The following is a 144,179-nucleotide window of genomic DNA, read 5'->3' on the forward strand; positions in this document are numbered from 1 at the left end:
CAGAACTTTAGTACAGATTATTTCAGGGCAGTCAGGGTCTAAAGCCGTGTGCAGTAAATGATCAATCTCTGCCCTATTGCCACCTCTAACAGGGTTGACTTTGCCAGGGCTTCAATTCCATTACCGTGGGTGATGGATCCTGCAGCAGCTACGGTCACTTTAATTTCAAGGACAAGTTTAAAGATGGAGGAGTGGTGTGTGTGGTATGTGTGTATGTGTGTGGTGTGTATGTATGTGGTTGTATAGTATGGTATGTGTGTGGTGTGTGTGTATGTGTGTCTGTGGTGTGTGTGTGGTGTGAATGTGTGGTATGTGTGTGTGTATGGTGTGTGTGGTGTATGTGTGCGTGGTGTGTGTGTGTGTGCATGTAATGTGTGTGTATGTGGTGTGTGTGTGTGTACGAACGTGTGTGTGTATGTGGTATGTGTAGTGTGTGCGTGTGTGTATGGTGTGTGTGTATGTGTGTGCTGTGGTGTGTGTGCACGTGTATGTGGTGTGTATGTGTGTGTGTGTGTGCATATTACAAGGAATCCGTCTACTTCACCTTTAGTGTTGAGGAAGATGAGTAAAACAACACATGCAATCAGTGCCCGCCCCTGCCTTTGCCTCCTAGATTTTTCTATCTTATTATCATTTTCAAAACATACAAAGGTAAAGAAACAAAATGAAGCCGACCAACAAGTCCTTCCTTCTGCTCTGGAAACGCACCGAGAGAGTCAAATAGACTCAGTTTCCCTGTTTGCCTATCATTTCAGAGGTGAGCACACCTTCCCAAACCTGGCTGACGGCTCTGACTGTCTTTGTTGATGTCTTGTCTGTGGTACCTTGAGCAGCCTTCCCCCTAAATCTGTCTTTAGCCCCAGATGGACATGAATCAGCCGTCAGCTGACCACTCTGACAGGACTGACTGATCGTCCACTGCCCTCCTTCTCTCCTCAGTTACCACAAGGAGATTTCCCACCCTGCAATAACCCAACCACAGCTCATCCTAGGGAGAAAACTGCAAGCTGGGGACCAGGGCAGGAGCAGGCTGATTCTCTCCTGGGGCCAGTGGAAAAACAGGGATTCCCGTCCAGATGTCTTCAGCTCCCTCGGACCCCTTTTTCTCCACAGGAGGCACTGGTTTTCTTCCAACACCTGAGAGATCCCAAACCTCCCTCAACCCCAAATTCCTTCCTTACTTCTCCAGCCTGAAGGGTTTCCCCAAGCTAATGGAGGCCTCCGAGGTTGCAAGGCCCCAGGATTCTTTTTGTCTATTTATTGTTTACATTTTTTTTTAGAAGCAAAAGAGACAAAACCCCAGGAGAGCTGGTTTTTCAGGGCCCTACAGGGTGGTCTATTTATTTCTGTTCGCAAATTGAGTGACATAGGCCTCTCCTACTCCCCCCACAGTGAGGACACGGCTAATAACATCCACCCGCCCATCACTCTGTGTCGACTGCTCATGTCTGTGGCCCTTGTTCCAGTATCCAGGTGGCATCATATGACATTCAGAAATTCTTGGCCCTCTTCCTTGTGCTACAAATGTTTCAAATATCACAGAAGGAAGGAAGCAGGAGAGAGGTTTGATTCGAAAGTCAAGTTGCTCTCCTACGATTGCCTGTGCTGCGCACAGTTTGGCATCTTCAGCCGTAAAAACTGCATCCTTAAGCCTCTCTTTCTCTCCTCAATCTTCCGTTCAGTGTTGCGGTTTTCATGTGAACTGTCCTCCACCAGCTGATGGGTTTAAACACTTGGTCTCTAGCACGTGATGACAGATAGGGAGGCTGTAGAATTCAGGAAGTAGGGGCCTACGTCAGACTAAGTGGCTCCCTATAGGGGTGAGCCTTGAGGGGTGTAGCCCAGCCAATTCTGCCCTCGCTCTCTTTGCTCCCTTGTCCGTTGAGAACTGGCAAAGTATACCACAAACTCCCCATACGCCTTGCCTTCCCCACTGTGATAGACTACAGCCCCCTCAAATCTTAACTCAAGGTTCGGCTCTCCTCTGTTAAACCCTCTCTCTCACGTATTCTGTCATACCACGAGTAAAGTAGCTATAGGCCTTCCGTCCCGCTCTCGCCAGCCTTGCGTGGATCCTCAGAATGACCAGGTGAGCCTGCCCTGTAGAACTTCATTTGGGTGACATGGGTAGGAACTCGAGAATCTGAATTTGTAACTGCAGATCAGTTGATTCTAAATAAAGAATTAAGTATCAGACCACAAGAGCTCACTGCCTAGGTCAACCTGGCATTTTCTAAATCCTGAAGAGTGCTCCATCTTTTTTAAAGCTCTACCAGATGAATCCTTTTGTTTTTTTTTCAGATTAACTACTCAAGGTTAGATGCTGTCTCCAGTCTTTAATGGGTATGTTAATACCTGTTAAAGCAAACAATGTATTTTGGGCTTGTATAATTGCTTTTTTTTTCAATTCAGTAACAATTTTATTATCCATGTTATGTACCTAAGGGTATAAGATGAGAGAAGCTCTGGCCCCCAGGAGCTCACAAGCACATTAAGTCAATAATTGTGGGCTGCAGAAAAGTCCCAATTACAAAGATAGACGCGGGGTGCTATGCAAGAACTTAACAGGGCGTTTACTTGAGACAACAGTACAAAGTCTCTTCAAGAAGATGGAATCACAGAAAGACTCTTGATAAAGAAAGAGATCAACCAATCCAACAGATGAAAGAGGCAACAGCTAGTGCTCAAGGTGGAGTAGGCTCGAAGCCTCGTCAGCTTCTGTGAGAGGATAGGATGTTAAAGTGGGGGCTCATGAGGCAGGACAACCTGTTAGCTTGTTCCAGCTCTCATAGTAACATTCGGTATAACCAACTGACAGAAGCAACAGAAATGTATACCCTAGATCAAAGAGCCAGAGAAATATTGTATCTGCCTTGGACCAATTCCTCATTCACTCCCAGCGAGCTTGTTACTGTGTCCTCCTGAGGTGGAAGGAACGAGAAAGAACTCTGAGGTCTCATTTATAAGGATCTTGGCCCAACTCATGAAAAATCAGACCTCATGACTTAGTCACTTCCCCACTTCCCAAAGGGGATCTTGGCTTTGGAGGTGAAGATTTTAGCATAGACATTTGAGGAGAGGGACCCAAACATGTAGTCCAGTCTGTCTCTGGCCCAAGGGAGATGAAGAGGATGTCAATCATGGGAAGAAGTCTGTAAGTCACTCAGTAATTACGAGGCACTATTGGAAGGGTCTGGTGTATCCAGAGATGGATTGGATCAGGGAAAGTCCATTCACCATTGATTGCCATATGTCACCCCAAACATCAAACTTAGCCACCAAAGGTTGGAGACTGGGCAACTCTGTGTACCTTTAACTTGTTAAGGAAAAACCTCAGCGTCTCTATTGCACGTGGAGATTGCTGGCGACTTGAATGGGGCACCACAGCTGTGGGGGACTATCCGCGGACAGCCTTTGGCCAACCGAAGCAAAGACGAGGTTAGGGCTGCCATGGTTCCATTTGGTTTACGTCCTTGTTTTAGAAGACTTCTTCCTTTTGTGAAATCTGTCCCCTCTTCAAAAGCTGCAAGCCTCCTGCTGGATTCTGTAAGTCATTCTAGGACAAGGCATATCTGGCATCAAGTGCAGTTAGCTGTGAACTTTGACGGCCTATGGACCAAGCACCTCGGACTCCAGCTGCCGGGAGCACCAGCCTCCACACCCTGTTTTCTGATCCTGGGAATTAGAGCCCAGACCTGCTTGGCAGTTGCCTTAATCTACACATTGACTCAACACTCCTTTTTTCTGCTAAGCATTCTGTTCATTTAAATCAAAGTGGATGACAAGCCCCCCCCCACTTCCCTGATGGCCTGAAAATTATGCCACTTAGGCTTCCAGACATTATCTCTGTTTAATCTGTTTAATAGGTGAGAAACTCTGCCCCTGAGAGGCTATCTGACTGACCCGGGTCACAAAATAATGACGAATCAGAGCAGAATGCGAATTGATGCTGGGATGAAAGAATTGATTCTAACTGTGGCCTGGTGTCACCTCCCCCACGACCTGGTTCACTTCCCCATTCCTGATGTCACTTCCCCATGACCTGGTGTCACTTCCCCATGGCCTGGTGTCACTTCCCCATGGCCTGGTGTCACTTCCCCATGGCCTGGTGTCACTTCCCCCATGGCCTGGTGTCACTTCCCTATGGCCTGGTATCACTTTCCCCTTCCTGGTGTCACTTCCCCATGGCCTGGTGTCACTTCCCCCATTCCTGGTATCACTTCCCTATGGCCTAGTGTCACCTCCCCATTCCTGGTATCACTTCCCTATGGCCTGGTGTCACTTCCCCATGGCCTGATTTCACTTCCCCACAGCATTCAGTTAACCGGTTCACAGGCCTCTGCTAACCAGAATGAGGACTTAAAGGTGTGATGGTTAATAGGACCCAGAACTGAAGGGAAGTGAAAATCTTGAGTACTGTTTAGGATCTTCCGATTTGCACCTTAGAGGGTGTAGGTGACCTTCAAGAGAGGCTACTGGGGTGCCAAAGAGGTAGGTCGGTGGGTGAAGTACTTGCCTTCATTGTGTGAGGGCCTGAGTTCAGCGCCCCAGAACCCATGTGAAAAGCCAGATGCATGCATCTGCATTCTTATCGGCAGCAGAAGAGGAGGCAGAGACAAAAGAATCCCCCATGCTAACTAGGCCAGCTAGCCTAGCCTACCTGGAGGTAGGCCGATGAGAGCCCCTGTCCCAAACAAAAGGCATGTGTATACATATGTCCACAAATGTGCACACACAGGTACATGTATGGATGCACCCATGCACATGCTCACACACACAATTTTACAAAGAGAATGATGGAATCATTTGTCCTTGAGTAGGTTGGAAGTCCTCAGGTGGAGTGTGGGCTGGCTTCCTGTGTGTATGGGTATTGTGCATAGCATATCTCTGACACTGAGCGTACACGCAGGAATACTTCAGAGAAGGCGAGCACCTGGTCCCCCCTCCCAGGTTCTCATATCAGGTTTCCTCTTGCTACCAGGTCCCCCGCCCCCACTGAGCGAGCATCGTCCCTCCTTGGAATGACTGAAGAAGTGTGTTCTCAGCCCTAAAGAGATTTCCCAGAGAGGAAATGTCAAAGACAGAAACCAAAAACTCTCATTTGAAAACTTGGCGCGGGGAGGGGGGGGCAGAGCGAGGAGCGGGAGGGGCAGGGCTTTCGTTGACTACAGATACCACATCAGAAACCAGCAAAGCTTGAGAACTTGGAACCACATGAAGAGACAACACATCAACCTCAGGCAGGCCCCTAGCACTTGACAAGCGCCCTGGTAGAACTGAAGTCTCCCAGGTGAAGACAGGCAGTGTTCCTTGTAGTCAAAATCACCTTAAAAGAAACTCATAAACCCAAGAAGACAAAACCCATTTACGTGACTACGCTGCCATACTGCCTTCTTCCCACACCAGGACAGGTCCAGAAAAGAAGGAGCTGGCCTCGATGCCATCTGTAGATTGGACGACCCAGGCCCAGGTGAGCAGAGAGGTAGCATGGGATTTAATGTCTGCGTTTGGCCAGGGGAGACCTTAAGCCCGATCGCGCTCTAATCTCCTAAAGCCTATGGGTCAGATAATGACTCAGATTCCAGCAAGAGGCACTGGCATCTCTTACCAGAGCAAGATTTAATACTAGGCCTAATAGATTCTCTGTGTCTTTCTTTCTGACAGCAAAGAGACCTCCCGTGGAAAAGCGTCCCTGCCCTTATAGGGAGAGGGTGACACCAGCACAGCCCTAGCTGCTGGCAGCAGAAAGTTAAAGAAAGGCATCAGAAATGAGGCAACCTGGTGCCCAACAAATACCAGGAGCTCCGGCTCACTGGCCCTAGTGGAAGCCGGCCTCATAGAGCCAGCACAAGCAGAGACAGCATTTCAGAGTTGCGGACACTTGGCTCCCAAAGGATTTTTGGGGCTTGCATTTCTCCGTGGGTGTGGCTGGCATTTCGATAATTCACAACACATGGGGCCTCCATGTAAGAACCCAAATCAGTAGGAGCTGGGGATCTGTCCAGCTTCTCATATCTAGCCTACCCAATTAGCCCTCCACTCCACAAGGGCAGGGATGCAGGCGGGAGTATGGCCGGATTCCCAGCTGATGGGAGCAGCCCAGGCGCCTGCTCAAAAGAAATAGTCCTCTCTAGGCTGGGGGCCGTGCTAATCCTGCCAGGGGAAAGCAGGAGCGAAGGGACGGTTGAACTCCGATGCTCTTCTCTTCCAGGATTGGGCCAAGATAGAAGTGTGGCTGGAGGACCAGGAGAATCTAATCTGATGAGCCCCAAAGGTGCCCATGCCGTGTGAGTTCACAGGAGTTCTTCTGTGTGGGTAGTGCCCACAGGGGCCAATATAGCCAGGTACCCCAAAATGCCATGAAGGCCAATGAAAGGGGGATCCCACCTTTCAGACATGAGCTCGGCTTGCTCTTCCAGGATCTGAGGAGAGCTCTTTCCACATGGATCCAAGGATGGAGGCAGTTGGGGTGCAGAATGGAATGACCGGTTCCTACAAGATCTTCTGCTCCCTTCTGGGAAGTTCTGGGGGCACAGAGTTGACCACGTCACAAAGATGGCGTACATGTAGGTGCTGTGCTAAAGAGGGAAAAGAATCAAAATATGGCAGGCTACTAACACAGTCGCCCAGGGATAGGCTAACTAGCTAACTGCTCCTCAGAAAAGGCTTCTCAGGACTAGTCACGTACAGGTGGCAGAGTAGAGAAACCAGCCCAGGCCCACAGTAGGCTAAACATGGAGGGAAAATACACTGTATGTTTCCGCATATGAATAACGAGGTGGCTCAGAGGTCGAGGTACTTAAGCTTGACAACTTGAATTAGATCCTTGGAACCCATGTAAAGGTCAGATGAGAGAACCAACTCCACAAAGCTGTCTTCGGACCTCCACAGGCTCACCGTTGCTTGTGCATCCCCTCATGAACACACATTATGCATGCAGATAAAAAAATTTTTTTAAAGGAACCTGTGTATTCCTAAAGAACCTGTGTCCTTTACATATGTCAGCTTAAAACGGGTCCTTTCCCGGTCAAGAATGATGACTATCATGACCTTTGTCCTTTTAAGAGATGAGCTAAGGGCTGGAGAGATGGTTCAGTGGTTAAGAGCACCACCTGCTCATCTAAAGGTCCTGAGTTCAATTCCCAGCAACCACATGGTGGCTTACAACCATCTGTAATGAGGTCTGGTGCCCTCTTCTGGCCTGCAGGCATGCGTGTAGGCAAAATACTGTGTACACAATAAATAAATAAACAAATAAATAAATAAGTAAGCGAGCTAAGGCCAGCAGGATGTCCCACTGTGTGAAAGTGATTGCCACATAAGTCTGATAACTTGATACATGGTAGAAAGAGAAAAGCAATTCCTGCAAGCTGTGCTCTGATCTCCACACATGCTCCATGGCACACAAGGACCTGAACTCAAACACATGTGCATGTACACACACACACACACACACACACACACAAATGCACAGATATGAAAACATACACATGAATGCACACACACCAATTTTAATAGAGAGATAATGAGATCAGTGGGCATTGCGTATTAACAAACTTACTTGGCAAGATCAACTACTCTATAATCCAGTCTTTCAATAAATGCCTATTTTTCAGTTTTGTCTCTGAAATTGATGTTTAGAACCTTTGACATGAATTGGAAACACGACTTCTTTCAGATTTTGAGGCTTTTAGATGAGTGGGGATTTTTATTACGTCAACACTGACAGGTTACAAAGAGGGCTGATGTTTTAGACGGAGTGTGTGCTGGTATCCATCCACACTCTTTCTCCTGAGTCCAGGCATTAAACTCATAGCGTGCTGGTGTGGTACATAGAAACTAACCTGGTACTTTCTCAGAAGAGAAGCAGAAGCTTTACAGTTTGAACAAAACCATATGGCAGTGTGGTCAGGAGCCAACCAGAGGCCGTCTGATGTCAGCGCCTGTGTCTCTTGTACCACATCCTCAGCTGTCACTGGCAGTACCCCGTTCATATCACCAGACATAAAGACACCGGGTCATTCTTACCCAGCCTCCAAGGCTGCCGGGAAGCCACAAGGAGGCAAGGGAACTTGTCTAAGGTTTCCTGCGTAAATTTGGTGATAGAATCGGGGACGCTGATGAAATCGGTCACTCTGCTCTCAGCCCTGTGGGTCCTCCACTCCTCTCACAGCCACAGACTGGGAGAGAAAGCCACCTAAGCGCCACCCACACCCTGCAAGAGAACAACAGACACCTCTTTGGAGCCCGCCAGCTCTGGGTGTGACTCCCAGGCTGCGAACGAGGCTCACCCTCTTGGGGCTGCTGAAGAACAGGGCTGAGAGCTGAACTGTTCCTTTGGCCTTTGCCACCCTGCCTGTTCAGGCCATGCCCAGAGGGAAGAGTGCCCTGAGGACAAAGGGGCATTGATTGTGCCTGCGAGGGGGAGGGAGGGAAAGCAGAAAAGACCACAGACGCTGGCAAATCTCTTCCCCATCCAGCTGTCTCAGGACCAATCATAGGACCTGCTGGAGCAGGCTGGAGGCCTAGCGTAGATGACAGGAGGCCCGAGCTGATTGATGGAGTTATTAGATTCCCCCAAAGGACGAGAGCTTCATTTCTCCCGCATTGTGTCACTTGATACAATGCCCCTGAGTGTATAGATGCTGTCTTTTGACATTTCCTTTTAATTCCCCTCAAATGAGGACATTTAAAGAGAGCCCAATAACATTTTTTTTTCTGAAAGGAACCTCTCCACCCTTCTTTCTCAGAGGAGGAACAGATTCATTTGTTTCTAAGGAGGGTCTCCAAGGAAGCGGCTGGGGAAGCAGGGCCTGGTTTAATAGCATCTTCTCTGGGGTGAATCGGGTCTTCATTTTACACCGTGCCTTTATTCCCTGACCCTTTGACACAGCCAGCTGCCTTCACATTCCAACTCAGAGATGGGCTGGCTTCAGGCGGTAACAGGCACGGGCTTCCAAAGCCTTTTCCCTGAACGAAGTCTGTGAGGCCAGAGCTGCAGGCCGTAGGCCTCGGCTCCCTTTGAGACCTTGCACTCGGGTGTTAGAGGCACTGAGGAGGTCTATTGAAGTCGCCTGCCTGCTGTGCCGTGCTGTGGGCCCACATAAGTGGCTTCACAGTAGAGCGCTCGGCTCCTATCTTACTAAGGTTCATCCTGTTATCAACACAGCAGATTTGAGGAAGTGACATCACACACAGCTCCGAAGTCGAAGGTGCACACCGAGACTGCACAGGCCCTGCTCACTTTGGGCAGGAAGCCTCTCTTGGGCCATCTGTTAAGCTATTTAAAAAGTAAAGAGCTTGGACCAGGTTTCTGCAGTGGGATTTTAAACTCAGTGCTCATAAGGTTAAAGGGGGTCTTTTGTGGCTTCTGCCCTTAGCCCAAAAGGTTACAAAAGGAGTAGAGATGAGTTGCCCCCCCACCCGAGGGTCTTGAGATCTAATTCTTGCACAAAGCACAAATATCAAGGGAAACGTTCTACTGAGCAGGTTTCCACGTGGCCAATGGAGCAAAGCTTCCTAACACTGGTCACCAGGGTTCCTTGCTGAGTGTTCTGGGCCCCGAGTCTGTTCCTGGGCTACTTTTCTGCTCCTGACAGCTCTGGGAACCCTCCATGTGGAGGAACAGCGTGCGAAATCACTTTAGGTGAGGACAAAGGACGCGGTTTCCCGTCGTTTTCTTCACCATCCCCGTCCCTCTTCCCTTTCCAGCTGACTTTCCCTCCCCTCCCCTTCCTCTTTCCCCCCATGGCACGAAATGAAAGGCACAGCTGCCCCTTCTTCCCATTAAAACAATCAAGAATGATGGCGGATTTAATATATTTGATTAGAGAAACTCCAATTTGGTGCACTTGAATCAGCTGCCTTTGTCTTCGGCCCCCGATGGCCCAGTTTCAGTGGAATGTCCTCCCTGGCCACTGCCAGCTCCCTCAGGCTGGGAGAACGATCAGCATTTGCTTGGCATGCTCAGAAAACAGGGTAGCTGGGCTGTGGAAGACGCCAGGCCGGCTTTGTGCTAATCAGAGGGAGTGCCACTTGATTAAATCATGGTCACTTGCTGGTGACCCTCGGAGCTGTAGCCTGAGGAGAAGGGGATGCTCTAATCCTCTTTAGCTATGTTAATTTTTCATAGATTTTATTACTTTCTTCGGTTTGTATTCGCCACGGTTCTTCAGGCCCGAATCCTGTACGAATGATTCCCCCACCCCCAACCCTGACAGACTCTAGGGTTCAAGTTGCACAGATGGAAACCTGGGAAAAGGGAATTGCATTTGCATGTGGAATCTCATTCACTAGAAACAAATAGAAACTCAAGGGAAATGGGAAAGCATCCGCATTCCCCTGTCGCAGTAAGCGAGACGGTGGTGATGTCTAGGAAGCACCTACTTGCAGAACACTTGAAAGGTGCTTCTGGAGAGCTGGGGAGTCCAGGCTTGGAGAACATTCCTCATTCACCCATAAAATATATGGCAATTCCGAGCTGTCACTATAACGTCTAGATAAATGTCTGCTCTGATAAGTAACAGATGAATTAAAGTAAATAAATAAATAAAGTAAAGTAATATATGAATTAAAGATGACAGTGTAAATTGCTATGGTAGACATATTAGAGCTCTCTTAATTCAGAGAGATTTCCTTGGATATACTTCTACTCAGGCCACTGAGAATATCATATTGAACGGAGATGGACTGGCTACAAAGACTGCTAAACTCATTGCCTGCATTCCATGTTGCCACCTTGCTTAGTCCCCACCCACCAGCTTCTCCACCCAGACTCTGGGGTAGGAAACCAAACCCAGGGGATGATAACCAAGTTTGAAAGAGCATTCGGGTGTCTGGGTTGAAGCAACTATGTCCAGTCTATGATGTCGCCTGTCAGTCAGCAAGGGATGCAGAAGGATCTACCAGTTTTTGGAAAAGTTACCTAGGTAGGAGGGTACCCTGCCTTCCCTTAGATCTGTCAGAGAGCCTCTAACCCACACCCTGGCAGTAACTGGTTGGGGGCTTCAGGGGACACTTCACTTGGAGACCAACTGGCAGCCCGTCCGCTTGACCTGCTGCTCAAATCGGAGGCCTCCGAGGAGTCCTTGTGATATTTTGGCTCCACACCCAAAAGCACTCTGGTCATGGGGCGAGAAGAACAAGCCAGTCTTCCAGAAGGACCGGTTTCCCAAGAGCAGCATGGGCTGCCAGGTTCAGAGTCGCACAGCCAAGGCCACCAGGAGATGTTCTGAGCTGGGTGGCGAGAGAGAGGGCTTCACGTCACTCAGCTGGATGAATCTGGTAACTCTGGTTTCAAAAACACAACAAAGAGCTGGCTGCCTCCGACCTCCCTTTTCAGTGTGAAAGTTGAGCTTGAAGACTCCTCTCGTATAAGAATTAATATGAAAGGAATTCTGTACCCTAGTATGGCATTGTGTTATAATAATGGAATGCTCTCCCCGCCCAATCTGGCTTGTCGTCCTCAGGACCGTGCCAACAACTATCCAGTTCCAGTTTCCACAGTGTGTAAGGGTGGCTGTGGGGACAGCCTCCAGAGCCAAGAGAGGTCATGAATGCTTGAGGATGCTCGGACAGACAGAGTGGGTCCTAGGTCCCCACAGTCACGTGCATACAGTGGATGTGTGAGCACACACTTGGTGGCCCTTCCTTCTGAGAGTTTGCGTGGACCAGGGTGGAGAGTTTCATACCCGACGGCTGCAGTTGAATGAGCAGCTCATTGTCTCTGGTGCAATACACAATGGGTTCCAGAAACAGAAAACAAAATGCTCTTTAAGCAGTGAGCTGTGTTCTGGGTGGAAATTAAGAGTCCAGAGCCAAAGATTTGCCTGAACAAACCAGAAGGGGAGGGCAGTACTGTGGCTGAACTTTTAATCTGTTGGATAATTACAACTTGCGTTTTTTAAGTGTAGAGATCGGACAAAGTTTCCCTTGAACTTACCAGTTCGGAGCAATGCTCTACTGACCAAAGTGGGAAAATATTTACTTTTGAAGCCAGCAAATGCCTGGATGGTTCAGAAAAAGGAAAAGGCGACAGTTTCCTTTCCACTTCCGTTTCAACTATGCAGGCAGGACTGGACTTCAGCTGTAGCAAGAGGGATTCGGGTAAGGCATAAGAAAGGTCTTCCGGCGGGAGGAAGGTTCAGCCCCGCAGTATGTCACTGGAAAAAGATGCCTTACCACAGCCTGTGCTAGAGTGTGTTGGCTATTGGCTGGGAGGGGCGGAGCCCTGAAGAAGGCCCTGGCTGTCCCAAGCACTGCCTGAGCTGGAGTGTGCTGGTTGTTGGCTGGGAGGGGCGGAGCCCTGAAGAAGGCCCTGGCTGTTTATGCTGAGATGCTGAGTGGCTGGGTTCCCATCATTCTGTCCTTTCCCGGAATCATGCTGTTGGAGGCAGCGCACTTCTCTCCGTTTCCTTTTGACCAAGTCCAGTCTCCCCCGGCTCTGCTTAATCTTGCCTTAGGAAATGCCTCTCTGGGTGACTTCTTCCTTTCCTGCCCACGGCATCGGTCACTCTGAGGGTTGAACAATTGCTGTGGAAGGTAGATCTGGTTGAGTTAGCTGCTGTGTGCCTGCATTTCTTTTCCTTTTCTCAAGAGAATCCATTCAACTAGTATGTTTTTACAGCCAGGCCAATCCCCTTCCACACAGAGCGATGTCAGAAAGCCCAGGAAACTCTCAGAGCCAAGAAGGAAATCATTACTAGTCTCCATGGGTGTATTTGACACCCCAGATGTGAAAAAAGGAGGGCCCCCACCCATGTGTGCACAGAGAGCTGGACACTAGGTAAAGCTGCCCCGAAGCCCAGAGGTTACCCAGATGCAGTCAGATGGACAGGGCATCCTCTTCAGATTAAAAGGAATAAAAATGACTTCCCCTTCTACATTTCTAAGCAGCTCTTGGGGCACAAAGCAAATGCTTTGTTCAACGAAGTATCTTTCCTGCATGGTAAAATGCTCAGTTTTGTAGTGGTTAATAAATGCTAGCTGCTGAATTGACATATGAATAAATTTTCTCCAGACTCACCATCAGAAAGCCATCAATAAGTTCTAAGACAGGATTAAAAGAAATAAGGGGTAGTAGGCTAGTGTCACTAATAAGAGAACGATTTGGAGAGGAGGAGTCCATGAGGTCACAAAGATTCAGAGCAAATTCAGAGAAGGAATTACTCATGAGTTTACATATATTAACCAGGACCAACATTGCCGCATATGCTTGAAAAAACAGCAACCCAGCTACTGCCTAGCCATCCCTGTCATCTACAACAGGAAGGACACACAACATAAGGGACCACTAGATGGGAAATCAACTCACAGAACGTGACCTCCAGCATGCTTTTCCTCATAGCTGTACCTTTTGGAACAAATGAAACTCTCCTGGAGCTGAAGTTAGAGGTGGAGCCCTGGTCTTTTCTGTTGGGGAGGAGAGCATGTCTGAGCCCTGTGAAGCCTATGTCCATGGATGCCTGCTGAGTCTCATAGACCACATGAGGCAAGCAGCCACTCCCGTCGGAAGACCAGTAACAATTGGATGTGTTTCAATGAGCGCTATATTCTGCACTCTGTAAATAAATTAGATTGAATAGGAACCATAAAAAAGGCTTAGAAATAATCATTCCATGTCTCTGGTGGCAGAGAAAACTATAGCTACACAGAGAAAGTAAAGGAAGGACATGTTTGTACTTCTAGTCTTTACTGGTGGTAAGAAACTGGTGGTATGGCATTGGAATCACACTTAATTTATAGGAAATATGTATGTATCTTGGAGTTTTCTTGGACCAACCATTTCTTCTTCCCAGCATTCCTCTCTCTATCCAGAAATCCTGCCTATTCTCTGTCTCCCACCTAGCTATTGGCCACTTAGCTTTTTATTAAACCAATCACAATGACACCTCTTTACACAGTGTAAACAAACATCCCACAACAATATCTTGCTTCTTGCAGCTTATTTTTCATAATTTATCTTTATGTCATGCGCAATAATGTTCTGTCTACATGTATGTATGTGTGGAGCTTCAAGATTCCCTGAAACTGAAGTTACAGGCAGTTATGAGCTGCCATGTGGGTGCTGGGAATTGAACTCGGGTCCTCTGGAACAGTTCTTAATTGCTGAGCCATCTCTCCAGCCCCTCTTGCAGTTTTCTTTGAAAACAATGGAGAAAATATCCACAATAACCATGGAAAGTTTAAGATTGCACTGAAATGTATGCAATTCTTTTTAAAAAGGATTAAATCATTCTTGACCAATTACCACAGTGCCCTGAACCATCTTTGATTTGAAAGCCAACAGCAATGCCACCAGCGATTGCTATTTCTATGCTTCTTATCAACCTAGGGAGTTGGCAAGACTATAAAAGCATCCAGGCCCCACATTTGCATCAAACCACAGAGAAAAGCATTTAGGACGGACAGACCATGAGACAAAGAGACAAGCTGAGGAAAGAGACGAAACAAAATGGTGTCTCAAGGGACCGTCTGAGGTTTACCGCCTGTGCCTCAGCCGAACCTTCCGCTGGCTCATAACAATGAGCCGGTAGGCACCTGCTGCCTCTACCTTGGGTCAGCCTAGTATATAATCATCCAAACGATACCACAGTGATAGAGCACGCATTAAGAACTTGCTGTAATGGGCAGGCTACTGAGTGAGAGCCACCGAAGGAGGCTGAGCGGCAAGCATTATCAGAGCTGTGCACTGCACAACACTTGGCGTCCAGCCATGGCGTGAGCGGCGATGGGCAACGGAGTGATCACAGAAAGGAAACAGAAGTCGGAGAAGACCAAACTCTGAAGGGTTGGTAGTGCCTCCCCTCTATTTTTAGATTTAAAAATAAGTTATGCCAAAAAAGAGAACCCTAATGTAAACAGTCATTGGTGTGCTGGCTTAGGTTGTAACATCATGCATCAGTCTGGTGCAAGACCTTGACGTGAGCGACGGTTGTGCAAGGGCACACTTGGGATATCTTTGTACGATTTGATTTGACTGTAAACATCATGTTATTTTGACAGATAAGTTTCAGAAGAAAAAAAGAGACATATAATAGTCCCCAAAATAAACTTGGTGATGTTAGATAATCGTGGATTTCACCTTGGTCAAGAAGGGAAAACGCCAAACATAGAAATTAAACTTGGAGTTGACCTATCCCAACTTCTACTCCAAAGAAAGTGACTACCAAATGTTTGCTGCCAACCTGTCTCTGAGTTTCTAGTAAATACTTTAATGATCAGGAATCATGAAAGGGTAATTGGCTTGGCCCTGCATCTGCAGTGTTTCTGAAATTATTTCTCTAACAGCATCTTGAACGTTCAGTGCTAAGTCTAAGTCCGTCCCATTGCTGCGTAAGCTTTCTGCAGGATCTGTTGTGCTTCTAAATGCTGTATCTGAGTGCTGGGACCCGACTGCTGGTGGCTTCCTACGTGTCAGCCCATCTAAAAATGAATCTCACCCTCCTCTCCATTTCTGTGACTCTTCCTGTACATCTCAGTCTGGGTCCAGCTTTCCTGGACCTTAGGTCTAGATCATAACTAAGGATTCTTTCGGCTTCAGGCTTGGCCAGTTCCTCTGTCCGCATTATAGACATCACCATGGCAGTGCCAAAGCTTGTTCTGCCACAGCTGCTCCTAAAGCATCATCATCTTCATCTCCCACCTCTGCCTCAAATCCCTCACACCTTGCCTGTTTACCTCCTGAACACTCCTGTAATCCACTCTCTGTCTTATACCCACTGCTACCACTAGCGATGGTCAGGCCTTTTAGCACAGTGCCTGGATAAAGGCAACAGGCTCTCACCCCATGGCCTAGCCCCACACTTCCAGCCCTTCTTCACATTGTCATCAGACACAGATGTAATCTTGCCATCGCTCCGTTTAAGAACATTGCTGCCTATTGCCCATCAGCGTCCCTTCAAGCCCATGGGACAGAAGCTCCCCCTACTAGCATCTGCCTGCCTACATGGCGAAGACCAGCCCCTGCACTCCGCCCACTCGATATCCACGCCTATAAAGTGGCCTGCAGACTGGCAGCCCCAGGATCGCCTGGAACCGTGGTAACAGTGCAGAATCTCAGCTCCCGCCTCAATAGCAGACTTGATCACACTCTCCATTTTGATAAGACTCCTGTTCAAGTCCTGTGTGTGTGAAATCCCAAGACTCACTGCCCTGGAGCTGAGCTACATGCAGGAAGACACACAGGCAGACTTGCATGAACAGAAGTTTCAGATTAGAAATCATTTTTTTATGGACTTTTTTATTTTAATTTGGAATTTTTTGCACATATTTTATGAGTTGCCCATTTCAACAGATTATCCTGCAGCTTTGGCTGTTTTCTTTCTTTTGAGTGGAATATTTGTCTCTTTGTTGGCCAAAGCTATTTATGTATCGTCCAGCATTCCTCCCTCCAAGAAGTTCTCCCCATCTCTTCCAGCAGATTTTACTACCACCTTGCATTCTCACAGACATTGTGATTGCTCTGTTTGGACGGTTTTAGCTGTTGCTTTGGTTCGGAGCCTGTCCGTTTGCCCCCTTGACTGTGGTATCTTCAGGGATGAAAACTGTGTCATCTCTGGCCCCCAGGACAGTGAGAGAACACTGGCAGTTTCTTAGTGAACAAAATAAACTCTGCGTATGGAAAATACCTTCCACACAATCACATGGCTTAAACTTCCAGCTGATTTCTATTTGGTGACCCCACAGCTGAACAGGTAGACTGGAAAGAGACAAGACTGGTCCTCAGTCACCGTAAGCAAACCAGAACACTCCAGATAGTGTCTTCTATTTTTACAGTTCTGCGTCTCCTTGGGATGGCTGTAATCTATTTACATTTTTAATTTATTATTGTATTATTATTATGATGATCATCATCAGTGTGTGTATAACATATGTGGCATGTGTGTATGTGTTTGTGCCATGTGAGATGTGTGGTAGGTGTGTGTGACATGTATGATGTGTGTGACATGTGATGTGTGACGTATGTTTGTGTTTGTGTGTGTGTGTATGCCATAGTACAAGTGTGGAGATCAGAGGTCAGCTCTACGAAGTTGGTTTTAACCCTCCATCTCTATGTAGGTTCTAGAGATTGGATTCATGTCCTCAGGTCTTTGGGGCAATCAGTTCTGCCAGCTGAACCAGCCCCCAAGCTTTCTTTCTTGTTTTATATTTACTGACCTTTGGAAGGGGGTGCATATGTGTGCATGCATGTAAGCACAGAGATCAAAGGACCACCTATGAGATTTGGTTTTCTCCTCCCGCCATGTGGGTTCCGGGAACCAAAGTCAAGGCATAGGCTTGGAGACAAATTCTTTTGCCCACTGAGCCATATCATCAGCTAGGGTAGATAGACTGTATAAAGCAGAGGGAGAAAAACATCTACAAGGGTCTGGCTTGTTTAGCTTGGTGCACACTTTGCATTAGCAAATACACAGCCAGGCCAATATGATTGCTCATAGAAGCAAAATCCTCATTTCAGACACAGTCATTTCATGTTTCTGCCTGCTCCAGGGTACTACTGACCGATTCCAATCTTAATGTGACATTAAATTAATTAGGGGTAGAGTCTGATATCTTGAAACAAAATAGTAGCTAATAAAATATTCAGATAAGCACACTTCTCCAAATCATTTATAATGAAATCTGCTGTGTTCATAGGTCAAAGAGACATTATTGAACCAAATCTTTTTGTTTCCTTTTTTTGGAGCTGGGTGAAGAATGTTGCAGGGGGTTTGCACTGCTATGTGCTCAACCCCAAATTCCTTTCTTTATACACAAACTCAAAATTAGAGTAATATTGTACCTACTATATGGGCTTTCCATGAAGTTCTAAAAAGACTGCACCTATAAAAATTACGTGCTTGGGGCTAGTAAGACAGTTCATTAGGTAAAGATGCTTGCTACCAAGCTGATGACCTGAATATAATTCCAGGACCCATGGGGTGGAAGGAGAGAACGATTTCCTCAATTGTCCTGCATCCCCCACATGGACGTGGGACATGTGTATGCCCGCACTTACACAACTGCACACAAAATCAATAAAATAAAATCTGATACATTCTAAAAATAGAATAGAATTTAAAACTCAGAAAATAAAATTACATCCTTTAAAACTCTTTAAATATGTAGCATTATTTATTGGTATCCTTTTTTTTTCTTTTAATAACTCTGGAAATCACCTCTGGCAAACAGCTGTAGCTCTTTTTAAATGTTTCTTCCTGCTGAGTGCTGGTGGCGCACACCTTTAACACCAGCACTTGGGAGGCAGAGGCAGGCAGGTCTCAGTGAGCTCGAGGCCAGCCTGGTTTACAAAGTGAGTTCCAAGACAGCTAGGACTGTTACACAGAGAAATCCTGTCTCAAAAAAAGCAAAAAAAAAAAAAAAAAAAGAAAGAAAGAAAGAAAGAAAAGAAAGAAAGGAATAAAAAACAAAAAGAAAAAAGTTTCTTTCTGGCCCAGGGAAAGATGGCTTAATATTTCTTAAATATTCACGTGTTCTTGTAGAGGACCAGGGTTCAGTTTCTGGCATCCATTTGGGAATTCATGACTGTGCGGAACTCCAATTCCAGACTGCACATGATACTCAGATATCGTGCTCATACACATGAGATAAAATAAAAATGTAAATCTTTCTTCTTCCTGTTTTACTGTCCTAACGGCAGTAAAAATTCATTAATTCCAAGGCTATAAACAGCATGCCTAGCTGATGGTAATTTAGAAACATGCAAAGGGTAAACCCTTTGGGATTTACCAAGGCACTCCATTACTCATTGAAGTCAGGGCTAGAACAAATTAGGCACTCCACACACACCTGCCCCAATATATCATGCGCTTGACACCATACAGAATGGCTTATGGCCTGAGCGGTGACATCATTTCCTGTTGTTTTAGCTCCCCTTGCCTACCATGCCGTGCATTTCACGCTAGGTGAACATGTGTTTGCTCATGGGGAAAGCGACACAGACACAGGGCAGACAGGAAGCAGCAGAGAAGGCAAAGTGCCACACTGTGGTTTTCACTTGGGCCTCGGCAGCATCTGTCCTTGGCTTCCTTTAACAGTAACATAGATGCTGGGTCCATTCAAACTAACTTCATCAAACTTTATGAATTTCTTATTGCTTTCTATTTCTGTTTTCGTGAACTAAAAATGCCAATTAAAATAATTAAAGGTGAGTGTTGTAGAATATTATTTTAAGAGGTGTTACATTTGTTCATGCTGTGGGACATTTATTTAATGATGCAAAGGTGTGTTGCCTTCTTTTATGCTGCACTTGTTTAATTCTGTGACGCTGTGTGACTGTGCCTGTCTAAAACACCTGATTGGTCTGATAAAGAGCTGAACAGCCAATAGCAAGGCAGGAGAAAGGATTGATGGGGCTGGTAGGCAGAGAGAATAAATAGGAGAAATCTGGGAAAAGGAGAGAGGAGTAAGAAAAGAAGGGGCCAGCCACCCAGCCATGCAGCCAGACATGGAACAAGAAGGCAAGAAAAGATTTACAGAAATAGAGAAAGGTAAAAGCCCAGAGGCCAAAGATACATGGAATAATTTAAGTTAAGAAAAACTGGCTAGAAATAAGCCAAGCTAAGCCTGGTCATTTATAAGTAATAAGTCTTCCTGCATGTGCTTAATTTGGGAGCTGGGTGGTAGGCCCCCAAAAGGGCAAAGAGTAAAAAGAAACAACCAACAACAGTTAAAGGTGAAGTTCAGGATTAAGTTAACCTTAGTATTCTCAAGGCCCGGGCTTACTTCCCCAGAATCAAATAAATAAACAAAATGAATATACCTGAGTGACATTAGCTCCCAAGGTTGTTTTCCTAATGTAGCAAATTAAGCAAACAAGACCAGCTTTGCAAGGGTGAGCAGACCTGCAGAGAATGCAAGGGGGAGCTGCCTCTGAGTAATAAAAATCTAAAAGTACTAAAATAGTTCATTCCTATGAGACAGAAAACACGGTCATGCTTAGATTCGACGCCAGCAGAGAGGGCTCAGGGCCTTTGAGCACAGACCTGAAGATGAACACAACAGAGGCAAAGAATGAACCCCCAGACAGAAGAGCAGGGGTTGGGAGGGGTGGGGTGAGCACGGTCCTGGATGTGGCAGAGAGCAAGGGTCTGCGTCGAGGCTTGAACATGCCAGGCTGAGTCCGTCCCAACCAACAAACAGGCTTTGTTAGGAATAAAAAAAAATAATCACTGTCACGTGGCTCATTTCTTAACGATTCACATTAAAGGTTGTGTGATTTACTTATGACAACATTTTCCCCAATACACTTACTTTTATCCACCTGTCTGAGCCAGCTCAAGTTGAACAGAAAGTCTTTTGCATGACAAACATCCAGCGGTGTCATAGAGCTTGATGCCCCCAACACACGGTTATTTACTGCACGGGGGATTTTGTCGGCCGTGGGATTGACGTGGGAGAAAATACTAATGCCTGTCTCGAGAGGCACGAGACTTTGCAAGCTTTCCTGACCTCACTTTTCCATTTCTTCATTAGTCTGTGTATGTATATGTGTATATATATGTATGTATGTATTACATATGTGTGTAAATACATATATGTGCAGACTAATGCACATATATATATATACCAACTCTTACTCTAGTTTCAGAACATTTGCTTTGAAAATTTCCCTAGGGAATCCTGAATAAACCGTGAGACAGAACATTTGATTTGATTTCACTTTCCACTTTGTGTTGACTCCCCACGTTCTGAGAGGAAGAAGCTGGGTTTTATGGGGTAAGGGTGAATTGTGCCAAGGAGAAAAGAGAACAGTCACGTTGCATTGTTCTCTGCATTTGAGGGCATGTGGGCAGAGCAAGCAGGGTGTGCCTTGTTTGACAGCTCGGCAGCAGAACTTGGAAAGCTGAGCGGTTGTTCAGGATCTTATGCCCCCAGAGAGGAAGGTGTGAGGATAAAACAGTCAAAAGACATTGTATGAAATTCTCAAATAATTAAATATCTTATAGTCACATGCACAGGTACCCATCAGGTACACAGTTGGAATTGAATTCTCATGCAGTGTCCTCCAGACTGTATGTCATTGCAGCAATCCCAGGACATTTTTTTTAAGTAATCTAAAAGATAAAATCAACATTCATATATCAGAGTTTGGTGGCAGGAAATAGAAACCATTATAGCTATTTCAAACAGGAAAACCAGTATTCATAAAACAGGAAAGTAGACTGTGGGCTGGTTCTACAGACATGGCTTCAGCATACCCTGCTGGGCTGTCCTTTAAGTAGGCTGCTCCTTCTTCTCCAGTCAGAAGGTGGAGGTGGCACAGGACTTCAGAGTTCTAGAACACTAACCCAGAGTTGGGGGTCTGGGGAATGCCACTGTTAGAATTGTTTCTCCAGAAATGTGAAGCCAGTGGCTGTACATACCTAGGACTCGGCTACACCAAAGCACCTTGCTTTCTGACAACCTGACAACCGTACCAAACCTAAGGAAGGCTGGTCCTTGTCATAGCCCTGTCTTCAAATATTGAGTGGATGCAGCCAGTGGAAGAACCTGCTTTGAATACTTACAGACTTAACCTTATCTGTAAAAGATTCTGAGTAATTTGTGGTTGGAATAAGTACTTGAAACTTATAGGCAAATTCTAAATCATTGAAATTCTTTCTAAATGGACACACACACACACCCTGACAGGCTTCTTTTTTAAATATTCATTTTACTTATTATTCCCCATTTATTTGTCTTTATAATTTTCTCTCCAGTTAAGCACAGAATATTATTCTCTGGGATTCTGGCCTTCTCACTGAAAGGGAACAGTATAGACTCAGGATACCCAAACACCAAAATCTAAGTATAGAGATTTATTTGCCCCAGAGGGACAAAGGGCAGGGAATAAGAGACAAAGGCAGGAGATAGAAGTGAGAGGATGGGGAAGGGAACGGAGTAAGTGGACAAGAGTATCTGCCCTGGAGTGACAAAGAACTGACTGCCTCTGGAGAGAGAGAAGACAGACACAGCCCATAGAGAAACAGAGGGAAATAAAGGGAAAATCCTGCGTTAGGATGAGGTGTTTCATTTTAATTGGGCATGTTAAGTAGGTGAGCCAAAGGGGGCTTTGAATTGCTGCACCTCAATACTCTGATAGCTGGACACTGGTAGTCAACCTGGGGGGTGGGGGGGGGGGGGAGTGGCCATTCCCCTCCCCTGGTGGCTAGCCTTAGAAATGTAATCTGTTTGTAGCAAGGCAGAGGAAATGGGGGAAGGGCAAGGCCTGACAGAGCCATGTTTGCCATGTCTGCCATGCCGGCTAGAGTCCCTTCATTAACCCCAATAAGAACATTGAGAAAGTGGAATAATCCAGAAGCTCGGAGTGATTGGCACAAAGTCAGGTCTGATCTTAATGGGAATAATGGCACATGACAGCCACTCCCAGCCTCTGAAGAGCAAGGGGAAGAGAAGGCCATCATGACCACAAAGGCAAGGGGGAACAGAGACTTAGAGGAAGGGAGAGCCGGGTTCAGCATAAGTAGCAGATCTGGTGGGAAACAAAGCAAGCTGTTAAGGCAGGTGGAATTCCCTGCAGCGGGAGATAATTACTTTGACTCATACTTGCCATTTGGTCATATGCCTTGGTGGCGTAGATTGATTTAAGGCCTCACATCCTGGGCTTAAAGCTGCAGAAGGATGCGAAGTATAGATTTTCTTCCTGTGTCTCCGACTCAGTTCACCGGGAGTGGCATACAGGAGGCCCTCAAATACGATCCAGATGAATACATGAAGAGATAAACAGAGCCAGGGACAACCAGGGCAACAGGGAAACAATGCTGGTCTTTGCGAGTCACTCACGGGAGCTGACTCGGAGCATCAGAGTGGGGAACGCTGAGGAGAGCTGGTGCGCAAGCTAGAGAGCTGCAGAGAGGAAGTCTAACATGTACACAAGAAAAAGAACTATGTCCATGAAGGAACCACTCAGCCTGAAGTGAGCCCAGCCTCCAGGTAGACAATGGTACCCTAAGAGGGACCGGGCTGCTAGGCAGGTTTGGGTACAGCTGCCAGGGCAGGGAATTCTCAGTGTCCACGAGCTATGTTGGGAGATAGGATCGTGATAGAATACCTTCTCCGTCTGGAGGGGATTCCTCCCCAGACTGTCAAACTTTTTTGCACACAGTCTCGCTCATCCTTGCTCTTCCCTGTGGAGAACCAGGCATACGCGGGCTCTGGAAGTCACACTAGGGATGTCTTACCAAGTGGGTGCAGAGTGATTCTTGGTTGGCAAGCGACTGTCCCCTGAACGCTCAGAGAAGTATCTCTCCCTATACCCCAGCGACATCATGAAACCATTTGGAACCCCATTTTCCTCCATACTCGTGACTCACTGGTGAAAACTGAAGTGTACATCACCAACTGAAAGTTCGTAACCTGTGAGTCAGGTGAACTAGAGAGGCCGAGTGACCTGATTGAGCACAAGGTGTCAAAATGGGCCCACCCTCAATCCCACCCATATAAGAACACCTTTCCCACTTGCTCTTCAGAAGGCGTAGGGCTGCTATTCCGCTCAGCTACTGCTAAAGGGTGCAAAGCATCAGCTGTTCGTCAGCATCTCTTGCCATCTGCTTTAGGGTGCCCTAGAGTGAGGTTCTCTCTTTGACACTGCGGTTCGCTGCGGGGGGAGGGGGGCCTCCGAGGCTTAGCTCTCTAGGGCAGTTAGGAGCAGGCCCACCTCCCAGTTCCACATCCCAGGGTCCAGGACGCAGCACTCCATTCTCATGGGAGCTTGGAACACACAGCCCTGGAGAGCAAATTGGGATCAGAAGAGAGTGGCTTTTATCTTGATTCACAGGAAGAACATTTATACATTTGACTTCCTGTTTTTGGTAGACCTAGTAAAAGGGACAGAATGGAAAAAAAAAAAGAAGAAGAAAGGAAGGAATAAGAAATCTGCCATTGACACCAAAAAGTGATTGGTAGCACGCAAACTCTGTTCTGATTAAGGCTCCGTCGTAGTCAATCTTGTTTCGTGACAAGGCGTCCAGGACTGCCCGTGAAATGTGGCCAATGCTGGAGTACCCATGCTTCTTGTGGCACAAACTACCCCTGTTTTTAGGAAAGGAAGTGAAGAAGGGCGTGTGCTGGGTGACTCAGAGGGCTGGTAAATGGAGTGTGAAGTGCTGAGAAGCCCCAGTTACTGCTCAAACAGCCAGCTGCTTTCCCCCAAGCCCCTACCTTGCCTCCCCGGAGTCTGCAACAGGACCCTTTCTGAAGTTGATTGACAATGTACATGGCCACCGTCCGTCATAGCGCTGAACTGATACAACGGCCACCTCTACAACATCGGCTATCAACGGAGGCAGATAACAATGCTCACGACCAAGTGGTCTCTGCACAGGGAACACTCTGGTAAACCGACTAGGCCTGCGGAGACAAGCCCTGGCGAGCAGCAAGAAAGCTGCCTGAGCCAATCCCCCCCTATACCTGCTCACCGTGCAGGTTCCGGCTAATTGATGGAGCGGCGGGATCCAGACTGTGTGTGTGGGACCACCGAGCGCTCATAGGTCCTCCTGCCTGTGTTCTGGCTGTCTTGGAAATGTTAAGAGCATTCAATTACGTGAGATCCACAGGTAGTTGTTCCGTGTGTGACAGAATTCCTTGCCAGGCCAGAGAGACCGTGTGCTATCAGGAAGGCACAGGCATGACATTTCAGTTCTTCTGGTTATAAACTGGCCAGTGTTACACAGAGTCTCTCAACAACCAAAATTCCCACTCTTACCTCAGAGGACAGCTGTGATAAGTTTTTATGAGAAGTGTCAGACAAAAACCAGGGCGTGGGAAGTACTCAATCAAAGGTGGGTGGTGCACATCCCTCTAGGTACGCCATGACTCGTCTGGTTTATTGCACAGTGGGTACAGAACACATTATCCCACCATTTAGTTCCATACCTCATAGCTAATCTTTACTTGTCTGTTTGCTTTCACCCGTTTCTTGGGTCAAGAGCTCTTTCTTGCATCTTTCCTAATTCCCAAAACACAGGATAGGGAGCATTGTCTGGCATGCGTGGAAGAAACGAACATCACTGAGCATTTGGCACCTGGGCCATTGAATGCATAGCCACACGTGTTGTGACAAGAGGACATGACAGTCCATTTTAGTCCCCATCTCCGGCCTCTCTTTTCTCTGCCAGCATGCACGGTCATCAGCTACTTGACCTACATATGACATTTCTTGACATAGGGGACTCTGTTCCCAATATTTCAGATCAGAGTCAAGCTACCCACATGGAGCAGTTTGTCATAGGCCCCAGGAGACTCCAGGGCCACTGCAGACTGGGCGGCACCTGGTTTAAAGAACACACCATCACTTGACTTAGGTATACCTAAAGTCAGAAACAGAGTCTGCCTCTGACACACCGAAGCTGAGTTCATCCTCCAATTTCTACAAGAAGATGAGCATGCCACAAACAGGTCTCCACAGACGCGACAGATATGGAGAGACAGTCATGCAGGGGGCCATGTCTTCCAGTACCAGACCACTCCACCGCAGATTCCTCAGACTCTGTGGCCCAGTCCTGAGGTGAGGCCCAGACTCTTTATCAGTAACTCAGACGGGGGAAATGTCAGGAGGGAACCAACACAAACTGTGTCTCTACCGGGTGAGAAGCTTTGAACCAGACCCTGGACAAGCAATGAAGCACATCCACGTTGGATGCTTTAACATCTCTTGAATTTAGTCATAATAAACTGTCCATTCCCTCGGGGAGAAAGTTCTTTTATTTTTTCAAGAGAGTACAGGTGGTTAAAGTAAAAAAAACTACTAGTTAATAGCTTTGCTTCCATTAAAGTGAGGGGTAGTCTATTTGTCCGCCAGGGGCACCTTTATATAAAATGTTTCCTCAAAGCAACCAAGGACTTGGTTCTTGTGCTCCGTCCAGAAGAATCACCACCGCAAAAGTAGAGATGTTCAGAGAACATACCACGTGGGTTTGCCAAGCTTTCACCGAATCCTTCGCAAATTGTTCTCTCTCTCTCCCTTTTTTCCTCTCCCCCCCCCCCATCCCCACCTCTTTATTTCCTAAAAATGTCCTGGCTCACAGACCTGCACTAGAAAGAGCCACCAGTTCTGTTCAACAGGTGACTGGAAAATGTTTCTGTGTGGGGCCTTCTCTAGGCCCACCCAGTTCTGAGGGTTGTCCAGAGAAACATCTGGACAACAGGTCCCTCACATCTGGGAGTGTGCCCAGGTTGCCACGAGGATTCAGAGACAAAAAGCCCATACAAAAGCTTTCAACTGAACTCATACTCTGGATACAAATAGCTCATTGTTCTGTGTTCTCACAATCTAGCCAAAGGCCGAGGAGCCAGGCTTCAAGGCAGCTCAGTACCGACAGTGTGAGCCAGGGCCTTGCTCTCAGATGTTGGTCTTAAGGGGGCCCATGGTCACAAGCCCCTTTGACGGACACATTAGCCTCACTGGGACTAGATGCTCAAGGACGGCCTCTTCTTCTGGTGCAGGAGATTGTGAGAGATCTTCAGGTGCTGGGTTGGGTCAGGATGAGAGGTGGCTCTTGTTCTCGTAGGTATTTGGGTCAATGAGTTGGTCCTCCAGGGTTAATGACTACATTAGCAGATACCCAGCTTCTCTTCTACCGCTGACCAGAACTTTTTCCAGTCTACCATTGTCATTTTCGGCAAAGGGGGCAGTGGGAGAACGTGAGTCTTCATGGTCCCCCCCCCCAAACAATAGCAAACCTTTAAAGAAGGTTAAAATGGTGGATCTCTATTTCCTTTGGTGGGCGCATGTACAAGGAAGGAACGCTCTCTGTGGAAGAGGGATCCTTCTGTTTCTTCTCTCAGGAAGCTTCCAAGATGTCACAAATTTGGCTTTAGATGTCACTCTTCCATGTTTCTATAATCCTCCTGTGGCCTCTTCTACAATATCATCTAATTATTTGATTCCTATTAGAAACTTTAGGTCATGAGGGGAAAAGACTAGGCATGTTTTTTTCATAAGTGAAGTCTCTGGAACAGAATTACAAATCAATAATGATTTGTTGGCTGAGAGAATGAATGAAAATACGACCAACACACAAGCAAATATGGGAGAGAAGACTTGTACATTACATGCTGTCAGGTCTTCATTGTAAATGCAGTCGTAACGTTGGCAGGCGGTAAATGGGAGACAGTAGGCTTGTAACTCAGAGGGGCATAAGGCAGGTCAGGCAGATGTAAGAAGAGACCAGACAGGTGGGAAGCCGGAAGGTATGTCTTCTGGGAGCGGTCAGAGACCTGAAGTCTCCGCGTAGCGCATACAATTATATGTGAGAGCCTCTAGTGTTTTCCTATATTTGTTCTAGCCTCATCTTCACCATGCATCTTTGAAGGAGAACAAGGAGATAATGGGTTTGAAGGCAGAGGGAGTAACTCAGTAACGTCAATGAGAAGCCCAGGCTGAAGAGGATTCTGCAGCCTTCACCATGAGGCCTCCAAAGTCTCTTTCAAGGCCACCTCCCCTACCTTCCCGAGTATAAAAGTCTGGTAGAATGGGCATGGGGATTTTTATAAAGGACACACACCGTCTTTACTCATGTTTCTATGGCTGGTACACAACTACATGACTGTGTGCTATAGCAAAGTTCTAACACACACACACACACACACACACACACACACATCTATCTAAGCAGATATATCATCTAGCTATACCTAAAGGAGATAGGAAAACGGTGTTGGAGCCACAGCCCAGCCTCTGCCATGCTGTGCAATTCCTTCTGTCCGCACAGTAAGTACAATAGGGTGTCGGGTGCCTCTTCTGATTCAAAGCTAAACCTTTCCCTTCCATGGTGCATCTCCTTTTTTCCACCTCTTTGAGGTTAATTCTTTACTAATTCCCCCTTCTCATTTCTGTATTTTAAGTTGCTTCCTCATAGTGTGGACTCTGTTCTCAAGCAACATCTTTCGCTTCCGAAAGCTGCCAGCAAAGCCCACATTCCCACCGGCATCTTCTTTCTTTAATTCCAGAGGAGCTGAGCCTCCCCCTCTGCCTCCCATTACCCCGTCTTTAGTGATAAGACTGTCACACAGCCTTCCTTCCCCTCAGCTATTTTCTCGGTCTTCTTTGCTTGGCCTCTGCTTTCTTCTGCTGTGCATGCCTGGGTTCTGTCTCTGGCTCTTGCCACCATCTTGTACGGACTTTGTCTGCCACTAAAGCGGCATTTGTCACTTACAGTAATATAACTTGCAAATCTGTCTTTCCAGATAGAAAATCTTTGTGACACCCCAGCTATTGTATCACACTGCCCAGGACAATTTCGCTGATCTTTCTTTAAGTAGTTATGCCTTACTTTGTTTCATAGAACTGAAAGGTTGACCATAATGTGTTTATTTATGATGTATTTAAACATCAGTGAAAAAGTCTCGGCAGGAAAATCATTAAATCAGAGGAAGTCCACATAATCCTGTATTTCCAAGACATATAAGACATATAAGAGGAGACCTAAGACATATAAGAGGAGAATATGTTCATTGCCACATTCAACAAATCCACCGGATATAAGCAAGCCAGGTCTCTAGAGAAGTACCTCTTTTCATTCCTTCAGGTTCCCAGCGTGATTTCTCACGTCGGAACTCACCTGTGTGATAGTTTGGAGGAAGTCCTTGATGCCTTCTCTACCTTAGACTCAACAACAGTATCCACATGTCTGGGATTCACAGTTGTCTATAAAGTTGAGACATTACCCCAAAGCATAACACAATAAAATGTAAGTATCAAAGTCCAAAACACCACAGTCAGGTCTGATTCAAGGCAAGTGAAAACCCGAATGGCTAAAGAAATATACCTGCTGAAAATTATTCCAATAAAGAACTTTATGATAGATTCTGTCACATTCTTAACAGGATGGCATAGAATATTTACAAATTTCGGTATCTGGCCACACCCTAAAACGTGGGCAGTAGGGTGCAATTATGGCCCACGTGCTTAAGTCTTGATTACAGTCAGGGTATTGTCCTCTTAAATGTAGAAACCTGGGCCGGCGAGAGGGCTCCGTGGGTAAAACACTTGCTGCAAAGGCAAAGGGTCCTCAATTCAGATTTCCAGCATTCAAGTAAAATCTGAGTATGATGGCATAAGCCTGTAACCCCAGGGCTGAGGAGTGGAAACAGGTACATCCTGTGGCTTGATGCCAGTCAGACTAGCCAAAATAGCAAGCTTCAAGTTCAGTGAGAGACTTCATCTCAAAACATAAGAGAAACAATTGAAGAAGACACCTGACATCAACCTCTGGCCTCCACATGTGTTTGCACAGGAGAGTACACCCCATACACATGTGTATACATGCACATATACATGTGTATACACACACATACACCAGACATGGAAGTGAGAGAAAGATAAAACAGAGAGAGACCAGAGACACCGAGACAGAGCGACAGGGTGGGCATTAAACAAAACAGTCTCAAAGAGGTGCATTCTGGCCTTTCAAATACAACCCCCTTGAAACTTCACCATCTTTCTCCTGTACCCTCACAGGTTCTTGGGGTCTAAGATGCAAACTGAAAGAGAGTATTCTTAATAAATATCTGACAAGTAATTTAAGTCTGGAATATGTAAGCAACTCCTCCACCTCCTCGCCATAAAAAAACAAAAAAGGCAACCAAATAAAACAGGCAAAAGACTTGAAAAGGCATTTCCATAGAAACAAATCACACACAGTCAGAGTGGGCTCTCCCCAGCTCTATGTCAAGAAGGGACTTGAGGAGAGGGGACAAGAGATCCCAACTTCACCTAAATGTCATTCACTGTTTAATTTGGGGATGATCACTCTGAAAGTTTATAAATGTTACAGAACACAAGAAACGGGCCATAACCGAATATCTGAAAACTCAAAACCAATCCACTAGAACCTTCGGATGCTTGGGGCTTCACAGGACACTACGGGTGTGGGGTGCGAAGCCCTGAAGTTGGGGCAGTTGGCCAAGTAACTCATTATTGGAAGAAAATTGCCGTCACTGTTTCATGAGCAAAGTAATTTTTTTCTGACCATTGTCTGTGACCTCCCACTCAGGTCTCCAACCACCCGTCTTTAAGGCTGTTCTCGTTTGCCTGTCTCTCTGACCCGGGTCCCCGGTGCTTCTATGTTAGTTCCTGATGTGGCTCTTGGCCTCCCATCCAGCCCACATTCAGCCTTCTCCTGCTGTATGGAGTCTCTCTAGTGTAAACCTCACCACGCAAGGCCCTTTCTACCAGACTCCCACCGACCTGCAGATTTGAAATACTACTTCTGCTTTGTCAATCGGACTCTTCTTCCGCAATCTTGGCCTTTGCAGAAGATATCCTTCACCTTGCGCTCCGTATGGCTGCTTTCTGTGTATTATCCTGCTCTCAAGGTGGTTCACCTTCCCCAGGACCTGTCCAGAATGAGTTCTACCACCTCACTGTCTGCAGCACCTGGAGCTCTTTCCTGAAACTCTATGGTGTGTTTCTCCAAGGCCTTGGCCAGAGTGGGAGCCCCTGGGATCAGGCTTTGCTCTTCACCCCACTCGGTGTCCCACAGAGCACAGATCTCAGCCACAAAAAGCCTCATTCACTCCTGCTTGGTGCTCAGGTTTCACCTTAAATCCACTTCCGAGGCAAATTTCTTGTTCTCAACCTACTTAGACAGGTTCCTGGCTTGTCTCCATGTCCTGATGCTTTTCCTCATTTCTTTTACCTTTGTTTTTTTTATTTCATAATTGAGTCACTGAGCAGCATGGCTTCTTCCCTGAGTCTCTCTAGGAGGTAGGGTTGTATTCAGTATGTCTCATTACTGGGACAGTACCCTGTACCCAGCTAATGCCCCATAAGTAGTTGACAAACAAAAGAATGGATGAAGAGCACATACGAGTACATGGAAGCACTTACCTGAGATAGATAAGGTATGGGGACATAAATACGCACTGCTTCTATGCATCAGTTAAAATTGAGTGTTTAAAAAAGTCACGCCAAGATACCCCACCTGGGAAGAAAAGACCCGTGAGTTCAGAGAGTTGCTCTTTTCCCACATCTTGTCCATGGTGATGACGTGCTTTCTTTTCTGACATCCCAGCAGTATTTAAATGCCACCATTATCAATTCATAGCAGCAGTTTTCCTTTAGAATAATATAGTGCTAAAAACACTGTTTAATAAGCAAGTAAAAATTAAATCTGGAAATTATTTACTGAGTTCCACTTCCTCTCCAGAATTCATTAGTGGATGCTGGTTTGGTTTTTAAAATACATTTATTCTTTGATAATTTCATGCATGCACATAATATATTTTGGTCATATTCACCACCATCTTATCACTCTTTCTTAGACCCTTCTACTCCTGTTAAAATCCTTCCTCCCAATAATTTTCCTTCCTATTTTCATGTCTTTAAAGATTCATCTCTTAAAATTTTTAAGTGTGTGTGTGTGTGTGTGTGTGTGTGTGTGTGTGTGTGTGTGTATTTTCATGTGACTAAAGATGCCCTCAGGGATCAACAATGTCAAACCCTGGAGTTAGAATGTCAGGTAGTTTTGAACCACCCAACACAGGTCCTTAGAGCTGATCTTGGGTCCTCTGCAAAAGCAGTATGTGCTCCTAACCACTGAGTCATCCTTTCAGGCCTTCATGGCTTTTCTGTGTGTAAGAGAGAGACCCACTGAGTTTAATCGAGTTTACTGCATGACTTCGGGTGGCAGAGGACTATTTAATGGAATATGGGCAACTTAACTGTGGCTACAACACTGAAGGAAACTACTCCTCCTTTCCCAGAAAACAATACCTTCCAATAGCACCATGGGACAGGGTGAGGCCACATGAACCACACCCACATTTAGGATGGAATGCTGATTGGCCCAATCATGTGCAAGTCTTATGCACATAACCACAGGTACTACAGTTCATGAGCGCAACAGGTAAGCCATGTCCAGGAAAGCCTCTCACGGCATTCATTGTGTCTTTTAGCTCCTTCTTACTGCCCCCTCTGCTGTGATATTCCCCGCACCTAAGAAGGCATAGTATAAACGTCCTGTACTACTGAGCACTCAAGGTCGCTTATACTCAGGACCTTGACCAGTTAGGAGTCTCTGGTGATAAAGATGAAATATTCTACAAAAACTCAGAACATTACAAGCCAGCTCATTGAGACAGAACAAGATGGCGCTCTTCATTCCTCTCGGAAGCACTCTACAGTTCTCCCTCCAGATTTTTATCTCAAAGCTTCCTCTACATAGCCACGATTTTTCACTGGAGTCCTGCTATGAAGATCTGATTACCTCCATTAAAATAAAGAGTAAACTGAGAAGGCAAATTAAGCGATTTGCCAGCGCAAGAGATTAGTGGCCTCACTGGGTTCAAACACAGCCGCTCCCATTTCTGAGGCCTCCTGGTCAACTATACGCTCATATCTCTCGGCTCTGTGTATCAGGCAAGGGCCCGGGCTTCTAAACTAGTACAATCTTGGTTCAAGTCCTCACTCTGCAATTTCCCAAGCAAGTGATTCCACTTCATTAAGTGCTTGCAATTTGGTGGTAATAAGAACACTTGTTTCGTCAAATTGCTGTGAGGATTAAACATGATCGTGTACCCGGGGTAGTTTCAAGGAATCTCATTACACACCTGGAAGGATATAGTCCTCACCGAGCCCCTCTCTCCTCACAAGCGTCTTCCTCATTGCATTAGAAAATAAGAAAGACACACCTGCAGCTGCGTGTTTAGCTTTACTGTGAGATGCACACTTCACAGATAAAGTCAGCTGTGGGAATATTATGACAGCTGAAAACATCCTTGGAAAATTATCCAATCGGTAATTATCCAATGCATTAATACAAACATATGTACATTCACTCATTCCGCCATCATTCATTCACAGACCCATCTGCCCATTCATCTACCCACCCATCCATCCAACTACCCATCTGTCAACCCACCTACCCATCCACCTGCTCATTTACTCATCCGGTAATGTGTCTATCCAAGCGCTAATCTACCCATCCACTCACTCACCACGTCCATTTGTGTTTCGTATACAGAGTAAGCACAACCGTGTTCACCTCCCACTAGTTACTCATTAGAAATAGGAGAAAGAAGATACCAAAGCTGGCGTATAAGTGATTTAAAGACATTTAGTACGTCCTGATCACTTCCTAGCTCCAAGAATATCCTAATAGCAGATCCAGCCTGGGCTCTACCTTCGTATAACTCACAATCCAAATAAATCCCAAGCAGAGCCTCTATTCAGGTCAGACAACACTTCTTAGTTCAACTAGTATTTATTGAGTACCTACTAAGTGCAAAACAGACTTAGGTGCCCCCCCCATCAAGAAGACACTATAGAGACATAGAGGTCCACCCTAATTGATGTTCCACGTGCTGCCTACAGCCAACAAAAATCAATAGTTTCCACCAAAGGAAGGAAAAGGAAAGTCAGAGGCATGGAGGTACCATAACAGGGCAAGTGTTGGGCCTTATTCCTTTCACATCTGCAGTAGAACCCTTTGTCTTGGGACTCCCTTCTTGTCCTGCCTCTGACACTGCTGCAGGTAAAGACAGGGACTGGCAGAGATGAACAGAGACCACTAGAAGAGCCGGGGCTGAGATGCTGGGTCTCCCTGTGTTCCTGGCAAACCCTGTGATTGCAGACATTGAATGATTTTTGTAAATGCTCTCCTCTCTGTTAAGCATGCCCAGATCTCTATTTGTCCACTTTCAGTGAACCAAAGCGAGGTCACAGCTACGGTGTGCAAACAGTTGACTTAGGTCTACAGATACCCCACGTCTGTATGAACCAAAGCGAGGTCACAGCTACGGTGTGCAAACAGTTGACTTAGCTCTACAGATACCCCACGTCCGTGTGTCAGGCTTTGTAGTCAGCCTCCTCTGTGAGAGTGTGCAACAGAGCAGGAAGGAAATAGATAGAATTCTCTCTCAAATACCCTTTCCACCGTCAGTCTCCTGAACACCTACTTACCCTCCATTTCTCCACTCTGAACTCAGAGGATAGAGAACCACTTCCTTATGAACCGAACCTTCCCGAGTCCAGTGGACAACCTGCTCTACCCTGTTAATAGTCTTAGCCGCATTCAGTTTTGGTTTTGGTTTCCTTCGTGGCAGTCGAATTAAATACTGAGCCTTGTTCACGCTAGACAACTGCTCCATCATGGATCCACAGCCTCAGAGATTCCTAACTTTATTCTTGCTTGTTTCTGTGTCTTTCCCTGTGAGAAGCTGCAGCAGTGCACCGGGCAGGATTCTGTGTAGTCATCTTTGTCCCAGAGTATTTAGCCATATTTCCAACATATAATCTTACTTCATGAGTATTGCCAGTAACGAGAGTTGCTTTTTATAGAACATGTACTCTGGGGTTAGCAATGCCCTGTGCGATTCGCGCGTACAATTTGCTAAGCCCTCACAAAACGTTTTGTGCATTGCATTATTATCCCCACGATACCGATGAAAATCTGAATTACAGACAAACTGAACAACTTGTCCCAAATGAAAACATCATTCTCTTTTAGGGAACTCTGTCACCTTAGGCAAGCTATAGGCTAAACAATCTAAGATGAGAAGCGTTGCAATGTCATTCTAAAGCCAGGAGGTCATGAAAATCTTAGTCCCAGCCAATGCTGAAACAGTGGAGGATTCTTGTTTCTCCTGCCCTGCGAAGGATCTCGGTCGAGCTGGGCAGGCTCATGATTAGGCCCAGTTCATGACTAAGGAGCATCTAATAAATGGCATACAGTATAGTCAGCTTCTCCCCTTCTCACACTAGCTCTGGGGATAAAACTCCTCTGTCAGTATTTCTCCTGTGACCTTCCCACTGTCCCTTTTCTGTTTCAGCTCCTTACGGCTCCTGTCCCCAGCTCACTGGACAGCAGAAATAGGAAAGCAGCCCCAGAAAGAGAAGAAAGAACTTCTGTTTTTCTGAGGGGTAACACCAGCTGTTTCCACCCATTGCCTGCCCCCAAAATTCACCCCTTCGATGGTCACAAATCCGGAAATTTCACGACAAAACTGAGCTCGTGATACTCTTGTTCACTTAAGGCTGCACAGCTACCCTGCTGCATGCTTCACAGAGAAACAGCAGGACGGAGGGTGTTGCGCTAGTTCCCCTGGAGCAAAGGTGTACGGTTTAAACAGTTACACAACCACTGCTGCAGACCAGAACATTCCGTCCAGGCAGAAGAGGCTTAATTAGCCTGAACCAGGAGTCTAAGGTCACCTGCTTTAGAACACTTCCCAGTCTGGGCTGTAACATCAGCTCCCACCAGACCGTCCCACCCGGACCACGACGGCCCCCAAAGGCAAAAAGCATTTTGTTTCCTCAACCCAGACTGAATTTAAGAAGGCAGAGGAGCAGGGAGAACTCGTCTGTTCTTTAGAAATTAGGAGATCTTTTATGTACCTGTATATACATGTGTGTTTAGGGAGACCAGGAGTGTTTGTGTGTTCTGTGGGTATCTGTTCCTTAATCAAAAGAAGCTCATGCAGGAGGGAAATGCTTTAGGACAGCAAAGAACTGTCACCATCTTAAATGTTCTAGGATGAGACAATTGTCCCCCCATTTATATATTCATCTATTCTTTCATTCTTTAAGTTGTAATATAAGGGGTCAGTCATGCAGCATGAGGTTCCATCACAATACACAAACTCTCAAAGCCACATTTGCCCTGCATTTGGACCTGCTAATCCCACAACACATTACCACAAACCTGTTATCTTAGAACAGCACAAATGTTCTGGATATGACGGTGCATACCTTTAATCCAAGCCCCTGGGAGACAGAAGCAAGCCAATCTCTACGGCTTTGAGGCTAGCCTGATCTACACAGCAAGTTCCAGGAAAGCCAGGGTTACATAGTCAGAATCTGTCTAGGTCAGGCAGTGGCACACACCTTTAATCTCAGTACTTGGAAGGTAGAGGCAGGGGGATCTCTGTGACTTTAAGGCCAGCCTGGTCTATAGAGCAAGTTCCAAGACAACCAGAGCTACTCATAAATTCTTTGTCTCATAAAACAAACAAACAAAAAACCAAACAGACAAAAAAAGAATCTGTCTGAAAAAGTGTTTTATTATGTTGCATTGAAGGATTTGGAAGTCCATGACTGGGTCACTCTGAGTGAAAATCTAAATGGGACATTGGTAAGGCTCCATTTTTGGAGGCTTCTCGGCACTCTACACTTTTTGGCCTTTCCAGTTCTTAGAGGCTGCCCACATTCCTGTTCCTAGCTCCGCCTCTGTGTCGAAGGCCAGCACCACTGGCCCTGTGTGTCTGGTGCTATCTCCTAGACTCTGCACGCTTCTGCCCCCCTCTTTCAACTCACACAGGTGTTTGGGGGACATTTCCCCAACCACTCCTCAAAATCCTTCATTGCATCTTCCAAGTCTCTCTCATGACATAGAAGTTGTAATATTTTCTGCCACATTCCCCCAAAGTCGGAGGTGATACGGTGACAGGTTCTGGAGCTTAGAACCAGTGTATCTTTAAGGGAATATTGTTCTACTTCCCATAGTCCCAGTCTTAATGGTTTTCACTTTTGCATCTGATCAGAATGAAGAAATACTTATCTTATTCCATGGTTCCTCTTGTATACAATTGTTCCATTGTAGACCCCTTGAGTATGTTTTAAGATGCTTTCACAAACATGACTTGTCAATTATTCTTTGGGATCTCCTGGTTCCCTCTAAGCATGAAGCTATGTACTTACCTCTTTTAATATCTCCTCCCTGGACACATCATCACCCAAAGAAATAATTTATCTGACTTTTGATTTTGAACTAAAAACAATGAATATTAATTCATAGGCTCATAGGCAAGTACTCTGGCACCTGTTCTCCAAAATGGGTTCTCTGGACCAAGTCCAGAAGGGCACTTATACCATGAGCTTCTAATGAACAGTTGGGGGTATTCTCTGCTTCTCTGCTTGAGAATCACTGTTCTAATCTCTTAATCTTATAAACATGTCTTTCACCTTACTTGGTAGACGAGAGCTATAGATGTGGCTGAGGCTGAAGACCTTGAGGTGGGAGCCATGCCTTGACTTGTGCCTCCTGGGGAATCATAAGTGTCTTTCAACTGAGAGAAGTTTTCCCAGCTATAGATAGTCAAGAGAGGGAACAGAACTGGGTGGAGGGGGGGCGAGTTTGACACTTCCCTGTTAATTTCTCTCCAGCTCTCTGGAAACAGCCAACTTTAGGCACCATCCAGCCGAGTTCTGTGGCTGCTGGAAGGGACAAGGCAAAGAGCTGAAGTCTGCCCTGTCCCCTGTCATTAGCCTAACAAACTCCTGTCAGGCTGTGTTAAGCCTTACATGGCGGCAACGTGTCACAGCTGCCATAGAAATTTCACACAATGTACATCCTTTTTTTTTTCTTTTCATGTTGATGATCTAAGCCCTCAAAGTTAATGTAACTCCAAGTCATTAGTGGATTAGACACGCCCTCCTCCAGATCATTAGCCCACACATAATGGAGACCCCCACAGGAACACAAGGAAGCAGATGTGAGATTAGTTATCAATCCCTGCCTGTTCTGCAAGAGATGACCCTGGGCAAGCTTTATCTCTCCAAGGCGGTGGGTGTTCCCTGTCTCCCCTCCACTGGGGCAGCCATCCGTGTCCCACATCCCACTCTGCCCACAGATCTCCCTCCTCTCTGGTTCATGTGCACACAGAGACACACAAATACAGGCGGAGACATACGCGCAGGCTCTAGTTTTCTGCTGATAGCCTCAGGGTTGGTGAGCTTGTTGCCCATATTGAGGGCTTTATTCTATTGTAAAATGGCAGATTTAAGAAGCAAAGGTTAAGTCAGCGTCTTCAAGCTTGAAGAGAAGACTTACATTAGGTATTTTCTTCTACAGAATTCCAAAACCTTGGTGGGCTTTTTGCTGGGAAGTCTGTGAAGATGTCAGCACATTCCAGGCAAAGGGAGTAATTTCAAAATAGACAGTTCTTTTGCCCCGTTGAAAGCATTTCATCTTTCATCCTGTATATAAAACCCTAGTTGTGGGCTGTGGGGACAGGGGCGGAAAATACCCCTTAACACTTAGACCTAAAAAACAAACAAAAACATAAAATAAAGTATACCTGAGAAAGAGACTGGAGTAAGTTACTTTGTCCTTAGCTCTGGGTGTGTGTGTGTGCGCGTGTGTTGTGAAATAGCTATATTTATTATATTTATATATTATTATATTAAAAGGATTGTGGCTGAACTTCACTCTAACATGCAAAATATAAACAAAAAGGTATAGACTTCAGTGGAAATCTCAGAGAAATCTGATCATAAAATTCCAAGTGGCAGATGTAGGTAGGTAAAACAAAAGGAAACTATTCAGACAAGGTATGAAACTTGCCTGGAGTTGATGTGTGACAGTTATATCGTGACTCAAGAAGTCCATGAAGGTCCCATTCGCAGGGACACTTCACAGTGAGTCTCCAGAATAACCAAAGTCAAAGAAGAGGCGCAACAGAGAGCAGGACAAATATCAACAGAATGGCGTCCGACCACGGGCTCAGCAGAATGGCGGCCTACCATGGGCTCAGCAGCAACAAGGGAGACAAAACCATTCTAAGCCCAGCAGAGCTCTCTTTGAAGTGCCAGTGAGATTCACACTTTTAAACAGGAAGAGCCCAAGAGCCATTGTTACAGTTCCAACAGACATTCAGAGAAGGACCTTACAAAGAGGGGCTGCAGAGAAAATAATTCCCAAGAATAAAGAGGAGCAAAGACCAGAACAAGCTTGGGTGCAAATGCCTTCAGGTAAAGGTAACCCTGGCGTTCAGTTCGTGAAGTTTAAAGAAAAGTCACAGAAGTAAAACGCTAAAGGAAGGCAGCAATGCATCAGAAATGGGCAACACCGCAAGTCGTGTCAAATTAGGCTCAGTGGTCTCCCTTGTAAAAATGACAATTACTACCTGTTTTCAAAACCGTTTCTGGAACCTAGTTGCTTTTAGCTCCACCCAATTTCTTTCTGTAGTTCACTCAAAGCTTCGGGGCTTGTGTTTTCTATGAACCCAGTTCTCTAACCATGGCATCTCGCTGCAAACCAAGGCATGTAAGAACCTAAGCCAAGCGGGACACACCCAAACACTCCCGGACTTTTGCTCTTTCCCTTCCCATCTCCATTTAATTCCCACGAGGGCCGAGATGGCTGGCCTGGCATCCGTCTAAGTGGCTGTATATTTTGTCTAAAATGCTCTGAAATCATCCTAAGTTATTATGTAAATACCCAAATCTGCTCATTATGTTGTTACGGGGAGGGGAGGCTCAACAGTCCCCCTGCTGATGCTATTTCTTAGGATGAGATCATTAGAAAAGGATTAGTGGTGTAATGTCTGAGGGGCTTAAACGATAATTTGACTTTTTTCAGATGGGCACGAGGTAATTTAAAATAAGTTCCGGGCTTTTTCTGATGATAGGCCTTGATTCGCTCATGGTTGCCTTTAATGAAATGTTAATTTGGGGCTAGAGAAATGGCTCAGTACTAAAGAACATTTGCCCCTCATTCGGGGTACCTGAGTTTCGTTCCCAGCACCCATCTGAGGCAGTTCACAGCTCCCTATAACTCCAGCTCTAGGGCATCCAAGGCTGCCTTCCGTCCTCCTTGAAGACCAATAGGTATGTAGTAGATACTCACATAGATATGCACACATATACAAAAACAAAAGCGCATCTTTTTTAAAAAGATGTGGCAAATTTTAATGTTGTTTGACAGAGTATATCCTTCGTAAATGATAGCTTGTTGTAAAAAGCCACTTGTCTGCTTCTCGGCCGCCTGGCAGCTCAGAGCCAAAATAACCACACAGAAACTGTATTAATAAAATCACTGCTTGGCCCATTAGCTCTAGCTTCTTATTGGCTAACTCTTACATATTAATTTAACCCATTTCCATTAATACGTGTATCGTCACGAGGCTGTGGCTTACCAGGTAAAGTTCTGGGATCTGTCTCTGATGGGGCTACATAACTTCTCTCTGACTCTCTCTCCTTCCTTCCAGCATTCAGTTTAGTTTTTCCCGCCTAACTAAGTTCTGCCTTGCTATAGGCCAAGCCAGGTTCTTTATTCATTAACTAATAAAAGCAACACATAGAAGGATCTCCCATACCATTTTTCCTTTTCTGTTTAAACATAAAGAAAGGCTTTAACTTTAACATAGTAAAATTACATACAACAAAACAGGTATCAAGTAAGAATTATAGTTACAGTATTTATATCTACCTTATCTTTTATCATAACTAAGGAAAACTATAATTATAACTATATACTCTTCAACTCCATCAAAGACTCCAGAAGGATATATTACCTATGTAAACAGGAAATATATTGTAAACAACTTCCAAAATTCTAGAATTGACAGAGACATCTTGCTACCTGAACAGTCACCCAATGTTCTTCTGTATCGTTGGGGCATCCATCTTCAGTCTACAGGCCCATAACATCAAGAAGACTTTTCCATAAAGCAGGAAATTTCAAAGACAATTTCACCTATATTGACAGTTTTTCAGACACTTTCTTCAGTATCCTGCAGAATGTCTGTCAGACTCTTTCATGAAGCAGAAACCCCAAAGGATGTCTCACCTTTAGGCAAGTACAGCAGTCATTTCTCTGTGGGTCCTGCATGTCCAGATTTTACAGCATACCATGAAGCAGTCCAGGCAAGAGCAGTTTCTTGCCCAAATGGCTAACAAATTCCATAAGGAGCTTCTTCGATGCCCATCTTCTTCTTGAAGTAGATTGGTGCTGCCAGGAACAGATGTGTCTAATTGTCATGAAAAGTTCTAAATTATTAACATTTTAAATGCCATATTCTGAAGTTCTTTGAAAGATTTGAAGATTATCTATCTAACTAAAATATATCTTTATATATCTAGAAAACCTAATATGACTATGAGCTTCACTATTATAGATGACTCACTATTAACCTATATTTTTAATTATACGTTACATTTTTAAATGAGCTGCACACACAATACTTTAATCAAGATCAGAAATACATATACACAGTATAACAAAATTGACCTTAATTTTGTATCAATAAAACAAGATCCATATCAAAGCAAAGTATCCATCTCTATAGCATATCCCCCTTTAAATGTAAAGAAATGTTTATGAACAATCATTTAGGGAATTTGTGCATAGTTCTTTCCAAATTTCTTCCTGCTTTTTACTGGGCAAAGTAATTTTTGAGTGGTATTCATGGGGATCTTCCAGGGGGTCTTGGTTCATCAAACCACATTAGTATGGAAGAATTCCACAGGTTCTCATCCTCTGTGGAAACAAAAGAACATCTTTTTCAAAGTAACATATCCTTAGACCCAAATTCTGAAATCAAAATACCTTTAAAATGTGTGTGTGTGTGTGTGTGTGTGTGTGTGTGTGTGTGTGTGTGTGTGTAGGTCTAGCATAGCAGCCCATACAATGAAATGTCTCTCTATAATTAGCTTCTTCACAGTCAAAAAATTCAAAGAAAACACAATAATATACATAATCCAGACTCTCTGTGTATATTCCATCTTTACATGACTTATTAGTTTTTACTCCATTACTTCTTAATATTTATTATCTTTACTCCTTTTAATCTATGACTGTCTGACTCTGTCTCTTTAAAGACTTTGTTTTATTTTCTTTTTAAAAATGATTTACTTCTTTTCCAACTCTCTATACTCTTTTTCTTCTCTCTCCCAAGCCTACATACATTCATCCAACACTGTGACCCACTTAGAGGTCTGTATCTGTCTGAATCTGTCTTTATTGTGTATCTGTAGTTCTTTTCTGTCCGGCTTCTTAAAATACTAAGCATTTCTTAAGAACCTCAGTTGCAGCGTTGCTAGAAGAAACATAGCACTGCCTGCTTGCCTCACCCAGTCCAACATGGCAGGGCAGAGGTCTGTTTAGCACAAGCCACACTCACAGCCCCATTTTCAGGCACAAAGAGGGTCTATGTTGCCATTAAGCAAGTTGTAGTAGTCTGCTCACAGAACCCATTTAAATGCTCGGCATCCAGAAAGAATCAAAGTTTGTACTGGCTACACAGCTCAGGAAGCCACCATTGCAAAATGGCATGGCTTTTTTTCTGCTATTGCTGTATCAGCAAGACCTTTCTTAAAGGAGCTGCAGCATGCTGCCAGCAAGCAAAGCCCATTCAGAAAAGGAAATGTGGCTAAACTTTGTTTTTTAGTGTCTAGAATTCATTTCCAAGCCCTCTCAGGTTTTACATGGATATAGTCAACCATGTTGGAATGACAATTTTTTTTTCAGAAGCGACTTGTTTGTTTCCTGACTGCCTGGTAGCTCAGACCTGAAATAACCACACAGAAACTGTATTAATTAAGTCACTGTTTGGTCCATTAACACTAACTTCTTTTTTGCTAACTCTTACATCTTAATTTAACCCATTTCTACTAATCTGTGTATTGCCATGAGGCTGTGGCTATCCAGGTAAAGTTCTGGTGTCTGTCTCCAGTGGGGCTACATGGCTTCTCTCTGACTCTGCCTTCTTTCTTCCAGCATTCAGTTTAGTTTTCACCGCCTAACTACGTTCTACCTTGCTATAGGCCAAGCTAGTTTCTTTATTCATTAACCAATAAAAGCAACACATAGACAGAAGGACCTCCCACACCAGTAGCTATCATCCCTTTCTAGGTAGAAATAATACTAAAGACAAAAGCCTTAGCTGACAAGTTAGCCTTTTGTTACAACTGAACATTGTAACTTCCCAAGGCTGCAGGACTGAAGGATGGAATCATGTTTGCTTATCACCATATTCAATTTCTAAGGATCCCTTACTCACAAAGGCCATGAATATTTACAAAACACTTAGTCTGTGTCAGGCACCAACAATACAATGGTTGGTACTAAGGTTGGTACTTAGGCAAAAGTGATGGGCGTCTGCATTGTATAGACCTTAGAGATCCCAAGGTGAACAACTCATATGTCATCAGGATCTCCCCACCTAGATCGCAAATCTGACAATTACAAACATCTCCACTGTAAGAGAACCACGGGCAAGAGGAAAGGAGTGAGAGACAGAATAGCTAATCTTGATTGAAGGAGTTGAAAAATAAATCTAAAGCGTTGGTGTCTTCAAGCAGGCTTGAATGACAGTGGGCTAAGAAACTGGGGGAAAACAAGGTATCCCAGGCAGAGGAAGTATGCAAACCATGAGTCATGTGTGGCTGTGTGAGATCTGAGAGTGGTGATAGCTTTATGGCTTGATTGTGAAGACCTGGGTAAAAGTCAACTGAAATTCAGACAGAGCAATTGGATTGGAGTTCAATCCAATCTGTTTAATTAGAACAAATCTTGCAACTTTTATGAAGAATTTAAACCTAACTTAAACGAGGGTCAAGGGGAAACTTGAAGCAAGAGATGGCAGTGTCTGTTTTTAAAAACATGATTTCAGGAGAGTGGGGTCAAAGTTATTTCAGAGATTACAGGTCAAGGAGAGAACAGTGTGGAGGCTGTAGCCACTGTCTAGACAGGCTGTAAGAATGATCAGAATCAGTTTGGGGTACCTGCCAAATATACAAGAAGAAACTTCATGAGATAGATAAGTAATAAATGATATCTAACTTGAGGAGTTGTGTGTACCATTTCACTGCCATCTGAGAGAAAAGTGTAAGCTAGAGAGCACAGTGTTGAAAATGATAAGTTCTATTCAGTGAATTTCACACTTGAGATGCTTATCGTATCCCAACAGGGGAAATGGAGATAGTAGTAGTCAATTTAAATCACAGCAGCAATATTTGATGGGATAAAAATTAGACAGGATGAAAAGTAAAACTGTGGATATAACACAGTGAATTTGAGTTTTGAAAAGCAGAAGCCAAACCCATAAAGTACACAGAACCAAAGTTACCCAAAGATTGGCAAAAACCAAACAAAATAAAATACAACTAAAACTCGCAGTGAGACCACTCCCATAGAAGAGAGCTCATGATATACTCTGCTGTGGTTCCCGAGGGGGCTAACAGTACACATGCAAAGAATCCTGAATTTTCCCAACATTTATATAACTAAAAAATACCTGAGATATGTTCCATGCTCGTCTATGAAGCCATGGCCACATAAAAATTCATTTTCTGAATTCTCTAACTTTCCTCAACAGCCTCCATCCACCTGGAAGTCTTAGCAAAAAGGATGGAATAAGCCAGGAACAAAGAAAACAAAGTAGTGTATTAAGAAGCCAGACTCCCAAAATTCACCCAGGGAATGGTGTATTTAGCTCAGTTCGTAGAGTGCTTGCCTAGCATTCAAGAAGTCCTGGGTTCAGTCAATTACATCAACTAACCAAGATAGTCCATACCTATGATCTGAGTATTAAAGGGGTACAGGCAGGAGAATCAGAAGCTCAAGGTCATCTTCAGCTGTATTTTGAGTTTGGGGGCAACCTGGGCTATATAAGACCCTGTCTCAAAGAAAAAAAATCGAGGACAAAAACCCCGTGACATCTTTTGTGATCTGTATTTCTTATATCATATACATCCCATGTTCAAATTATATATATCTATGCACCGGATATCCATTGCAACCTCCCTCACAATGATTTTCCTAGAGAGTCACATTCACTAAATTCCCAATGCGAGTTGAGCTCCTACTCATAATTTCTATAACATCCTTTGCATCTTTCTCTTTGAAGGCAAATGTACCCCAGAAAACAAGAGCATTCTTAATAGCAAGAGATCTTGAATTCGTAGCTCTCTATATCTCTCTCCTCTCTCAACCCATCTCCTTCTCGCTGTCTTTCTTTCTTTCAGTCTCCCTCGCCAGAGATAGGGTCTCACTATGAAGGCCTGTCTGTCCTGGAATTCACTATGTAGATCAGGCTAGCCTCAAAATCGCAGAGAATCTACCTGACTCTGCCTCCCAAGTGCTAAGATAGAAGGTGTGTGCCACCACACTTTGCTGAATTCTTTGATCTTTATTATATGCTCTGCTTTGCCCTATGTCTGTATTTTTTTTATCTCATGTTGTGTGACAAAACTTTTTCTGGGGAGATGCAATGCACGTGTCTACTCACCTCAGACAGAGAGCCCACGACAGATCAACGTGTGGATACTACCAAATTCCAGCGTGGTGAATTAATGAGACTCACTGGTATGACTTACAGAAATGTGGCTGAGAGGTTACTTATGGGAGCAGAAAGGACTCAAAGACAGTCGCATCACAAAGGTCCACCACAGCATGAGTGACAGTCACGAAGCTGAAAACCTGCACAGCTGTCACCCATTGATGATAGCTTATACTGGAGAGGATGTAGGGTAAAGAGAACACTCCTCTATTGCTGCTTGGAGTGCAAACTGGTCTAGCCCCTTTGGATATCAGTATGACAGTTTCTCAGAAAATTAGGAAACAATCTACCTTAAGACCCAGTAATACCACTTTTGGATATATCCAAAGGATGGTCAATCATACCAAAGACATGTGCTCAACTATGTTTATAGCAGCTTTGTTTGTCATAGCCAGAACCTGAAACAACCTAAAGGCCCCTTGATAGAAGAATGGATAAAGAAAATGTGGTACATTTACACAATGGAGTAATACACAACAGAAAAAAATGATACCTTAAAATTTTCAGGCAAATGGATGGATCTAGAAAACATCATATTGAGTGAGGTAACCAAGACCCCAAAAGACAAATATCATATGTACTCACTCATAAGTGACTTTTAGACATAAAGCAAAGAAAAACCAGCCTACAATTCACAACCCCAGAGAACCTAGACAACAATGAGGACCCTAAGAGAGACATACATGGATCTAATCTACATGGGAAGTAGAAAAAGACAAGGTTTCCTGAGTAAACGGGGAGCATGGGGGCCATGGAAGAGAGGGAAAAGGGAGAGGACGGGAGAGGAAGGGAGGGGAGTGGAGAAAAATATATAGCCCAATAAAAACAGTTTTGAAAAAGCTGGATGCAGTAGTGAGTACCTGTGGCCCCGGCACTCTTAAGACAGCATGGGAGGCAGAGACAGGACCGCTGACCAAAAGCCTGGGTCGAGATGGAAGCAAGAAAGACAACGAACATGGGAGCTGAGAACGGATTTCTGAAAAGTTGTCCTCTGACAACCAGGCAAGCACTGTGGCGTGCATGTTCCTCCGTTCACACACTAGTTCACTAATTTAAATTTTCTAAGTAAATGTTTATGGGGGGGGGTGTTTTTTTCCCTTCCCCATATATTGCCATGGTTGGAGGAGCTGGCTGAAGGGGGGGCACATTCTTTTTTTTTTTTTCTGTTGACTTTGGTTTTGAGGGGAAAAAATTGGCTTTGGTTTGGGCTTTAGCTGGTTTCGGTTTGCTTAGGGTTCTGTTGTTGCTTGGTTTTTATTGTTGTTTGGTTTGCATTATGTTGGATTGGGGTTTTGTTTTCTTTCATTTTTTTTCCCCCTGTGGTGTGGAACACACTCAAGGCCTCACCACACACACTAGGCAAGTGCTATACCACTGAACTACACACTCTTGGGCCAAGAATGGAAGTGGCTTCTACAGGAAAGGACACACGGGGGCTGCTTGGATTTAACAGGTAGTTGCCCCCGGAAGTCAGCAGACTCTGGAACTCCACAATCTCCAACCAGGGCAGAGCCTCAGCTCCTCCCCTCCCAGCCTGCAGTAGCCCAGTTGCCGGGCAGTGAGAAGGGCGGAGAAGGCAGCAGCTCCTGTCCTCTTCTTGGGCGGAGGGTAGGTAATTAAGACACAGATATGCAAATGGCCCCCGGTCCAGAGGCAGTTCACTGTAGAAGAATTAGGCAAATGTAAAAGTGATTAGCTAGGGACACAACGTAATTGAATAAACAATGAAAAGTTTGGCCCTGGGGCACAGGGACTGGCCACGGAGAGCCTCAGTGAGGAGAGGGTGGGTGTGATCAGCACTTCAGTGGTGCTAATGTGTAATTACAAATGAGCCTGATTCTTCCACCTTGCTCATTACAGCCAGCCCCTCTGGGACGACCAGAGGGCAATGCTTAGTTAGCAGTTAATAAGCCACTGAATTCAACAGAGCAGAGAAATCGCATTTGTTTTTTTCCCTAACACTTTCCCTCCTGCTGGCTTCCCTCTACTGGCTCCAGATGTGAGATCACCCTCTTTCTTCTCTTTTACAGGGATTCTGGGAACTTGGGCAATAACATGCCCAGCATCTTGGAAGAGAGGATTTGCCAGTTTGATATTTCTTAAGACCCAGAAGTCTGGGGATATAGCTTAGTTGCTTTCCTAGTATTTAAATGTACCTCATAAAAGTGGGCACTGTGGTTCATCCCTGGTAAGGAAATAGGAAAATCCAAAGTTCAAGGCCATTGGCAGCTATATAGAAAAAGTTAGGCTGCCCTGGGACACACAAAACCTTGTCTCAAAGAATTGGGGGCAGGGGTGGAACTTGCTCGGTGGATCAATGGATAAAACATTTGCCAGCAAAGTGTGAAGACCACAATATCCCCCAAGCCCACATAAAAAGCAGGCAGTGGTTGCTTGCGATCTTAGCATTCATGGGAGCCAGAGACATGAGATTCTGGGACAAGCTGGCTGTCTAGGCGAGTCAGTATTGGTGAACTCAGGGTTTACTGAGATGCTGTCTCAATAAACAAGGTAGAAAACAATCAAGGAAGACAATACCAACTTCAGTTCTCACAGCTACCACACACACACACACACACGTGAATATACATACATGTACATACATCAAACACATGGTTTTTTTAAAGACACTGCTTATGTAAGGAGGGAGGAAAGACAAGACTTGTTAACCTAACCCCTATCTTGTAAAACATGCTTGTACCTACTTACTCTGTGTTAGTTAGATCAGGGTGCTGGGAGTGGGCGAGGGTGGGGGTATTCACTGACCTGTATTTGAAATGATGATATGAAATTACTTGAAATTTGTCATTGTGTAATATATATATATATGTGTGTGTGTGTGTGTGTGTGTGTATGTATATACACACACACATATGTTTTAAAATATCACTGAACCCTACAGATTAGTCAGTGCATGAAAAATAAAACTATAAGTTAATTCATTCAAAACTTTAAAAATGAAAATAAATGTTCTGGAGAATCCGAAGTTGTAAAAGAACGGGGAGCCCCTGGACCATATTGAGCAGATCGAGCTATTCACTGATCTGCAGGAAGACACCGACTCTCCCTGTCTCAGCCCCTTTGCTAGGTGGACTGTCACAACCCTGATTTGTCTCGTGATGGTCACGGGACAGCCAGTAGTCCCTGGAGCACCAATCAATCACTTGCAGAGAATGAACATGGATTACTTCAGGTGCCAAGAACCCCAAACTTAAGAGAAGCCATCCCCACACTACTTGCTACTACCCTAGGGTCCTGTTTGGGAGAGAGAGAGAGAGAGAGAGAGAGAGAGAGAGAGAGAGAGAGAGGAGAGAGGGGAGAGAGGGGAGAGAGGAGAAAAGGGAGAGAGAGGAGAGAGAGGAGAGAGAAGAGAGAGAATTAGCTATCGGACCCTGTATGTGGGCCAGGAAGAGATGAAAGGGAAGTGAATAGAACAATCCAAGAAGCTCTGGGAAAGGAAAAGAAAATAATTATCCATGCAGCTCTCACACCATGAAACCAAAGCAGAGGAGAGGGGGAAGGCAGTTAGCAGAGCCAGAGCGGGATGTGACCAAGCACAAGTCGGGCAGCCAGCAAGGGCAACAGCTGCCTGTGCGTAGCACCCAGACTGAGCACGTGTCCCTCACATGTCCAATGCAGGGCCTGACAAGCTTAGCTGTCAGGTGACAATACAAATGCCCAGGCTTGCCTCTCGGTGGCAGGGCAGGGCTCCACAAGAAATCCCATCTGTCTCTGGACTGCTTTGCAGGCCTAGTAAATAAGTGGGTCCCACTGGATATGGGCCATCTAAAGTTACAAGCGCCTGCGTGGGCTGGATCTGTGGCCTGAGCCACACAGCTGTCCTGTCTTGACCTAGACAGAAGCATTCCCCTGATGTAATTTTGTCTTGATATCTCAAACAGATGGTTCCACAGCAGAGGAAGCAAGGTTCCAAATCGGACAGTGGGAGTCTGGAGACAGGAAAACACAGAGGTTGTTTGGAGTTTCACCTCTGGAAAAGAAAAAAAAGTCAGAAGAGGTGCAATGAACACAGCATGTCCTCAGAGCCCTCAGTGCCTCGCCAGATGGCCAGGTCATTCCTGGGACCTGGACATTGTTGTTGGTGCTCCAGGTGACATGCACAGAGAGGCCGGCCATTCTGTCCATCCTGGGTACTCTCAAGGACTTTTCCTGAGTTGCACATGTTCTGGGCCATTAATTTTTCCTAACCTTGAGGATTCCAAAGCTTTGAAACACTCCTAGCACACCAGAAAGTTGCTCCCATCTCCTCAGTTAGCTATGGGACCTGGCGGCTCTCTTGAAACTCTGAGTCTTTCACAGAAGAGAAATTTTACTGTGAACTGTTACCACACAGAGCAAGTGGCCCACTCACAGGTGCTTCTTAAAAAAGTCAGGTCTCTGCACAATAGGAATGTTTAGAATCAATACAGCCAAATGTTTGCTGAGTGCCGACATACCCATCGGCCATGAGGTGGGGAGACACGTGTGTAGACTTCTCCCCGTGGATGAGTTCACAGACTCAGCAAAGATGGAAAGCACCTGCCAAGTCAGTCTACCCCAACATTTTCCGACCCTGGCTGCAGGAAGGTTACCTGGAGAGTTTTGCAGTCATGATCTGCTGTATCTGGCCCCTAGCAGAATTGTGGGTATGAGATCCTAACATGAGCTGGCGGCTGTTGCTCCTCCTGCTTTCCTCTTCTTCCTTTGATGTAGGTGGGCCTTCTGTCTATGTGTTATTTTCATTGGTTAATAAAGAGACTGCCTTGGCCCTTTGATAGGACAGAAAATTAGGTAGGCAGAGCAAACAGAACAGAATGCTGGGAAGAGGGCAATGAGGCAGACGCCATGGAGCCAGCCACCAGGTCAGACATGCTGAATCTTTCCCGGGGTTAAGCTAGTCGTGTGGGAACCATGTAAGTTGAAAAGCAGGCCTGCCCGCCGTTCCTTTCTACATTCCTTCTCCTTCTTTTTCTTTGTTCCTTAGATTCTGAGATTTCTATGTTCAGGAGCTAGTGAACATGGCAGATAAGAGACTGTAATCCTAATCTCATCCTCCTCCCCACCCCAATTTTGTTGATCACACAGATGACGCTATCAGAGTACAGATTATGAGTCAAAGGGCCAGAGATGGATTGAGGGAGGTAACCCAGACCCAGAAAGACATATAAAATATGTACTCACTCATAAGTGGTTTTCAGACATAAAGCAAAGAAAAACCAGTCTACAGTACACAACCTCAGAGAACCTAGACAACAAAGAGGACCCTAAGAGAGACATACATGGATCTACATAGGATCTTCTGAGTAAATTGCGAGTGTGAGGGTCACAGGAGAGGGTAGAAGGGGAGGGGGAGGAAGAGAGGGGAGTGAAGAAAAATGTATAGCTCCAAAAAAAAGCAATAAAAAAAAGAATGAAAAAAGATCCATCTCTATCGCCATACACAAACCTCAAGTCCAAATGGATCAAAGACCTCAACATAAAACCAACAATAAAAGAAAAGAAAGAAAAGGAGAGAGAGAGAGAGAGAGAGAGACTCTGTATTTTCTCAAAAGGTCCAGGTGAAGCAGATGTTGCTGTTGCTCTCTTGACTGCTCTGGAAGACCCTGAAAGCTGTCATCTAGTTCGACAATAGATGAGTGGGTTCTAAGTCTGGTGACCTTTGGTCATTTTATGATGAAGATCTGGGGGGTCAGTATGGTAAGGAGCATGGATTAGGATGACCTGTGCCTTTTAATGTTGATCCTGGGACTTAATATGACAATATGAAACCTTAAACAAGTTACCTCCCTGGTTTCCTGAAGTATTAAATTAGAGAAGAAGCTAACACATGTTTCACAGAGTGGGGAGGCCCATCAGATGAGTGAGACGTAAAATTTACCATGGCCTGTAAGGCCATACAAAATATACATGTTTATTATTACATTAGCTTTTAAAAAGACCTCAGTATTTGCAATCAAATGTTGGTCACATGTGCACATATTTATATAGTCCTTGATTTCTCCTAAGAAGAATATATACATATAGACAAATATACAATAGCTGACTTTATCTGCTAAGATATTTTGGGTCTCTCTGTGTACGCATGCATTCACATGTGTAGAGTGTGTGCATTCTTGTCCCATTGCCTGGGATATAGGGACTTTAACTAAGAAGATTTAAGAATGCAGAGCAAATGTTCAGGAGCAACTGCCAAATTGGTAGCTTTTCTCCTCCCCAACTCCCCCACTCCCTCCCAGAAACATGCTCCTGGCCAAAACAAGATGGCACCGTGCCCTGGCCAGCTCCACCTCAATGCTCCCTGAGGCTGTGTGCCTTGGCTAGGCTATATGCTGAGGCAATGGGCCATGACGAGCCTAGCCAAAGGCCTAGTACCGTGACTTCTAGCACTCTAACCTTTCTTGAGGTTTGAGCCCACAATGCACATAGACAAGGCCACCGACACTAACCCTGCCACGACTTCATTCCACAACCTCATTCCACTTCATTCCACAGTGAAATGAGATCTCTGGCCAAGTCTTCCACTGCATTTTGGGTACCGCTGCCGAGGTTGCGCAAACACATTTGGCACAGCCCTCCAGGACCAAGCAGTTCTCTGGGTTGAATCGCAGAAACAAAATGTACTTGTCCTACTTCCGAGTTGGTGTCTGAGGACTTGGCTCCCTTGGCCCCGGGAACTGCCTCCCTGCTGATGTCATCCAGCCACGGAAAGGCAAACAGCCCTGGGTTCAGCAGTTTGGGAGCCCAAGTGAGAGAAGGTGGAGATCAAAAGGGAATCCAACCAGGCTGACCTCCATCTGGACGGCTTGGGCTCACACATTCTTACCACTGAATCATTTGAAATAAAGGCGTCCTGGCAATGTTTGTGGGGAAAGGCCAGCTACAAAACCCCAGCGCGAATTTTACTGGCCACAGAGGCACCTCCATGCAGCGGGGCTCGGGGGCTCCTTGGGGCTCCGACAGCTGCGACATTCCCCCACAGGAGTATCAGATCCCAGAGACCCAGCAGGACACTTGACACTCAGACTCACTGTTGAAATAATTTCCATGCTGCACTTGCACCCAGCGTTCAAATCCCTGCGTAATAGCTCAGACATCCAGCCACTGCACTTTCTCGGCCAGATTGAGGCGGATCCTGCTGGCCTTTAGTCCATTTCCTAACTCCAGGTTATCTCTCAGCACACGAAGTACCACGGCTGCTTCGGGCTCCTGGGAAATTCCTCAGAAGCAGCTTCTTTTCTTTCTTCCTTTCTTTTTCTTTCTTTCTTTCTTTCTTTCTTTCTTTCTTTCTTTCTTGCTTTCTTGCTTTCTTGCTTTCTTGCTTTCTTGCTTTCTTGCTTTCTCTCTCTCTCTCTCTCTCTCTCTCTCTCTCTCTCTCTCTTTCTTTGGTTTTTAAAAGCGCATCTTTCCCACATCTGTACTTTTCACCTGTAAAGTCCAGTTTTGTTTTGTTTTTTTTATGCTCTGATGAGAGGTGGCTTTGTAGCTACTATCTCAGACCACAGGGTCCCACTTTAGTGCCATGACTAGAACAAAGCCACCAGGAAAATACTGGAAATCATTAGAGTCACAGGTCTATGTCATGTGAATGTTTACATGAGCAAGTCTTAGGAGACAGAGGAAGATGCATGCCTTCCTTAAGGGCAGATCGGCTACCTGCGGATATGTCCTTGGCTGCCCACCAGAACACCTTGGAGGCTTTGTTCTCCAGTGTCTGGACCCTTTTGCCAAGCTGCGTGAGCTGGGCTCTGCCGGATCTTCAACATCCATATTTGGGAGGAGGTGTCTGCAGCCACTCAAACATTGGCTGAAACTGAGACTCTAGGAATCTCATCTTGTCTCCCTCTCCCTATATCTGGTTTTGAAGATGTCCTGTCGGGAAGCCACTTTACAAATGGTCAAGAGTGGAGCTACAAGAAGACAGCCTCCTGGCTCTGCTAATTGAACGAATTTCTTTGATTTGAATCCAGTTCTGACACATGACAAAGGCCTTGATAAACCACACGCACGCACACACACACACACACAAAACCCTCACATCTCTTGATTATAAAAGCAGGATACTGGAGGACATTTTGAGTGAGGAAGGACAATAATACAATCTTTCACCCAACACTGTGAGTTTGAGTGGGACGATATTCTTTAAATGCCTAAGACAGTGCTTGGGACGCAACGCTCAGTAACGTGGGCCACTGTTACTGTCGGTGCCGTGACAGTTTGAACGCTCGTCCCTAGGCTGCGAGTCATTAGTATCTGAAGCCAGAATCAGGAACCATGCAGGGACTGGTTAGGATACCATGGTTGAAGACGGCACAATCACTCTTGACTTCCAAGATGCTTTGATTTCAGATCGAAGCACATTGTCTGGTATAGGTTACCCTTCCCTCACCATCGGGCACTTTAAATACATGTTGACTCTGTTTTCCAGCGTTCAGTTGACACAAAAGTCAAGGACGGAAACTTTAGGTCATAGGATTTTTTAGTGAGCTTTTCTTTTAGAACCGCCAGTCCCCAAATAAAGACACAGGGACTTATTATTAATTATGAAGTTTGGCCTTGAGCTTAGGCTTGTCCCCAACTAGTTCCTATAAGAACCTGCTTCTATTAATCTACACTCTGCCATGTGAGTTTTTATCTCTCTCCCATTCTGTACAACCGACTTGCTCCCATCTTGCTGGCGTCTCTTGCATGCCTAGATTCTAACCCTGAGTTCCTCTCTCTACCTGGAAGTTCTACCCAACCTCTTCTGCCTAGCTATTGGACATCCAGCTCTTTATTAAACCAATCACATGATACATCTTCACACAGTGTACAGGTATCCCACAAAACCATTTCCTCACATTGAGTATTAAGTTCGCCTATCACCTTATCTAATTTTGCATCCTTCGTCTTAAAACATTTTTCTCACCATAATCCCCACTTGACAACAAAGTTTTACCCACATCTCTTTGACCATGCCTTATACCCCATTTAACCCTTTCTTTTGTTGCAGATATACTGACCACCTTGGACATTTCTTTTTCCTAATAACTTATTACCAGTGTGTGTTACAATTCATGCTCCACCTAGGATTATGTAGAATATAAATTCACCTCCGTGAAAGAACTGAACTCAGATATTCTCTTCTTAGGTTCTTACCCTGACCCCTTTTACACTTTCCTCATGATGCAGCCTTGCAATCTGCTGTTACTTACATTTATAAAATAAAGGAGAAAAAGAAAGATACAGAGAAAGACCATTCTAGCTACACGTAATCCTCTTCATCTGTCTTGCTACTAGTGTGAGTTCTCTGGAAGGCCTCTCTGGTTCCTTCACAGATTTCTAAGACCAGTCTTACGGCACATGTAATGTTCTACTTCATTGTCCACAATCAATATTCCTAAGACAAAAGACCTCAAGTTGAAATCATGTGGATCAAACAAATTCAGTAACTCTGAAAGGCGTTCGACAAAGAGCTTAACCAGGAATTTGGATAAACTATCCCAGGCTCTTGTTCATGAATCCAGAAACTTGGTTTTAGGTTTCAGAGAGAAACAAATGACATAAATAGCCATACATTGCTCACTTCTGTAAGAAGACAGAAAAAGATGATATCGAAAAAGCAATTCAGAGAAAGACCAATCAATCTTACATTTCCCTCATCTATTACTGATGAACAGATCAGAGAGCATGAGAATTCATTCAGTTCTGCATTTGCCTAAGGCTGGATCTGCTAGCAACCTCAAGGCAGGATCATGGTGGCTGCCAAGACATGGTTACCTAACGACGTTCCCCAGTAATCAGCTGCAGAAAAGGGCAGTGTGTAGCCTACAATAGCTCCTTCACTTACTGAAAATAAATGAGCATCTATTCTTGGGCTTCATTATGAATGCACTGATTTGTAAGCTAAATATTTAACAGGTTTCAGATGGTAAAAATTATATCAAAATCACAGTAAGCATAAGGCCAAGGCAGTCAGTGTATTGGTTCATTAATTCATCCAGTGAAGAGTTGCTAAGTGCTTACCAAGGGCTAGACTATCCATAAACAAGCCAGGAGCACTTTCTCATTGGAGCCAACCCTGCAGAAGCAGGACAGGAAGTAAGGGCGATCAGTTGAGGAAGCCAACGTGCACCAGAGACCATACATAGGATGAACAGATGCATCCCCCACCTCCAGAACAAGTGCTTCTCTGCCAGGCCTTTGCCACACTTGAGAAGAGCAACAATAAGACTGGGATTCAAGCATTTCATCAAAGCAGGGCACCCACTCCTAAAAGGAGCACTCGGATGTACCATACGTAGGTCCTAGGCATGCCTTCTCAGCTGCACAATAAATAGCTCCTTTCTGAAATCTGATTCTTCCAACCAGAGAAAGAATCCACCGAGCATCATTTAAAGGAGATTTTCATCTCATGTCATTTAACTGACTTAGAAAACAGTGGCCATAAATTGCATTTAATAGGTTGTTCCATTGGAGAGGACCGAAGGGCCAACTGTCAATTAGGTGTTGCATAAAAGGATGCAAATGTCTCATAAAAATGACTGAAGATCATATTATTATATTAACCATGTCATTCTTTCTACACTGTTACACACCATAGAATAATAACAGGCACTTTTCAAAAGCAGGAATCATTCTGAATGTACATTTAAACGGTGTGTAAATGAAAACTGTCTTGAATTGGGTCCAAACACCTTTGTCAGACACTTTCAAATCCTCAAGTGCCAGGCAAAATAGTTCATCAGTGAGGTCTCTCAAACACTAGTCTATGGACTCCACCTAGACCCCCCTTTTTTGTTTTTATTTTATTTTATTTTATTTTTCTTTAGTTTTTCAAGATGGGGTTTTCTCTGCAGCTTTGGAACCTGTATTGGAGCTCCCTTTGCAGATCAGACTGACCTTGAACTCACAGATATCCACAAGAGCAGAAAGTAGCAAGAACTTGATACCCTACCAGGCGTCAATCTCAAGTGGAGAAATCATGGCATAGAAATGCTCCCAATAGGGGCTGGAGAGATGGCTCAGTGGTTAAGAGCCGAGCTTCAGGTAAAGAAATAAATTGGAAGACTCTAGAGAGGTAGAGACATGGGCTGTCTTTTTAGTAACTAATCCGCGCTCCAGAAGGCTGGTGGAAGAACCCAGAAGGGTAGGAGGGCAGAAGATAAAGTCAGAAAAGGAGATAAATGACCTCAGGTCAGAAAAATCAAGCAATTAGAATTGACCTGCAAGTTCTTGATCTGCAGTGGTGATTAGTGAAGGTGAGGGTCGCGAAGAGCATTCACCTTGATGAAAACCTCAAGGCAGGTGACAGTGGCCACTCTTTGAGGAGCAGAGAAAACACCTGTCTTACTAATTAAGACACACAAGGACTGATGAAAGTATAGAAATTAGGAGGGCACTGAGCTCCAGACCACAGGGGATTCTTCTTCACTATGGAGGCAGAGGAAATTGAGGGTACACAAGACATATCCCTCACGCTTTTTATGCTCATTAAAGAAATACTGCAAATCTGTTTGCTGTCTTCCTGTAGCTCCCTGTGCCCCACATCAGGAACGGTCACTAGAGAGTTTTAGCCTAAGAAGAGAAATATCTAGAAGACTGAGGCAAAAGAACAACAAGTTCCAGACCAGCTTTGGTGGCATGGAAGAATCCTGCTTTAAAATACAATAATGATTAAGGGGTAATGGGTGCTAGTATAGTATATAGTGAATGCTGTTGAGGGCAATAATACTTCAATATCCAGAGCAATGAGCTATAGTCCAGTTGCATACTTGTCTATATTCGTGTTAATCATTGATCAAGAGGAAGTGTTTTGTTTTGGTTTTTTTTTTTTTGAGCAAAGGTAAATTTGAGGTTGTGCTTAACACATATGGAAGCTCTTTTGAGTTGATGGTCAACGTTGCTCAAGAAACTCCCAAAACACTGTAGACTGTTGCTGTTGCCGTTGGTGACTTCCCCAGATATGGAAGGTGATTTCCTATTGACGAAGACACCATACACATCAGACATGGGACATAAACAACCCAAGCTAGATCTGACTTGAGAGCCTCCTCCCTGAGGACAAGCATTAATGGTATCACAACGGGTCATGCAAGCTTCCAAAGGAGAGAAATAGCCAATAGCCTACCTAGGTATGGCATCTATGACCACCATGGTATAATAATCTTCAGGGTGAAGTAGTGACATGTATACCTTGACATTAACAGCTCCCTAACTGAATTCAAGACAAGAAGGAGATCACGCCTGGTACTGGAAACCTGAACAACTTCACGGCTAGTGAAGTCATGGATATTGGAGGACAACCTACATAAATCAGCATAATCCCTAACTACATTCTAAATATTTATATCCACGGACCATGGCAGGACGAGAAAGTGCAGAGGGTTTTCCATATTGTACTCTTGCTCAGTCCATTTTAGGTTTAACTAGAATCTGATCTCCTTGACAGAGGATTCCATGGGAAATTACCCAACTCTATTTAGAAACCTGAGGTCAAGATGCCCCAGCTAACTTGTCTTGGCTTATGTTAAACTGCTTGCTTGCACAAAACTTAGCCCTGCAGCTGCCAAGCACGATACCAGGGTGTAGTTCTTGCCTTTAAAAAGCCCTTCCCCTAAACACTTGACCCTATCCTTAGGTACTAATTATCTGAGTGTAGTCTGGCTGGTTATAATAGACTTTCAATAGACCATAAGCTGTGCCTGGTGGTCATCTCTGGTGAGTCCTTATAACATGATGGATGTAGGTCTCACCCTCATCAGAAAACCTCTCTTTGTAACAGAGGGAGGTCAACACAGAAAACCGGAACTGACCAGAAAGCAGGGTTATGGAGTCCACTCCCAACTGATACATCTACAAGACATCTCCTGCACCGATGGCACAGAAAGCATATCAGAAGAAGGGGTAGAAAGATTGCAGATGACAGAGGTTGTGTGCCCTAGAAATGTCGCAAGCTACACCCATGAAGCCTCACTAATACAGCTACCTAAATATGACCTGAATGAAGACACCATCAATAGACAAGCTAACGTGGAAGTGGGTAAGCTCATTTGTCCAGGTCTCAACCCTAGGCGAAAACCACAGGCAACTAAGGAAGTGGTGAGAACAGAAGAAGTAGTCTTCCCCAGGGAAGAGTATAAGAGTATAGCAATTGCTTATCCAATACCGAAAGAACATCCCTGAAAATATATACATACAGATAACATGGCATGGACCGAGGAAGTTATAGTAATATATCTAGGAATACACACACACACACACACACACACACACACACACACACATGAAAAAGAAGTCCTTAATGCAAAAGAGAACAATGAGGAGAACAGGGGAAGGTTTAGAGGGAAGAAAGAGAAGGGGCAATTATATCCCACCCCCGCAAAAAAGAATTTATTATGTATCTGTGCATGTTTGCATCCATGGAGGTGAGTGTGTATGTTTATACATGTGTGTGCACTTATGCACCTGTGTTCATGAGTGCATGCCTGCACATATGTGTCCCCCCATGGAAATGTCTATTTTCATAAACTGCTATGATAAGAGCAAAACCAATAAAAAGTCATTCACAGACCTTTCGGTTCAGAAGTCCTATCCGGTCTCCCACCCTTTCAGGGAAACTGAGGCTTGGCTTTCGTCGCCACCTGTTGTGCCCCTGCAAAGCTGACTGCTTGATATTACTGCTCTAATTTCATTTTGTTTTGATTCCTCTGAGGGCCTCAGAGGATCATAGAAAGGTTCATTATCATTCAGCAATTAGCGCGTCTGCCGCTCTCCTCTCCTCCCGACCCAAACACAAGGTCACTCTGCCCTGTCCCTGTGAAACTCATTTTCTGCCGACATCTTCCACGTTAATTTGTTAGCATTAAAATCCAGAATCGAGGAAGAGCAAAATGTCAAAAGTTCCAGCAGCAGATGCAGTGCAGGGGACAGTAGGGAAACGCTGGCAAGCGAAGCCTCCCGGGCCAGGCCGGCCTTTGATGCAAAAAGGACTCCTTCAAGTTTCATGTCTGAAAAACAACACAAAGGAAGAATTGAAAAGCATCAGCTTCTGAAAGAAAACTCAGGGGAAATTAATCCTCCTAAGAGGCCAAGTTCACCTTGTCTCTCTCTGCTCTCCAGCAGTTCCTGCAAGAAGGATGTCTGCCTCCTCGGTCTGCCTTTCAAGGACCCTCTCCCGCTAGTGCTCAGCCCAGCTTATAGACTCAGCTGTCTGCTCAAGCTGGCTTGTGTAAGAGCCCCTCTCCCCTATTTGACACCGTTTCTTAGCCTTGAAGCAGGGCCCCCTGTGGACCTGTGGCTGGGACAGTTGCACAGAGATCTGTTTTCAGAAGCGTTTGCTATTTTGAACTATTATTAATAATTCTTTAAAATTTTAGATGTCTTGTGGGTGTGAGTGTCTTGTCTGCAAGTTATGTATGTGTACCACCTGCATGCCTGGTACATGCGAGGTCAGAAGAGGACACCAGAACTCCTGAAACTGCAGCTACAGATGACTGTGATCCGCCATGTGGGTGCTGAGAACTGAACCTGGGTTTACTTAAGGAACCAAGTGCTCCTAACTGCTGAATCATCTCTCCAAACCCTTTCTGAATTTTCAAAAAAACAAAAAAAAAATATTTAGGAGATGGGTGCAAGCACTTCACACCGTGTAAGTGGTGGTTCCAGGACAACGTTGGGGGAGTCATCTGTTCTCTCCCTCCACCTGTTTGGGAGATATGATTACTTGTTTTATTGCTGCATGCTGGCAAGTGAGTTTCCAGACAGGTGCTGGTCTCTCACTCCCATCTTCCACAAAGAGTGATAGAATTAGAGGCATATGCCACTCTTTTCTGCATGGTTGAATCAGTTCTGAGGATGGAACTCACATCATCAGGCAAGCACCTTTACCCTCCGAGCCATCTCTCTAGTTCTGCACCTGTTTGGTTTCTAAGTTTTATTTCTTTGTTGTTGTTTTGAGAAAAAAGTCTCACTATGGGGCTGGAGAGATGGCTCAGAGGTTAAGAGCACTGACTGCTCTTCCTGAGGTTCTGAGTTCAATTCCCAGCAATCACATGGTGGCTCACAACCATCTGTAATGAGATCTGATACCCTCCTCGGGCCTGCAGACATACAGATAGACAGAACACTGTATACATAATAAATAAATAAATCTAAAAAAAAACCTATAAAAAAAGTTTCACTGTGCAACTTCAAACTCACTGTTATCCTCCTGCCTCAGCCTCCCAAGTGTTGCAGTTCATAATTAGTTTGCTTTTGAACCTATGATTTGTCTAACCAAAGTATGTGGATCATAAGAGAGAGGTTCGGAGCTTCACTTCCCACAACCCTGCTACCTGCTTCCTCCCCACTTTCTGAGATGGGTTCATGGTCCAACCTCAGCCTCCTTCCACCAATAACCACAGCTCAAGCTAACAAGAGACAGAGTCAGATGGAGACTACACTTTCCTGGTCACCCAGACGTGAATAATCACATAGAACTTTATTAATTACAACACTGTTTGGCCAATGGCTTAGGTATACTTCTAGCCAGCTCATAAATCTTAAATTAACCCATTTCTATTAATCTGTGTATCACCATGAGGCTGTGGCTTCTGTGGTTTTCTGGTAATGTTCTGATAGCTTTCTCCTTTGGCAACTACATGGCGTTTTCTCAACACTTCCTACTCTCTTTCTCTCTCTTTCTTTCTCTCTCTCTGTATCTTTATTTGGATTTCCTGCCTGGTTTTACTCTGGTAAGCCATTGACCAAAACATCTTTATTCATCAACCAATAAAAGCAACAAATATACAGAAGGACATCCCACATCATCTCCCTTTTTCTATTGAATTAAAAGGGAAGATTTTAACTTTAACATAGCAAAATCACATATATAATATGGTTAACAAGCAAGAATTATAGTTATAATTTTTAGTCTATTTGCATCTGGCTAAATTAAAGAAAATGTTCTATCACCTATCTAATCTTTGTGAGTCTAAGGTTTTATATCTAGTTTATCTTGTATTATATTATATTATATTATATCTTTAAGTATAACTAAGAAAAACTATAACTATCTGTCTTCAACTCCATCAGAGACCCCTGAAGGTTATGATATTACCTAAGTAAATAGGAAGTTGCTTACAACTTCCAAAACTCTAGAATGACAGAGACATCTTGCTACCTGGACAGTCACTCAAAGTTCTTCTGTAATGTTGGGGTATCCATCTTCATCCTATAGATGAATATCTATAGACTTTATAGATATCTATATGAATATCTATAGTCTGACAGACTTTTCTGTGAAGCAGGATATTTGAAGATCTGTCCTATCTTGTTTGGCAAAGTTCATCAGCTGCTTTCTTGTGCGTCCTGCAGAATGTCTAGCAGCTTCTTCTGTGAAGCAGGAACCCTCAAAGACTATCCCATCTTCTGGAAAGTTCAGCAGTCACTTTTCTATGGATCCTGCCTGTCCAGTTCATACAGCATACCAAGCAATCCAGAGAAGAGCAGTTTCTTGTGCATGAAGAAGGGGACTTTTAAGCCCAGCAGTGGTGGCACACACCTTTAATCCCAGCACTCGGGAGGCAGAGGCACACTGATCTCTGTGAGTTCAAGGCCAGCCTGGTCTACAGAGTGAGTTCCAGGAAAGCTAGGACTGTTACATAGAGAAATCCTGTCTCAAAGACCTGGGGGGAGGGGAGGGTGTTGGGAGGTGACTAAGTCATAAAAGAAATGCCCTTGGGAATGAGATTAGTGCTCTTACAAAGGGCACACAAAGTGTCTTGTGTCCCTCTTCTACCATATGAGGACACAGGAAAGGTGTCCTCTTGAAGCAGATAACAGTCTTTACTAGGCACCAAGTCTACTGTACCTTGATCTTAAGTCAAGCACCGAGCAGTAAAAGTCTGTTGTTATAAATGACTCCAAGACACTTTAGTTTAGGAGGCTAAAGAATGACATGTAGCCTACCCTGTTCTACTCTGCTAAAGTTAAGCCAAGAAACCTTCCAAACATTGGGATGGGCTGAAGAAAAGGTCCAAGGAGAGGCTGGCTGTGTGATTAGGCCCTCTGTGCTTCCTCTGCTGGACCTTTCTTGCCCATCAAGACTTGGCAACAGGGATCCTACACTGGATATTATACTGCAGGAACTGAAAATAGACTGCTAGACTAGAAGCTATGTTTCAAAGGGACGGAAGAAAGAACTCACAACTCAGTCTTCCTGGGTGAACATGAAGGGAAAGGAGCAGGTCAGAGACACACAGATAGGGGATAAGCCATAGATTGAGCTGTCTCAGGCAAGTGTTTAAAGGCTTAGTGATCACATGGCCTTCAGCTAAAAGACGTTGTGTAAGATGGACTTTGGTCCAGTTTCCTTGGGGAGAAGCCAGTGTTGGAAGGAGTCATTTACTCCAAGAGGTTCTCTCTTCTGCTTTCTTATTGCAGTACCTACCAGTGCTAACCCAGACTCATCTGTTTAAGGCTGCAATGGCCTGCGAACTACTGGTCTTCTTGAATTTCAGTTCCCATGCCCCCCTTGCACTCCTCTGATATCCAGGAACTCACTCAGGAATTCTTGCCATGAAGCCCTCAGGTTCTAGGATTTTGTGGTACTCTTTCTCTGGAGATGAAGCTTTGCCCTTCTTCTCTGGTGGAAGCAGCAGCACTAGAGACCTTTGCAGAGACAGCGTTTGCTGAACATTGCCAAAACATTTGCTACTTGGTATGGGAAGTCCTTCAGTATATGTGTTGCTTTTATTGATTAAATGAATAAAGCTACTTTGGCCAGTGGCTTAGCAGAATAGAGCAAGGTGGGAATTCCAAGCAGATAGAGAAGGAAAGAAGGCAGAGTCAGAGAGAAACCATGCAGTCACCACAGGAGACAGATGCAGGATGCTGGATGGAACCTTACCAGTAGGCCATAACCATGTGGCAATATACAGATTACTATAAATGGGTTAATTTAAGATATAAGGACTAGCTAGCAAAATGCTTAAGTGATTGGTCAAGCAATGTTTTAATTAATACAGTTTTTGTGTGGTTCTTTCAGGTCTGGACAGCCGGGAAAACAAACAAGCAGCATCCACCAACAGCTCATCCCCAGGAAAACTCTGTATCAACAGCAGGTTTGGGGCTATTGTTCAGGACCATCTTACCTGTGCCATGGACCCTTCCCACAGTCCTAGTTAGTTCTGTTGTCACCTTGACATCCTTGGAGAGAGTGAAGAACCTCAATTAAAGAATTGCCTCCATCACATTGGCCTGTGGGAATGTCTGTGGTTGTTCATTGCTGTGGGAAGGCCCAGTCCACTGTGGGTGGTGTCATCCCTAGGCAGGTGAGCTTTAGCCACACTGGTAAGTGTGAGTCTGGGAGCAAACCAGTAAGCTGCATGTGTACATGTTCTCTGCTTCAGTTTCTGCCTCCAGGTTCCTGCTTCAGTTCTTGCCCAACTTCCCTCTGTGATGGACCATGACTTAGAAATGGAAGTCAGATAACCGCTTTCCTCTCCCACACTGCTTTTGGTCAGTAGGAAACCAAAACAGAACATCCATTCTGTCTCCTTTAACATCCACAGGGGGAAGATGATACACCAAGGAGGGTTTTAATCATGTGATTGCTGCGGGAAGTTAATAACTACATTTTTATTTTGTTCCTATCTTCTGCCTCAAGGATAATGTGATTCAAACGAGAAGAAACCGAAGGCCCGGGGAGATTTGGAGGCATACAGAGAATGTTAAGTAGCTTCAAATGAGTAGAAGCCTTTGGGCACTCCCAAAATTACCACGGAAAGCACTGAAGAAGTGATCGGAGAACATTAATGTCCTCATTGGACCCTGGAGGTTGGAAGAAGTGCCAACAGCCACAGTGAACAGTGTTCTGGTGGTCATGAAAGGGAACTGGGGTCCACAAGAGGCAGACCATGGCCTAGCCATACACTTCCTTCTGCAAGTTCCTAAATGGATATTGACCACACCTCAGTGGTTTCTTTAAAAGCACACCCTGACCACGTACATTTAAAAATTAATGATTTTTCCCACTTTGTTGTTTGTTAAACTAGTAATTGAAAGAAAACAAAAGTTACTTTAGTGGACACACTAAGAAATCAATTACATTCTAAAACACCAAAAGGAGAATTTTTAAAGATCAGAATTAAATCAAATACTAATGGACATAAATAAAGGCCCTGGCATAATCCCCTCTGTAACAGCAAAAGCACTAGAGGAAGGGGAGCCATCTTGTTGATAATTTATATTTAAAAATCTAAGTTAGTTTATGCTTTTTGTGCCCTCGTGGTCAGTATAAGTCAGGAATCCAGCTAGTTATCAAACTGTCTATCCCAATTCTGCCACATGAATCAATGTCAATGTAAGTAGATCAAAGTTCTAATATTCTAGGCAAGTCTTTATCTGGGGTCCACTGCCCAGGGTATATTCATCTAGACAGACCTCTGTGTACCCCCAAAGTCGCATGTGTTGAGGACTTGATCCCAGTGTAGAAACTGTTGGGGGGTGATGGACCCTCAGGAAGATGGGGCCTCACCGAAGGAAGTTAGGTCAGGGAGCATCCCTTTGATAGGCCCGTTGTCTTCTTTGTATCTGTCACTTTGATTCCTACCTGCTGCAAGTATGCAGAAGCACAGTACAGGTCCCTGTCATGATGTCCCAGCACATTGACAATGGGTCGAAACCTCTGGAACCAGGGTCTAAAAACAAACCTTCCTTCTTTAAGGGTTGTTTATAGCTCAAATATCTTACAGTGATGTAAATATGACTAACATGGGACACTGACAACTTGAAAATATTATGCAGCTCAGGGCAGGTGGGTGTGGGAAATCCTTCTGTATATGTGTTGCTTTTATTGGTTAATGGATAAAGAAGCTGTGTTGGCCTGTTATAGGGCAGAACAGAGCTAGGAGGGAAAACTAAACTGAATGCTGGGATAAAGTAGGTAGAGTCAACGAGAAGCCATGTAGCCCCACCGGAGACAGACATCGGACGCCGGAGGGAACTTTACCCGGTAAACCACAGCCACATGGCAATACACTGATTAATGGAGATGGGTTAGTTTAGGACATAAGAGCAAGCTAAGCCTCCCCCAACAGCAGGTTCTTATGAAAACTCTCCCCTGCATGCAGAGGAAGCGTGGTAGCCACTAATCGAACTTTTAATTTTTAATTTGTCAGGATTGTGTGGGTTAGAACTGGAAGAAAATTCATTTTAACTCCCTTAAGAAAAACAGAAAATCTTTTATTTTATTGGCTCAAAGACGAGGGATGAGAAAGAGAGATACCAAAGAATCGGCTAATCTCCAAGTAAGAGACATGGTGCTCTGGACATTCTTCCTCTCCCTCTTCCCATGAGGCCTCACTCTCTCTGCACTTCTGTGCTTTATGCTCTATCAGAATTCTCCATGCACAGAGTCTGAGGGAGGACAGTTATGTTGGAGCACCCAAGAAGTCGTCACTGCTGGAGGTAACCCCAGGCTGTGTCCAGAACAAGCAGTCCACCATGACAATGAAGAGAAGGGGTGGTTTTCCAATGAGAAAGAAAAATTTCAATTTAAAAGCTTCCTATTGTGTGTTTCTGTCATAGACTATCATTGAATTTTGAACACTTGTAGCATGTGGCTCACCGGTTTCTTAAAGGGGGAAATACAACTCTAGTAATATTCCCCACATCGATCCAAATTTCCCATGAACATGCTTGTCTTGATGGGGGCGAGTCAGATTTAGAAGACTCAACCTTTGTTAAAGGTGCATTTAGAGCTAATAAAGGGACAGAGACAGCCGTGTGAGTCTCATGGTCACCTGACTCGGTCTAGAACTGCTCAAGCTTCTGCTTAGCTTTGGTTTTATCACTCCACGGGTATGTAACAATTGTCAGAGCCCAGTGACATTAGCAAACTGACACTTCAAGACGCTATCTCAGCAGTTCAGTGAGGAGCCATCTTGGTGTGCAACTCGGGTATCACTTTCCTCTTAGGTCAAGCAAGCATAGAGCTGTGAGTACCTGGACAAAACTCCCTTCCACAGAGTTAACAGGAGCATATGACAGTAAAATTGTTTTGCCTGTTCAAGCCTAAAGATCAATCCCTGGAATCCACATAAAAGCTGAGAGAATCAACTCCACACAGTTGCCCTTCGATTTCCACACACGTGCTATGACGTCTGCACACATATCTCACACACGATAAAAATCTTTAATAAAGGAACATAGATCTAGAACTGAGGAGACAAGGGCTCTGGAAGGAGGTTGGCCCTGGAAATAAGATGGCAACCGAACAGAAATGTTCACTGAATTCAAGTCGCTCACCAGCGCATAACCCCTTAGAGTTATAGTTCGTTCTTATTAAGAATAACTCTTTGGTTTCCAAACTAGGTCACTGGTTCTTCAGAACACAAGCATGTAAAAAAGAAGAAACCAGCAAACTACTTAATTCCTAAATTTGCACATTGATTGTATTTAGTTTCTCTTCTGGGAATATGAGGCAAAAGTAACAAAGCTCTCTTCCCTCTGGTAAAATAAAAACCGGATTGGTAGCTTGGTCTCTTGTTTTCTTTGGAGGAGGAGACACAAGCAGAAATCTACTGCCTATGCCAAGAACACAGAGGGGAGAGGAGACAGTAAGTAGGGCTATGGGGCAAGCTCCCAGCTTCCCCTAAAACTTGGCGTTTCTTCTAGATTGTTCCCAAGCTGTGAAGGCTGAACACAGAAAGAACTGGCTCTCAGAAGCTACACATCTGATTGAGAGAACAAAGCAAAACATGTAACTGATAATATTGCTCGTATATAAGTTTGCAAACTTGAACACTCAAATGGCTTCTTGTTTATTGTGTTGCTAAGGCTCAGTGATCGGTATTGGGTTATTTCCTACAAAGTTCCTTTTATCCCCGGTGAGGGTGTTTTCTCTATAGTAAAGATGTTCGTAGAAGGAAAAGGTAGAAGATGTGCTTTATTAAACAAGCTTCCCTGGGGGAGTTTCTGAGAAAGAATTTAGCTAAGAAGCAGCACCTGTTTGTATACTTTGATGACATCTTCATTCCTGAATAATGCATTAACTCTCCCACAAGGATCACAAAGGTCAGAGTTTACTCTTTTTCTGAAGTCTGATTTTCTATTTTATAGACATACTTATTGGTCAAATTTTTTTTAAAAAAAAAAAAAGGCTTGCCATGATTACACGGTGAAAGCCAAACTTGCCTCCTACACCAGAGAGAAAGTTCTGTGCAAATATAAAGACCCAAGTTCAAATCTCCATCACCCATGTAAAAAGTTGGATGCAGTCATACATCCTGTAACCCCATCACAAGGTGTGAGCCTGGGGTGGGTAGGAGTGTGAGCGTGGGATATGAACAACCCTAGGGCTTGCTCCTCATCAGCCTCGTTCCAGGTTCAGTGAGAGACTGTCTAAGTAGTGAAAGGCAAAGAAGGAAACACTTCTTCCAGTTCATCTACTACAGAAAGCTTAAAGAGTTATGAGGTTAACTCTCAATAATTTCAACCACAGTGTATCATTACACTAATACACTTCTTAGAATTCAATTTCACAACAGTGATAAAAGTCATTGTGATTCTAAAGAGAGAGAGGGAGAGAGAGAGAGAGAGAGAAGTTTCCTGAATACAGAACAAACTGAACCAGTGTAGAATGAACCAGTGGAAATGAAGCTATCTCTGAATGCAAAGATAACCTGTGTAAAGTCAGAGCACCAGGGACTGTGTTTGCTCTACAGTTGGAAATGCAAACCCTGAAAGCATGTGGTACCCCCATGCCAAGCCAGGCTGCTTCTTATCATCACACCACCAAAGCACTTCCAAGCCTGGGGATGGGACTATAAGCCTTTGAAGCCTTTCAGCTCCAAGCTGAAGCATCTTTCGGCAAGTCTCTGATTTTTTGCATGCTAAAAGGCACAATGAATTCATGTGTATTCAGTGCTGAGAAGATAGTACTCCTTGAGTGTAGAGACGTCTTTGACTGGGGACAGTCTGGCTCATTTGTGCAGTGATGGGAGTACCTGCATTTGGGGGAAGCATTGCATAAGTACAGATTTGTTCTCCCACTCTTGTATATCTGCAGGGTTCTTCAATCTAATAACAAACAGATAGATAGATAGATAGACAGACAGATGATAGATAGATAGATAGATAGATAGATAGATAGATAGATGATAGATAGATAGACAGACACACAGACAGACAGATGATAGATAGATAGATAAATAGATAGATGATAGATAGATAGATGATAGATAGATAGATAGATAGATAGATAGATAGATAGATAGATAGATAGACAGACAGACAGACAGAGTTGGCATACAGCAAATATAACTATGTTTGTCTTTGTTTCCTTCTAGAATAACAGTCATGGCTTTTTGACAAGTCAGTTATATATTAGAAAATGGGGAGGGGAATGCAATGCTGATAGGACCAGACTCGGCAGCAACACAGACACAGCAGGAGTAGAAGGATTTGAGCCATAAAGTAGTATTGACACATGGGGTTTAGCTGGACTGATAGAAGAAAAGTGAGAGAATGAGAAAAGGAAAGATAAAGGGTGAGAAAAAGAGAAAGAAAACAGAAGGGAATGAAAGTGTCAAGGAAGAATGTGATTTTACACCTCAGTGTGTCAAGAAGATAAAACAACCAGTGAATTCAGGTATTTGGCCTTTGGAGATTAGCTTCCAAAACTGTAAAATGATGGTGTAGTGTTGCCCTTTGGCCACTTTCCCCCCAGCCTAAGTAACAGGGCCTGAACACAAGAGGATTTGAAATACTGATGTGGGATTCGTCTCTATATGCTGTGAATACCATTGTTAATAAAGAAACTGTCTTGGGCCTGTGCAGGGCAGAATAGAGGTAGGCGGAGAAAACTAAACTGGATACTGGGAGAAAGGAGGTGGAATCAGAGAGAAGCCATGGAGCTGCCATGGGAGACAGAAGTGCTGAAACTTTGCTGGTAGGCCACGACCTCATGGTGATGCATGGATTAATGGAGAAGGATTAAATTAAGATGTAAGAGTTAGGAAATAAGAAGCTAGAGCTAATGGGCCAAGCAGTGATTTAAATAATACAGTTTCTGTGTGATTATTTCGGGAGTCTAGGCAGCCAGGAAATGAACAAGTAGCCTTACTACTACAAAATACTTCAGCCTTTATTATCTTCTCTGAACAGCTTTACCCTGAGGGTGACTCAAGTGCAGAAGAGAGATGACCATGTTTCAGTGACCCATCACTATCCAGACTGGATCTTCACAACAGCAAAAAAAGAAAAATACTGAAGTTCCATTAAATGCTCTTCCATCTTAAATGAGAATGTGAGATTGTATTTACATGTAATCATCACCATGCACGAACATTGCTTTGGCTGCTGGTGAGTCCCTGCAAAGGTCCCTGAGGTTTGATTATACTTTATAAGACAAATGTATTATTCACTCATGAGCCAAAAAGACTGTCAGAGACAAACTGTGATAATTAATAAACTTGTGTGTACAAACTTAAGTAAGATTATAAGATCACAAATGCCATCTTGCTATATCAGTCTGCCTTGCCAGGAATGAGGCATTCCCTTTAGTTTTTCTACTCTCCAGCACCAGAGTTCCTGTAAAAATATGGAGGTAGAGTGGAAAGAACACAGACCGTGGGAAAGAGAACAAGACCCAATAAGTCTTCTCTGTGACCTTCTGCCAAACACATCACTTCCTAATCCCTAGTCTCTCCATCTGAAAAATTGAAAATTTTATAGCCCAACAGATCACTGTATTCAATGAAACCAAATACAATGAGTGAGGCACTTGGCAAAGAGCAGATATTCAATGTTAGGCTTCTGTGAGTGCTGTGACTCCCCTCTGAGTATCTACACCGGTGACCCTCCCCCTCCATCAGTTCCTTGGCACTGATAATGCATGTCTTATAAAGTTATTGGCTACGCTAAAAATTTTTGGGATTGCGACTAAGCTTACCAATAGAGACTTAAAGAGGTCCATGCAGGGGTCTCACTAACATCATTCTCTTTTACTATAATATTTTTATTAATTTACAATGTTTTTATTAACAATTTTATTGATTCTTTAAACATTTCATACATGCATACAATGCATTTTATAATATTCACCCCCAGTTCCTCTTAGATCCACTCATCATCCCCTTCCAACTTCATGTTCACTTTTTTGCTTCTTTTTATAAACCACTGAGTCCAATTAGTGCTAGCCATATTCACGGGTGTGGGGCCATTTGCTGGCATGTGACTGACCTACCAAGGGCCACACCCTTAAAGAAAACTGACTAACCCTCCCCATAAGCTCAAGGTAGGGTTCCTAAGCCCCAACCTTACAAGTGAAAATGGTGACTGGATTGATCTTGTTTGGGTCTTGTGCAAGCAATCACAGCTACCATCAGTCAGTGCCTGGGTCTGTGGTTCTGCCATGTCAGAAGACACTGTGCCTTTCTATTCCTCCCCAACCTCTGGGTCTTAAATTTCTTCAGCCCTTCATCTGCCATGGTTCCTCCCAAGGAAAGAGGGCGCCATTAGCACCATTCTGTAAGTCAGGGGTCAGGGAAGAGTATTATGGTCAAAACAATTTTTGGAAATTAAACTTTTCCATTTAGCCATTATTCCAAAGTGAGAAACTTAAAGCAAACACACAAACATGATTCTGTCATGCTGTTCTGAAAACCAGACTGACACCCTATAAGGTGGTGCAAGCTTCTGACCTCTTCATTACTTACTTTTGTTTACTTACTTACTGAATATATACCATTTTATTATTAATCACTATTTGTTCATTTTAGTTCTTTCTATTACAAATTTACATTTATTTGAAGCTTTGTGTATATATTTTCTTATCAAAATTATCTATGAATATCACTTATATGAAAAAATTGAGACCAAGAGAACAATGGACCTTACCCAAATAGGCCAGCTATTTAGTGACAAGGTCAAAGTAAGGAACTTTTGAAGGAGTTCCTCCCGCACACCAGATTCTTTACCATATCATCTGGTCACTTTCTATATTTTCTGGTCACTCATTCCATAAAGACATGCTAGATGTCTATCTAGTTCATCTCTGCTTGGCACTGTACTAGCATCTGATATAGCCAAGTTGGTCAAAGCAATCCCTAACCTTGAAGCCATGCAGACCAGAAGAAAACAAACACCCTAAGTACTTAAGTCTATGACATGGTAGTCCAGAGGGAAGGGCTCTGTCTAACTCAGACTGGAGGATTCTGGAAGCTCTTCCATGTAGAGCTGACATTGGAACTAGCTCCTAAGTGGTAGCTGAGAGTCCACAGGCTGTGAGGAAGTATCTAACGTAGAGTAGAGATACTTCTAAGTAGAAGTCAGAACCTGGCTCTCTGGTATAACACAAAGTGTTTCCTTTGGGGGCTAGCTGAAGACAAGCACATAGAAGAACCAAGGGACTCTGGACATGTGGATTCGGTTTTTACAGATCAAAGAATATGCCCTGGGAATTTATAGAGGAATGTTGAGGGTTCTCAATAACTCTCCAACAGAAGGTGATTTACCCTGGTGGTGGCATAAATTCTTAAAATGGTTCATTGCCCTGTCACCTGGACAAGAAACGAAAAACTGGAAGGAGGAGGTGGCCATCGATGGAATAGCCGAACTAGAGAAAGGTGCCATCTGGGAGAGCCAAATGCAAAAGATTAGGTAATGCGTAGGCCATTCCAGGTTGGAAGATGGGGCGATGTGTGAGGGTGACAGCAGGCATCTGGCTTGGACAAAGGAGGATGACGAAACCCATCGCTAAAGCAAATGTGTGGGAGGAGGGGGGCCGTTTGGGAGGGACTGGTGGAGAAGATAACTGCGGTGTGAAACACGGTGGGCAGGAAGGACACACAGCCATCTGGTGAGAACGGAGGTCTGAAATTCACGAGATGGGCTGGGACTAAGGGATACTAGACACCAATCAAGAAAGCATCAACATTCATATGACCCCATTTAACCTCTGCAGCCACTCTGTGGGGCAGCCAGTAGCCTCATCCCCAGGGCGAGAAGACCAAAGCTGGTCCAGTCATGCGGTTGCTGAACTAAGATTTGTTTCTTGGTATTTGGGTCTGAAGCCCACACTCTTACACCATATTGTCTTCCAAATCCAGAGCCTTGTGACTCCCAGCTAGGCATTTTTCCATCAGTCCAATCTGTTCCTCACCATACATGAGCCTCTCAGGAATATCTACCAGAATGGTTGCATGGAGAAGCATATCTACTCAGGAATCCTTATAAATACCTCCTAAACTACCTCAGAAGCCTTCTCTCAGAGTCAGAGCTCTTCTCTGTGTGATAACAAAAGCAAGAAGAAATGACCTTTCCCAACTGAAGGCCTCAAGGAAGCCTCTGCTGTACATTCTTTGAGTTTGCCTTACCGAATCACCATTCTAGGCAAAGGCCGGATAAAGGTGAGCCCCAGTGGCTCTCACGCAGGCCTCCGGGATTCAAGAGAAACAACTAATCACTATTCCACAGAACTGCACACCATCATGTAATAAGAGGTAAGACCCACTACACCCAACAAAATACTGCGTTTATAAATGGTGAAGCCGGTTTGTTGTAAAAGCGCTAAATGAAAGGATGACCCAGTTACTTACCTAAATTTCACATTGGAAAAAGAAGCGATAAGGATGTGATGATGAGGGAAACCAACTTGAAGTCATAGATGAGCTTGATCATCTTATGGGAGCTAGCCCATGATCTCCAGTGTGTGCAGACAGCTATGCCCAGTCACTGAGCAGAGCACTGGGAACCCCAGATAGGTGCAAAAATGATGCTAGCACAAGTTACACGTGTACATCACGTGCCCAAATCATGGAGTTGCATGCAATTAAAAATGCTATCAAGTTACATTGACAAAGAAATCCAAACTGTGATTGGAAATTATAGCCTGCCACAGCCCTGTGATATCAAAGAGCACATATAAGAACTCTCTACTTGGCTCCACCTATACCAGGTTAAACAGTCCATAAGCATCCTGAAAATACCAAGACCTGAGAGGCAGCCTTGACCCTCAGCAGACTTACGAAACTAGGCAGAAGTCTGGCAAAAGGTCCCTCTGAAACCGTGTGCCAGGTACAAACTCCCCAGCACTAACTATATGATCCACACAGCAAGACATATGCTATTTAGGTCTGGACATACCAGTTACTTGATGTAACTCAACAAATGTGATGATTTTAGTTATCACCTAGGGAATTTTCCATCAAAACCATAGATAGATAGACAGGTGGATAGATGGAGAGAAAGAGAGAGAGAGAGAGAGAAAGAGAGAGAGAGAGAGAGAGAGAGAGAGAGAGAGAGAACAGACAGATTTTACTAATCATTCTGTGTGAGCATATTGGACAAGACACAGTTGCTATGTATGATCTTCACAGATACCATCCCAAAGCCTTCCCATGGTCCAAGTTCTTCTGGAAGTTGAGATCACTCATCAAGGAAAAAGTGCACAGATAAAGATTTTCCCTTGCTGTTATTTGCCCCTGTCATTACATAACCCCTTCTGGGTCCTTACTTGGATCAACAGTCACCTTTCCTACTAGGCTACTCTCTAAGGCTAAAAGATGGAGCTGCAGCCAGTGAAATGGCCAAAGGCATGAGGTTTTCAATTAAGACAGTCAGCCTAGCCTGACAGGCAGGAACGAGGTCCCAGTAGGAGATCCTGTCTCAAAGAATCAGGTGGATGATTCCTGAAGAATGACAACCAAGGTTGACATCTGGATTCCATGAGTAAATACACATGTGCACATTTTATGATTTTTGTCTGCAGTGGGTCCCGGGAGAGTGCCTTGCGGCGGGCCGGCTGGTCACCCATCGGCCATAAGGCGAGCGGGTGCAGGCAGCAGGTTAAAGGAAGGCACATGGGCAGACACGTTGTACAGAATAGAATTGGATATTTATTACTTAGAAGAGAGAGGGTGTGTGGAGAAAGAAGGAGAAGAGAAGAAGAGTAAAGAGACAGAGAAGGAGGTAAGCGGGGAGACACGCATCAAGTGGGGACAGTAAGAGATCTAAGATGGCGGCGGGAGGGAGGGGCCACCGGGAGTGGGCGTGGCTTGCCTCTTAAAGAGATGAAAACCATAACAGCACATACACACGCACACACACATTCACGCTCACACACACACACGTGTCTCACAAGCTATTCAAGACCCAAAACAGTAAAACTACTAAACATGACAGTGGTATTCATTCTTAAATGTCCACAATGTTCCTTCATTCCTGTGACTTTCAAAATGGTCTGCAGACACTACAATCAGCCCCTGACACTTCGTCACGGGAGATGGACTCCAAACATCACTTAAACTCAGGTAGACCAGAAAGGAAGAATAAGACAATCTAGTCCTCTCTCTGTTCCCCAGCCCACATGCCCAAGCCACAGAAAAGGCCCAGGTGTGACCCCTGCTCCTCCTGGAATAAGTTTGTTTGAACTGAAGGACCAAGGCCCTCATCCCAGCCCCTTCCCCCACTCCCGCTTTGGCAGCCTTAACAGGCGGCAGAAAAGACCCAGCAAGATGTAGGCCCCTGTCTTAGTAGGATGTGCTGAGTCCCCGACCTTGCTCAACCTTGCCCTAACTACTGGGAAGAAACTGCCAGGTATCCTCCATGTGGTAAGGAACCAATCAGAAGTTAGATGGTGGGCCCTGAATGTGCTTTACTGATAATAGTGGAGTGCAGTAATCGATCCCCCACCCACCACCATTGGCTACAGGTATAGTAATCTTCCCTCAGTACAGCTGACCAATCAGCTCAGAACAGCGCCCCCCCCACTCCTGGAAATGCATCTTGAGATGGTTGCAACTAGCAACCCCCCAGATGCAACCCTTACTCTACCCTGCCCCACTGCCCCTCGGGGTCTCTCCTACTCCACCCGCTGGGTCGGTCAGACAGTGGACCTGAGTTAACTCATAATTAAAAATACTCTTTGATTTTGCATCCAACCAGGTCTCTTGGTGGTTTTGGAGGGAACACACTCTGGGCACAATGGAATTAAAGACCACGACAAAGACAATGATCCCTTCTTAGCTTTCCACAGAACTACACCCACTGAAGTGGGCTCTCTGGTTTTTTTGCTTTTTACAACCAAAACTGGGAGGACGAACTTCAGATTCCTTCAATGATAACAAAGAAATCAGAGAGAGAGAGAAAAAAAAGCCTCCTCATGAAAGGCTTATTTCCAAAGGCACGCACAGATGAATCCGAATCTGGGACGGTATCCAGGTAGAACTCTTGCTTGGAATTCCTAATGCATTCTTTCTGTTATTACGATGATAACATAGGGAACCAGTGGCTCCTTGCTTCCCCGCGTGCTGTCAATTTAGCTCCTGCTGCGGACCGTTTACAGTCTGACCTCAAGTGGTGCCAGCTTAGACCTTTCATCCTGGCTGTCTCCACGGCACAATAAGCCTATGGCTGCTGCCTGAACTCCTTCTTCAAGTGAAGAGTAACTCGGTAGAACCAAGTCCTTTGCCAGAAGTGACACTACCAAAGAGCTAGCACCCCGATCTTATTCTATAGCTCTTCCCCAAGGCCCTGCCTACAGCCCGCTGACCTTTTCTGGTCTGCCTCCTTTCTGTCCTTACACAGGCCTCCTTTTGTCATTCAGGAAAGGTATTTCCAGGTGGCTGGATGCACACGTAGCATTTTCTTACCCTAGCACAAAGGGGAGACTTGTCCTGTCTCCCCCACGGAGCTGTGAGTCATTCACACTAAGAGACAAAGTCTTTCTTAAAGACAAATGATTGGACAGTTAGGAGAGAGAGAGAGAGAGAGAGAGAGAGAGAGAGAGAGAGAGAGAGAGAGAGAGAGACTGCTCTTGGCCCCCATACGCCCCAAAGAAACACCAACTAAAGTATGGAAAACCCAGACTTTACTTCTGTTGTCATGATAAAAACCAACTTGGAGAAGAAAGGGCTTATTTGGTTCACAATCCCAGGTTACAGCCCATTGTTTAGGGGACACCAATGCCGGAGGACGTTAAAACATCACCCACAGTTAAGAGAGGAAGGAGAATAAACTCATAGGTCTCCTTGCTTTCTCCTTTCTTATAATATTCAAGACACCCTACCTAGGGAATTGGTGCTGCCCACAGTGGGGTGGATTTTCTTCCGTTAATCCCTGCCATTAAGTCAATCTCCCACAGATATGCCCACAGAAAACCAAATCTAGACATTTCCTCATTAAGACTCTTTTCCCAGGTAATCCTACGTTATACTAAACTGATCGCTAAAACTAGCTTTCAAAACCCACCATGGGGCAACTGGCCTTCCACGAATTTCGCCAGCAGAATCAGCAGCTCTGGCTGGCCTGTCCATCTGTGCTTCTAGAATAACTGGGATCGGAGCTTTAGGCATCTGGAGCAGTGAGCATCAGCCCTGGGAGTCCCCAGAGTCAAGGAAACAATGTTATTCAAAATGAAATCTGATCCGGTACCCTGCAGAGAAGCACCCAAAGCCACAGAAGGAAGTCGCTGCCTCCAGCAGCTTTACTGGGTCCTTCCTCTGGCTCCCTGGGGACATCCTATTTTATCTGAGGCGCAGGGCAGGGGAAAAAGCAGTTGTCACATTTACAGCGTCTATTGAGGAGCAGCCGGTAGTCATGATCTCGGAGAAGGAAGAAATAAGATGGTAGTTTTATTTTCAAGTAGCCCGGGAGATTTCAACGATTGCGTTAAAATTTTAATCACAAACTCCTTAAGTTAGAAAGAGAAAGAGAGAGAGAGAGAGAGAGAGAGAGAGAGAGAAGCCCACAAAGGACCCATTGTATAAAAAGAGTTTCACCATTTGGAATTCTTTTATAAATTTGTGTCAGATCACAATTTGCTGTCTGGGAAATGTAAATTAGTTATTAATGAGCCAAAATCCTAACATCAAAGGCTGCGCACCCACACGCCGGAGAGAAACAAAGAGCTCTCAGAGCACAGCAGACTGCTCCTCGCCGACCTGATTTCTGTATTCCTTTTGACACACTCTGCTGACTTAGTAAGGAGATCACTCCTTGCAGATGCAATGGCGGCGTCAGCCGCATCGTTACCGTCACCTCCACCCGCACACGGCTACACTGGCAGAATCCTGGGCAGGAGGCAGCGTGTGTGTGCCCAAGGGTGACTTTGCAGAACGCAGAGCTCGGTGACTCCCTCTGTCCAGCGTCATCAGCTGACCCTGTTCAAAAGTGGGTTTCATGCCTGCCATGTAGCTGGCCCCAAGTGGCATGGGGGATGCCAAGCTGCTTTTTAAATATTCCCGTATCATTTTTTTTCCATCTCTACAACCCTTTTCTTTTCATTGAGATTAAGAGGCTAGGGAAAAGATGGGCCAAGAGGTTTTGAACTTGTGGACAGGACAGCTAATAGCCTTCTAACGGAAGTCCTGAAGGCCTTGGGTGCGGTTCATTGATTCATCCTTCCGCTCGACACGGCTGCTCCCTTGGTGGGTGTCCAGGAGAAGAGCAAAAAAGGGAAAGCCCTGCCCTCGCTGGGTTCATTGTCTGGTGGAGGACAGGCAGGCAGCAAGTGCTCATTTAACTCTTCCATTAGCTCCAGGGGCGGGAAGTAAAACACCAGGCTACAGAGCCAGGAGTATTTCCACGAGGAGGTGACATTTGAGCAGAAAAAGAGAGAGAGCAAAATGAAGAACAATTTGCTAGGCAGAGACATTCGAAGTGCAGACCGAGGCTGTCTATGGCTGCCCAGTGTGGACATAGGTAAGAACGGAGTTATTCTTTCCATGGTTGAGATTTTTCCCCTCCCCAGAGGGAGGCTTTGACCTCTGTATCCAGGTAAGGCCTTGTGTCAGGCCGTCTTGCGGTCCTTGGCTAGCAGAAGTTGGATGCATCCCAGGCTCTCAGGTGCTGGTGTGTTCTGACATCTGTGGAAAGTTGTGCCTTCCTGGTCCTAGACCTCATGATCCCAGGTCTAGGACCATGAGTCTCCCTGCACAAGCTGACCCTCCTGTCCTCTGCCAAGAGGCTGTCTGTCTGGACTTCTTCCCAGAATCTGCTGTAAGTGTCCCTATCATCAGAGTGCTGTTCGTCCTCTGGATAACCTGTGAAATCTTCCTGAGAGGACCACTGGCTTCCATGGGTGCTGGGAATGGAACTCAGGGCCTCCGGAAAAACAGCCAATACTCTCAACTACTGACTCGTCTCTCCAACCCAAGAAAGTCGCAAGAGATGTTTGGCAACTCCCTGGAAGTGTTCTAGCACAGAGGAGCTGAAACTGCTCCCCGCTTCCAGAAGCACCTGGCATCCCGTGAACACTTGGCCACGAGGAGCTCCGGAAGCAGCTGGTCCCCCTCCCACGCAACCCAGATACCTTTTAGTTCTCCTAAAGAGCCCTCTTATCACTTCCAGCTTGCAAGCTTTCCAAAGTGAGTTCCACAGATTGAGAGGCAGAAGCAGCATCAAGTTAAATCCCCGGTCTCGTGAATTAGAGAAGGGTGACACGGGCTGGTCTAGTCTTGGTAGTCCCGGGACACACCTTTCCCTAACATTCTGCAGTACAAGTCTCAGCCTAGCACACATGGTCCAAAAAGCTCACTGAAGATCATCTTAAGCATGTTTCTCCATACCACACACATGCCCAGCAATGAGAGGTAAACTACATATCAAGAAAATTATAAAGAAGCCAACCAAGTACAGTGGTAGACACAGTCCCATCACTAGGCAGGGTGAAGCAGGAGGACCACGAGTTCTAGTATGGGCTATATAGCAAGACCTTGTCTCAAAACAACAAAAGATAAGCCAGGGAGGCAGAGGCAGGCGAGTCTCTGAGTTCAAGGCCAGCCTGGTCTACAGAGTGAGTTCTGGACAGGCAATACTACACTGAGAAATCCTGTCTTGAAAAGCTCCCCAAACTCCCCCCCCACACACACACACACATACACACATTCTCCTTCCCAAATGAATACCTTTCTCAAAAGAGTCTTGGGTGATGATCTTCTTTCGCGGGTGCAGGATGGAAGAACTGGCTGAGACATCCCTTAGGGGAGTGAGCTGAAAAACCTTGCCGAGTTGCTCCCTTAGGGGGCCTGAGCAAGGCAGAATAGAAAAAAGTAACAACTTTTCATAGGACCAGGAGGAGATTGCTACATTTCTGCAGGGGCTTCCCCTTTAGCTGAGTATTAGCAAAAGAAGTAATATCTTGGGTCGGAGAAGAAGCGAATAGCTCTGCTAAGACGTTCCTTTAAGGGAACAGAGCAGAGTTCAGCTGTAGAGGTTTTCCAGGAGAAGAGCAGGATTTCTATATCCTGTGGGGAAAACATCCTCCATCACACCCCAACTTCAGGTAGACTTGCTTCCCTATAGTCAGGACACCTTTCCCCCAGGGCATACTTGTTTCACTGGCTCTGAGTCTAGGGACAAAGGGTGTTTCTTTGATACCAGTTTCTAAGTCAGGGCATGTTTCTTTGGTCCTGGGTTCAGGGATAAAGATGTTTCTCTCCCTGGCTCAGGTCTCAGGTCCAGTGTGTGTTTTTTTCACTGGCTCTGGGTTCAGAGTCCGGGTGCTCCGTGATTGGTCAGTTTCCTGCTCCAGTTGTCCCTTTTACCCTACAGTTTAAGGCTCAGGAGAGATCCAGATGTGTTAGTTGATCTTGACTGTCAACTTGATTGAACTGAGACTCACAGGATTAATGAAGCATATCTCTAGGTGTGGAGGCTTGGTGGTGGTGATGATGATGATGACGATGACGACGATGATGATGTTCCCAGACACAATTAAATCATGATGCCTCTAACCTGATGAATAGATGATTCCACTGACAGACAGGACAGAATCCCTGAGAGGTGGTGGCATGCAGAAGGATTCTTTCTTAACCTCACTCCTTCCTACAGGAATGCTTCTCCACTTCCTCTCTGCTTTTCATAAAGATGGATGGAAAGACTGAATTGCCAGGCAGTAACTGCTCAGGGAACTTGCCCAAATGATGGAGCCCCAAGTTTCACTATCCTCTGCCTTTTATACACGAAACCCACATCCTGGTTGACTCACTTCAGTTAGCAAGAACAGTTACCCAGAAGCAAAACTGCAAAAGCCAAAAAGCCAAGTCAGCACATTTAGGGACTGGTCCAGATCCTGGAACTATGGACCAGGTATTGATGGAAAGGATCATCTGTCTAGGTGTTACTTTCATTGGATAATAAAGAAACTGCCTTGGCCCTTTGATAGGACAGAAAATTAGGTAGGCGGAGTAGACAGAACAGGATGTTGGGAGGAAGAAGGCAGTGAGGCAGTCGCCATGGCTCTCCTCTACGAGATGGAGGTGGGTTAGAATCTTCCCAGTAAGCCATGACCTCGTGGTGATATACAGATTATTAGAAATGGGTTAATTAATATGTGAGAGTTAGCTAATAAGGGGCTGAAGACAATGGGCCAGGCAGTGTTTAAATGAATACAGTTTCCGTGTAATTATTTCGGGTAAAGCTATGCGGGAGCCAGGCGGGAACGTAGCCCACCGCTCCTTCTACAAAGTATTTTATGGATAAGGTCTTTGTTCCTGTTTTGGCAAGTGTTGGGACCGACATGTTGGATTCCAATGTCAGAATGTTGCCATCAGCAAGGCATCAGTTGTGCTAAGGTCTCGGGGCATGTTACAGAGGTGTCATCACAGAAGGAAACATCTGGATTCAACCACTGTAAAGAAAGTGACAGTCCACTCAGTCCTTGTGTGCTTGAAGTAGTAGCAGCAAGGACTAGAGACATAGTTCGCTGGAATGAAAGCAATATAGATCAGATGAAATACTCCCCAGAGAATCTAGTCTCTGTATAAAGCTGCTCAGGGCCCAGACTTTTTGTTAGGTTTCATGGTGAAAATCTCCTTGGAACCAAACAGACTAGAATTCATGTCTGTTTTCTAATATTCTTTATGATCATTATTGCTGCTACTCCTACTATATTAATGATAATACTTGCAGCAGAAGCAGCTAAAGGGTGTTTCTACCATCTACCCATACACAGTCATCCCATCTGGACATTTAACTAATAACACTTACTTGGCACTGTTGTAAGGTACCAGAGTCCATGTGCATACGCTTCACAGCACAGAGCAGGTCCCAGTCTCGATGGCAATTATGATCTGTTAATGTCCTCATTGTCTGCATGGAGAATGGATTATGCGGATACTCAGTCTCATCTCTTGAGCAGGAAGCAGGTACGGCGACATTCTAGACTAGCAATAAATCTGTTGAGTGTGTGATAACTTCTACAAATAATTCTTAAAACTAGGCTCTAGTCTGTGATAGTAAGGACTAGACCCCCAAATTCTTTAAGGCTAGGGGAAGTAAGGTAGTTTTGGATTCAGAATCACAGGTTCTCAAGTGAGAATGTCTGAGGTCTTATCTGAGAGCCTCAGTTTCCCTCATCTGTTGAAGCAATGACAGTACATGCCACACAGAACCTTGTGGGATCAAAATATGTTTAAAATAATAGTCATTGACGAAAAAGTTATACTCAAGCTATCTATGACAACTTCATAGCAATAATCCTAGACCCATGCCCAGACCTTCTGCAACTCCAGTTAAACTCATCCACCCCATACCCCACTTCTTTCTCTCCATTCCCACTTCCTTTGATCAACATTTGCTGAGTCGTCATCTATAACCTACCGCTTACTTCTTTAGGCTAAGGGCACAAAGCTGAGCTAGACACTGTGTAGCATTTCTTGCGTAGTCCGGATTTCCTCTGAGTACCTGATACCCTCCGTACCCCAGACTTGGGCCCATTCTGCCCTTTCTGCTTCACAACCTAAGACAATCCCGCTTTCTTCCTCCTTTTCCGGGTTCACTGTCCTCGGATGGTGATGACTAATCACTGTCTTGCTATAACGCTAGCCTTTATTCTCCATCACATTCACCTGGCTCATATGATTCTGACCCCACCTGGTCCTGGACCAGGCTCCCACTCAAGAGTCCACCCTCTGTGCAGTCAGCTGCTTGGTGCAGCCCACCGGATAGAGCCCTCTTGTCCTAGAATGAAGGCTCTGTCCCCTCCCACACACAAAAGTGTCATGCCCTGGAAGGTGGTAAGCAGATGATTCATTCCTGACAGGACAGAGACATTTCTTGGGATACTTTAGTCCTGGAAGATGAGCCGGTGTATAGCTATACAAGCATCCTAATATGCTAACCCAGGCTACGGTACTCTCTATTGAGGTTGGATTCTTGTTTTTCCACTTTTCTTCCACGTCAGAGACAACCCCTCTAACTGCGGTGTTTACTTCAGGCATTCCTATCGCAATCGCAATTGTAGCTTCTGCTACTGAACTCATTAAAACAAAAGAAGGTTTTCTGTTCCGGGGCTGGGAAGGAAAGTGTCTACAAAGGGTTTTGGCACCAAGTCAAAAGAGAAGCAAATGACTAGCAAGGAGCTCCATATAAAACCCTGCTTCATAGATGACCACACCAAGGTTCATGAGGTTGGTGAATTGATCCAATTTGAATAGTTCATAGCACTGCAGCCGTCGAGGAAGGGCCTTGGAGACCACCTCAGGGAGCAAAAACTGCAGACCCCCGTGTCCCTCTCATCCAAGAAAGCTCTGTTTCGGGCTTTTTAACATGAAAGGTGTAAAAAGAGGGTTTCGCCACTTCAGTAAAAGAAAAGCATGCAAAATATAGTAATATGTCAAGATTTTTGTGACGTTAAACTGAACCCCATTTTCATCAAGGAAAAAATACTATAGGTAGACACTAAAGTCTGATTAATTGATACATATTATTTGGGGAAATTTGGTTTGATTTTTTTGGTTCTGGTCTTGTCTTAAAAAGCTGAACCATCTTTCTAGCCCAGAGACTTTACTAATATTTGCGGGTTACATGAGAATATACCCCCAGAAATTATATATATATGAATGATGAGTGAAAAGATGGATCAGCAGACAGGTTTATGATAAAACAAACACAATAAAACATGAATGACAGCTCCACATATGTTTACAGGTATCTCAGCAAATTATTTCAATGCTAAGGATATCTCAAAGTTCTCATAATAGGGAGCAATAGTGTACCATACATGCATGGTTTAATAAATGTTTAAGTTCCTGCTATTTCCAATTTAAAAATGAAGTGTAAGTTCTATCTATACCACTTCATTACAAGGCCAATTTTGCTATTATAAGGAGAACATAAAAATAATTGATGTGGCAGCTTTGAGAAAGCAAAGCCATAGCTCAAGTATTTGGTCTGATTATTAATTTGTTCATTGACTTTAAATTCTATGCCATTTAAACTTCTAAGAAGTCACACAATTAAATAGCAACATCTTACATTCCCACACTACAAGGACCTCTTATATAAACAACTAAGTAAGTTCCCTCACAGACACTGCTTTGCTTGAGCCACGCAGTTTTATAAGAAGGGCAGAGCATAACTATTTCCATTTTAAAGACAACGGAACTGAAGCCTCAACTTTGTAGGGCTGTCTATAGCTGCACAGTTACATCTGGGCTGGGTGACCGTGGCGAGCGGAGGAGACCACCGCCCATCAATGAGATCTTGCAAAGTCTGGAGAATTAGTAGTGATATTTAGGATGCGTGTTGATGGGCAGGTCGCTAGGACAGACGGTTGCAGGGAGAGAAACACATTGCAGAATGGTAAGTCCAGTTGATGCTATTTGTGTCATAGACACCCCCACAAAATAACAAGGCACCCCCACATACTTTATAAGTTCATAGGTGGACACAGAAATACTGGAAAGCATACCCGTGCTAACCAAGGTGGTGATCTCTGAGGAAAAGCAAGAGGGCTTCAGACAGGATGTAGGACTTGTCCAAGCATCCCCTTAGAAATAATGCTTCAACCTTTTCCTGAGAGGCTGTCATTCGAATTAATAAACAGCTTTGCCAAGAGAGGAAAAGAATAAATACCAGTGTGAAAACAAAGGGTTGGAAGGGGTGAAAAGAAATAACCGACAAAGGAAACCAAGAAGAGAAGGATCCAAACGGTTAAGACCAGAAAGAAAGATCTTGAGTTCCAAGCCGGAGAGCTGACCCTTTATTTGGAACGCTATACAGGAAACGGCTTTGGAAAGCAGTACATAGAGTGGATTGGAGAGAGAAACAGACATTGTATCAAAAGCCACATGAGCCAAAGCAAGGTAGAAAGAAGAAAGGGCTGTAAAGATGCCAGAGAGGTGGCGTCTTCTAAACATGATCTGATGGGGGCCGGTGAACTGAGAAAACAATGACTTGAGACAGAGGAACTAAGCGTTTCAATCCATGGGGTGGGTGAAATGTTAGTTTCAAAGAAATGTTTTTAAAAATAAGTTTTAGTAAAAACAGTAATTTTTCCCCTAATTATCTTTCTCCGACACAAAAGTAAACAGATCAATTTTTTTTTCCAGTGATGAGCTGAACTAGTTGCAGAGAAATCACTTGACATAGTACCTGTCACACAAGTAATGTTGACAGTGATGTATGCATTGAGTTGTCTGACGTGTCACACGTGGTTGAAAGTACCTGTTATCTATTTTCCCTTTTCATCTTCATGACAGCTTTATGTAGAACATGCTGTTACTATGCCTATTTTACATCTGCAGAGTCATGTTGCATCTTGCCGGAGGGCTTCTTGACAGTAAGCTCACAGGGCAAGAATGAGCAACCTGTCAGCTTGGCTCTACCCCATCCTAACTGCCTTTCGACAGCTGAGAACCCTGGAGTCTCTGAAAAACCAACAGTAGTTAAGTACCCCTATTTGCTTATGTGCTGTGCCAAATACTCTCCTGACATGGTACAGCCCAGCATTTTAACTCACTTACCTCAAAACCATGTTTGAAAGGCAAAATAAAAGCCATTTTAAGGTTGATTAATCAAAAATACCCAATTAAATGCAACACAATACATAAACACCAACGCAAATAACTTCATTTACGACATTGAATCATCAGAAAATGAAACGGCTCATGCCAGTGGGAGACAGTGACCAAAAAAAAAAAAAAAAAAAAAAAAAAAAAAAAAAAAAAAAAAAACCAAACCTCTATTGCATCATATAGGGGAGAAATTTGAGGGTGACAATCACAGCACTAACCACCAAACACTATGTAATGCTCTAGAGCCATCCGAGGAAAAGCCAACGGAAGATCTTGTGGACATTTGAAGGGAAGGAGCTGTGGTGTAGGAGGGTCTTCTTTCTATGTGTTGCTTTCATTGGTCAAATAAAGAAATTGCCTTAGCTTTTTGATAGGGTAGAATTTAGATAGGTGGAGAAGACCGAACAGAATGCTGGGAGAAAGAAAGCAGAGTCAGGCAGACACCATGGCTCTTCTCTCCGAGAAGGATGCTGGTTAGACTCATGCCGGTAAGCCACAGTCAAGTGGCGATACAGATTATTAGAAATGGGTTGAATCAGTATGTAAGAGTTAGCCCATAAGAGACTAGAACTAATGGACTAGGCGGTGTTTAAATGAATACAGTTTCCATGTAATTATTTCGGAGTAAGCTAGCCGGGAGCAGGGTGGGCGGGAACACAGCCCTTCGCTCCCTCATACAACAGAGCTGCAGTCAAAGACACTGGAGAAAGACAGCTGAGACAGGAAGCTCCTTAAGGAGACAAAAGATAAGTGAACTCTGGGTCCTTAATTAGTCATTAATCAAAAACGTACTTAAACCAGTTTTGTCCCTAAGCTCCAGACAGACCACAAGGCCAGAATGTTTCCAGACCAAGAAGTCTCAATAACTAGACTCAATAAGCTAAAATTAGTGGGCAGAAGACAGTTACACAAATGGCAAACAAGGACATGAGGAGATTGTTACCAAGGGGGGGGGGAGAATCTGACCCTGTAAAACGCCATCACTATGTCCCCAAATCAACTCAGATGTCAGTCTGACAGCACTAAATCCCGGCATTTGCTTTTAGCTGACTTCAAAATCACCAATTTGGAAGCCACCGGGCTAGCAGTCTGATACACTATTTTCCCTGCTGGCTGGCTGGAATCCCTGGATGCAACAGTTCTGATGCAGGTTAAAATAACAGTTGCCTTGACCACCTTTCAGCAACTCGAAGCCTGTGTTTGCCAGAAGCACTGACTCTTCCTTCACTGGAGCCAGTAGATCATTCCCAGCAAGTGACTGAAATGAGATCCAAAGCTCGGCAGTAGACACGAAACCAAGCCATGTCATCCATAAGACGGGCAAGACTCCATTGGGAATCTAACACGAGCTGGCTGATGCCATCTGGAGCCAGAGGGTACAGTAGAGCAGGCTGATGCTTAGTGGGCAAAAAAAAAAAAAAAAAAAAATTATTGATTTTTCTGAGAAGAGCTAATATGTAGTGGTTATCTATTGGTCAAGGACATATGGCAAAATATGTTTTCCTTCTCGTGCTCAAACATCATGGTGTAATTGCTGGTGAGTGATGGAGGGGTCAACACTACCCAGTTACCCAGCTTCCTTGGCACTTAGGGGGTATTCATTATGCAAGCTCTATGAGGGCAATTTACACTCAGTTAATTGTTTCCCTCTCAGGTGAAGTCCTTGAAGGAAGTCTAGCTAATTGCTTCCTGAACCAAGAAGGTGACAAAGAAGGCGACTTTAGTTCCTTGAAGTCACATTCCCCGTGAGAGTAAAACCAGAATTCAGCTTTAGGCTCCGAGCTCTAAAAGTCAGGCCCTTAACTACTGTGATACATTATCTTAAAAATAATTGTAATAACTATCATGTCTACTGTCATAAAATGCAATTATCTGTGTACTAGATTTCTTTCAAGGAAAAAATATCTCTTAGCATAATATGAGAACAGAAATCAAAACACAAGGATTTCTTCCTGGGAGACAAGACTAATGCTTCTTGCTACTGCTGAAGGTAATCAAAGATTCAGCCCTATGATTCCTGTGCCCCACACCCCCCAAGTCCCTTCCACCTTTGGGCACAACTAGTCCTGTGTGTTGTCTTGGTGTACACAAGCTTATAGGGTACATTTTTTCAAAAAATTCTATTGTCAATACTTTCTTCTTTCAGAAATACTTTTATCACCACGTGTCTTACTCTACCTTACACGTGTGCCCCATTCCCACTGCCAGGATTCTCGAAACAAGAGCTCTGTCTTATCAATATTTACCAGTAGGCAATAATTACAATGATATTTCAAGCAATAACAAAAAAAAATTTGTGCAGGTGCTTGCTCTGGCCCCAGACTACCACATCATTCTGCATGCATGGTCTCAGTTAAGACTCCCAGCAACTGTCTGAGATATGAGCCATGACTATCTGTTTGCTCATTGAATAGGTGACTGGACACAAGCCAAGCACCTAATAAGGTTTGAGAGATTTATAGTCTATAGCTTCGTAATGCTACTTCCCTGAAAAAAAAAAAATTTCATTATAAAATCCTCGGAGGGGAAACACACACAGAAGAGATTGCCAGAGGTTGACCAACCTGGAGATTTGCATTCGTGCTGGGAGACCGCAGGAGCTCTCAATGAAGACGAGTTATGCAAACCCACAAACGATGGCAATCCACCTTTGGACAGCTCCACAAGGACTGTGACCGTCCGCTTGCTTTGCCGGGAACAGCTGACTCACACCTGTATTCCTAACCGAATGAAACCAGCCTCCTTGAACTCTCACACACCTTTCGGGTGGACGATGTGTGGACTGTAAGTCAATCTAAAACTCTCCGTGTGACTCTGACCTTCCAGGCCAGTGTCGCTTCAGTTCACTGCCTCAGCAAGACCCACGGTCCAGGGTGAATGTATTTCTGTGACTTGTGACATCTTTACGTTTATACCAAGTGAGATGTCCTATCTTCTAACATAGGGCCACCACTTACAAGAAGACAAACACAGACTTTGGTGTGCACACACGCACAAAAAAATACCACTTTTACTAATGGGTGTGCTTTTTAAATTCAGACTTGAAAAGACGTGAGTACTGTTTCAATGTTCACATGTGTAAGCATATTGTACATCTTGGTTTCAACAAAATCAGACTGGACGTTTGTATTATTCAACAAAAACAGAACTTATATATTTCTTATTATATACCTTTATTTCCCCTTTGAGACAGGGTCTTTCTATGTGTCCCTGGCTGACATAGTATTCATTATATAGCCTTGACTGGCCACAACAATCCCAGAGACCCTCCTGCCTTAGCCTGAGTGCTAAGATTACACATGAACACCTTCATACTCAGCTCTATCGCTCTTTTTAAACTTTCTCACTCGTTATAGGCATCTTTTCATGCTTGTTCATGGAAGTCTGCTGTTTCTGTCCATCATTATCATAGTCATGGCATGTAACAAATTACCTTCACAGTGTGATGTCTCTGGAACACACTCTTTTTGACACATCTCCTCCGCTGAGGTCTCAGCTGATAAGGCTCATTTGGACTCTGAGCTCCAGACTGGATGTAATGTGTTTCAGTATCTAGTGTTTTCCTTAGGCCAGAGGGCAAGGAGCCACATTCTTATAATGATAACAATTCTTGTGCTATCATTCCATGTGATAGCACACACACACACACACACACACACACACACACGTATATATATATTATGATACAATGGTATAGGTAGTCACTGAGCATTAAGGCTCAGGCTTCTGCCCACACATCCGTCACAGTCAAAGCAATCCATGTGGCCATTACCACGTGAGTAGCTTGGGCAAAGACATCACTACACCGAAAGCTTCAGAGTCACCGACAAAGTGTGGCTAGGTCAAGGCCCAAGGAAGACTACATATATGCTTTACTTAACCATGTCCCTGTCAAAAGAACCAAGTTGATCTCAACTATTACTCATACACTATACACTCTGCCAAGTTTCCCATTTACTCCTTAGAGTAACCTTGAAGAAGAGTTACTGTGGACCCCTTTTGACAATAAGGAGGCTTCCGAACTGTGATACAGAGCGCCAGTCATTTGCCTTGGGTCATTCTTCCCTGAAGGGACAAAGTGGCTTGGTGCCACCCTGTAAATATCCTCCCTGGGACCAGTCAGATCTGCCTCCTCCAGTGTGAAGCATGGTGTAATATCTTGTTTACTTCTGGTCTGACCTTCCATGGAGCCTACAGTCAAATTAAGTCTTAATCAAGGCCAATTACTTATAATTACCATAGTCATGGACTCATTTTCTTAGATTCAGAATTTTTCACTTTTATTTTATTCAAACTTATGTAATATCCTTTTTATAGAGAAACAAACTTCTTTAATTTTTAAAATAAAGAATCAAGGTATAATTAGCACCAATTTTAGATGTGTCAGAATCTATTCAATGTTCATGGCATTGAAGAGTCTTGGGTTTTAACTGTGGTCAGTGTCGTGGGTTCTACCTCATAGCCTATCTCAGGTCCTGGATTCTAAGTCATTGCTAGGTACGCTGTGGATCCTGGATTCTAGGTCATTCCTAGGCACACTGTGGATCCTGGATCCTAATTCATTACTATGTACACTGTGGATCCTGGATTCTCGGTCATTCCTAGGCACACTGTGGATACTGGATTTTAAAGTCATGACTGACCAAAAGCACTTTTAAAGGAAAAATCCAAGTCTCAGCAAAGCCCTAAAAACACCTAAATTACGGTTATTGAACCCGGGATGGAAAAGGAATCTCTTTTTCTGAAAGAGGTTTTCAGTAGGTGATTCAACATAGTCTCAGACTCACTCTTTAGTCCTAGCTAACCTCAAATTAGATATTCTCCTGCCTCAACCTCTCCCAAGCATATGTTAACACTACAGGTCTGTGAATACAGAGATTAGCCATCACCCACAAGGGACTTCCACCAAATCTCTCAGGAAAGAGGTTTGGAAGCAAGAAACACTTTTTATCCCGGATGGGAGATTTTCTTATCCACTGGCAATCAAAGACAGGGACAAGCGGACAAGGGTCTATATTGCACCACAGAAAGGGACAAAGTGTCCCGGAAGGTTAATGCCTTGGAGCTCAGCTGGTCTTTGGTCATAGTTGAATTTCTCACTGCTGTTCCTTAAAAGCAAAAGGTTTCCAAGTGTCTGTGCAATCTCAGGCAGCTAAATCTCAGTGTGCAAACAGATTTAGAGTGGAAGTTCTAGAAGAGGGAAAAGCCAGGTAGGAGAAAGGCCAATGAGTGCCTGTGACCAAGGACAGAAAACTTGTCTGGAAGTGCGGTGTCATCTCAAACCTGAAGCACACGTGGACACAGAAACCGATGCTCTTGTACTAGAACCACAACCCCCCGGCATCGTGAGTGGATGTTACAGAGAAGCTGATGAGAATGGAGACGAGCCCTTGTATCTATCTGTATGGTATCATTAGCTAAAAAATTAGGAAGGTATCCATAACAGCTTCCATGTTGAATTCATAAAATTTTAATGAAGTCAAGATTCATATTAATGGGAAATTTAGAGCCAACTACATAGCTATATTAGCCCAATGATTTGATCACTTCCCTTCATAGATAAGAATCTGGAAAGGATAAATGGTAGTGCTTTTTAAATGAGCACTTTGAATCAATAGAAACTAATAATAACTATAAACTCATACTAACAATAATCTAATTAATTAAAATATTTTAATATGCCTACAAGTTAAGCTATGAGGTATTTATAGCAGCCCTAGTTCTCTTTATTTTTATTTTTGCCAAATAAAAATTAAGTACATTTTTAATGTGCAACATGATGTTTTAAAACAAATATACATTGGGAACATTTGCATTACTCTATATATTTATCAGTTAGTTACACGGTCGTTCTATTTCTCATGTCTAAATTTGGGAACAGTTGTCCAAAAGAAAGCAGTAGTTGAGTAAAGTGTGGCATACCCATATGGTGGAGTACTTTTCAAGAACTAAAATATAGGGTTGTGGGAATTAGTCTATACAAATGGAAAGACATTTACACTTCGCTGTTGGGTAAAAAAGATAGAAAATATCATGTCTCCTGCGGGTTTATTGATGCTTGACAGGAAAGGGTACCATGAAAGAGCGAAATCAAGAGGGACAGACACGGCGTACGGAAGCAGGCCTGTAGGCGAAGAAGTAAAAACAATCCTAACTCCTTCTGTATCATTCCTTCAGTATTGCCTACCAATGCCTCTTCTACTCTAAAATAAATGAGCTCTACCAAAGCTATATTCTAAAAGAATACACAAACGGTGTTTTCCATATGAAAGTAAGATTTTGCAAAGAGCTCCTGAACTGGACGGGGTTAAAGGTCAGGACAGAGGTCCTAAAGGAAATGCAGGACGGAACACAAAGAGCAAAGACCACGACCACAGTTTGGCTCAGCTCAGCCGTTAGCAAATATGGGTTCAGCTACTTAACTTGTTTTCCTTTCCTTTCCCCACAAAATAACAGTGAATTAGTGAAACGGCTCAGTCGGATCCCCCAAACCCATGTAAGACCGGAAAGGGAAGACCAACTCCATAGTCGTCCTCCGACTTCCATTATGTGCCATGGCAAAGGTGAACAGACATGCGTCACCTGCTCGCACACACTAGCGATTAATAAGTGAATGCTGAGATCACAGACAAAATAATATTCCTCACCATCTTAACGTGCCACCAGGTAGCTAATGAGTTGACACCATGCCCCTAAAGGTTCTTAGCTTAAAGTCAAATTTAGCATAGGCTAAACTTTATAAGCACTTACCTCTTTAAAACTTTATTCTTTTAATGATTCCTGCGATGAGTGGGTGGGAAAGAGATGGCTGTGTTGCCCTCCGCCATGGTGTGGAGTCCGCCCAGCAGGCAGAAGGCTGCTACTCCTTCCTCTTCAGACACAGTTCATCGTGTTCACGTCTTTATGAAAAACCAATTCACTTCCTGCCCTCCTCCTATAAAAGCTCTTCGGGAAGTTTTGCTTTATTGCTAATGGTTTTCTTTATAACTGGGTGATCAATTCAAGGGAGATTAACTGAGCATGAAGCTGGCAGCATCTGTGAAGTGATTTATCAGGGAGAGGGAGCCGATCTCACACAGGCCGACCAGCTCTCAGGACTGAGCGAAGGGGCTCATTCCCGCAGGCTGGCAGGCACCTGAGCCTCAGGTGGCCGGGAGGCAAGCTTGCCTCCTGAGAGCATCGAGGGTAAAGACTGCCCACTCCTCTCGTGAGCAGTAAGGCTTCCTGATGTAGCTGATATTCACTAACCCATTACGTTTAACTGACTGCAATGTCAGGCCAGCATCTTCTGTCACACATTCAATGCCTTAATTTAATTTAATTTAATTTAATTTAAAGTAGATATAATCTAGATTCTATCTAGTTCCATCAATGAAGTACCACAGAAAATAAGTATTTTCTTGATTTATTTATGTCTGTCTGTATGTCTGTATGTCTGTCTGTATGTATGTATGTATTTTGGTTTTGTTTTTTTAGACAGGGTTTCTCTGTGTAGCCTTGTCTGTCCTGGTACTCACTTGGTAGACCAGTCTGGCCTGGAACCCACAGAGATCTGCCTGTCTCTGTCCCCTGCCCAAGTGCCAGGATTAAAGGCGTGCACCACTACCATACTGAAGATACTCTTTTAGGCAGTATCTGACCTGGGCTCTGCATGGTACCTTCAAAGGGTTTGACATAGTATTCTTGCTTTTAATTTCTTTAATTTAATCATTTGCCATAAGTCCAGGTTGTTTTCTGTGGATTAATAACCATGTGTGAGGTGCACATACGCACAGTTGAAATGCACTGTGCTGACGGTAATGCTAACAACTGCTATAATATTACATATTGGCAAGACCTAGGCATCAGGCAACCTTGTAAGTAGGTGTCTTACGATTACTACCGCATTTAATGCTTGCTGCCTATTAAGTGTAGGTTTCCTGTTTCTTGTTTTCCAGAAGGAACTGAGCACAGAGGAGTTAAGCAACCTTTCTAGTCACACAGCAAGCCAGGAGTCCACCTTGACAGGTTGTCGCATGGCCCCCTCTGTGTGTGTGTGTGTGCGTGTGTGTGTGTGTGTGTGTGTGTGTGTGTAGACTTTTCATCTGTACCCAGTACTTAATGGTCCCTTCCTGTCCCTACACAAACACAGGAATGCAGGAAGTGTGAAGCTGGCGAATATCAGCATCTGAAAGGTCTCCAGCCTGGGTCTCTCCTGTGAGTCATGTACTCCCAGGGGCCATGGACTTTCCCTATTGTTTCCCAGGGCATAAAGGAAGGAGAGAATGTCTTTATCCAAAGCTTGCTTTTCCTTTCCTTTCATGGACAGGATTCCGTGTGTGTGTGTGTGTGTGTGTGTGTGTGTGTGTGTGTGTGTGTGTATCTGTTTGTCTGTGTCTATGTGTGTCTGAATGTGTGTGTCAGTGTCTCTGTATGACTGCGTGTCTCTGTGTATCTGTTCTGTGTGTATCTATGTCTGTATGTCTGTGTGACTGTGAACGTACATATATATATGCCTATAGATATGTATGTGTCTGTACATGCATACTGGTGTCTGTGTGCACGTGTGTATATGTGTGTGTGTCTGTGAGTCTGTGTCAGGATGTGTGTGCGTCCGTGATTCTACTCTCTGAACACTAACAAGCCTATCTGGCAACCTAGATCTCGCACCTCCAGCGCTGGGTAATTTATGTCAGGTTTGCTAGGCCATAGCTACTCAGTTCCTCTGAGACTCCAGACGTTCTGTGACAGAAGTTTGAGGCAGCACTTCCCAACTGGAATAGGTTCACTCTGACTCAAAGAGACGGTACCCCCTCATGCTGGCAGGCTTCATACAGCAGTCGAGACCTTAAAGGGCACAAAGATTGTTACACAGAGGGGATCCCACAGCCCTAGGCCTTCTACCTGCCCACGGTATCTGCTCTGCCTGGGCGTTCGTCCTGCTGGTCTATCCTGTGGGATTTGCAGACCTTCATAATCCCGTAAGCCACTTCCTCAAACTGTAATGGTTTGTGTAGATCGGTCCCTCCCGTGGTTTCTATCTCCTGGTGACATTTGAGGACACCTCCTCCAGACAGCCAGGCCCTGGGCCCACAGGGCCTCCCTGGGTCACTCCTGGGATGAGGTGACTCAGAGGCCCCTATAAAAGTAAGAATGAGCTGTGGTTGCTGCACTGAGTAAAATGTCCCTTGTGCTGATCGGAGGGAAACGTTGTTCGCTCACAGAACCAAGAATGAAAAAGCCGGAAGGAATGCAGAGTTCTGTTCCCAATAGTTAAAGAGACAGGCTCTGAAGCACAAGGCCCAATGCAAGGAGGAAACCAGGGCTGTGACCTAGATCCTGCCCTGGCCTTTTAAACCCTGCATTGCCGAACTCAAAGAGAAGGATTCTTGTTCAGCACCAAACACATTTTTTTTTTTTAACTGAGAGAAAAAAACAACAATGACCAAAGGAAATCCTTTGTGGAACACTTCCTACAATTCCATAGTTACCATTCAAGGAAGAAAAAAAAAAACCTCATAGACTCAGGCAAAAAAAAAAAACTTGACTGAACTTAATCTTAATGGGGGATCACTTTACACTTCTTGTTTAAAAGTTATTTTACAGTAGCACTGATCATCAAAACAGAGCCACAGTGCCCCCCTAAACTCAAGAACCATTTTCTACACTACCCACCCCCCCCAAAAGGAATCCGACATCCATGGGAAGGAGGAGGCTGCATTCAGTCTCCAGGCCTTGTTGGGACAGCACACGATCAGAGCCCCGAGTTCTCGAACTCTTCTCTGGCCTTCTTACCATCAGACGCAGATGCTGAAAGTCATCTCCCTGCGTAAACGTGTTCATAGACATAAGGCCGATTCCTCTGAGTCTTGGGAAAAGCTATAATGTCGTCCATAGCAATCCAAGCCTTCTTATCAACTTCTCAATGGAGCAATACAGTCAACAACCTTGACTTATATCCGTATGTAAATGATAAACTGCAATGTCAGAGTGCACAGTGCATGCAGCGTTGCTTCTTTTTCTTATTTAATACAGTTTTTTAATTTTATTTATGTATTTTATTTTTGGTTTTTCTTATATATATATTTTTTTTTTTAATTGATATTTATTGAGCTCTACATTTTTCTCTGCTCCCCTCCCTGCCTCTCCCCTTCCCCCTTCAACCCTCTCCCAAGGTCCCCATGCTCCCAATTTACCTAGGAGATCGTGTCTTTTTCTACTTCCCATGTAGATTATATCTATGTAAGTCTCTCTTAGGGTCCTCATTGTTGTCTAGGTTCTCTGGGATTGTGATTTGTGGGCTGGCTTTCTTTGCTTTATGTTTAAAAACCATCTATGAGTGAGTACATGTGATAATTGTCTTTCTGTGTCTGGGTTACCTCACTCAGAATAATGTTTTCTAGCTCCATCCGTCTTCCTGCAAAATTCAAGATGTTATTTTTTTCTGCTGTGCAGTACTCCATTGCATAAATGGACCATATTTTCCTTATCCATTCTTCCGTCAAGGGCATTTAGGTTGCTTCCAGGTTCTGGCTATGACAAACAAAGCTGCTATGAACAGAGTTGAGCACGTGTCTTCATGGCACGGTTGAGCATCCTTTGAATATATACCCAAATGTGGTATTATTATTGTGGATCTTCTTAAAGTCCCACGAAGTCAGGTCTATGAGCTGCTGCTATTCTCCTAGCCTAATGCAAACAGTGAAGTCAGCTCAGGCTCAAGTCTTTCTTTTCAGAAACCTGCCTGAATCAGACTTCCTATTGTCGCATGTAAACACAACTCAAGACCATTACTAAAAGTCATTTTGTTTAAGCATTGTATTGAGTTTTTCAGTCAAAATATACATTTTTTCCATGTATAGTTAATGTCTTAAAATTATACTGAAAGACACATAGTCTGTGAGGTTGAGTTTTATACAAATCTAGAGATGTTCTATTGAGAAAATGTTTCCTACAGAGGTTTAACTCTCTTCTTTATCCAATAAGCTTATTATCTATCTGTCCTCGTTCTGATAAACCCCGCGAGGGTGGAGATGCATTTCTGTCTTGTCAAGTCTTCAATACCTAGGAAGGACTCTTCCTCCCACCCTGTCCCCGGCGGCAACGCAGATTATCTTGGGTGAACACTTAAGTCACATTCATGAATGGTGAAGGAGGGAGGTAGATTGCTAAACTCCCATATCCTGTGGAAAGAAGACAGGAAAGGAACACTAGGCCAAGAGGCCTGAGCTGTCCAGGCAGAGACTCTCTGTGTGACCTTGAGCCTCAGTCTCCCCTCTGGTTGCCAGCTACTACAGAGTTCTCGCTTACATTCATACCTGCCTGCGTCTTGACCTGAGATGCTGAAAGTCAAAATGATGACCAGATTGTTTTTGTAGAGCCTGTGTCCTTGCAATCACGACGCTCACTAACTCTCAGAAGATTCCAAGAGGTTCTGAGCTGCAAGGGAGTCCAGCTGCATTTGTGGATAGAAGGAACAGAATACAGAAGTGGAGTTCCACTGCCAGTTACAGCTTGCTATTGGCTGATTTGGAACAAAGTTTGAAGAGTGAGCCCCCTGCGGTTGACAGAAGTCCCCATTTTGTAGCTGGATGAAGTTCAGCTGGTGATTGCTTTTTTTTAAGATTTATTTATTATGTATACAGCATTCTGTCTGCATGGATGTCTGCAGGTCAGAAGAGGGCACCAGATCTCATTACAGATGGTTGTGAGCCACCATGTGGTTGCTGGGAATTGAACTCAGGACCTTTGGAAGAGCAGCTAGTGCTCTTAACCTCTGAGCCATCTCTCCAGCCCCTGGTGATTGCTTTTAAGTAAGGTTTTCAGCTAGTTTCTTCCTTCAGTGAGGCCTCAGTTCCCTGCTTAAAGGCTCACCTCCATTCAAATCAAATTAACAAATTCCAAGGGGGAGAAGTCTACTGGAGAACAGCCACGCCCACTGGAAGTAGGAAGCATTGCCTTCCCCCCTCCACACACTCTCTTAGAGCACCAAAGATTCGGCAGTGATGTTCAGAACTGAAGAATCTCAGATGTTGAATGCAGAGCCCCAGCAGCTCCGTTGCCGGTCCCCAGACCACAGCTCTGCCTTCAGAGAAAGGGGGGCTGTGCTTTCCCGAAGTCACACAGCTGTGGTTTCCCGAGTCACCAGCTCAGACAAGCTGGGTTTCCTGTAGGTGTGCCCTGCTGCTGGTTTAAGCTGCCGGCTCTCCACGTGGTGATACGGTCTAGAGAACAGAGATCAGCAGGGGCTGTGTGGGGCATGGTGTTGAGGGAGAAAGGGAATGAGTCTTCACCCATTCAGGGTAGAAGGGGACATTTGCACCCTCAACAGACCACCAAAGCACTGCAGCCATCCCCCTGCAGTATGATAGGAACGCCACACATCACTAATTGACATACACGGAGCTGTTGCTTTAGGTAAATCATTCCACTTGGCTTTTAAAACAGTTCAGTGAGAGAGGTTCTATTGCTGCGGACAAAGACAGCAAGGCTTAGAGAGGTTCAGTCCTTCCTGAAGGTCACAGCCAGAATATGGAAGAGGCGCGATTCTACTCTCACGATCTGACCTAGCGATCAGTCGTGGCCGCCATGTCCCATCAGAGTGGGCCCCGCTTTTCACCGCCCTCCTCGGAAACCTAACCGACCCCCCACCACCAGTAATGAAATGTTTTAGCTCGACAGTCTACCACACTTGAATATGCTTCCTTTGCTTCCATCTTAACAGAGGCTCTCATACAACACATCTTCAGCTCCAGGTCAGTGTCTATCCTGCCATCACAGCTAATGCACTTCGGCGAGTTTTCGGTGCTCTGGCCTCAACTTCGGCTCACTCCACCACCCCTCTCCCACACTTGAACCACCAGGAGACCTCTTATCTCACCGAGCCGCTGACCTTCCCCAGCTTGCTGAGCAGGCTCTGTTCTTCAGCCAGGATCTTGCTTCTCAGCCGCTGGTAAGCTGTCAGCGATAATCTTGTTCTTGAATCCCACTGTTCCTTCAGCAGCCATACTGCTCGCTGCCTGTTTATCCTAACTAGCTTCGAGGATCCCTGCAGATCTGCCCATGGAGTACAGGTGCTATGCAATGACCCCCAAATCTTCGCCTTCCACCCAGTACCAGGTTCTGGGCCTCAACAGCACATAGACTATCTACCCTCACACTCAGACTCAGCGTGCTGCATTCTGTCTCATTTCTCCAGCTGACCCAGTCTTTCTGGACTGATTCCTATGCAGAGCAACTGCACCGCCATTCTCCCCTGGTCTAGTGAACTCTGCCATTGTCCTTTTCCGTCCACTCTTCTCTAGATCTTCATAGAGACAGCCTAGGAAGTGGGGGACATATTAGCTAACTGTCAGCCCTCGGTGAGGTCCCACACCTCTCCTCCTATTGCAGTGTTTATTTTCTCTGTATCCTCTAGATTGGAAGCCTATGTTCAACTCCCACTTTTCAGTATAGTTCTTAATCACTGAAGAGTTTCAGTAAATATTGGTCAAATAGATAAAGGATGGATGGGTGAATGGATGGGTGGGTGGATGGGTGGGTGGATGGGTGGATGGATGGGTGGATGGGTGGATGGACGGGTGGATGGACGGGTGGATGGACGGGTGGATGGACGGGTGGCTGGATGGGTGGCTGGATGGGTGGATGGATGGGTGGATAGATGGATGGATGGGTGGGTGGGTGGATGGGTGGATGGACGGCTGGCTGGATGGGTGGATGAATGGGTGGATGGATGGGTGGGTGGATGGGTGGGTGGACGGGTGGATGGACGGGTGGATGGACGGGTGGCTGGATGGGTGGCTGGATGGGTGGATGGATGGGTGGATAGATGGATGGATGGGTGGGTGGGTGGATGGGTGGATGGACGGCTGGCTGGATGGGTGGATGAATGGGTGGATGGATGGGTGGGTGGATGGGTGGGTGGACGGGTGGATGGACGGGTGGATGGACGGGTGGCTGGATGGGTGGCTGGATGGGTGGATGGATGGGTGGATAGATGGATGGATGGGTGGGTGGGTAGATGGGTGGATGGACGGCTGGCTGGATGGGTGGATGGATGGGTGGATGGATGGGTGGGTGGATGGGTGGGTGGATGGGTGGATGGATGGGTGGATGGATGGGTGGATGGGTGGGTGGACGGGTGGATGGATGGGTGGCTGGATGGGTGGCTGGATGGGTGGGAGGGAATAGCAGCATTATTTAACCTAGTCTCAGGATGCTCTTTATTTATTTATTTATCTATCTATTTATTTATTAAAAATTTCCACCTCCTCCCATTTCCCTCCCACTCCCCCCCTTCCCCTTCCTCCCTCCCTCTCCAGTCCTAAGAGCAGTCAGGGAGCCCTGCCCTGTGGGAAGTCCAAGGCCCTCCCCCCTCCATCCAGGTCTAGGAAGGTGTGTATCCAAACAGTCTAGGCCCCCAAAAAGCTAGTACATGCAGTAGAATCGAAACCCAGTGCCATTATCATTGGCTTCTCTCAGTCAGCCTGCATTGTCAGCCACAGTCAGAGAGTCTCAGGATGCTATTAAGTGTCATGAGTCAACAACTCAGGATAAAAAAAAAAAACAAAAAAATGCAGAGTCAGGGTCAGCCAGACATCCAGATGTTCCCCCACTCACAAACATGACAATATATGGAAACATCTGGATGACAAGTGGAAAAGTTTGTGTTTTCCTATGCACAAGGCACATTTAGGCAAGCCTGAACCAGAAACAAAAGTTGGCAAGGAGGGAGCAGGCTCGCTGTCACTATATCCTGCAGAGGAGCCCAAGCGGTTGGGTGGCTTACAAGTCACAAGCACACACAAAAATATCTGCACATAAAGTCCCAGCTGCCTATCCGTCACCAAAAATGCAGTGCGATAGGGCTTTCAGAGGAAGAAAAAATGCCTTGGGGAGTAGAAAAAGGCCTGGCAGCTTCCAGTGCGTTGAACCTGTGTGCATCTGTGCACAGTCAGAGACCACCATTAGCCACTCACATCACAGCAGCGAGAGAAGAGTGTAGAATGTGGGTGGTGCTTTGGAGGCAAACGAGGCGAATGATCAAGCCAGAAAGGAGCCTTTGGGTGGTCAGGAGACAGGGCAAAGTTTCTGGGCCGAAGAGCAGATACTCCTACGGTGGACAAAGAAGGCTGACTAGAGAGCGGGACTTTGAGATGCGCCTAGTGTGTCTTGTCCTAAGGACTCCCTCCGTGGTTTGCAGATGGCTGCTTTCTCTCTGTCTTTGCATGGGCTTTCCTCTGTGCGTGCTCCCCTGGTATCTCTTACCTTCCTTGCGAGGACACAGGTCATTTTGGGTTAAGGCCCTGCCCTAGGGATTTCTCTTGAACTTCATCACCACTTTGAAGATTTTATTTATGAATTTATTTGTATTTCAAAGCGATGGGAGTTGGGACATCGGAGTATGAATATCGGGGGCAGGAAGAGAGAACTTAACCTATGATACCATCTGCATTTGTTACTTTCCCAGGGGCTAGGATAAAATTCTCAGCAAAGGCAACTTGAAAGGGGAGAGGCATATTTTGGCTCAGTCAAACCTCTCTAGAAATACTCTCGTAAACACATCTAGTATCTATCTCCTAGGTGATCCTAAATCTCATGAAATGAATAATTAATATTAATCATCACACCGTGTAATTAAAGATATAGAGAATTTTTTTGTAATTAAGGGAACAAAGAAGTACGACTGTGTAGAGTCCATAATCAGACATTATGCAGAGAGAGAGCTCTTGGAACACTCAGCCCTGAATGGAATGTCTCCTTCAAATCCCTCCCCTCGGAGCTCAGGAAACCTCACAGAAGAGGAGGGAGGAAGAGAGGACAAAGGACACCAAGAGAACAAGGCCTTCTAAGTCAAGATGAGCAAAGCTCACAGGACTCACAAAGACGGAAGCAGCAAGCACAGGGCCTCCATTGGTCTGCCCCAGGTCCTCTGTGCATACATTATACCTTCCAGTTTAGTGTTGTATGAGGGTCCTGAGTGTGGGAGAAACTGGATCTCCGACTCTTGTGTGCTCCTTTGGGCTCTTTCCCCTCCGTTGGCCTATTTTGTTCAACTTTGCTGTGATACTTTTTGTTTTATCTTATTATATTTTCTTTTGCTATGTTTTTTTTAAAAAATGAATGAAAGAATAAATGTAAACCTAGCCACTAGGGTAAAAGTTAACAACTGAACTCTCACATATATCTACACCTTGTACCTTCTACCTTCTGGGAGAAAGAAACTCGGTTTCTCCAATGAAATGATGCATATCAACCACTCTGGGGCGAATCTCATATTCAGGAGTAGCTGACTAACAAATAACGGGCTACACAGGGGTGTGTGTGTGTGTGTGTGTGTATATGTGTGTGTGTGTGCGCGCACTTTTTATTTGGTGGGGTTTTTGGTTTTTGAGTTTTTTTCTTTTTGGGAGATACTGTATTTTGTTTTCCAGGTTTTGGTATTTTGTTGTTCGGTTTTGTTTTGTGTTGTTTTGAGAAAGAACTTGAAGTTGAGTGGGTAGGGAAGAGGAGAGGATCGGGAAGAACTTAAGGGAAGGGAAGAAGATGGTCAAACTATATTTACACTTAAATTTTGCTTTAAATAATAAAAGATGACATATAAAAGAAGTATGGTGACAGAGACAGGGGTGACTCTAAGCTGGCCTGAAGGACAGTTATGTGTCTAAGACAATGCCAGCTACCATAAGAAAAAGGTCCCATGCATTAGTAGTTAGACCCAATAATGACGTTGAACTATGAAAAGTTCTGAATCATGGGGGAGAAGCTCTGCTCTTCAATGTCGGGGGGACAAGACTCTGCCATCTCCAGCAGCTAGCTTATACAGCTCAGTTGCTCCAGCATTTGCTTGAGTTTCTGCACAGAGGAAGGACCTAAGGGGATAATGAATGATTTAGATGTCTATGGGCAAGACCCAGAGGCGGTGCCTGGGGAATATCTACACCCAGGGTATGGGGGATGAGAAATACAGTCTATCCGCCCTCTAGATGCGAGATGAACTGGTACCCAGGGTCTGTTCATTGAGCAGAACTTTCTTTGTGTGGCACTGTGGTAGAAGGCACTCAGGTAGGCAGAACAGCATGAGCCAGGGCAGAGATGTTAGTTGGATATCCAGAAACTTTAAGCAATTCAAATCATCTGTGACACTGAACTTACACAGGCATGGATCGGGGGAAGAAAACTATAAAGGGAAACTAAAGAAAGATTGAACAAAGATTCCAATTCCTAGTGATCGTTTGGAGCTTATCCTAATCGCTGGGAACCTAATATAGGACTTAAAGGGGTTTCAAAATGAGGAAGTTCACCTCATTACCAATAAAGGAAAAAGGAAAGCTAATTGAAACAAATACGCCCACATCTTACTAATCACTGTATCTGGATAGGATCCGTATCTAATGTATCTATTTTAAGATTTAATGATTTTAAAAGGTTCTTTTTTTTTTTAAAGATATTTAAGACCCTTAACAAACCTCTCATTAAAATATCACAAGATACATTAGTTGATAAAGCCAGTAAAGGGGAAAAGTGAGTTTTTATCCATTCGCGTATTAACTTCATAAAAGCCATTAGCGAATGTGGTTCCAGACAGGAAGCTCCCGGACAATGCCAACCTTCGCCAAAGGCGTGACGTCATATGAACCTAAGCACCACTCTTTGCAGGAGCTGAGTACTCCTCTGCATAAGTCACGCACTTGGTTCAGTGCTCCGGCTCCATGCGGGGCAGAGCTAACTACGCCAGAGGAGACACCTTCCGCCATTGTAAACCTGTCCGACAGAGAAGCCACCATCAGAAATGCGCTCCTCAAGAGCCGCAGAATTCTTCCGCTGGCTTTTCACTCCGCCTTCCAAGCCTTGTGTCGAGTTCCATTGGAACACCAAAACCATAGTGACTCATAAATCGCTTGATTTGGGCTTTGTTTTTATTTTTTCAGAAAAAAAAAAATGGAACTGCTCTCACATCTTCTGCTAAGAAACACTCATAGCAATACATTCCAGATGTTTTCACATAGGCAGATGTAGTCTACACACACACACACACACACACACACACACACACACAAACATTTAGAAGATTTGTGATTTGTTAAGGAATGTTTGTTTGCTTGCTTGCTTTGTTTTGTTTTTTAAGACAGGGTCTCTATGTAGCCCTAGCTATCTTGGAACTCACTCTGTAGACCAGGTTAGCCTCAAACTCGGGGATTTGCCTGCCTATGCCTCCCAAAAGGCATAAAGGAATGAACCACTATGCCTGGCTTGTCAAGAAATTTTAATTGCCTTCTTATTTTCAAAAGGATGGAATTTTTCAAGGATAGCGTTCTTAAAGCCCTGGAGATATACTCATTGTTATTCTTTGCAACTTAGCAAAAAAGAAAAAAGAAAAGGAAAAAAAGAAAAGACAAAGAAAAGAAAAGTTTGAGTTTTATGTAAAAGCTGAAACAGAAAAGGAAACGAGAAGATTCTGACTGGCAGTAAGACAGGTCTAAATGGCAGCCTCTGTGAGCGACACTGGCCTACGCTTCCATTTCAAGTGACGGCATCAGTTTTAGTTTCTTGATAACTCTGTGGCTGTGACCTTGGACAAACTGCACCACTTCCATGAGTGAAATGTATCACAAACCGTGTCGCTTCTAACACGAGACTCTTAGTATCTTCAACAGGAATCTCACCCGCAAGAAATAGCGAGTACCTGCGCGTCCTTCCCACACAGCGCACATGCGCACATGCGCTCTGTTGAGCTCTAACCTTACTTGTGATCCGAACGTGAGGTTTCTGTCTTACTTCAGGCGGTGTGGCACAGCCAGCATTGTCTGGCTGAGCGGCTGAGTCAGCTCTAGTCCATGTGCAGTTCTGCCCGTGTCTCATTTTCTCCACGTCACAGCCCCATTGTCGTTGACTGATCCCTTGCAGCTTAACATACGCAAGCGGGGGTGCCTTACTGAGAACACGGGGTGGCTTTCCATGATTGCAGAGATTTCAAGGCCTTTGTGGAAGGGGGACATAGGAAACAGTCACCCCCACTCTGATCCTTTCTTTTCCAGAGGTCACTGTGATATCAGCTCCTTCCTGTTCTAAAATTACCTACAAAGATTTTTCTCTCCTTTCCTATGGTTTACAGTTTTAGGCTTTACATCGAGAGCAGCAATCCATTTTAAATTAACTTTTTTGTTAACTATAGGTTCAATCTGATACTAATTTACTAGAGTTGGTTTGTTCCGGACTGGATGCTGGATGAAATTCAGTGGGTTTTGTTTGTTTCTTTTTCTGCTTTGTTTATCTTTTTCTATATTTGTGGGGAGGATAATATGGTTTTCCCTTTTGGATTTATTAATATGCTGAATTGTATTGGCTGATTGTTGGGTGTTAAATCAGCATACTTGGGATAAAGCTTAGCTGTGATTATTGTTCTCTTTAGACATTGTTGGATTAGATTTTCTAAAGTTTGATTGCAATGATTTTGCACCTGTATTCATGAGTGATGTTGGTCTGTAACTCCCTTTTCTTGGGCTATCCCCTCTGATTTAGTATCTGGGCAATGCTAGTCTTACTGACTGAGTTGGTACATCTTCATTGCCGTGCTCCAGAAGGGCTGGCACAAAACTGGTATCTGGTTTGCTTTTTTTAAAAAAGAAAAGAAGAAGAAGAAGAAGAAGAAGAAGAAGAAGAAGAAGAAGAAGAAGAAGAAGAAGAAGAAGAAGAAGAAGAAAAGAAGAAGAAGAAGAAGAAGAAGAAGAAGAAGAAGAAGAAGAAGAAGAAGAAGAAGAAGAAGGAAAAAGAAAAGAAAATTCCCATTGAAGTCATTTAAATCTAGGACCATTCTCCCAAGCTCAATCTTTAAATGGATATGCAGATGACTATGAAGGTTATCTACCTTTTTTGGTTCTGTTTCAATTCAGTTGCCAAGCTGATTGGCATCAGGCTGTTCATAACACTGGTGTCCTTCTAGCATCTCTACCGATACAACCTTCGCCCTTCTTGGGATGGGTCATTTGTACCTTGAATTTTTTCCCTACAGAGGTCTGTCTGTAAGTTTTTCAGTTTAGTTGACTGTCTCAAAGACACTCTTCGATTTTATTGCTTTTTCTATTGCTTTTGACTTTTGCTTTCTCGACTTTCTTTCTTACCTTTATCATTTTCTTTGCTTACTTTTACTTCAATTTGCAGTCATGTTTTAATCTTGTCTTCAATAAACTCCAAATTTGATCATTGCTTTTGTTTAAACAACAAATTATCTGTGGAAGAGATTTTAATGAAGAAGACTAAAAATCTTACACATTTGTCCTTGTAATCATCTGGTGCTCTTTATCCCTTGAGATTGAGTTAGTTTCCCATCTGACATCACTCCCCTCTGCATGGAGGGCTCCCATCATTCCCCTCTGCAAAAAAGGCTCCCCTTACTCCCCTCTGCATGGAAGGCTCCCCACACTCCCCTCTACATGAAGGGCTCCTTTATATTTTATTCTAATATAAGTATGTACATAATAATTTGTACATACTTAATTTCTGAAAAGATCATTAATTTGCCAATATTTTAAGGACATTTTCTGAGATAAAGTCAACTCGTACATCTAAAGTTTTCACTACCAAAGATTAAACAGACTGAAAATTGAAAGCATTTTGGGGAGAAATGTGCAGCTGAACTAAATATGCATTGGTTTCTTGTACAGTTACTCCCTAAACAGTATAGTAAGTTAACTATTTGTATAGTTACTCTAATTTAATCTACGCAGAAGTATCTCCAAGAATTACACTCAGATGCGTTACCATTTTATGCAGTGGACTTAAGTATTCCCCCTGCCTCCCAGCCTTTTGAGACAGGGTTTCTCTATGTAGTCCTGACTGTCCTGGAACTTACTCTGTAGACCAGGCTGGCCTCAAACTCTCAAGATCTACCTGTCTCTGCTTCTGCCTCCTGGATTATAGAGCGTTCTCTCTCTCTCTCTCTCTCTCTCTCTCTCTCTCTCTCTCTCTCTCTCTCCTTTCATCTCCTCTCTTCTTCCTCCTCTGAAAGACGCAAGAACAAATCACTCACCAATACCCAGAAAACACTGTCCAGATGACCTGGCAGACAGGTTTGTTTGGCTTTCTTCTATCATGACATCTCCACATATTGTGGATTTCAGCACTGTTCTTTGTAATCTGTAAATGTTTTTACATTGCTCTGGCTCAGTTGTGTTACTTACAAAATTATTTATCTTTATGGATCTTTCTTTCAATATTTGTTAGGACCAGAGCAGTGTTCAATCTACAGATTATTGTTCTATTGGCAACAATAGCCTTTTCAAGTATTCGTGAGTGCCGTGAGTATCTCAGGTTTCTCAGGTCCAGAGAGTGTGGACAGGTACTGTGTGTGTAGTGGTTGCTGTCCTCTTTCATCCCTTTACTGGTTCTTGTCCAGCCTCAGGGAGTTTTCTCATGAGCACATATGGATCAACACTGAGCTGGGCAATCCCTGGGAGAAGCTCTGAAGCCCTCTGGGATTCTTCCATGCAGCGGTCTTTTCTCTTGTCTGCTTGTCCACGTTCACCATGGAGATCCCCAAGTCCAGATATTCACCAGTCTTTTCCTGGGTTTTTCATACAAGTGAGACAGCTTGACTATCCTTTGAGGAGTGAGCTATGTAAACTGTAACCAGAGTGATTCATTTGTCTGCACACCTCCACAAGAAGCTCACACATTTTTAAGTGTGTGAGAGAGCCCCGGGTCCACTACATCCAAAAAGGGGTGGGGTTTCCACTAATTTTACTAAGGTGAACCAGTTTCTTAACATGCATGTCTTTATTTTTGTTTTTGTTTGTGTGTGTGTGTGTGTGTGTGTGTGTGTGTGTGCATTTGTTTCTTAGATGAGCACCTAAAGATTTCCCTTCACACACACTTTACTTTCCTGTACTTAAAATTAAGTCACATGTGTTATTCTGTTTATTCTTCCTCTTTGAAAGCTACCAACATGTTTTAGCATCTTGAAGAAGCCCTAATAAGAGAAAGCCTTACATGGAAACATTGCAGTTATCACTGGGAACCAACAAATGTTTCAGTCAGAAATATAAATCTAGGGATGGGTTTAGAAGTAGAACTGGGCTGGAATTACAGTCACCCACAGTTGCTTCTTTGGATGTGTCAAAGACTAGCAAGACCTCTCATGACCAGTGTAAGTTATTTAATAAACAGCACCACACACTAAAAGGTTCAGGTTTCAGGGTTCCAGCAAATCTCTCTCTTCAACGGCAACAGCTGTCAACACGGCACACATGAGCTAGAAGAGAAGCATGCTCTGACTGGCTTTGAAAGATGGCCGTACACATTTCCTCTTCAGAACAATAGCTGGCCCACAGAAGCGACACTCTTGATGCCTCGTAGGACTGACGCCAATCTCTTGTGGAAAAATAGAAAAGTAGGTTTGGAAACAAAACTACCAACTTGGTTCAAGTCCTGTTCATTGCAAGTGTCCTATTGAAAGAAATAGCCAGTTCAGTTCTTGTTAGTTTTCTGGGATTGCCACAACCATGTACCACAGACTGGCTGTCTTATAAGGTAACAATTACTCTCTTACATTCTGGAAGTTAGAAATCCAAGTCCAGGTGTTGTCAGGTTAGGGTTCCTCAAGGTCCCTCTTCCTCACTTGTATCTGACGCCTTCTACAACTTATTGTGTTCTCATGATGTCATCTTTCTGTAGTGTGTGTCTTGTGTCCTGATTCCTTCTTATTGGCTACCAATCCTTATAAAGATTAAAGCTCACCCAAACAATCCATTTCTCTTTCAGAGTCCTGTGTCTAGACACAGCTTCTGATAAGTATTTTGAAAATTCCAGTTATGGGTTTCTTTGATGATACAATGAGCCAAACCTGGACAAATTAATAAAACCAGGTTTAATAAACAGAGCAAAGCAACTCCCGGATGACTCTCAGGGGAGGTAGAAGAGAAATCACGTGCCGGATCTATGGACCGAGTCTTAAATACCCTGTCGGTGTGGTTCCAGGCATCTCGGGAAGGAGACACTGTTTTGTGGGCTTTCTGAAGATGGAGTCTGGAGAGAGAGAAGTGGGGCCACGGTGGAGGTTCCACCAAAACACTTACATTCTCAGACATCAGGGGTTATGGCTTCAAGTGGTATATTGGGGAGGACACAATTCATCCCATAATGGTTCTTGAACGTACAGGTCGTAAGATTACATGGCTCTGCTTGCCAGGGTGGTGCACATCTGCAATTTCAGTATTCAAGAGGTTGAAGCAAGATAATCAGCAGTTAGTTCAAGGCCAGTGTGGGCCGCACAATGACTGTCTCACAAACAAAACACAGCCTAATAAATCTATAGCTCAGTGAGCTTTCCTGACGAGGATTACATGCAGATTAATCATCCACCAAGCCCAGAGCTGGAGCTCGTGAGTAGAGCAGTCTTCTAGCATGCACGAGGCCCTAGATTCACCCTCACAGCACCAGAAAAAGGCTAAAAACACAATGCACCTCTGGCGCACTAGGGCTGTGTACTCTAATGGAGATGCCTAACGGTTTTCTGATTAGAGCTGAGGCCTGCTCCACATAGGGAACTGATGTCTGGTAAAAACCAGCCAGAAATCCGTGGCTGGAGAGGTTTTCAGCCCTAGGAGGGACCCATTATGGTTGTTTTGCTAAATGGCTGTGTTGTTAAACTGTCTATTAAATTCTGATGTCGGATAACTGCTGCTCTTGGTCTCGCTCAGAGAAGCTGTTTTTCACAGGGTGCAGCAGTCAGTACTGAGACTCGTAACTTGCCAGCATGCCATGATTAAGTGAATGTTGAGGGCTTAGCTCTAAACAAAACATCTGCATCAACCCCGACGTCTCAGGGAACATAAAGAAGAAGGGGACGGAAGACCATAGAAGCCAGAGAATGGGGAAGAGTGCTATGGAATTCTGTCGTCTCAACATGACATAGCTGTTGTCCTCTTGAACTTAAAGTGGCTGTGGTTACCTGTAAGAGACCTATACAAGATCAAGCCAGTCCTGATCAAGTCAGGCATCGTCCCAGCATGGACCGAGGAGGGGCTCCCATCGCAGAGGAACTACAGGCAATTGATGAATGTTTATGGACAAGAGACACATCTTCCTTCGAGGCTGTGGCCGCTGATAGGTAGTTACGCTCATGCAGACAAGACTAACCGGACTTAGTGGGTTATAGAAATGAAGAGACCACAAAAGTGGAAGGGTGCATATTAGGGAAGTCTGAGGGGCAGAGGAGAGATCGGGGGACAGATATGATCAAGACACATTATATATATATATATATATATATATATATATATATATATATGAAACTGTCAAAGAATATTTTTTTAATTTTTCAGTTAAAAATAAAGAATAAATTAAAATAAGAAAGTTAAAAACCCGGAGCACCCCTTTGCCTTCTTTTATATGAGAAACCACTGTCATCCAACACAGTGGATCAATGGTACTTGGTTCTGTTTTATGTTCTTTGCACCTGACTTTCCTCCCTCGATATGATGCCTGTGTGAGTCATCCATGTGGTTGCACGTCACAGAAGGCAGTTAATTCTCATTGTTCCGTGGTGTTCTGCTGCCCCAACACACTACAGTTTATCTGTGCATTTGGCTGTTGACTGATGTTTCTACTGGTCCCCATAAAGACCAGCACTATCACTGTGAATATTAGCTTAACTCTCTCTTGTTGAACCCCTAGGAGGAGAGCTGCTGACTCACAGGGAACTCGGGTATTCGGTGCTGCAGTCACTGCCCAACATGCTCTAAGCTGTTGTGTGAAGTTATAGGCCCTCCAAAAGCACACAAGACTTCCAGCTACTCCGGAAAGGCTACACTTATATGTCAGGCCAAAAACCTAGAAATAAGCTGTCAAACCATAGGAAATTAGTTAATAAATCATGTGTTCCCGTGCAATGGACTAGGAAATCGCCATTTAAAAATATTGTTCTCAAAGCATAGTTAAGGATCCGAAGAACTGACTACTCTGTACTAAGTGGAAGAAAAACAAGTTGCAAAACGTTGGTACAGCTTGTGCTCAGTGTCACTTAAAAATCAAATTCATGATTATACTCTATCTGCATTAGGACCAAGCACTGATCATAGATGAAGACTGAATTTCAGACGATTTTTTTCTTGATAATTTTTTATACTCATTCTTTGAAATAGTCTTAAATGACCACACATTGTATTTATAATTGATTTTTTTAAAAAAAAAAAAGTTGTAGGTAAAATCATCCTGCCTTACATACTTCTTATGCTGTCTATGAGAGTTGGTAAGAAAACGAAGGTTCCCATGGAAACCCTTTGAGGAAAAAAAACCAACCACCATTTGAATGTCAGTATCATGTTTGACTGCTTGCCACTGTTGATTGAACTGCAGGCAAGAGGGGAAGGAGAGGGGAAAGATAACATGCCACAGGGGTGGGGTGGGTGGTCACCTAAGGGACCTCTCACTGGAGGGCCTTACTCACAGATCAAGTTAGTGAGAATCACCAGACACCACTAGGTCCAACCTTTCACCCTTTCCAAGGCCCTCCCAGGAAATCCCTGCGGGCAACCACACAGGGAACACCCCCAGACGTTAGGCCAGTCTGGCACACGTTCACTCAGTATTCTGGAGTGAGGGCCAGAGTGAGGGGCTAGACCACGGCCGAGCCCTAACAGGAAAACTGGGTTATGATGTGCTAGATTATGAAAGACCTCTGCCCAGGGAGGTGTGTTACAATCTGAACTTGGCGCTTTCCACTGGGTGGAGTGGGAAAAGTAAAGTCTGAAACCCCTAGAAGCTGCCTCATTCCCTTACTGGAAATTTCCCTTGTCTCCATGCTGAGAGATAACAGTGACGGCAGACATTCAAAGCAAAGCACAGATAGACAGGCAGTCTTCCGAGCATTACGTCACTGGGGCCTTTGAACCCTCTTTGTTTCTCTTGGGTTTTGTTTTGATTTTCTTTACATTGATAGACATTTATTCTAATATTCCCCCCTTACATAACTTCAGCGACTTATAATTTATATACAAAAAACTGGATGAATTTAAGTGTATAAATTGATATATTTTGATACTTAAATTTAAAACATCACTATGAGAGGTGATGAGGTGAATATACCCATAATTCCTACAAACTAGAGACTCCTCTGTAATCGTTCCAATCATTCCCACCGTCTCTGTCATTAGCATGCTTTCTATTACTAATAATTTACATCGTCTAGAATTTTATATAACTACAATTATGCAGGGTTTGCCTCCTTTCACATACTATATTATTTTGAAATTCATCAGTGTTGCTGTGTATTCCTATCCTACTATGGATATCTGTTCTTCTGTAGATAACAGTTAAATTGAATTCTTTCCAGTTTGGAGTGACTGCACATACGGCAGAAGGCAAACATTCAGGTGCCAGTCTTTGTGAGGGTATATGCTCTCAGCTTTGCTTGCTGCATGGAAATTTAGAAGTGAAAATGACTGTATTATATGACATGCATAAGCTTAACCTTTTGTGCAGCTACCCAATTATTTACCAAAGTAGTTGTAGCTGTACCATTTGAAATTCCCATAAAGAACATCTGGGGATACCACTTTCTGTCATTATTTTCAACAGTTGGTACTGTAAGTCTATTTGATTCAACCACTCTTAGAGGTTCCTAATGACATCTCATTGCAGGTTAGTTCTGTAAGGGCCAATCATAAACTTCAACTTTCATTTCACATAATATTTCTATTTATAAAGAATGTGCTCAGGCTGTCACTCAGCGGTAAGTTCTTGCTTAACATGCAAAGGAGCAGGGTTCAATTCCTGGAACTGGAAAGTGAACATAAAAGATGGGATGTATAAGTTCCTAGGTCCTGGTGCAGATAGCTTAAATCCTTAAGCAAAAGGGATGCTAGTTCTTGGTCTCATATTTGATCTTAACCCTGGTTCATGGCACAGAATATCTGATCCTTTCACATTTCCTGGACAATAAGAGTTTTTTGTTTGTTTGTTTTTTGTTTTTTGTCCCCTTGCTGTGGGTTGGGGGAGGATGCTGTTGCATGGGAACTGGTCACCCAAAGACCACGGCACAATGAGAAACTGGAACTCTCAGCCCCAGCCTCCAGGATGTATGCAAAAAATTTCAATACAACACATAATTCGTGAAAAATATATATAATTTCTATTTATGAATTAAAAGCAGGCATGTGAATATATGGCATTTGTGAAAACTTTTCTTTTTTAAAATTGAATTAGCTTCAGGATATAACACTTAGTATCACACACAGATAAAGAAGACAGCTCTAGGGAAGAAGAGAAGCCTGAGAGCACAGTAGATACAGTCATGATTACACATGCATACCACCACATACATACACACCATACACACCATATCACACACACACACACATACACACCATACACACCATATCACACACACATACATACACACCATACACACCACATCACACACATACATACACACCACATCACGCACACACACATACACACCATACACACCACATCACACACACATACACACCATACACACCATATCACACACACATACATACACACCATACACACCACATCACACACATACATACACACCACATCACGCACACACACATACACACCATACACACCACATCACACACACATACACACCATACACACCATATCACACACACATACATACACACCATACACACCACATCACACACACATACATACACACCATTCACATCACATCACACACATACAGACACACCATACACACCACATCACACACAAATACATACATACCATACATACCACATCACACACACATACACACCATACACACCACATCACACACACACATACACACCACATCACATACACATACATACACACCATACACACCACATCACACACATATACATACACACCATACACACCACATCACGCACACACACATGCACACCATACACACCACATCACACACACATACATACACACCATTCACATCACATCACACACATACAGACACACCATACACACCACATCACACACATACACACCATACACACCACATCACACACACACACATACATATACACCATTCACATCACATCACACACATACAGACACACCATACACACCACATCACACACACATACATACACACCATGCACACCACATCACACACACATACACACCATACACACCACATCACACACACATACACACCACATCACACACACATACATACACACCATACACACATCACACACACATACATACACACCATACACACCACATCACACACACATACATGCACACCATACACACCACATCACACACACATAATACACACCATTCATACCACATCACACACACATAATACACACCATTCACATCACACACATACAGACACACCATACGCACCACATCACACACACATACACACCATACACACCACATCACACACACACACATACATACACACCATTCACATCACATCACACACATACAGACACACCATACACACCACATCACACACACATACATACACACCATGCACACCACATCACACACACATACACACCATACACACCACATCACACACACATACACACCACATCACACACACATACATACACACCATACACACATCACACACACATACATACACACCATACACACCACATCACACACACATACATGCACACCATACACACCACATCACACACACATAATACACACCATTCATACCACATCACACACACATAATACACACCATTCACATCACACACATACAGACACACCATACGCACCACATCACACACACATACACACCATACACACCACATCACACACACACACATACATACACACCATTCACATCACATCACACACATACATACACACCACATCACACACACATACATACACACCATGCACACCACATCACACACACATACACACCATACACACCATATCACACACACATACACACCACATCACACACACATACATACACACCATACACACATCACACACACATACATACACACCATACACACCACATCACACACACATACATGCACACCATACACACCACATCACACACACATAATACACACCATTCATACCACATCACACACACATAATACACACCATTCACATCACACACATACAGACACACCATACGCACCACATCACACACACATAATACACACCACATCACACACATGCACACCATACACACATCACACACACATACATACACACCATACACACCACATCACACACACATACATGCACACCATACACACCACATCACACACACATAATACACGCCATTCACATCACACACACATACATACACACCATACGCACCACATCACACACACATACATGCACACCATACACACCACATCACACACACATACATGCACACCATACACACCACATCACACACACACCACACACACATACATACCATATACACATCACACACACATACATACATGCCATATATACCACATCACACACATACATTCACACCACATCACACACACACACATACATACACACCATTCACATCACATCACACACATACATACACACCATTCACATCACATCACACACATACATGCACACCATTCACATCACATCACACACATACATACACACCACTCACATCACATCACACACACATACATACATACACACTATACATACCACATCACACACACATACATATACACCATTCACCCCACATCATATACACATACATACACACTATACACACCGCATCACACATATATACACACCATACACACCACATTACACACACATACATATACACCATACACACCACATCACTCACACATGCACACCATACACACCACGTCACACACACACATACATGCACACCATACACACCATATCACACACACATACATACCATACAGACCACATTACACACACATGCATGCATACCATACACACCACATCACACATACATACACACCATATCACACAACACACCACATCACACATACATACACACTAGACACCACATACACACACCATACACACATACACACCACACATACATACACCCCATACACACCACATACCACATATACACATAGACCACACACATACATAAACACCACACACACACATAATACACACATGCACACAAATACACCATATACACATATACACGCCACACTACACTAAGCAGAAACAAGAAAGCAGGCACCCTACCCAGCTACTAAGCACCTTCTGGAACATAGATGGGACAGCGTTTTTTTTTTTCCAACAGGTCACTCCAGGAATACGACATTCAATTGCTCTTGAAAAGACAAACATAAAAAGTCACTGATAGAAGTTGAGAGTCAAAATGTGATTAATTTTATACTTTTTTGTTCTCAATTTTTATTTTAATGTACTCTGAATAGTCTGAAGATGAAGAGTCAAATTTTAAAATCTTGCATAAATGTTTTAGATTACGACACTGATCTCATTAATCAACACTCTTCAGGGTTTATTTGTTTGTTTGCTTGGTTTTTTGCTGTTGTTCTGTTGGGTTTTTGTTTATTTGTTTGTTTTGTTTACCTGATTAGTAAACATCCTGGAGTAATTCCATAAATAACAGAAGGTCTAGATGTACCCCTAAAATAAAATTATTTTGTCATTCTTACACGTGAAAATCGGCACTGTCTACCAAGCAGGGTGCAGGGAACAAGCCTCAAAGGACTTTCTCTAAATGCGGTTAGCTGAGATGAGAAGCCCCACCTTAAATTCAGAGGGTGCCACTCCATGTGTTGGGGTCTCGGACTGCGCACACAATACAGCAAGTGGTGTCCTGGCGCCGTCTCTCTGCTTCCTGACCACAGACATGGGAACAGTGACGGTGAGCCTGCAGACTCCTGCTGCCATGCCTTCCCTATAACAAACTGAACTCTCCTCAGACCATCCGTCAAAATAAGCCCCTTCTCTACGTTGCTTTCTTGTCGGTTATTCTGTGCCGGTAACAAGAACAGTAACATACAGTGTTTCTCAGATTGAGAGTCCCCAGTTAATCCTACAGGGTGATCCCATCCTCGCTTTTTTTTAAAAAAAAAAAATATTTATTTATTTATTATGTATACAATATTCTGTCTGCATGGATGTCTGCAGGCCAGAAGAGGGCACCAGACCTCATTACAGATGGTTGTGAGCCACCATGTGGTTGCTGGGAATTGAACTCAGGACCTTTGGAAGAGCAGGCAATGCTCTTAACCACTGAGCCATCTCTCCAGCCCTCATCCTTGCTTTTGTTCTCCAGGATTCCAGCTCCCCAGAGCCACCCACTGCTTAGAAACATTACATGAAAAACTTCATAACAAAACAACCCATAACTTTTCCATTTGGTTTCATTCTCAGAAGTATGATCCGGTCTGGGATGTGGTTCACCCTTTGTCCACACTGTAAGCATCAGTCTCCTGTTAGGAGCCATCTTGGCACAGCATCTGACCTGGTTGACAACTATTTCACTGGGAAGGTGTTCTAGCATCTGTATTAAAGTCCACATTTATTGCACTAAACACTAGCCACAAAGTCCAACAATGACAGAATTGTATACCTGTGTGGTGCCAACTGTTCTATTTATTATTAGTACTAATCTTATTTACTAATCTTAATTATTACTAACCTTCTGTGCCTAACTTATAAATTAAACCTGAACAGGGTATATATATATGCACAGACAGACATGCAGTACCTTTGGGCTTAAGCATTCTCCCAGGTTTCAGGCATCCACTGGGGATCTTGGAACCTTGTCCACCTGGATAAAGGAGCCCCAGGTCTATTAGCTTGCAATGTACTTTAGATACAATTTGTAGACAAATGAATTTGAATTTCTGAATCTATTGGTTAAGTATAGAAGGCATTTGAATTCGTGTGTACTTATTCTCAACAATTCACTGTTTCCCTTTGTTTTAAATTTACTTTTAAATGTTAGACATGCTGTGGAAAACAATGACGACTTTAACTGAGGGGCCCTCTTAGCCCAACCGTAGCAGTCCTGCATGTTAGCTGCCGTTCACCTTCCTGCCCCAGCCCTGTGGTGCGAGATTGAGTTCCCATCAGAAGCACAATGCTGGCGAAAGAGAAAGTGACGAAAGCCCGCACTAATATCCCAGCGCTGCCAGACTCCAGGCACCCAGACACCAGCCATCCACATGGGTTCAGCGTGGCCTATCAGAAGTGATCCAGTCCCAGTCCTCGGGCTGGGGGCCTCGGCACCACGGTGTGATGTCTCTTAGGCAGCCAGGCCTGAGGCGTTGCTTTCTGCCAGCATCAGAAGCGGCCTTCTTTCTTCTGGGACCATGTCCAGTCCTGTAAAGGAAGCGTCACCTCAGGCAGTGCCTCTCTGAGAGGTTAGTAGTTCCAACACCTCAGGAGGGGCATCGTAAAATACCTCTGTTCCCTCAGATCCCAGAAAAGAATGAAAAATAGAAACGTTTCCGAGAAGTGTACTGAACAAAAAGACGTGTGTTACATAACCCTAGAATCGCAGTTTTTAATCATCGTAGGCTTTGAGCTCGCATGTGAACTTTGGCCTAATTTCCCAAGCTCCAGTTAACCAAACATCCTGGAGGTCATTGACCACAATCTTTCTTTCTTTCTTTTTTTTAACAAAATCATAGAGTGAGAGCCAGTTAGAACTGAACAAGACCTTTGAGGTCGACTCTACTGAGCCCACGGCATCACGAATACAGCAATGACAGCAATCAGCATTGACTGGCCACGTCTACGCGCCAAAAGCCACAACGCACATTTACATCATACTTCCCTTCTGCATGGGCTCCTCACATTCTTTTATTGTTCACATTTCGCAGATGAAGCTTCACGAGTTAAGTAATGCACCCACTGTCACGCCTGTGCCTTAATGCCGCCAGCCAGAGCCTTTTGCGCTCTAACCTGCTGCAGCTTAGTAGCTACTTGTCCAGCTACCAAGGCTATGGAAACGTAGCGACTGCAGAATCTGGGAGAGACGACACGGGAGCTCCTCATCCCTACCTCCCAAGGCACACACAATCGCAGCAAACCATTGCGGCCACTTGCACTATAAACCCAACACCACAATGACTGCTTAGCATTCAGGTTAAGCTGCAGAATCCTAGGACGTGGGATGCTCCGAGGCAATGCCGCTAACCCTTCGTTTACACACGAGAACACCGGAACTAGGGAGATGACATGTCTTGCCCAGGCTCCCACAGCAAGCTAGCAGGCAGAGAAATCAGTTATATATACTTTGGAATTAAAAATAGGATGCTGTTTTAGTTACTCCCGAATTTTTTTTTTCTAAATATATGATTTGTTCTACTAACCTGATATTAGAAGCTGGTAAAAAGCAGTATCCTGGCCAGAAAAAAAAAAATCCCTTTGCAGTAGTGATTATTAACCTTTAAGAGGCTTTTAACTTTTACTCTAGAATTTACGGAACACGTAGCTCAAGGGTATAATGTGGCTTAACTTGAAAAAGGTCAGTTCCCTCTGCAGGGCACTCCAGCAATTTTATAATAATGCTGTACATCTATATGGAACCCTTCTCACTAGGCGAGCAAGAGGCTAAAAATTTGCTGTCTCTCGGTTATTTGTTGAATCGACTGATAGGTCTGTCTATGGGTGGATGGCTGGGATTTCAGCCCAGGTGAGCCTGTGGGAAGCTCCATGAGGGAACGCAAATGTGAAACTCAACCTTTGGTGTCCTTAACACCAAAGCAGCTTAGAGTCCTTAACAGAGTCTCCCCAGTACCCCCTCACTCTCTCTCTCTCTCTCTCTCTCTCTCTCTCACACACACACACACACGCTCACACACACTCACACACACACGCTCACACACTCACACACACATACATGTTCACACACTCACACATGCTCACACACACACGCTCACACACACGTTCACACACTCACACACATACATGCTCACACACACACTCACACACACACATACATACTCACACACGCTCACACACACACGCTCACACACACACTCTCACACACAAAACAAACAACAGAAAGAGTTCTCTACATTCTTTGAGATCAACTAAAGATAAAAATAAAAGATAGTAAAACTAAGCCAGCAAAGGTGTGAAGAAGATAAGGGAAGAACAATGTGGCAGACAAGGCAACGGTGTTGTACCAACAATGGTCAGCACAGCACACACATTGAAGGAGGCATCCAAGCCAGCTAGGAGAATTCCTCTCCAGATGTTCTAAGAAAGCACTGAACTCGGGTCTCCTGGGAAGTAAGCAGGTAGGTTCTGCGTCTGCAGCCGTAAATCCTTATAGGCTATGACTTCCTCTTTGGAGCAGAAGAGAAACAAATAATACAAACAAAATGAGCATTTTTCACATGACCTATAGGAAAGGTGAGGCCAGTTTGGAGGAGCTGCATGTTGGAAATATGTTAGAGTACATGGACAAGAATCAGGCCACTGGACCAAGGCTGCACGAAGAGCAAAGTGTATATTCATGGTCACAGTTAGCTTCAGAGACCATCGAGGCTGACAAGGATGGAGAGTGTGGTATCCAGAAGCCAACACTTGTAGTAGCTAAGCCAGCCTTGTTACACAGCCCACCACCCCAGCACACCCTCATCCGGAACGATGCGGAGCCAGCAAACCTCCAAGGCAAATAGAACGCTAAAGAAAGGGAATGTTTAGGCTGCAAAAGATAAAATTCAGCAGAGGAATGGCAGCCAGAGAATTCAAATATTAAATGCCACATGAAAGAAAGGCAATCTGGGTGTATTGTGTACGTCTAGAACTGAGCCCAGAGGGTGGAATTCCCAGAGAGCGGTTCTCAATTTCCAGATAAGGAAAAGCATCAGGGCAGCGTGCCTCTGTGGACTCTGTAAAGTCGCTCACTCTTGTTCATTCCCCAAGCATTTACTGATCAGGGCCCAGTGTCAGGTTCCACGGGGCTGTCTGTTCTCAACTAGTCAGCATCCCTGTATCCTCACAGGGTCCTGATTTGAGTAACAAATTATATAGTTGCTCTACTCATTGAGCACCTGAAGGGTGCCAGGAATTGGACCAAACGCTGAAAGCAAAGCACAGTCCCTGCTGGGCACGGCAGCACGTGCTTGCAAGCCCAGCACCTAGGAGGCTGGGGCAAGGCGAGTATAGTGAGTTTGAGAGCCGTCCAGGCTGCATGGCAAGTTCAAGGCTAGGTTGACTACACAGCGAAACCCCGTCTCAAAAACTAAACAACAAAAATGCCCATATATATATTTTTTACTTTAACTTCTAGATAGAAAAGAAGAGCAAAGCCAATTTAGAATAGGATTTTCTAAGGGCTCTGCAAACAACAGCACTGGGGATAGAGACTTTAATATTAATATCAGGCATAGGAAGGAGCTAACAGGTCTTTTAATGTTGATTTTATTTTATTTTTTCATTTAAATAAAATACTTGTTGAGTAAGTGTTATCTGCCGAGCACTGTAAAGTTCCCACTGCCAAACAAAGTGAAACCTCTCTTTCTCCGTGAAAATAACTTGGCAAATGGATTAATCTTATAAAAGGTTTTGGAGGATTCAAAAGACAGCCTCCAAACAACATAGGCTTTTGCCATTGCTCTTGGCCGCCTGCCAGGACGCGAAGATAAGACACTGCTGCTGAAGACGCTACACGTTTCCATCACACAACTTGAAGAAACTCATCTGCCACGAGTGTTCACGACCATTTTATTCTGCACAGCATAGCACCGTGTACCAGGCAGCACTTCATACTGTCTGCCTAGGGCCCATCTCCAAATCGTGTGGGCTCTGACTACTCCTTCCTATGGCCCCTCTCTCGAGTCAGCTGAAGCTTGCTGGCTGCCATCGGCCCACACCCTTCCCCACTTAAAGCTCCCTTAATACCCAGAATCGGTTCAAAAGTGCCCAGTGTCTGCCTTTCTTGCTTGGGGCTTTCTCTGTCGGCCTCACAACAGACTGTGGAATTCTAAGCATGTGTCTGCAGCTCGGGGGGCCGGGGGCTGCTGGTATGGCAGGCCATAGGTTTTATTGGATTCTATATCCCAAGAGAGAAACTCTATCTGTGACATCTGTCAAAGAAAAAAAAATGCCAAGGAAGAAGACTCTGCTACTCCTGATGCGTTTTCCCCTGGCTGCTTTGCAGATTTCTGCCGTGTGGAAGAACCAGCCCACTGCAAAATGCAGGACTTAAGCAGTACTCGACTACTAAAAAATCACCCTGAGTCTCTGTCAACTCTTCTGAAAGTCCCACTCTTTGAGTTAAAAGAGCACCCCTGAAGGGTTCAAGGTGTAGGTCCTAATCCAAAAACTACTAATTTAAGAAATGTTTGTGTAGGGCCTACACCAAATACCACCTTCTCTTCATTTCAGAAAGGAAAGACAGGGCTCTCTAAGTGGCAAAGCAACTTCTATCAAAAGGACAGATTGAGTTGTGATCAGGGTTTATTCTTTATGTATTTTAAAAATTCAGTTGTGTTGGACTTCTACCCACCCACGCAGCTCCGTGTTGAATGATGAGTTTCGTTGCTACAGGACCATTGATTGAACTCTTTCAGGAGGCTTCTCACCAGACAGAGCTCAAACAGAGGCCTTCCTAGACATCTCTGTATACTGTTCCATAGCACCAGAGGACTTGGGATCCTACCACAATACTCAAGGTCCATGCCCACTACTTCCTCAGATACCCAGCCAGATTTGTCTCCCTGGATACCAGCTGTCTTGATACCAGGGAAGATTCCAGGGGATTCCATGCCTAAACTATTGTCTAAAATGTTCTTGGAGACAGCTTTTGGAGGTGACTTCAGAACACACTTCTTGGGGCTTCTCTACCATCTCTTCAGTTGAACAGTCTAGACAAGACCCTTGAACTTCAAAGCCTCCACTTTCTCCTCTCAGAGTTATGGATAATAGCAATGCCAGGGAGCTATTACAAGGACTAAATGAGATGTCCCCATCTTAGTTAGGGTTGCTATTGCTGTGAGGAGACACCATGACTACAAAAACTCTTTTAAAGGAAAATATTTAACTGGGGTGGCTCGCTGACAGCTCAGAGGTTTAGTTCATCATTGTCAAGGCAGGAAGCAAGAAGTGTGCAGGCAGACATGATGCTGGAGAAGGAGCTGAGGGTTCTTACGTTTTGATCCCGAAAGCAACAGGAAGTGATCTGTGACACTGGGTGTTGCATGAGCATCTATGAGACCTTAAACCACCTTGTTCCTCATGTCACACCACTCCGAGACAGCGACGAAGTCATGGGCTGAGGGCAATGGTGTGGCATGACAAGTGTACTATCTCCCAGAGTTGTTTGTACCAGGAGTCCTGCCCACATTATCCAGCAAACACCAATCATAATCACAGAAAAGCCACGACTAAACATCAAACCTTGGCCTAACTCTACTCTGCCCAAAGAGTAACTAACCACATTTTGACTCGGGGTTCTCAAAGAAACAGAACTGATAGAATGGGTGAGTGTGTGTGTGTGTGTGTGTGTGTGTGTGTGTGTGTGTGTGTGTGATGGGCATTTACCATGTTGGCTTACATAACATGGTCATGTGTTGTAGGGGATTGTTGTAGGGGGGAGGGCTGCTTGTTTGTCCCAGCCGTCCAGCTAGCTTACACCTGAAATAAGCACACAAAAACTGTATTAATTAAATCACTGCCTAGCCCATTAGCTCTAATTTCTTATTGGCTAACTCTTACATCTCAGTTTAACCCATCTTACCGGGAAAGATTCTAACCAGCGCCTGTCTCAGGCTGAGGATCCATGATTTCTCTGACTTCTTCCTCCCAGCATTCAGTTCTGTTTTCTCCGCCTGCCTAAGTTCCACCTTATCAACTAGGCCAAGGCAGTTTCTTTATTCATTAACCAATGAAAGCAACATACAAACAGAAGGACCTCCCATACCAGTCATGGTAGTCCAACAATGCTATCTCTCACACCAGAGATGCTGAGAATCTGGTAACTGCTCACCCCAGGAGGCTGGATCTCTCAGCAGCCCCACTCTGGCACCGAAAGCATGGAGAATTCTCAGAGAGCTGCTGGTCCTCAGCCTAAAGTAGTTCTGTTCTCAGCAGAGGAAGGGAGCAGCCGCAGGACAGGGGGGCTTGTCAGCAAGAGTGAAGACAAGCAGAATTGCAGTTTCTGACTGCTGTGGTCCTTTATCTTGTGGAACACCGAAGTTACCACTCACATTTAGGGTAAGTTGTTCCACTTCAGACGATCTGATCAAGAAAATCCCCCACAGAAAGGCCCAGAGACCTGCAATTTACTTGGTTCCAGGTCCAACCAAGTTCAGAACCAAGATTAGCCATCCCAGCCACCAGAATGGTTCCGGTATTCCATTCCATCCTGGAGAGCCCCAATCTGTATGCAGCCGATTACAGGATTCTGATTTAAAAGCAGTGTTGCTGGCATTGGAGGCTGCTTCCTTCTCTCCCACTGGGTCACCTTTAGCAATTACAGGACTTCTCAAAGCTATTCGAATACCCCTCCCCCCACACCTGGCACCACTGCTGCAAGGAGCGCTAGGCTGAGGGGCATTTGCTGCCCTGGCACACACCCCACGAGTGAACTCTGCCTGTGGTCCCTCTACTCAACCGCTTTCGGAAACCTCCAGAAGCCAGAGCAGTCTAACGACACCAGTTCACACCATCTCTCCCCACAGAACACACCACTGTTTCTTCTCCCACTTCCTAGCTGGACAGTTACAGGAGCTTCAGCTGTCACCATCAGTCAAATCACCAGAACTTCCTGTCTGGGCACACATTTTTTTCCTGAAGCAGCGTTTTCGCGGCAGATCAGCCCCCGGAGCATCAGTGCTCTTTGTCACCTAGCAATATGTGTCATCCTGGGGGCCTAGTTACCATCCAGGGTAGCTCAGTTACCACCCAGTCGGTCGTATCTGCTGCTCTCTCCCTCGGTCAGGTGTCTCACTGTAACCTGGACTTCACACCACACGAAATGGCTCCAAACAAGCAAGGAGACACTACACACTATGAAACATTCCGACATTCTTCATTGCTGGGCTTTGTCTTTTGATTATCAGTAGTTTTCCCTTCTCGGATCCAGTTTTCCAAAGGATTTCAGATCCTGAACAAGCAGCACATGTTCAGCAAATAGTTGATAGCCTGATCCACAACACTGGACATACAAGAATCTTCTAGAATGTGGTAGGGATGCTGACCGCAGAATTTAGGAGGCAGCAGGGAAGTAGGAACTGGAACAAAGCAAGCCCCTCATCCTGTAGATGAGGAATGAAGCTCCTGAGGCGCACAGTGATTCACCCTCATCGCCATCCACCTCATTGCCTGACTTTCTACCTACATGATATCATGGTTATGAAGATACCACCTCTTCTCTCCAAGGCCTGCAGGGGACAGGGTTCCCACTAAAATATGATGCTGTTTGCTCTTGACTCTGGGAGTTTATTATGATTAGTACGTTTTTTTTTTCATTTCAAAGATGGAAAGTCTTCTGAAAGCTGGTGAGTGAAAACTGAGAATTCCATCATTTGCCTAAGATGTTCGGTTAAGATGTCACAAACCTTGGGCTAGGGAGAAGGCTCAGTGGATAGAGTGTTTGTCACACACCCTGGGGACTGGAGTTGACATCCAGGACCCACACACAAAGCCAGGCCTGTGCCGGGCATGGTGGCGCACGCCTTTGATCGCAGCGCCAAGGAGGCAGAGGCAGGTGGATCTCTGTGAGTTCGAGGCCAGCCTGGTCTACAGAGTGAGTTCCAGGACAACCAAAGACATACAGAGAAACCCTGTCTTAAAAGAAAAAATAAAGAGCCAGGCATGCATGGCTGCCACTTGTAGTCCCAAGAGTCAAGAGGTATAGACAGGGATACCTAAAACTGCTAAAACTGACAATCTCTGGGATCAGTGAGAGAGCCTGCCTCAATAAATAAGCGAAAGATCAACAAAGACACCCACTGTCAACCTCCAGTCTACACACACAAAGACACACACACGCATATACGCATGCATACACACACAGAGATACACACACGCATACATACATGCATACACACACAGAGATACACACACGCATACATGCATGCATACACACACAGACACACACACGCATACATACATGCATACACATACAGAGATACACACACGCATGCCCACACACACACAACACACACACAGACACACACTCATGCACACACACACACACACACACACACGCATGCACTCACATGGAAGGGAAAAACAATTCCCAAACCTGGCGACATGCTATAATTATTACCGTGGTTTTCAAAATACAATTTTCCTACCAAATTAATTTCTGGGATTGATGAGATTTTTAAGATCTGCTTGTTTGAAGCTTGTATGTTTTCTCAGTGATCAAACCATTTCAAGGTTGGAGCTAACGTTCTGCTCCTGTTTACTCCTTAACTCATACGTGAATGGCAAGGAGTACCCGAAGACTCCTGGCTATTAATGCACACTGATGGCTAGTTCTGAAAGCATATCTAAAGTTATCCATCAAAATAGTAACCAGCAATCATGATGAAGTTGAACGTAAAAAATAATCATACTTGGCAGATTATCACAAGTCAGTCTGTTCTGGCCCCAAGTGTCTGGCCTTTGGGATCAACCTCCAAGCATGCCTTCTCCTGGCCTGTCTGTAGGCAATGGAGATCACAGCTTGGTTCAGACCTCAGACCGTGGCAGCAGGAATACCAGAAACCATGAGGTAAGTGGGATTTAAAGCCTGCATATGTATGCAGGCAAACACTTGTCAGCATATAGTTTACCTCTTTTTGGAGCTCTTATTCCTATGCCCATCTTCCTTCTAAGTAGTTCCAGGAGTTCTGGGGACGTCCAGAACTGCATATGCTCGGGATTAGAACCAATTTAGTCCGACTCGTCTGTCAAGCCACGGTTCATGTTCTTCAGTTGGTTTAGGTTACCAAGCAACGTCCTTGTCATTCAGCAGAATGACCTATTATCCAGGGGTGGCAACTGAACGTAGGATCCTGGCTGTGGGAACCCCACCTCTTGGCGTGCTTGCCAAGCTGGGTGTGGAACCCAGCTGTTCATTTGTCCTAGGTCAATCATTCAGCCTCTGAATGCAAAATGTGAGTGAAGGGAACACATCTCCTCAGCTGGTTATGATTTGAGATGCATTGAAAACACCTGGCACGGGGCCCACGCTCCCTAAATGGTTGCTTCTAGTAACTTCGGCCTGCGAGCAATAAAGTAATGGCAGCTGGAAGTGCAATGTGGGGTCGCTTCACATCTGGGACAGTGCTGTAGCTGTCAAAGCAAATGGAGAGTAGAGAATTCTCCAGCACTTCAGGCCTCCTGCTGTCTCGCATCCCTCAAGAGAACTGCAGAAACAGCTGGTTCTGTGCCTTGTTGTTACAGTTGGCATAGGGCACCTAGGTAGATCGTTTCTGCAACGCCTCCAGCATCCGGAGGCCAGTCATGGCGACAGACCCCAGCAAAGGCCTGTGTCTTCCCCAAGCTCAGCATCGATGGTTCCTCAACCTTCAGTGCTCTTAGTGTTTGGATAAGCTTTTCCTACCACGTGGGGCAGAGGCAACTGGTTCTCCTACAGCTCCCAGTGCACCTCAGTCTGGGGTGTTGACTTATCTCTAACACACTTGGTAGCGGGTGGAGAGAGAACATCCAGTCTAGTTTTCTTTCGAATAATGGTGGGGTAAGGGGAGCCCACAACTCAGAAAGAGAGAAATCGGGTACTCAAGTACTCCAGACTTTTTAAATTAAGCATTAAGACAGACTGGCTAGTTTAGGGGATTTGGGAGTACAATAGAAACCAGGGCAAGGACTCCTAATCCAGAATGTCAGACGGTTAACTTGCCTGCGTTAGATATCACCTCTATTGATGTCTTTGGGATTCTTTTTCAGAAAGAATTGGGACTGCAGGGCTCCCTTAGTAAACCTGTTGATGCCTAGAACAAGTGAAGTTGCTCAAGGGAACAGCCTTGGCAGCCTAAAGGTGAGGTGTTCCCCAGCAGAGCAAAGAAACGGAGTGTTAATTGTAGCTGTAGAATCCAAGAGTGGACAGGCAGGCCGCAAACAGAGAACAGTGCCCTTAACCCACAAGATGAGGAACTCAATGAGGCCTGCTATGCACTGTTTCACTTCATTTGGCAAAAAGCCACCTCCATAAGGGATGCCTGGCCTCCCTTCCCGGAGATAAATGCTCAGTCATCGCCACAGCTCAGATTGCAGGACCTGGAAGCTCGTGAGCATGCTTTCTCTTATCCATGAAGTCTTTATGGGGCAGGGGCAGAAGGAAGTCTGTCTGTCATGTTACGTGAGCCTCACACACGCCTGACCTTCCAGCCCAGCAGACAGAGATCAGGTTCGGCTTTCGCTGGGTGTTGAATGGATCGTGTGGAGGTGCGGGAGGAAAGAGCTCAGGTTGAAAGTCAGGACACCTGCCCAGAGTTTGGCCCTAACCTCTTTCTGCATCCAAAAACCTGTGTTTCTTTTGCAGAGATATATCCAGAGCTCATCATCATTCAATGGAGGTTAAACCATCATCTGGATCACTTACAGTATGTTTATTAACAACCCTAAGCCCCAAGACAAGTCACCAGAAAGAGAAAATACAGAAGAACTGACAAATCTGCATTCTAGAAATTCCACTATAATTCTTATACACCTTAAAGACTGGAAGGCATGGAACTAGGGACTAGAGTTCTTAATATAGTTTCAAGGTGCTAAAACCCTCAACTTTGGTGACACATGGGCCCTACAATCGTAATCTGCCTTTCAAGTTCTATATCCACCAGCCAACTCTCCACCTCATCATGCCCTGCTAATATCCAGAGCCACAAACTAGAGGCCAGACGCAAGAAAAATGGTGTGGGTCACCCACTTACCCTTAGAGCATCCCTCCAAGTAAGCACTATTATCTTCCCCAGATCGCAGCTGAAGACACCAAGGCTTACCAGGGTGTCCTAACTTGGCCAAGATGACGTTACAAGTCAGAGTTTAAGTCTAGTACTTAGGCCTGCTGTGTTCAGGTCTTAACCACTCCAACACACGGCTGTAAATTCACTCAAATGCGCCTGGGCATTCACAGTCAGTTTGCCCCTCTACCCCACATTCCTGGCAGCATTCTCTCCAATCCCCTGGAAGCACACCAAATACAAATGTCTCGCTGGATTCCTCAAACGTCTACAGACCCCGTTGAAAAGTATCTGACGATCTTCTCCCGGTTCTCCACCAGACGTGCGTTTCAACACTAGTAAAATTGTACTGTAGCCATTTTACGTTCCAACATCTTCTTCTGGGCTTTAAAAATTCCTAAGACATGAGGATTTGGGTGAAACGCTTTTGTGCACGCTTGCAATAGCAATCACATGACATTCTATGTCCAACCATTGAACATATAACACCAACGGAGAACCTAGTGTCGACCATGGGCTGTAGCTGATTACAAGTCAATGTATTCTCCTCCGTGGTGACTAACGTCACACTTTCCTGGAACGCAGTATTCTGTGCATGAGTAAGGGGAAGAAGTAAAATCTGTAGACCTCCAAGGCTGTGCTTTCTATTTCTGTAGGCACACAACCCCTGGCAGAGCACACAGAAGAGGTTAGACAAATGAACGGACATATCGGTGGCAAGATGTGACGGCTGCTTCGCGTGGGACAGAGAAAGAAAGAAGCATCAGATGAGTCCCGTGGCAGCTATTCCAGGGGAAAAACTGCACACTGGCAAGTGGGAGCTGCGAAAGAACCAGAAAAAAGAAAACGGAAGAACAGAGAAGCCGGGATGAACTGAACAGGGGAAAGCAGATAATAGTCAAAGGTGCTTTGGGTGCAAACACTTCTGAGCCAGGATCACTGCAAAAGGCAAGCTGAGCTGTCTGAACGGGAGAGAGGGGCTAAGTCCCTGAGTGTAGCAGGGCAGAGCCTAGGGCCATCCATCATCTCGAACTGCAAGCGGTTAAATTACCAAGTGCGATTAGCCCGCAGGAGCCTGGACCCTAGGGTCCTAGAGCCATTTTAATAGTGACTCTGAGGCCAGGGGTCAGAGACTACACATAGTTTCAGAGTAAGGGCAATTAATGATTTATTTTGGAAGGAAAATCTGGAGGAGGGAGGGAAAAAGCCACCGGCTATGTAGTAACACCACAGGCAAACCGAGGACAAAGGCACTTACGCGCAGTTGGAAATGAAATGCTTCTGGCTGAAGAAGAGGTTGGGACATTGGTTTTGTCACCTCTGCCAGTGTCAACTGATATTGGAGGTGGCACTAGGCACCTCTGGGCCTAGGAATCCAGGTCTACTTACTAGTCCGGTGGCCTCAGAGAACTTGCGCAATCTCCCCAAGGTTCCTCTTTTCGGCTGTTCAAGGGGAATGACAATCTGCCTTAAAGGGTTGCGAGTTTTGCCCTAAGATGAAGTATACAAAATATCAGATGTAGAGGTCCCGGGGGTAATGATGGAGGTGGCGAGTCTGATTTTAGGGAGAAATGTTTCCTGTGAACTAAGGCCTGACATTTCTAAGTAAGCCACCTGTCAAAAGAACCCAAAAAGTTTGCCAGATTCGTTAAAGCCAGGCTTTGTGCAAAGCTCCGTGTTATGCCGGGCTTTCTCTGCACAAGCTGATGCATTGAGTCTGGCTGAACCACTCAGGGTAGTTTCCAGGGCCAGGGAGGAGGAAGAAGGCTTCTCTGTAACCCAAGGGATAGCAGAAGTGCTGCCTAAGCTTCATAACCAAATAACCTGGGGATCAGAAGACACTAAAGTCACTGCTGGTGTCATGGGAGGAGTTACTACCATCGGTGAATGCATACCCGAGAAGTCAGGTTTTGTTACTCCTCTTATAAATCCGATTTTAAGGAAAATTGTGAGCAGCCATGCTTCGTGCAAACAACCCTGGTCTAGTACAATTGATCCATGGGATACGCTAGACCAGATCAATAAGCCAGTGTCTATCCAAGGGAGCAGCAGTGCATTGTGAGCTATTCAGAGCCAGAGGGCAGAGCCATTCAGAGCAGCAAATGAGCTGGGGTAGGTGGCCAGCCAGAGGCAGAAGCCGCGTGAAGAACTCAGGAGACAGCTCAGTGGATGAAGTATTTGGCTTGCAGGCATAAAGACATGGGCTCAGATCCTCAGAATCCCCACAGAAGCGTCAGGAATGGTGCCACACACTTGTACTCCCAGTTCTGAGGAGGCAGAGACAGGACGATCCTCGGCACTCGCTGACCAGCCCAGCCCATCCTAACGAGCAAGTGCCAGGTCAATAAAAATCAGGCATATGGCATTGCTAAGAAATGACATCCGATCTTCTGGCTCCTTCATGTACGTGCAAACATGTGCTCATGTGGAGACACACACACAATACACAAAATAGATAAATAAAAACTTGGTTTTAAACTCAAATTCTTTTAAAAGAAGTCAATATATGGCATCACAGCCACCACACACATTGGCTCTGAGAGCCAGGATGAGAAATGAAGCTAAAAGAGAAACAGAAATATGATAAGAGGGAACCTGGGCAGTCTTTGAGAGTCTGAGGAGTGGCTGAGAAAGAAGGAAGACGGATGGAAAGAGAAGGCTGGGTGACAGACACGGAGACCAACAAACAACCCCACTGAAGAAAAAGTAAAGTCAGTGCTGTCTTCTCCTTGGGTCTGGACACATGGGCTAAGTTTGGGAGTTCTCCAAGGGGAGAGAGCATGGGCTGGGCTCACTTCAGAAAACCTGGACAGGTTGGAAGAGACAAGCCAAAGTAGTTAGATATTTACTTCCAGACCCCTGGATGGTTTCTTTTTTATGACTTTCTTTTAGCTTTGTTTTTCTTTTGTTTTGGTTTGGTTTTTTTTTGTCTTGTTTGTTTGTTTGTTCGTTGTTGTTTTTTTTTTCCGAGACAGGGTATATCTGTAGCTTTGGAGCCTGACCTGGAACTAGCTCTTGTAGACCAGGCTGGCCTCTGACTCACAGAGATCCACCTGCGTCTGCCTCCTGAGTGCTGGGATTAAAGGCATGCACCACCACCGCCCAGCTAGCTTTGTTTTTTATTGACACATATAGAGGGTGTACTGAGATATGCTGATACCTGTACACACTGTATAATAATAAAGTAATTAGCATATCTATCACTTCAAATGTTTATCATGTCCTTGTTGTAGGAACATTTCTGAAATATATGTCACCTGGAGTAACTACAGTCATTCCGTTATGCAGCAGAAACGAACAAACTCCTCCTGGGTACATGTAACAGGACATCCACCGACCCACGCTGCCCGTCTCCCTCCCCTCCTCTTCCCCACCACCTCTGTTAAGTATATTCTATTGTCAACTTCTATTAGAGGAACATCTTTAACTCTTTTTTGAACATAAGCACAAAAGGTATATACCCCTGTTCGCCCTCCTGTTCTCCTTTCTCTGGGTCACCTAAGTTCTCAGAAAAGTCTCACACAGTTCACATGGTAAGAAGACCTGGGAAGGTTCCAGAGATGCTATAAGGGCTTTCTGAGAGGAGTTGGAACTCCCAGTTGGAAGGAGCAGATTTTAGAACACATTGTTTATGTAGAGGTACGACACAGCTGACGTCACAACACCAGTGTGAGAAGGACTTTGGGGACAGTGTGTAAGAGGCTTGGCCTTTGCCTCTGCTTTGGCTAGTGCTGTGATCTTGAGCAATTGACTTAACCTATTTGGACATCTGTTTATAAATTTACAAAATGAGGAGGCTGCCTTGGATGCCGTCCAAGCTGACTTGAAGCACTAACGCTCTAAATCCTGTGGTCCTACCGGCCCGTGGTTATTTATACACCAGACTTTCTCGAAACACCCAAACGGTATTAGCAGCCTTGGCAGGCATGTCAATAATATTTTATTTATTACATTACTATGAAGAGAATAGATTATTTATCTCCTCTTGGTACAATTTGTACTTTTGTACAAGTCAGCATGCACAATAAATCTCTCCTCCTCTCAACTCACAAAGTACTTGATACCTCTTACTGTCCCTAGCACATTCTTCTATAACTATAGCACGGTTGTTCATAAAGATGCCTTATTGTCCAGAATCAATGCTCAGGATATTTATTTCCTCAACCTACAGCTGAGAAAATGCTAAATACAGAGGAAGCCTTTTCATAGGCTCTTCCTTCTGTGCCTCCTGCAGCACTCCGAGGCAGACAACCTGAAAACTCTACAACTAATAAGGATCCCGTCTCAATGCAAAAGAGCCCAGTTTTCATCACTGGAGCCTAGGAGGCATGGGAAGCAAACTAGGAGAGCAGCTGCTGGGAGCAGCAGAAGAAAAGGGGCAGCAGGAGCTCCTGCCCAGTCACTGGCTATATGCTTGGGATGACATATCGTTATATAAAATGGAACGTTGCCCTGAGCCAAAGGAATGATGTCAGAGGACAAGCCATATTCAGCTGGAAAGAAAAAGGAAAAGAAAGAAAGAACCAGAAGAAAGAGGAGGAAGAAAACATCAGAGAGAGAGAGAGAGAAGGAGAGAGAGAGAGAGAGAGATATCTATTGCGCTTTCAATCAAGGCGCTGGTCTCTGAGTTGTAATTTCTAGTCAGTTGTATTTTCTAATCAATCATTCTGCAAAACCTGCTAACCAAGGACTCAGTTTTATTTCAACATGTTTCCACGGCCATCTTAATATGGGGGCAACTCTCCGAGCACCTGTTCTCTGCTGCTATATTTGGATTCCCAAGAACACAGGGGCTCCCACCCCAACCAATTCTCTACCAATGCTCCAGGGCCCTATATAGTCAACTGTCAACCTGTCACCCTGTCCTGACCTGGCTCTAAGGGACACTTGCTTCCTTTGACACCAGTGATTGCTTCTCTCTTCCTCCTGCTACTCAGATCCACTCCCTGCCTCCCTCCTCCACCCAGCGACCCTCAACAACATGACCTCACTATCCTTCCACTGCCAATGCCGATCCTAGAAGCACACTGGCCAGGCGGCTACTGGAGCCACCAAGTGCCTGCTAGTCTCAATTTTTGAGAGCTGAAGTTTTTGTTTTGTCTTTACTTTTTAACTGGCAATCTCATATTTATTTCTCTCCCACATTTATCCACAGTTAAACAGTGACTGAGTTCAGAATTTGGGATAAGAAAAATAATTTTATTCAACAGGGGTCAGAGATGGTGGCCGAACAGGTCCTTGAAGGGCCCGCCATCACAGGACTGATGGCAGACATTGACCCAAGAAGTGTCTTGGGCACACAGTAGGTGCCAGAGCAGTGGCTAGTTGCTCTACAGCAACTTCCCTGAGGGACAGACAGACAGAGAAGAACACGATCCAGGGTTACTTGCTACTGGCTGGGGGAAAAAAAAAATCACATAGTTAACTCTCTTGTCATAGTAGTAAAATGGGAGGCTGTTAGGGACTCAGAGGTCTGTGGATAGTGCCAGGAAGCCTGCATAGCAAAGTCCCAGGACGCTGAACTGGGCTGAAAAGGCCAGACTTACGGGAGAGGTAAGCCAAGTCCACATCACCAGGCTGCTAATGCCGCCAGCTCCCAGAGTGACAGGAACAGGATGTTCTGCTGGTGGCTGCGCCCTCCAGCCACTATTCATCAGTCACAGCTTGGAACACCAAGCTTAGGCTGCAGCCAGGGCCGGCGAGATCCCTCTTTCACCTCTTTGCTAGGCTTTTGTTTTGTCACCGAGATCCTAATTAACACTACGGAAGCAAGAATCACTTGGGGGTTTCATCATTCGAGTCACTCGGTGTATCACACATTGGCAACATGACACAGAGAGCCTATGAGTTCAACTGCCCCAATTGGCGGCTGTTTATCCCTCCGTCTCAATGACTGGCACGTATTCAGGTTGTCACCCAGGTCTTCTCCAAAACATCAGGCCAGCTGTTTACCTTCCCAGCTTTGTGACGGTTGGCAGTTGTCCATCTTTGGCGCCCTTTACCCTCCCACAAGAAGTCCAGCCTTCCATAAGGTGTTTCCTCCTTCGGTGGTGTGGAAATCAATTCGAGAGGAACTTACACGGCTGCCCTAATCTGCCTCCTGCTCGCTGCCGTTCATCGACCACCCCTCCTTGTGCAGTCACATGTGTATCTGTGATGGCCCTATTAGAATCCTCTTCTCCACTAAGTTTTCTGTGAAGTTTATTGTTCCCAATGATTACTTAACTAAAACAGCGAGTATTATCCCAGCAGGATTTCCCCAACAGAGAAGAGTGGTTTCCCCTTGAGACAGTTTCTATCTCAGCAAAGATGAGCCCGATTTTCAAACTACCTTCTGGACTGAAAACAAGGATTCACCACAGATTTCTCACAGATTCCCCACATTTTTCCCTGCTCCTTTCCTAATTCCCCTACCCCAGTAATGCCCTAATCTCTCTCCTTTGTCTTTCCCACAAGGTCATATTTGCTCTCTAAATCGCATTCTGGGAATTTTCCGGAAATTTCCTTGACATAATGAGGTTTTCTCTGTGCAATGTATTTTCCCTCTTTGGGTCTATGCAGCTGCTTCTGGTGTCAACCTAATTCCTAATGTCACCTCCCTCAGACACATGACACAGTGACAGCATGGAGGGAGGGGTGATGGTGGCCATGACAGTGATGGTGACGGCAAAGAGCTAAAATTTTCTAAACATTAACAAGACACCTTTTGGCTGCCGGGAGAGGAAGCCTCAGCAGAACAACGAGCAGGTCAGGCCACTGAGGGAGGAAGCCCAGCAGTGTAGTGGGCCACAGCAACAGCAGAACCCTCCAGAGATTGTCCGGCCACCAGAGCCTCAGTCTCAACCCCTACTGTAACTGGAGGAGTGACCATCAAATGATTACAGAAGGCTTTGCCCTGCTTACACCTGAAGCAGCGGTCAACGGAGCCACGGCCCCCAACTACACCAAAATTAAATCAAGATGAGATAAGCAAATTAAATAGACCTATAACTGCTAAGGAAATAGAAACAGTCATTAATAGTCTCCCAACAGAAAAAAGCCCAGAGTCAGATGGTTTCAACACAGAATTCTATAAGAACTTCAAAGAAGAATTAATACCAACACTCTTCAAATTGTTCCACAGAACAGAAACAGAAGGAACATTGCCAAACTCACATAATGAGGCTACAGTTACCCTGATTTCTCTTCTGCTGTCCTTGAAAGTAAAGCACAAGTCATAAACCTCCTGAATTAAAATAATCAGTAAACTGATATGAAAGTGGGCTTAAAGCAGTTAAGACTCTTTTAAGTGGGGGGTAAACCAGAGCAGCAGCTTGGTCAGGTAGTAATTCTATGTCCTTGGAGATCTGTGAATATCTTAAATGGAATTCTCTTTCCTTGACTCTAAGCACTGACCAAATGCCTGCTGATAAAGATGATTGCAGTAAGGCAGATCTCTGCATTTACCTAGGAGAGAAGAACAGAGGTCTGGCAGTAAGAAATTGTTTTCACATGTAGCTAGGGGGAAAACAGTTCTGAACTGTGAGAATTAATTCCCAGCTATGTAATAGAAGGGAATTAGCTCCAGCAAAAGTCTACTGGGCAGAGACATGTTCACTGCCTCTGAGAGCCATACATGTTGCCCCATTTTCAGGCACACATCAGGTCTATGTTGCCATTAAGCAAGTTTTAGCACTCTGCTCACAAACCCCATTTAAATGCTTCATAGCCAGACCTCCTGAAAGAGTTCGAGCCATTTGTGATGGTGAACCAGGAAGCCGTTCTTTTTTAAAGAAGCCACGCAGTTTTATAGTATCTTTCTTAAAGGAGCCATGTCTCTGCATGCCGTCAGCAAACAGACCAAGAAGCTGCGCTAAACTTTTTTACTTGTTTGTTTGTTCGTTGTTTTTTTTTTATTTTTTGTCTGGTATTTTTATAAGCTCTCTCAGGTTTTATGTGGATTTAGCTGGTCCCACAATGGTGCACCAATCTGTTGCCAGAGGCTGCTCTTTTGTTCCCAGTCACTCAGACCCCAAATAATCACACAGAAACTATATTATTTGCAAGTCTACTTGACCAATAGTTTAAGCGTATTTCTAGCTAGCTCTTATATTCTAAACTAACCCATCTCTATTAATCTGTGCATCACTACGAGGTCATGGTCTACAGGCAAGGTTTCAGCAGGCTCTAGCAGAGGCGTCTGTCTCCTGTGGCAACTACATGACTTCTCCTCAACTCTGCCTACGCTTTCTATATAGCTTTCTCAGCCTGGCTATGTTCTGTTAAGCCATTGGCCGAAAGCAGCTTCTTCTGATAAGTTGTTTGTGAAAAAAAAAAAAAACGGTTGAGCAATTACTATATAATGTTGCTGCTTTTAGCATCTAAACAGAGAACTCTCAACAGAGGAATCTCAAATGGTGGAAAGATGCTTAAGGAAATGCTCAACTTCCTTAGCCATCAGGGAAATGCAAATCAAACCAAATCTGAGATACTATCTTACACATGTCAGAATGCATAAGATCAAAAACACTGATGATGGTTTATGTTGGAGAGGATGTAGAGTAAGGGGAACACTCCTTCATTGCTAGTGAGAGTGCAAACTTGTACAGCCACTTTGGAAATCAGTATGGCAGCTTCTCAGAAAATTAGAAATCAATCTACGTCAAGATCCAGCAATATCACTGGCATATACCCAAAGGATGCTCAATCATACCTCAAGGACATTTGTCCCACTATGTTCATAGCAGCATTATTCTTACTAGCCAGAACCTGGAAATAACCCATGTCATTCAATCAAAGAATGGATAAGGAAAATGTTGTACATTTACACAATGGAGCGATACTCAACATTAAAAAGTAATGACATATTAAAATCCAAAGCAAATGAACAGAACTAGAAACCATCCTGAGTGAGGTAAATCAGACCCAGAAAGACAAATAAAATATGTACTCACTCATAAGTGGATATTAGACATAAAGCAAATGATAACAAGCCTACAGTACAAAACTCTAGAGAACACAGACAACAAAGGGGACCATAACAGAAACATATGTGGATCTACTTAGGATGGAGAAAAAGACAAGACCTCCTGAGTAAATTGGGAGCATCAAGGGCAGGGGAGGAGTAGAAGAGGAGAGGGGAGGAAAGAAGGAGAGTAGGAGAAAATGTATAGCTCAATAAAAACAATAATTTTTTTAAAGACACCTTTTTAGTTCTCTATGTGTAAGAGTTACCATCTGCATTGTATTTTAGGTTTTCTGAGCTTTTACCTGAGACAGTCACTGAAATGGGCAGAAGAAAGCCTTAAACATTCTGTCACATTGATGCTGATGTCTGCAGCTTCCTACAGCTCTCACATATTCATGACTAAAATCTGGACCTGATATATATAGCCTTGCTTTTAAATCAAGAAGTAATATATCATTTTTAAAATTTCATGTTTTTACAAAGGTCTCTGAATTTCCAACGATAAATCAAGAGAACACCAGTTTGGGATAAGGACAATATATATGTTTAAGTCTTGCCTCTGCAAACTACACTCCCCGATTTAATGAAAGACTTATACTCCAGTAGATTCATAATGAGTTTAAAATATCATTAAAGAGCAAATGCATTTGGCATACTTAATCCACCAAATGTCCTTGATTCATCACATGGAACATTGGAGAGTCAGTGTTTCTCTTCCCCTTGTGATGGGTCCACTGGGGCCTGAGGCTCATTGCCACCACCCAGCATCACAAATTTCTACTGAAGATCTGTTGTTTTTGAAACCTCATAAAGAACTAAAATTGTAAGTCAAACTATCCTAAAGTTTGAGGCTTATAAACACTTTGTGATTCTATGTAGGCTTCCTAATAAATCAACATCTCAGATTCCTTGTTTATGAAATAAACAATACAGAAGGCATGAATTTTGACAATCACATGAAGTGTTACATGCAAATACCACCATGCTCTGTATTTAGTGGATACTATGCAAACATCTTCTTCTTTTCCAACGATGTCTATTCTCAGTGTAGTAGGAGGGTAGTAAAAGTACAGATATGTGTCATTGTACCTCTTAATGCAAGCTCTTTCCCAGAAACCAAGGGGAAATCTCTCCAAATCATAAAATGCAAAAACATAACCTTGTCTACAGCACACCAGAGGGCAGTCATAATAAAATGAGCTGCAACTTGATGTGCCATGCTTTGTTGACTCCCATGGGAGGCCTGCCCCTTTCTGAATGACAGAGACATTCTTTCTGGAGACAGAGGAGTGGATGGGGGAAGGATAGAAGAGGGGAGGGAAAGGGAGGAGAGGGGAGAGGAGAAACTGTATATGAAAAAATTAATAAAAACAAACAAAAAACTTGGGATATAAACAAGTAAAAAAAAATAAATAAAATTAGCTGATAACAACTACCATCTTTTCTGCCCTAAATTCAGATCCGATTCTTAACTTGAATTGTAGTTCTCCAGCATGACTCTATCTGGGAAACTTTACAGTGCTTGGTCTCCTGACTTGCTTACCAGGTTCAATGTCTTCTTAGCTTAAGAATACCCAATAATGGTAGATACTTGAGCAAGATTTAGAGAATCCTCAAACATAGGCTGGACCTGCAATAATCACCTATAAACTAGCCAGAAATGCAGAGCCTCAGGCTGAGGGGATGGCTCAGTCAGCAAAGTCTTTACTGATGGTATCTTGGACCACCTCATCCTTTCTAGACACACGTAGAGTCTCTGCGTTATCTATACAGTAACTGTAGGTATGAGATGCTGCTTTCTCTGAGGAGGACTTGAGGTCAATCTCCAGAAGCCACATTAAAAAAATCAGCATAATGGCCTTGCCTGAAACTAAAAAAATAGGGAGGGAGAAACAAGAAGACCTTCGATGGAGTGGCTCTCTGGCAACCTATGTTAGGCCTTGTGGTGCAGCAGGAGACCTTGTCTTAAATGTGTACATACAAAGAAAGAAGGGAAGGAAGGAAGGAAGAAAGGAAGGAAGGAAGGAGAGAGAGAGAAAAGAAATAAAGAAAGAAAGAGAGAGAGAGAGGAAGAAAGAAAGAAAGAAAGAAAGAAAGAAAGAAAGAAAGAAAGAAAGAAAGAAAGAGAAAGGAGGATGGAGGGTGGGAAGAGAAGGAAGGAAGGAAGGGGAAGGGAAGGGAAGGGAAGGAAAGGAAAGGAAAGGAAAGGAAAGGAAAGGAAAGGAAAGGAAAGGAAAGGAAAGGAAAGGAAAGGAAAAAGGAAAGGAATGAACTATGAGGTCTTATCCCACTAAATCAGAAAATCTGCATGTGGACTCCTAAAATCTGTTTTAAGAAGCCCTCCAATTACAGTGGAGAATGATCAAGGAAGTGTACATACACATACATGCACACATGTGTGCTCACATGCCCTCATACCACAGAGAGAGAGAGAGAGAGAGAGAGAGAGAGAGAGAGAGAGAGAGAGAAAGAGAGAAAGAGAGAGAGAGAAAAGAAGAAGCCCTCCAGGGGGTCCTGATGAAAGCTCCCATTTGGAAACACCTGGCTGAGACAATAACAAAATCCCAGCAATATGGCAGCTAAGAGCCCAGTCACGAGAGGCATGTTGCCAGTACCTTTATATGTAAGGCCACTGATCATGGATAGTTTCACCACGCAGCTCTTTACAGAGAAACATTCTTCCCACACAGCCTCCCTCACATCTGCTCCTCTGCTCTGGCCTACAGAAACCAGCACAACAGATAACCGAGGCCCAACGGAGGGGGCCCTGTTATCACCCAAACGAATGTCCCCTACACAGCGCTCTGCTCATCCTGCAGATGGGAAGCACACCCAACACGCACCTGGCTTCTTCATCAGAGCACCCAAAGAGAAGGTATGACCACATCAATCACCCACACTTTCCCAGGTGGAGCTGTGTCTCCCACGGCCCCGGGAGTTTGGCAACCAGGCAGCTGGGCTAGCATTCTCCCAATTCAGCAAAAAACTTAGGAGAGTCCAGAGCTTAGAAGTCAGGCTATAATTAACAACTCCCAAAGATACAGCCCCAGGGCCCTTATCCCTCTGTAGAAAATACTCCTCACCAGGTATTTTATGCTTTCAGTAATTTTGTTTCCTCCAAATTTCATAGTGAGACTAAAATCTCTGCCCCCCCCTCAAAAAAAATTCAGCTCTCTTCAGTGTGGTGCTATTGAAGACAAGGGGCTTCTGGGAGGTGATGGGTCCATGGAACCTGCTCCCTCATTAACAACCATTGGCAAGATTAAAGCACAGGGGGTGCTCAGGTCTCAATCAGAAGAGGGGTCCTAGAGTTGAAAGGAGAACTGTTCCGTTCATAACGTAACCCAGAAGCTAGCTCCAATTGAGAACCACCTGCAAATGAAAACTTAGTTTTCTTCAAGGGAACCACGCTGGGGACACTAACTACTCTTCAAGGGTAGATTGGCGTCCAGCAGTAGACGGCCAACAGAAAGTGAACTCAGTGGCGTCTTTGGAGGGTCTTTGTCCTATAACGTGCCAGGTTTTTTTGTTTCGGCTTGGTTTGCTTTTGCATATTTTTTTTCTCTTTTTTACCCTACAGGCCTTTAGTGCATATGTTACAACTATAGTTTAGTGTTGTATGGGATTCCCGAGTGTGAGTCTCTACATGTATGTCTGTTTCTTATGCCTTCTCTTGGGCTCTTTTCCTTCTGTTTGTTTATGTTGTCCTATCCAATGTGTTAATTTTATTTTATTATATTGTATTTTATTTTATCTGATTTTATTATTATTATCCCTTAGAAGCCTGTTTGTTTTCTAATAAAGAGATGGAAAGGGATAGATCTGGAATTGAAGGTACTTAGGGAGTAACTCAGAGGAGTAGAGGGAACAGAAACTATAATCAGGACATATTGTGTAAAAAAAATTTTAAATAAAAGAAAATAATTTTAAAAAAAGATTAAAGATCTTGTAAGCCAGGTTGGATCTCCCATCCTTCTATCTCTGCCATGTAAACGCAGAGTTAGAAGACACAGAGCCGTTCTCAACACGCTGATACTGACTCCCAATCCTCCCAAAGCTGAGAAAATAATGATTCAGTCTATGGTATTCGGTCACAGCGGCACAGCGGACTAAGATGTCAAGATGGTGGATGCTTTTCCACCCTGAATCCCGGGACTCAGCTGTCAGCAGCCTCACGCTCCTTCCCTCTCCAGCCACTGCAGCCGCCATCTGACCGACCCTCAGCACACAAGGCTCCACCTCACCACATCCAGGAGAAAGCAGTCCCTGCCCACAGTCATTAAGTGTGCAGCTCCAAAGACTATGGGTGAGAAAGGATAAGGTGGTCCAAGAGTCCACATGAGCATTGTGGGAATGCGAGAAGTCAGAGCAGGAAACTTGAGGGCAAAAATGGAAACCAGCAATAGAGCCGAAGTCTTTCCCCTAGCGCCGCCATCTCTCGTTCAACTGAGAGTCTCTGTCTCAACCCCCTTCCTCTTCAGTTTTCCCTCTGGCTCCGTGAGCCACCAGAATCCTTCCAGTTAATTAAGTCACCCTTTGTAGACTTCTCTGACCTGGAAGGAGATAGATGGGTACTTCTTCTAGGAACCCCGCACCACCCCAGCTCCAACAAAGGTTCCATCACAGAGCCCTTTCTTCCTTTGTAAAGCCACCACGGACAACCTTGCACCGAATGGGACGCACAGCACATGCGCATAGCCATGCAGCATCCTGAAACTCCCCCCCCCCCCCAGAGAGGTACCTGCCTCCCAATAGCACTCCCAGAAGATCGCAGCTGTATGCCTTACCTTCTGAACTCCACTCTCTTGGGGATCAAAATCTACAGAGTATATTTATTATAAAAAAAAAATAAATGAGCAACAACTTTCAGGAGGCAGATTCATTCTCTGCCAAGTCTTACCCACACAGCCAGTGTTCCTATTGTCTGTCACCTGATGTGGCCTCCCCGAAATGATCATTCTTCCAAGGCAATGATCTTGGCTTTTCCCACGGCTGTGAGCCCATGGTAATTGGGCAGTATTTGGTGTTCCTCCATTGATGTCCCATCCTGATCCCAGACGTCCCCTGTGGGATCTCCATAATCGTGCGTGGGCTGCAGGACCACTTTTCAGTCCCTGGCTCATCACTACACCACTGATTTTGTGGCCATGAGCTGTATGTGGAGCAAGTGACTCTAGCTGTGTTTTTGAAAGCTTTGTTTTGGTTGCTAGTCTATTATTATTTAACAACAACAACAACAACAAAAAGTTAAGAACCAGAAGAAAACTATAAGAAACCAAAAGGAAGGCAAGATTCTATCCAAGTGTCTAATCATCCGGAGAATCATGCTGTTCCAATGATGACCTAAATCTCTCTCGCGGGAGTTCCAGCATACTTTCTATCACACTCGTTTTATATAATATAGTCAAAGACGGTCTTTGAGACACCTTAAGCTTTAATCTCCAGCTTTTTATGTTTCTCTTAGTAGCACATGCGCACCAAAGGATAGCAACCCCCCCCCCAAGGACTTTGTACAGATTTCCCCTTAATCCGTACAATTGTCCTATGCACATTTCCTTTACTATATAAGAATTATCATTATCTTCATTTTATATGTGAGGAAAGTGAGGCTTAGAGAGAGTGTGTCACCTACCTCAGTCACAGAGTAAGCTGCTAATGGTGCCAGCATTAAAATTTGGCTGCTGTGACTCTAATGCCAAACTAGTTCAGAGGTTCCAACTCTTGGGCTTTTAAGGGTCAAGAATCTTCTTGGTCCCTCTCCCACTTCTCTTTATGCAACATAAATAAAGTTCTCTAGTACCAACGAGAGTGCTCAATGGACCACGCTCGTGACACAGACTGGCCCAGAAAGAGGCATCGAAAAGAATTGGACTTCAGGAATTGTCGGACACAGACTTGAGATTAATAGAACTGCAAGCGTAAGCCTGTCCCAAAGAATCCTCGCTTGCAATTAATCGTCGATTTCAGGGGACCCTACAGCATGCAGGTGCTACGGAGCACCTGGGACCCCAGAGAATGCTTCTTGTGTGTGGAAGAAATGGGAAGTCAGATTTACTCAGTGATTGGTGGCAGTCACAAAAACACATGGGAGTTGCATCATTTGAACCCCGTGTTTCAAAGCCACGTCTTTCCCGGTGCTCAGCGTGTGAGCAGATGTGGGGATCTGATGGCATCCTCAAAGTGAAAGTCGGTTGGGGTAACTCCCCCTTGCCTATCCGAGGGCCTTGTGTAGAGCAAGCTGTGGTGTTCTCGTTCCAAACAGTAGGATTCATCCATAGTTCACCTACTCTCTCTCCCCTCAGCCTTTTACCCATGCATCCTTACTCACTCTGTGTCTGAGCGCCATATTTTATATTTTCCAAAGGTTCTACAGGTTTACATTTTTCATAACATGCCTCCAGTGAGCACAGCCAAATAAATTAATCAGTATCTGCTAAGTTCTAATTTGATGAGTTTCCCCCCACTTTTGTCTTGATGTCTGTGGCCCCCCAAAAGTGCTATTTGTATTACGAATAAAACTATATTTTACTGAATGTTAATAAAGACAAATTAAGACCTAATTTCTCCTATACCAACCTGAGATACTTTAAATATCATTGAATGTTAAGAGATTGGCTCCAGGACTCACCCAGCCCCACCTTCTCCACCATGGATACCAATAACTATGGATGTTCAAACCCCTTATATAAAACAACAATATTTGCAAGAGTCTACACACATATCCTTCCATACACACTAATCCATCTCTAAACATCTCATAATACTAAAAATAACACAATGCTATACAAGTTGTTATACTATATTGTTCAGGGAATGATAAAAATGCAACTATATTTATTTGGATCTTTTGGCACAGAAACCTCAGATATGCAAGGAAGGCTCTCCTCTTTTTACACCCTGATGGGGGAGCAACGTGAAAAATGCCTCCCTTTGAATTATGCCACCCAATATCACTTGTTAAAATATGATTGGCAGACCATTACCAAAGGTTTCCATGAAATACTGAACTTTGGAATGACATGTGTCTGTGTGGCTAAAATGACCACAGTAACCTCTCTAGTTTCTTTCCGACCCACAGGACACTGTGCTGAAGGGTTCACAACTTCAGCTCGGCTGTCGCTCCCCGTGAATAGACTGGAGAGCCGAGGGAAAATAGAGATACTTTCAAGGGCTTGTCAACATGAGATCCAAGTTGTTCCTTGCTGGTGGCCTTTGAAATCCAGCCAGCTGCTCAAGCCTAAGAGAACCATTGGCTTCTCACTGGGGCCTATGGTTCAGGCCACGTGGTGGGTGCTTTCTTTTCTATTGAGATGGAGGGGGCCACTCTTACATCAATGGCATCAAAGGAACCTTTTTCATAGGAAGCATCCAAAACAGAAATGTTGCCGTAAAAGTAATTAGACTTGAATTTAAGCAGATCAGCTCCTCATTAAGGGTTCGCCTCAAAGGCTTTTTACAGGCTTACAGCGCGACTCTAATCTCCAGTGTCAGATGTGCAAAGCAGCGACACAGAGACGTTCATTCACACGCTAGGAACCTTGGACTCGGGCTTCGCTGGGAGAACACAGGAAAGCCTTCACTGTACACAAGGGTAAATAGTCTGCTGTCGCCACCACC

General features: G+C 44.5%; 3 long non-coding RNA genes across 3 annotated transcripts; 2 read left to right on the forward strand and 1 right to left on the reverse strand.

Moving 5' to 3' along the window:
- The first annotated feature begins 14,438 nt into the window (after positions 1–14,438).
- LOC146890066 (uncharacterized) lies at positions 14,439–38,029 on the forward strand. The gene is made up of 2 exons (XR_014999351.2): positions 14,439–14,788; positions 34,774–38,029. It is a non-coding gene; the product is annotated as an uncharacterized LOC146890066 (long non-coding RNA).
- Positions 38,030–57,766: 19,737 nt separating this feature from the next.
- On the forward strand, positions 57,767–66,403 carry LOC125394149 (uncharacterized). The gene is made up of 3 exons (XR_015735759.1): positions 57,767–58,021; positions 61,336–61,564; positions 63,008–66,403. It is a non-coding gene; the product is annotated as an uncharacterized LOC125394149 (long non-coding RNA).
- Positions 66,404–115,206: 48,803 nt separating this feature from the next.
- LOC146890065 (uncharacterized) lies at positions 115,207–122,528 on the reverse strand. Its single transcript, XR_014999349.2, has 2 exons — positions 122,440–122,528; positions 115,207–117,065 (listed from the first exon to the last, which is right to left on the reverse strand). It is a non-coding gene; the product is annotated as an uncharacterized LOC146890065 (long non-coding RNA).
- Positions 122,529–144,179: the final 21,651 nt, after the last annotated feature.

This window comes from Myodes glareolus, chromosome 20, assembly GCF_982192425.1.
Source record: "Myodes glareolus chromosome 20, mMyoGla1.1, whole genome shotgun sequence".
NCBI lineage: Eukaryota > Metazoa > Chordata > Mammalia > Rodentia > Cricetidae > Myodes > Myodes glareolus.